This window comes from Xylocopa sonorina, chromosome 4 (genome assembly GCF_050948175.1).
Source record: "Xylocopa sonorina isolate GNS202 chromosome 4, iyXylSono1_principal, whole genome shotgun sequence".
Lineage (NCBI taxonomy): Eukaryota > Metazoa > Arthropoda > Insecta > Hymenoptera > Apidae > Xylocopa > Xylocopa sonorina.
Window position 1 is genome coordinate 6517992 of NC_135196.1, and position 144179 is coordinate 6662170.

General features: G+C 40.3%; 6 protein-coding genes and 1 non-coding gene across 14 annotated transcripts in view; 3 read left to right on the forward strand and 4 right to left on the reverse strand.

The window, feature by feature from the left end:
* Window positions 1–361: 361 nt before the first annotated feature.
* Window positions 362–14870, reverse strand: LOC143423102 (uncharacterized). Its single transcript, XM_076894180.1, has 15 exons — window positions 14734–14870; window positions 9959–10291; window positions 9229–9563; window positions 7002–7278; window positions 6588–6836; window positions 5502–5926; window positions 4934–5189; window positions 3781–4820; window positions 2771–3625; window positions 2328–2716; window positions 1910–2248; window positions 1748–1824; window positions 1497–1651; window positions 1173–1243; window positions 362–642 (listed from the first exon to the last, which is right to left on the reverse strand). Exons 2-15 carry the CDS (start codon window positions 10162–10164, stop codon window positions 475–477), a joined length of 4842 nt encoding a protein of 1613 aa, XP_076750295.1. The 5' UTR covers window positions 10165–10291; window positions 14734–14870; the 3' UTR covers window positions 362–474.
* A 608-nt stretch (window positions 14871–15478) lies between these two features.
* On the forward strand, window positions 15479–15550 carry Trnac-gca (transfer RNA cysteine (anticodon GCA)). Its single transcript has one exon. It is a non-coding gene; the product is annotated as a tRNA-Cys (tRNA).
* A 349-nt stretch (window positions 15551–15899) lies between these two features.
* Yif1 (Yip1d-interacting factor 1) lies at window positions 15900–17637 on the forward strand. The gene is made up of 4 exons (XM_076894121.1): window positions 15900–16113; window positions 16428–16513; window positions 16588–16920; window positions 16998–17637. The coding sequence occupies exons 1-4, from the start codon at window positions 16083–16085 to the stop codon at window positions 17529–17531; spliced, it is 984 nt and encodes a 327-aa protein (XP_076750236.1). The 5' UTR covers window positions 15900–16082; the 3' UTR covers window positions 17532–17637.
* A 421-nt stretch (window positions 17638–18058) lies between these two features.
* Krt95d (phosphofurin acidic cluster sorting protein KrT95D) lies at window positions 18059–82041 on the forward strand. Of its 2 annotated transcripts, XM_076893345.1 has the most exons (13): window positions 59253–59383; window positions 62786–62854; window positions 65701–66004; window positions 68339–68623; window positions 70307–70409; window positions 70799–70954; window positions 73274–73378; window positions 77329–77594; window positions 78885–79090; window positions 79405–79743; window positions 80660–81057; window positions 81489–81605; window positions 81801–82041. In XM_076893345.1, exons 1-13 carry the CDS (start codon window positions 59283–59285, stop codon window positions 81932–81934), a joined length of 2583 nt encoding a protein of 860 aa, XP_076749460.1. In that variant the 5' UTR covers window positions 59253–59282; the 3' UTR covers window positions 81935–82041. The 2 variants fall into 2 exon arrangements, with proteins under 2 accessions (XP_076749461.1, XP_076749460.1); XM_076893346.1 differs by lacking the exons at window positions 59253–59383; window positions 62786–62854 and adding an exon at window positions 18059–18237.
* Window positions 82042–90680: 8639 nt separating this feature from the next.
* On the reverse strand, window positions 90681–95922 carry LOC143423250 (actin maturation protease). 4 transcript variants are annotated; one of them, XM_076894438.1, is made up of 5 exons: window positions 95456–95887; window positions 94668–94851; window positions 94401–94586; window positions 93984–94316; window positions 90681–93701 (listed from the first exon to the last, which is right to left on the reverse strand). In XM_076894438.1, the coding sequence occupies exons 3-5, from the start codon at window positions 94568–94570 to the stop codon at window positions 93500–93502; spliced, it is 705 nt and encodes a 234-aa protein (XP_076750553.1). In that variant the 5' UTR covers window positions 94571–94586; window positions 94668–94851; window positions 95456–95887; the 3' UTR covers window positions 90681–93499. The 4 variants fall into 4 exon arrangements, with proteins under 4 accessions (XP_076750553.1, XP_076750550.1, XP_076750549.1 ...); XM_076894435.1 differs by having other exon boundaries at window positions 94401–94851; window positions 95769–95922; XM_076894434.1 differs by having other exon boundaries at window positions 94401–94851; window positions 95456–95886.
* Window positions 95923–110975: 15053 nt separating this feature from the next.
* LOC143423171 (carboxylic ester hydrolase-like) lies at window positions 110976–114081 on the reverse strand. The gene is made up of 8 exons (XM_076894296.1): window positions 113887–114081; window positions 113662–113801; window positions 113418–113569; window positions 113170–113355; window positions 112862–113073; window positions 112044–112188; window positions 111844–111973; window positions 110976–111201 (listed from the first exon to the last, which is right to left on the reverse strand). Exons 1-8 carry the CDS (start codon window positions 114079–114081, stop codon window positions 110976–110978), a joined length of 1386 nt encoding a protein of 461 aa, XP_076750411.1.
* Window positions 114082–118880: 4799 nt separating this feature from the next.
* The window catches only part of Ptc (protein patched), a 49469-nt gene continuing 24170 nt past the window's right edge, over window positions 118881–144179 (reverse strand). The window contains exons 3-11 of one of the 4 annotated variants that reach the window (XM_076893331.1): window positions 138770–138959; window positions 138026–138095; window positions 134654–134751; window positions 133371–133584; window positions 122597–123004; window positions 120425–122263; window positions 119846–120334; window positions 119457–119580; window positions 118881–119139 (exon numbers count right to left, since the gene is read on the reverse strand). In XM_076893331.1, coding sequence (XP_076749446.1) covers window positions 118997–119139; window positions 119457–119580; window positions 119846–120334; window positions 120425–122263; window positions 122597–123004; window positions 133371–133584; window positions 134654–134751; window positions 138026–138095; window positions 138770–138959 — 3575 coding nt within the window. In that variant the 3' untranslated portion in view covers window positions 118881–118996. Of the gene's footprint in view, window positions 119143–119456; window positions 119581–119845; window positions 120335–120424; window positions 122264–122596; window positions 123005–133370; window positions 133585–134653; window positions 134752–138025; window positions 138096–138769; window positions 138960–144179 lie in introns of those variants that run through there. The other 3 variants (XM_076893329.1, XM_076893332.1, XM_076893333.1) reach the window with 3 other exon arrangements.

A 144179-nucleotide genomic window follows, 5' to 3' on the forward strand; every position in this document is an offset into this window, starting at 1 on the left:
TTTATAGAATTGTAGAAAAACTGATGGCAAACAGCAATTGCAACGATTGACTATTATACTTGCAATTAGACTGCGACACTTTGTGCAAATTAGAGCTATGATTGCGATGAGTCAAGATTGCAAGATTAAATTAACTTTGAGATATGCATAGTTTTTGGAAAATAGAAAAATTGCGACAAAATAATTTATGCTTCTGTTACAATAGAAAGTAGTGTGATATTATGACAAGATTATGGATGTAACAGCTAAAAGATTAATTCAGAACAAAGTTTGTTCCACCGTCCAAATACATATTACAACGTATACAGTTGTTACCAATTTTTGCACAAACGTCAGCAGTCTACTTACAAAAAAGGAATGAAAGATCGCGTAGAAAAGTATAGAAATGTTTTTGGTACACCTTCGAACAAGAGAACCGCAGCAAAAATCGTCGATGTAGGAAGTTGTAACCGACATGTTATAATGAAATATTTCTTAAACGCTTTTGGCATGTCGATGGACGCCGATCGCCGATTTGGGCTTCTCCGTTTCTTGTTGTGCTTCCCCTTTGACAGTGAACGTTACGTAGTATTTCTTTGTACGATCCAGTCTTTCAGCTGGAAGAGCTATTATCTGCTTCTCTTCTCCGTGCGTTACTTCGACCTGCAACCGACAACCACATTTTTCCACGTATTCCTCCATAAACTTCCTCATAAAATATTCCCAGTAAGAATGCGAGGACGTGAAAACGTTGAAGGAAAAACGATCTTGAAATTCCACCGTGTATACATGCATGAATAGAATATAATAAAAGACCATGAAGACATAGAGACGTACGACAAAATCCTATTTGGTTGCTCGCAGGCATCCGCGTTAAATTGGCTTATGGGCTCTTACCCATTATATACTGCACGGGATTTTCAAAGGATTTTCAAAGGATACACCAAAGATTTACGAAGGATCTTCAAAGTCGTTTCTCTCGTAAACGAAGCTTTTAAGCGCAATCTTGTCACTATTCATTTTCTTCTTACGACTTACATCATAGAATCATCCCTATCATTTTTGGATCACTTTTGTCTGTACACGTCACATTTAAAAACTTCGTTTCGACGTTCAGTCTGGTAGTTATGTGGTTTTAGAAATACTTTGCACTTATGTAATTATTATCTTCTATTCGAATAATTAAATCTTACCGTCATTTGTCCCTTTCCACGACTCTCTATCTTCGGAAGAAGATCCGCTTGTTCTTGGCCGCCTCCACCTACTGCAATTATAATCTACAATCACAATAGGGAAACTGATTCCTTTTGAAAATCGTCTGGATTGAATTCATGCATTCAGTGTTCCATTTCAGGATCATAATGGAAGTTGAATTTGGTATACAAATTTTGATGGTGATAATTATAAATTGTAAGAAGATCGATTTAAAAAATTGTCAATTTAATTATATTATTTCTGAATGTCTGAAATGGAATTCTGAAAATTACTTTCTTTAACGATATACAGTGATAACGTACGATATGTGTACACAGGATAAGAAGTGTAAGCACTCGTGGCGTGATGACAGCGATGAGTTTTCTGGGTGCACTGTTTCGCTTCCGTGCAGAAATCTGGGGTTGCTGGCCGTTTCTGGAGTTTCCTCAGTTGATCGTACAAGAATGCCTCGAAATGCCTAATACGTAACGCTTAATTACATTCCTATGTATCGTTTTAAATGTCGCAAAAATGTATTCTATTTCTGCGTTTGCCGTTTACCAAAAACAATTACCTGAACGTTAAGGGTTGTTCGTATTTCGCTACGCCAAGGGTGGGACCAGACAGTCCCGCCTTGTGGAAAGTATCTACCTAAAATAAATGCAATTACAGTATAATTTATCAATACACAGAGCTAAACAAATAGATGATACCACAAAATAGGTAAAGTTATTACCTGTCTTTTAACCAGAACTTGTTCGTTCGCTCTGCCATGGCGTATTTGCAATCTTTTCAGTTCCATTAATTGAAAAAATATCTTCCTTTCTAAATGATACCGTCGCAGGCTGATTTGCACGTCCCTCGTGATAGTGTCCATGTTAAGCGCCTGCTGTTTATCAGTATTTGGACAACATTTCATGATTCTTCTTCTTGGTATTCTCGATACTCTTGGACTAGGTTCGATACCACTGTCCCTGCCGCCACTGTCGCGACGTTGTTTCCCTTGTAATCGACTAGTCGTGCTATCCTGTGGGCTTTGAATCCGTGCCAAACGAGTACGAGTACTGGACTGCACCTGTGCGAGAGAAAAAATAAAATTATATATTAATTTTTGAATCGTTAATTTTAAATTTTTCGCTTTAAAAAAGGATTACCTGGGGTAACGACTCGGTTGCCAACGATTTGCAAACATCAAGACCAATCCGAGACGTTTCTTCCTCGCTCGTGCTTGGCAGCACCCTCACCACACCCATTTCGTTGTCTTCTTCCGGTTCCGTCTCGTGTTCCGCATCATCTCCAGTGGCGTCTCTGATCTCCTTGTCGATCTCCTCGTCCTCGTCGTCCCACTCTGGACTCTCGATCACCGCGACAATGGCGCTTCTGTCTGGAGAACGTTCCTCCGAGCTTTCGAACAAACACTTCCTGGCTGCAGATCGCCCTCCGGTTTTCCTAATCTTTCCGGTCGACGGCCTCGAGCGTCTCATCTGCGCCGATTTCGGAGAACTCGAGGAACTTTCGTCGATGTATCGAAAGCTCTCCTCTTCTAAAAGCACGCTAACTAGCATAAAGACGCCTGTACAGCGGTTTTAATACTCACCTGTAGCCAGTGCCTCTTCCACGGGACGTTTCTTCACTTTCTTCGTCTCGTCCTCCGCCTTACGATCGTCTAAGTCAGATTTTTCTGGAGGCGAGTCTTGAGCAGCTTTCTCTTGGCTGGACATCTTTCGTTTCGTGGCAGTCGGAGTATCGACGCTTAACGGTCTCTCTTCACCATCTTCCACTAATGCGGAGTCTTTCGACGATGAGAAATCGACCGATTTTCCACGAGCAGAGTCTACTTGCTCTTTCTCATCCGGAGACTCTTTGCTCGAGCTTTCCTGTGACACCATCGGTGCTTCCTTCGTTAGTACGCTTTCGTCAATTGCATCTTCGTCAGTTTTTTCTTTGCTCTTCTCTGTCGTTGATTTCGTGGGAACTTTTTTTGTAGAGGAGTCGCGTTTCTTGCTGAATTCCCTTCGTTTGTGACTTCCCGCGGTTTTTTTAGGACTTTCGTCTGATTGTCTCGAAGACGAGGATTTCGATCTTCTCTCGTCAATTGGCGTCCTCCTCCTGGCAGTTGCTGATTTACTCTTCGACTTACTTTTAACTCGTTCCAGCGACGATTTTTTCTCTTCCTCCGACGCTGGAATGTCTTCCGCAGCTGTTCTTGGTGTCGCGTCTTCTATCTGCGCGTCTTTTTGGCTAATCGAACTCTCGGATTTACTCGTCTTATCCGATTCCACGTGCTCTTCCTTGGAAGTCTGCTCAGATAAGTCATGCTTCGTTTCAGCTGACGTTTCTTCCGATTTAGATGCGAGCTCGTCTTTCTCCTGACTTTGACTTCGTTGATACTCCTTCTGAGAATCCAACGTGGGACTTTCCGACTCAGTCGTCTCGTGTGCGTCTAACCTGCCTGGAAAGAGGACTCTACAGAAAATTGACAGTAAACTTTTTTCAAATAAAAATACTGTACATTAATTCTTTTTTTTCTTTTCAAATGTTAAATTAATTTCTGAGACAAGACCCATATACCAGACACCCATATTATTATTCTGCGAAAAGTCTTACCTTTTTCACTATCATCTTCTTTTCCTTCTTGTTTCTTCTCTTCTTCTATAAGAGGTTTATCATCCCCTTTCTTCGCTTCCTCACTTTGATCTTCTTTAATATCCTTTCCATCCTTACTTTCGGTCACATCCTTCCCATCCTTTCCCTCTTGACCATGCCCCGTTTCTTCTTCTTGCTGCGTCTTCTCCTGCGTCATCTGTTGCCTCATTTCTTCCACGTCTTTCTTCAGACTGACTGCCTTCTGCACGAGATTGCTGCGCGATTCGTCACTCTGCTCCAAAATATCGTCCACTTTACCAGCGTCTGAGCTGGCATCCCTAGACACCTCTTCCATTTCGATCACCTCTGTCCTCAGTCTGTCATCGAAAGTGACTTCCTTCGAGGTTTCCACCACGGACTTGGGCGTGTCAGGACCTTGATCCTTGTGGACCACGGCTGTCACGACGACGCGTTCCACTGTTTCCTGACTGGTGCTGTCGGTTATGTCTCTACGATATCGACTTTCAATAATTTTCTGCTGATTTTCTTTGTCATCGTCCACCGAGGTCCTCGACGTCTCTTGACCATGAGACGAAGAGCCCTTTGGTTCCTGTTCTTTGTCCAGCGACTGCATTCGGTCGGTGGTACTCTTGCCATTGTCCGACACCTTCGACTTGTTGGGTTTCGACTTCCTCCTAGTGCTTCTGTGCGTTTTAGTGAACTTTGTTTCCCTCGAACTCTCTCGAGGTGTCTTTGATCTTCTTCCGGATACAACCTTCTCGCATTTCTTCTCTAAGGACTTCCGGACCACTACCACTTCCAGGCTGTCATCGCTCACGCTTTCGTCGTCGTCGTATTTTTTAAGCTCCTCTCTGTCCTCCATCCCATTGCTTTTGTCTGTTCTCTCTTCTTTACGGAATTTCTGCCTCGATGGGTCTTCGACATGCTCGTAACTATCCGATTCTATGGACGATTCGCTCGAATCGTGTCTGTACTTCGTCGAGCGCCTCTTGCTTTTTCTTCGCCTCCTTAATTTTTGATCAGTGTCGTCCTCTTCGTATCTGTTTAATATAGCGAACCGTGGTATCACTGCTTAGGTATTTAATTTTTCTCTCGCGTGCAGGAAATGAAAAGAGAAAAGAGAAATTTAATAAATTTCAATGAAAAACCTTACCGCGCTGACTCGCTGCGAGCTCTCCTTTGATCTTTCTTTGAGGATGTCTTGGACAATCTAATTTCTTCCTCGCTGAAGCTACGGCTATCCTGGCGAGCCAATTTCCTCAAATTTCCTCTTCGCCGCGTCCTCTTCTCGACCCACTGCTCCTCATAGTATAACTCTGGCAGTTTGCGGCTACGACCTCGTCTGCGGGGGCTGCTCTCCGTATCGGTGCTACTATCGATGCGTCTCATTCGCAATTTTGTTGCGAACACTGAAATCGTTTCGACTAAAATTAAAAATCTATCAAGAATTTAATCCACCTACAGAACTGTGATATTTAACTTCATACATAGGATCATTATAAAACTGCTTATAATAATTATTCATTTATTCAATGGATGTACTGTCATTTAAAAAATTGGACTTTATCATGATCCAAAGCAAATAAAATTTTTTGGTATAAGTACAAAACGCTTAACAAATTACCAACTTATACAATAATTACTTAAATTCATAATTATCCGTCTTTTAGCAATACCATTTAAATAAACATCATCGTAAATACGTATATACCTAACCTGACCTTTGTTCGGTACAGTTCTCTGCATCCTTATTTGCTGTGCCGTGGTACCACCGTGCATTTGGATCAATTTCGCGCAATCCCTGTGTCCCCTATAAAGTGCCGCGTCCAGTGCTGTCATCAGATTCCCTTTGCTGGTCCTGAGCACAGCATTGATCCTAGCGCCGTTGTCCAGAAGGACCTTGCAGACGTCCAAATGGCCGTGAAGAGCGGCCACGTGCAACGGCGTTTTGCCATCGTGCGTGGCCACGTCCAAAGTGCTCGGACGTTTCTTCGCCAGCCATTTTATCAGCTCGATTCTACCGGAAGCGACTGCCTCGTGCGCGACACCGGTACCACGTACGGTCCTCGCGTAAAGGGAACCACCGTGCTGGGCAAGAATCTTCAGGGTCTCCAGTTGACCCTTCGCAGCCGCGCAAAGTGCTGGTCTGAAATAGTAGATACTGTATAACTTTTTTAATTCTGGTAACATTTGAAATTTTTCTCGATTCGTAATTTGCATGAATGTTTTAAACTCTTCTTCATTTAGATTCATTTAAATTTAGAATTAATAGTCGAGACTATGAAAGGTATTTTATATTTATATTTTTATTATGTGTGCAATTTTCTATTGCTGTATATACAGGCCCAGAACGTCGCTTTATTTATTCAAGCCCGCGAGGTACATTCTTTCATTCTACTTTCTAAAGGCGACGTCTTCATTACGGTAGACTCGGGTTGATAATGATGTACAGTGTATAGTATCTAGGTGGAGTATCTAGCATTATACGTATGTCTATGTATATGTAGAAGATAGCAGTGTCAATGTACTATGTGACCTATGAACTCTGGTTGTATTAATCAATTCTCTCCTCGATGCAGCCCGTACATTTCGTTATCAATGAACACGCTGTTAAAGTGAAAATCTGAATTCCTTCCACAATATTTTTCGCATCTATACAATACTCCACGAAGTCAAATAATTTTTTCATTAAATATTTTCCACATTTTTCGAATAATCAGAGAAACAACAGTATGCACACCCTTAAAAATCATATACCATTTGCATTTCACCAACAAATATCGATTCTAACACTCCACAATACGTACGTTCTACCCTTTCGATCCTGTCGATTCGGATCAGCCCCTAACTTTAGGATTAAAGCCGTTGCGTCTGCATGTCCGAGAGTGGCGGCATAATGCAAAGCTGAACATCCATTATCGTCTACATGGTCAGGGTGAGCACCACAGAGGTTCACCAAAGCTTCCACGCATCTAGCGTGTCCTCTGGATGCGGCGCAATGGAGGGCAGTCAAACCATCCTTGTCTGCGGCTCCTGCGGCAGCTGAACCACCGGCTCTGTATTTTAATTATTGTTTTTACAATTGTTCATTTTGTTCTTCTAGAAAAAATCACAGAAAAGTGTGCGTATGTCTGTAAGATTTCTCGTAGCTGTTTCATAACATTGATCTCCCTCTTTCTTTCTTTATCTTTCTCTGTCCCTTGAATGAAATCACACGCTACCTGGCCAACGCCAACACAGCTTCCACGCTGCCGGCACTTGCCGCCCATAGAATTGGCTGTCTTCCATCCTCGTCTTTCGCGTTCACGTCGGCGCCAAATTCCAGGAGGGTCTGCAGGACTTTTAAACCAACTTTCTTGGGTACAGCAAGCTCAGCAGTCGCGGCTGCCCCGCAACATTGCGCGGCATAATGAAGAGGAGATCCTCCGCGTAGATCAGGCGTCGATGGTCGAGCACCAGCTGCTAATACCAAACGAACGCATTCTGCTTCCCCGCACACTAAATAATAATCACAAATTGACATTCTAATTTTTGTATTAAATAATCTGTTTGCGTGGTCGCTTCGTCGAGCAAAATAACTTTTTAGTTGGATCTCGTAGTTGGTGTATCTACTTAGTGTGGTAATATGTTCGACAGTGATGAAATAACTTTGATAAAAGCTGAGTAACAGATTTACATTAATATCTGTGACTAACCGTTCAACGCTGACATGATGAATAAGACGTTGAAGGCAACACCAACTAGTTTTGCATAGAAATTTATGAAAATTATTGCAGTACTGGTAACATATATTAAGCTAATTCCCGATGAAAAGGTCAAGTTAATAATGCAACAAGCTTTGCGTAGGGAGATTACAAACGGTATTATGCTCGCACGTAACATCAACACCAGTTCCTTTATTTGAAATAAAAAAAAATAAACGGAAAGTCGATAATATACCAGCCTCTACATACAGATGAACCAAACGATTCTGTTGTACTCTGATCGTACGATTATCAACTCTTCAACCAAAAGTCGTTTATGTCAATTCTTAAAGAACAGCAGGCACAACCGACAAGCCGTTCAAGCGATTAATCTTAACAGCTTCATCTAAATTAATATCGGTAATTTAGGCCACATATTCGATCGACGAGTCGTATAACAAGCAACCTAAATCTTGCAACCTCTCGTTTGCAGATAGCTTACTGTCAGCCACTCGCGACCGCTATAGTCCCAGACGTCTCCAATAATTGACCCGGCAGATACGATCGCGTCGCATTCAGAACGCCGGAAGTAACGTAGCAAGCGATAAAGCAACGACACCACTCCAAGTAGGTCGAAATATTAGCTCGTAAGAAGCGAATCGCGGTCTGTCCTCGAGACGAGCTCGTGAATTACACAGATGCGGCTCGCCGATACGAACTTTATTTTTCATACCGTAAAACCGACGCGCGTATTTAAGAGAGCGGGCGATTGCTGTATAAGGCAATAAATCTACGGTCATTTAAATTCACCAAGGACGGCTATGGTCAATCTCGTGGATTATCTCGGCGCGGGTCTCGCGTGTTCCTTGCCGGACCGGAATGACGTCACTCGGACTGACCCACTAACCTTACCTGACAAATACACCCTTATTTTATCAGAGATCGACGGAAAAGATACCGCCTGGTAATTCACAGTTTCCGTAGCTTCTAAGGAATCGTTACGAGTGCGTGGCCAGCTCCGCGATTTGACCTTTCAATCGCAACAGCGAAATTAGATTGGTCCGCTGTGTTGCAAGCCCTCAATTTGCGCTCACTTTTTCCGTACAGTTAAACGATACTTTGATTAATCTTGATCACGAGCCGTATCCTTTGACCGTAAAATTGCCATCCACACGAGACGTGATTATTACGAACTGAATATTAAATGTAGACTATGTAATTGGGTGTTTAAATTTGATTTTTTATCGTTGGATGTCTTTGTAAAGAATAAACTGTCAGTTCTCCATAAATTTGGATCCTGACGGTTAAGGAAATTTTACTTAATTTGTATATTTCAATGACATTAGAAGAATATGCGTTCAGATTGAAGAGTGGCATAAGAAATCTTTAAGAGTAAAAGGATTTACTTTGATAGAGTTGACTAATGATGATATTTAGTTTACTGTAGGGGGAATGTTAATGAAACACATATTCTAGTAACTTCCAAGAACTATAGGAGCTTGGAATTACCCTAAAATATGGAAGTATGAATATATGAAGCGTTAAGACTATCGTGTAATCGAAGAGGTATGAGTCACTTGTGAATCAGTCTAGTTTGAGAGTTGTTTCTCGGAGTTACGTGTCAGTAATCATTAAAGTAAAATCACTTAAAAAATTTCAAATTTCCATCTAAACTTTGATACGAGTAATTCATTACTGAGGATGCAATGTATATTCACAATTGTAACAGGTTCATAGATGCACTATAACATTTTTGAAGACGTACCAGTAGCCCAGTGAAGAACACTGTGTCCCTCCAGATCTTTAGCATTTACATCAGCGCCGTTTGCTAATAAAACAGCCACTAATTGTGTGTCACCAGCGATGACAGCCAGGTGCAATGGCGTGTGTCCTTCCGCGTCCGGTGCGTTCACCAGTTCCGGTGCCGCCGCGGCGACGGCACCTCCGGTTCCAGCGTCCATGCAATAGTGCAGGGCGCTCCTCAGTGTACGATCTCTGTAGCCAATCGTTTCCTCTTGCTCTTTCAATAATCTCAACACTCTTGCTCTGTCACCCTGTTGACAGGCGTGCATCAAAGGTGTCGCGCCAATTTGCAGCACTCTGAAAGGGTTAAACGATGTTTCGCAATTTAAGACAAGATTTTGAAAAATAATTTCGACCCGACTCGATTTTTCTTCGCACGTATCGTACATACTTCTAAATGTCACAAATCGTAACACTTATTACGAATCAAAAATAATTTATGTCACTCTGTTAGAAAATTCAAATTGATATAAAGTGAGTTATAGGATTCAACGTGTGACATTTGTGTCATGTATGCGTAGTGCAAACGAAAATTTGTTAGAATTCTTCAGTGCTTCCACTCTCTTCGAAATTAAAACGGAATTCATTTATGTTGAATGTTTTTCAAGATTCTGTTTTACGCGTAAGAGTAGAGAGCCCATATCAAACAACAATCGAAAGAAATGCATGCATCGATCGAGGAGAAAGTGTACCTGTAAGGCCTTTTTTTCTGATAATCCTGATATCGTACAGCACTCGGTACATCACGCGACCACTGAGTTCCAGGGGTTTTCTGTTTTTGGCGATGATTTCTGTATGGTGTCAGCGGGGGCAAGGACACATCAGCGACAGTTTCTTGTTGCTTCGGTTTTGGTTTCTCCTGGACCTTCAACGGGATCGGTGGAGTCTTAGTGTCCATGCCCGTCTCTGGCACCGGTTCACAACTGGTCTGACCTCGCGTGGAAGCATCTTTCGCCCTCTCCGCGGATCGAATTCATCGCGCCGAAGAGAATGTCCGGTTCCTCTACCCACGAACTGGGTCACCCCTTGGAAAAAGATTTAGTGCGAAGTTTATTCCCTGGCGCGGGCATACATGTTTCAAACATACGTGGAATCACTTTTCTACACTTTTTTCTGAATTTTCTTTTCAACACGCAGAAATGGAACTTGCTGATTAATCAAAATTGAATCCACCTTAAAATTTGTGTAACACATAACTTTATCAAAGATGAAAGATAGTTCGATTGAAGGAAACATGATACTTAAAAAGTAATTATCTAATTAATTACTACTACTTTGCGTTGTATAAAAGTTCTAGGCACAATATTGTATAAATTTAAGCAAATCAGTTATTAGAAACAGTGCATGCCAATGTATGGTAACAGATCGTGAATACGAACTGATTGTGAATGAAAGTAAAATGAAAGCCTTCCTCGAGTTGTCTGATCTCTTCCCAACCTTTTTTACTACGTAATTGTAGTACTGTCTGTTACTACTATCTGACTGAAGGCGCTTTAACTACTGCGCGCGAGGAATAAACACAGCCACACTGCGTGACTAACAATGAACAACTCACAACCGTTTCAATAATAATTACCGAAACATGCAGACACGTCTGCAGTAATGCAGCAACACACTAATTCGACAATTAATCGATGCAGTAATTAACAAAATTAAGCGGAATTCTATGCAGATTTTTCAATATTCCTCGACTAGATTTCTCTGACCAAATCATCGATCGTGTGCCTGCACCACGTTTCGAAGTCCATTCCACGATCAGATTCTGTCACGCAAATAAAAAAAAAAGAATAATTAGATTAATGATTAACTGATTGACACCGAGACCTCGTTCTTACAAGAAGGAGCTGTCACGATCGCACATCCCATCGGGGGTTTATCACTAAACCCGACCCGAATTTAAAGCTCGGTTACTGACCACGTGGTGGACTGACCAGGTCACTCGCTACCATAGAAACCTAACGCCACAACACCAACATTCGTCAGAAACTATTATGCTGGCTCTCACGGCAAGGTCGGCGAATGTCCGGTTTTCATTCTTTCCCTCATGGTATTACACCCCCTCGAGACAAAATGGGATAAGATTGCTGCTAGACTCTACAAATATCCTAAGGATACTATAATTTTGACAATAAATTGACTCGCAAATAAACTCGTAATCGTTATAACGAACAGCTATTTGTATGGTAAACGGAACGATCTTTTTTCACCCTTTCACATATTTCACATGATCACGTATAATTGCGGAGGGGAAAAAAGGCGAGGAAAAGAAGAAACGAGGGAAAGCAGGTACGAAGCATGGCAACTCGTTCATTTCGCTCACTTTAATTGCCCTCTACTTATCGTAGGAGGATCAGTTTCCATGCGAGGCCACTATTACAGTTGATTTTAAAATTTGAAATTTTAATGCTTTTGTTTAACATATAACGACGTAAATAATACTCTCTTTCGTATCGATTGACCAAGTGAGAACACGGCTACTGTGTGCGTTAGCCCAAGTCGTAAGAACCAAAGAAGAGGAGACTGACGGTGGTGGAATTCGAAAGTTCGGCGTGCAGCCAGGGTAGTATGCAGCCCGCGGAAAATAGAGCGATATGAATCGATTGATTTTCAAGGGAAAAGAAGTTTGATAAGAGATTAAAGACGGACAGCTGTGCACGCCACTGACACAGTAGCACTAAACGAAATTGCTTCCATCGGCCGTGTCGACGAGCGCCCTTGAAGTCCGCCGTGAAATAGGGGATTCTAATTCGAGTGGACTATGGAATGTGTGAAATGCGATCAAATTGCCGATACAACAGTGATTAGGGACAGAGAAACAGGCTAATCGTAATCATCACCCTTCGTAATAATACTATTCAATTGTAAAAAACTTTCAGTAGGAATTGCAATGGATATGTCTCACATTATGGGTACGTTAACTGTTGGTTCACACTAAAATGATGTTTGATACAATTTGAAAGAACGAAATATCTTTCAAGCGTACTTATAAAATGATAAAAATAAAGAGAAGATGCAATTATAGGAAAAAATCAGCGAAGATGTCCTTTAATAATTTGATCGACTCAAATCGTTTAAATTGGTTGTTGCACTAGGTCGAATCGAAGTGGTCGAAATGCAGAAAATCGTTTCGTAACGTATGCATCATCGAGGCAATTTTCTGTGCACCTCGAACGGTGTTACCGCCGTTCTTAAACAGCAGTGTCTACGTTCTTAGGCTGTTTCCCGTCACGTTTCACGCTATCGTGGAACCAGACTTCCAGCCAGTTTGTAATGTGTGGAACAGCACGGAAGAATCGATAGGGGTTTTCAAGTAGCGATTTATCTTTTCTGAAAATCCAGCGTCGTTTTGACGCGATTCGTTTTTATCAATGATGAATTAATTCGATGATCAGCCGACGAAGTTCTGCACGAACCTTCCTCAGCCTGATATGTTTAAAAAAAAGTGGCGCATTATTTGTCATACGCGTGTTGCAATGCACTCTTAACGGTGTGTAGAGCGTAAGGGTTTGTGACGGAATAATTATCGTCACGAACGGACTTTTCATACAGCTCGATGGTCAACGCGTTATATCGATTTCCAACAAACAAGTTTTGCCAAATGGAGGACACAAAAAAATGTAATAAAAGAAATAATAAATTCTATCTATTTAGAAAACTAAAAATCAACTCATCAAATATTCTAGAACTCTGAAATAAGAGATGCAATGTTAAATTAATAAACGTGCAGAAATTTCTCATGAAATTGCCATGGAACACATCAACGCAAAGTCCGACATCTCCAACTTTTAATTGTATTCCAACGATGAAAATAATCGCTCGTTTCGATTCAGACGCGAATTATTCTTTCACTCTTCTTACATGTGTGCCTAACACGATTCAACGAGAAACATTGGATCGTTCTAAAGGCAGAAAACGAAATGGTCGTAACGACCAAAGGTAGAGGTATTCTGAGAAGCGTGTTGTCTTTGTAAGCAATATGACAGAGTAACAAGAACTGGAAAAAAGTGCATTCGAAATCCCAAGAATGTCTTGTCTCAAGGACTGAATCAGCATGGCAGTGCTTTGCAAAGTGGCGAATGTTTAATGATATCTATACACACGTACAACGAACCCACGTGCACGTGTTGCCGTAACGCGGCGATGACTGAAAATCGTTATTTCGTTGATTCACCGTGCCGCACGTCGATCGTTATTGCTCCGTTAATAATTCGCGGAGGCCTTCGTTCCTTCGTGATGGCGCGTCGTTAATATTTAATGATAACATCTCCGGTTTCATGTGAGATTACGCGGGTTGTGCAGTAACGACGCGAGAATGCTCGATTTATCGTATTTATCGGTGACCAAATCGATCCCCTGGGATGGTTGATCGGGAGCAGAGGGTGAAAGCAATCGCAGTCGTACGAAAGGAGGATGAAAAGGTGAATGGTGAAATGATCGAATGATCGAGGAGCAAACAGAACGAGGTCATAGAATTTAAGCAATGCAATTTTTAAAGTCGAATTTTTTAATTGACTAGTGTCGATGCGTTGTGTTTAATAATGCTTTTGTGCTCAGTAGATAAAATTAATGTGAGTAAGTGTGAATCACTACTGGATAGTATTAGCGTGTTTGAAGTAAATTCAAGGGGCTTCCGTTCAGATAAGCGTAGTATCGTCAGCGTGTTTCATTGATGAATGTGTAATCTACGTTTCATCTTCGAATAACGCGCAGTGATTTCTTTGGGAAAATGTGGCCGTGATAAGAAATATTTAGTGCGTGTAAAGAATAATACATTAATTAAAGAATGCGATAGATAATCAAGTCAATATATTGAGACACACAATGTGCCTATATGTTAGAACAGAAAGATTTAGAACTTATGGCGCAACATAAATATGAATACATATTAGAATTTTAAGAGGATATCATCAAATATTTTCATACTACTTTCCTGATATAAGCATCAGCTATTACTTTACGTGAAATTATTATTTAACAACATTTAGTTTACAGTTTACATAATTTTGTAATATTATGTCATGATAGATGTTCATGGTTATTCTATTTGTAAGCTTATAGATAACTGAAAAATTTGTTCTGCTTATAAGAAAAGTCAAAGTCAATCTCTTATTATATACATATTTATGATTGCATATATAGACTTACTCGCCATATAACAAGTATCTGACAATAAAACAACAGATCTTTCTTCCTTTAGAAGTACTTTATTGAACTTCATTTCTTAATGCAGGTTTGAAGTGGAAGGCAAGGTAAAAAAAATAGAAAAGAAGTTTTTACAATGTGCATCAAAACGTACATATTTATTATATCAATGAAATAACGTGTATCGTTAAAAATGAAAACAAGGGACCATCGTCTTCAAAACAAGAGTTGCACGTGCGTTTCATTGCAAGTGGAAATTGCTTGAGCCCAGTAGAAAGTGTTGAAAGAGTGAAGAGCATGGAAAGATGTTTTACTTGAGGCTTACTTTCTGAAAAATCGCGCTGCTAGTTTTTGAGTATTCTCCATCGCGAAGTATACTCCTGAAATATATTTTTACCACTGAATGACGTTTCGTCCACGATCTAACTATGTTTCGAAGACTATGAAGCGCACCACACGAGGGTGGGACGCGCACTGGCATCCCTTTGATGCCGCGACCAGTTAATGCAAGGGTTGCTTAGTTACCACCGTCCCAGTAACGTATCAACAGAGGAAGAAATATTTATTTTTCTACGATTAAAAGTATGTACACAAATGTCTTAGTATACTTTCCAATCTTTCACTGCAGTTGCATAATTTTTTAATTAACTTAATTTTCAATTTGTATGAAGATGTAGTATCGATTGATCTCAGATCGTGAATAATGTTCTTTACGATTAGCATTTATATGAGAGGATTAAAGTAAAGGTATACTTGTAATATAAGATATAGGTAAAAGTGCATCTTTTATAGTTCATATATTTTCTGCGCATTGGTTTTGCTCTGTACATATATTTGAACTTATAAAAAGAATTCTATCAATACTCGTCTTAAGGAAATGTATAACTTTAAATTTATTAAAGTTACATATTATAAATGTTAAATTCGACTGTCAAGAAGATTAAAAAACGTATCTATGTAATATACTATTCTTATTACGATTATATAGTGAGTAATTTTATAAATAATTAATAGAATGCAAGTACTTATTATCGACTTGAAATTTCCATTCTCAAAACTACTTTACAACGGGGGGTATAGCTCAGTGGTAGAGCATTCGACTGCAGATCGAGAGGTCCCCGGTTCAAACCCGGGTGCCCCCTGAGCCTTCATTTTTTTCTTTTTCTAACTTTCTTTTTTCATATTGTAATATTTTTATAATACAAAAATATTCAATATTTTACTTTTACTTAATATTTCATATCAATTACGTTATCTTATTGAATGTAATGTTTATTTTCTATTCTGTTTTTCTTGTGTGCATATATATCAAACTTAATTGAAGAATGTTAATACAGAACAGATCAAAACAAACATTTTTTATAAGGTATTTTATGGAAATAAACATTTATAAATGTGTAAAAATAAATATTAGAACTGCAGTAGTAGTAGACGCAAAATGTCATATCAATTACAGTAATTTAAGAATATTTATGTGCAGTATCTCGCAACCTACTGGTAGTGGGAGATTCCGCAATGAATGACGGGGTATGGCGACGTGTAGAATGAAGTGTTTTGGACTTTCTTGATGAAAATATTGGGATCTGTATTTGTCAGCAATAAAATTTTAATTAATATCTAGTTGGTCTCCCTTGATAAAGTTTAGTCAAGTTCGAGGAATTTAATTACAAAGTCATGAATTATAATCATACAGCTCCACGACGTGGTAAGTTTGCTGATTTAAGAATGCCTGTCATATCATGCTTTATAATTGTTATGATTTGTAGTTAAGATTCTTCAAAGTTTAATGTAATAATCTTAATTAAAAAGCTTTTTGCTCACCTAGAATATTTTTGTAATAGTACAGTAAAATTATAACATTGTGATATTGCATTGTTGTAAGGAGGTTATAATTTTTGAACGTTCTTTATTTTATGTAAACAGTATTTTTAATTTACATATTAGGACCATTATATGAAAGTTAAACTGTATAGTTTGTATTACTATTAGAAAGTTATTTTAATGGATTAATTTTTACAGGAAAACCAAAAAGGTTAGTAGATCCATCTGCTGGATTACCCGCATCATCATCAATGCCTATGAATCCATATATGTATAATCAGCAGGTAAGGGCTTAATAAAAATAAGACAACTTAGTATGAAGTGTAAAAAACATTTTTCTTTTATTTTATTCCAATAGGTTCCTATGAATAATGGCATGGTACCTGAATACGGTTTCAATGTACCAGAAGAACAGCCACCGCCATATGGATTCAGTGCAACGCCAATGCAAAATTATCCACCTGCTGAAAGTCAGGGAGATGAATTTCCATCACCGCAATTTGGAACACATTTACTGACGCAACCAGTAATTACTGACATGGCCGTGCAGTACGGAAATGCCTTAGTAGGATCTGGCAAGCAGCAGTTTGAAAAATATGTACCAGTTACAGCACTGAAGTATTACTTTGCTGTTAACTCAGACTACGTTTTTAAGAAACTAGCATTATTGTTCTTCCCATTTGCAAATAGAGTAAGTTTATTGGGTCTGTTTTTTGTATAGTAATCCAGTTACGCTTAAGAGATATAAACGAGTAATGTTTCCAACAGGATTGGTCTGTGAAGTACGAACAGGGTGTACCATTGCAACCACGTTATGAGAAAAATGCCCCAGATATGTATATTCCACTGATGGCGTTTTTAACATATGTAGTTACAGCTGGATTAGTTTTAGGAGTTCAGGAACGTTTTACTCCAGAGCAGTTAGGTATTTTGTCTAGTTCAGCCCTTGCGTGGAGTATCATAGAGCTAATGGTGCACACTATAATTCTTTATGTGATGAATGTCGAAACAAGTCTGTCAACACTAGATTTATTAGCTTATTACAGTTATAAGTATGTCGGTATTGATGCAGCACTTTTGATTTCATTAGTACTTGGAAGATTTGGTTATTATGTAATTTGGCTGTATTTCAGCGGATCTTTAGCATTTTTCCTTATGCGATCATTAAATTTAAGGGTTATCCCGCAAAATTATACAGCTTCGTATACAACTGCTGGATACAAAAGGAGGCTCTATTTTATATTATTTGTAGCAGGTATTCAGCCTGTGTTAATGTGGTGGCTATCGTATCACTTAATCTAATCGATGGTGAACAAATTGGAAATGCGATTTACGCAAATGAAATGTATATTTATTTGGTTAATCAAATTGCCTGTGCATTTTTGTAATAAAAGATTCTTTCAAAGATTATTATTCACTAAACTATCCTATAATTTCTCACACAAAGTTTGTCAAAACTTTGGTACAAATTAAATTTAGAGAGTAAAAAAATGTGTCACACTTCCATGTTCATAAACAAAAAGATTGTCAGGCATTACATTTATTATATCAAAATCCTTGCAGTAGAGTAATTTGTTTAACAGCTTTGCGTAAAATCTCATCTTTATCATAAAAAACAATGAGAGACAAAGATGATAATAAATTGAAAAAGAAATTGATGAAATATTACCATTAATATGTAATACGATTGCACTGCGAGTACGATCCTATAGCGGATATATAATTCATGTTTGTTTATTTCCCCGACTCTCCGAAAGGTGTCTTCGTGCGTCTTCGTAATTCTCCGCCGGCTCACGGAAAGTGTCGCACGAATGGCGCCACGAGCGAGCTTCGTCAGTCAGTCAGCCGCGAGCCGCGGTGAACCGAAGGTGTAGTGAGTGTTTGTGTGGGCCGACGGGCCAAAAATGGCGGAGCGTACGAAGTCGACGGCCCCGGCCACCCGGCCCGTTCCCATGAAGCTGTTTGCCACTTGGGAAGTGGATTGCACTGCACCCAACTGCATACCCAGGTAAACGATAATTAACGCTAAATATCCGCGCAGCCATCGTCCCTCGTGCGATATTAAATGTTGTTAGCCCGTGTCACTGTGGACGCTAGACACTCGGCGGGCATTCACACGCCCTTTTTTCTACTATCACTCGCATTTTTCCGTTCGCACCCTTGCCCCAAGGTCGCCTGTCGTCGTCCACCGTTTTGACCTTGCGTCCGATTAATGTATTTCTTTTATAACATACGCCTCGTAGGTTATTCGAAATGCGTGTAGGTTTGGGACTGCGTGGCGCGCTCTGCCTATCGTAGGATGCTAGCTGTCAATCGAACGTGACAGATCGCCGAACGTGCAACATAATCTCGGTTATGTTCGCGATGGTATTGTCCTGTTAATACGTTTTGTTCATCGTTCGACGTTTCTCTGATGCTGCTGATTTTTTTCTCTTTTTTTCCCTCAGGTTTGTTTATATGCAATACTTATGATGGAGGTGGGTAAATAAATGCGACTCGAGGGAGCAATAAGCTGGAATGTTAACAATTTTATTCATGTCCATCGTCGTGTGCATTAGGGGAAAATTGTCGGGACGTTGCACTGGTTGATAGTTAGGCGCGAACAATAGAAATTGCGAGTCAAACAAACAACGTACACCGATTGTGCGTGCATGCCCGTTAGGTTAGAATACGTTCCGCCGAAATTCTTGCTTTCGTAGGATGGAATGTCGTCGCACTCAAATGTCATGGTTGTCCGTTTCCGCGGGTGCGTCAGTTTGATTTTGGTTTCCATCATCCTGTGATGTATCATCGCATCGCGTCGTTTTCTTTTCAAATTGCGTATCACTTCTCGCAATGGTTACATATTTGAAGGTAAACAAATGCGTAATTGCCTTACGGTTATGCGAATTATTCTTTGCAGGTATGTTCGCAACTATTTTTCCATTCGTTTCTGTAAAGTAGTCTTAAGCGATGATTTCATATAGTACGATTCGAAATAAACTAATTATTTGCTATTCTTGTGTCATTGCGTTCCCTTAAAATTAAAGAAATTATTAGTTTATTTTTGGTAATTGAAATTCTGTTTAAGAAATCAGCCATTGTTTCGTCAGAAATTCTTTTTTGTTTGGACAAGCTCGTTTCGATAATATTCTCTAAATATTGCTCCAAAATTACTAGATTGGCAACAATATTAAGTGTTATAGTAGCGAATAATTATTTATTGATGTTGAGGGTTCAACTAAACTATAATTCAATAGAGAAATTATATTCGAAAATCGCAAGTACGTAGATCTACTTAAAGACATTTAATTTCGACGAAGTTTGCGCTTTTATTTCGCGCTTTGAGACATCCACATTTCATAATGGCGTAAGAAAGCGCGTCAAGTCCTTCCATATCGAAATTGATTGTTCCTCTTTTTTCGAACGTCAGGATAATCGATCGAGTATATCCAGTAATTCAGTAATTTAACTATTCGACTTCCAAATCTTGGCCGACGTTCTTGATAATGGCCTACTTATTGCGTATTAATCATTTTATCGTACACAAACAACGTAATTCGCTCAGACGTAATTTATATCTGTGCAATTGCGTAGTTTACTGTTTAATCCGACATTAAGGTGAATCCACTCGATGACTAATATCTTCCCTCTTACCCTTCTTCCGATTATCTTACTTTTTAAGTTAACGTGTCAACAGTTTTACATACAATTTTTTTGAATATTATCTACAAATGGAATTGTTTTCATTTTAACATTATTCGTTACGAGAATAGAACGAGAGTATATCTTGAAATTACTTTCGACTTTACATACTTGTTAATCTCTTCTGATTGGTTAGTACAATTAAATAAATTGTACTGTGAAGAAGCATTTAGAGAACAGTCGACTCGTCGCTGTTATGATTTTCGTCTTATTTAACTATGTCTATGCTGATGGGAACAGTTCCATAGTTCAATTCCTTGTTATTCGAAATGTCAACAACAGGTCTGGAGATAATTCTCGCTTGTTTTTCAACGTCGCTTGCTGGAAGTCCTTTACGATTCGTGTTCAGATTGTTGTTACTCTAACACGAAGCGACTTATGAATTATTGAGCTGAAAATATGATATGTATTATTTAAATACAAAAATAATTGATAATATAATGGTAGGTGGTAAATGATATTGAGAAATTTCTTAAAACTCGTCTCTCGTTAGCACATTTATTAATTCCACCGTTCAGAAATGCGAGATGATCATTTAAGAGGGATCGTAATTATAATGATGGTCCTTGCTTCGCTATTTTACGGTACGATAATAAATGACTTTATAACCAGTGGCATCGAAATGTATTACTGGAAATAATTAAAGGATTTCATCCTGTAGAGAGGGTGCTGGAGGATCAGAAATGAAAAATTACTATGCACGGTCCATTAAGACCAACTTTCGTCGTTAGAAATGAGAAAAAGCTTTCGAGGCGAAAAATAGAACGAATACGATTAGTTTCTTTTTAGAAGAACAGATCGCTTTAAATCGACGAATCATTAATTTGATGAAATGGTGCCAAGGATCTTGTTAAAATTTCGTCAATTTCGAGATTTGAAGTAGATTCATCCAAGAATTATCAGTTATCATTACTTCTTGCTTAACTTACAAAATTATTTAATTTAAATACACGAAATATCGCGGAAACAAAGCGTTTAAAGACACGTAAACTCTTTCTTCGCAATTTCAGTGCAACATTGTCTACTTGTTTTACACAGAATGACGAGAAAAAAATTTTAAATACCAATTATTCAAGTTCGATTGCCATAAACAGCGTGTGTTACAAACCGTGTGTAAGTCTAGAATATTTTTAATTAGCACCACTAACGATTGCTCTTCATTCAGCCGAATAAATGGTTCACGCGAATGTTTCGCAAGATATATCGAAGTCAGCATTGCTTTTCCGCTTCCGTGGTCAATGGAACACTCGTAATGAACGTGGTCCACCTGTTGGTCGTCAACAGACGCCGGTGCTCGCCGTTTGGATAAGCTAAACGAAACGATTAAACTTACATCTGCTCGAGAATCCCTTCGTAAATCATCGCACAAACGCGTGTGCGGCAGTTGAGACTTTCACGAAAGATTTGCCATGTCGAACGTCACGAGGAACGACGAAGAGATCGAAAATATTTAGCACGAAACCTGTGTTATCCATTTCATTTTATTTCATACCGAATGTACAATGTATAATTACAGCTCACGTGAAAATAGCAGAAGTTTTACTAACTTTGAACTTTGATTTTGAAGAATAGTTGGTCGTAGTCCATGTTTCGTTTTATTCGAAGCATCAATCATAGATATACATGTACGTGTCTTGGAAATATTTGTATTTTGTAAATTGAACTTGCCAGGTTCGAAACGAGGAAAAATTGTAGAAGGATATGTTCGTATTCCGCGATCTTTCCTCTTCAAACACGGTACGTGTGTACACGCGGTGTGTACGCCGAGTTCATTGCGTTTCGCTGGACGCGAGATCGATCTTGTGTCGGTTTTACGTTGAATTATTCACAGACTCCAGCTTTCACACGGTTTCCGCCAGAAACGGTGTTTGAAAAATATTTACAATTCCAATGGAGATCTCGAAAGGCTCGCCAACTCGATTGTCCGCGGTTGAACGGAGTTACTAGAATCAGTCGATTCATTCGAATCCTAATTAGCCATTTATTGTCGGGCATCCTTTGATACCAGTGTATTCCGCGCAGAGCTGGCTAGTATTAGGTCGTTAAATCGAGTACGAATTGTTCACTTAAACGATTTCCGTTTATCAAGCTTATTGTACTTAGTTGAAAACATTTATTTAGCGTATTAAATCTGCGGTATATCCTACTCGAATACGTATCTTTATCGTGTTAAATCAGCGCAGTGTATTCTATTCGAGAGCATATATTTATCGTACGATATCAAGTTTTCAGTCTTTTTATTAAGTATATATTAGTTTATTTCTGATTAGTGTTTGTTTAAACGTATAAAAGAAGAAATAGTAGCTTTGAAGGACAAAAAATTGTCAAGTTACTAATAAAATTATGGTTTTGAGTAATTATTTGTACAAGTCTAGGGATGAATATATTTGTAAGGATAATTGACTAGTTACGAGAAGCGAATTTAGTCAGATTAGCGAAGTCGGTCGAAACTATGAAGTGCTTTCAGAAATAACATTTATGAGAAGAGAAAACGCGAGCATTCTATGTAACATGTGGTATATTTAAGGTAATAACAAAAGTTTCATTATTTTATCGTTGTGTGACCGAAAATAAATTAAATATTGCTTTAGGGATAAAAATATTATTTCTTACGAGTGCTTAGCCTCATTTTTAATATTTGCCAGCGATTGTTAACTGTTGAAACGAAGAAATTAATGTTTGTAGTATGTAATTGAAACTTGTAATAATAGTTGGGCGAGAAATTGATCGGAACTGTTGAAGTTACAATTTCTAACAAAGTTTTACATTAATTTATTCTGTTACTATACTGTTTCGTTTCTCGCAAAGATACACAGGGATCTGCGTTCCCACAAAGGTAGACGCAGGTAATTCATTTCAGCTTTATTATTCCATTTCCTTGCGGTGGCAAGTAATAGCCTGGAAACTATACTTTATCGTCGTAAAATTTTAATACTTTGCTTTTCTTATCATTTTACGAGCATTGTGATAAATTAAACGATCGCGCAAGGGGGTGAGAAACCAGTCTCAAAGTCGCCACTCCAAAGTTCATTTTTCTTTCGTTATTTCAATAATCTATACTTACTCTTAAATGCGATTTAATTCCGCTTGATCACGTTAAGCGGAATTATAATCGTTTCAGTTTGCAGATTAATTATGAAATCGTCGAGTAACTCGATCGTAATAAAAATTTAATTACGTTTAATTGCACTTTTGTTGCTGACTCGCCTCTTGGTTTGTTTTCCCATAATGCAATCGGAACTCTTTATTGCTCTATCAGCAGAATGGAATTTGTACGAATATCCGTGCTGTTTATTTTTGTAATATCTCTGCAGTATATTATCGTTCCTAATTTTTCAACTGTACGCGTATCCGTGCACAACATAGACACTTACACGTATACGATGGAGATATTTATGTAGTATAACTTGGCGCCGTCTTGCGTATAGATTTCATCGTCCAACAGATTATTTGCGACTACTTACGCGTATATGTCGATAACAACGCGCGACCACCCACACATCGATAATTAATTGAGATTAAATGCACGAATAATTCATTCGAAGTATTTACCGTTTAATTTTCCAGTCTTTATCAAATTTTCCATTTATATTCAAAATCGACGAATAGAAATCAATCGTTTATCATAAAAAACGTTCCTCATTTTAGTTTAAAGACAAAGCTATGCACACGAAGTTTTACGCCAGAAAAAGTCCAGGAAGAATTATATCCTGCAGTACATCTCGAAGTAGTAATCAAAGGACCCACGAAACCACTGAGGAAGCCAATATCCTCCCCTTTTCACCCTTGTCGTCGAAGATCAAGACTATTAGACTAACGAGCTTCATTGACTACATCCTAAAGCGACTATAATAGTAACAATGACTAGTTCACACATGAGACGTTGTTATTTCAATATCGCGAGTACAACTACATCTCTACTCTTTGATACAACAGTTGCGAGTAACTAGTTAGCCAACCTCATTAACCAACGAACCTCAGTTTTCTCGTACTCTCGTCCTGATGTATTCTTCGAGAGGTAGCAAGCAACCACGGTAGGAAGCGATCGCGTTTATAGTCCGAATTTCATAAAAAAGACTATCTGCCAGTCACGAGTTTACGATCGTTCCCTCGAGATTTATCGTTCGAAGCCGGACGGATAAGTGCAGTACAGCATCCAGAAGGGTGGAACAGCCTCGCTCGCCTGGCAAGCGATCAAACGGACGCTAATACGTCTGGCCATAAGCAGCTTTCGAATTTCCATTAAAACACCGGCCAAACTCGTCGAACGTAGATGAATGCTAATAATAAACCGGTCTAAAGTGTAACACTCTGTCGAACAGCGGAGCCAACGTCGCCGCGAACTCGGTTGTTTTTGGCGTAACCGATCCTCTCGATCGTGGCAGCCGCAGTTCCGCCGGGACCGATAACCAAATCGAATTGGCTGTCATTCAAGACAGGTATTAATAACCGGCGACCCGTAAATGGATTTCTGTTTTCCATTGTTTCGCCACATTGCGCGCCTCGTCTAATCGAAATCACTGCAAATTGCTCGTTAAATGGGATCATTCGGATTTACCGATTGATAGACGTAGGAAGGTTGCTTCGAACGTTTCTGCGTTTTTAGTAGCGCTCTATCGTAGTTCTGTTCTAAAATTTCATTCAATCAGCTGCTCTTTAAACAGTACGAATTTCGATCGATGAAGAAAAATAGGTAATCGTTAGATCGTAGGTACCCACGCGTGCATTCATGAGATAATTAAATGGTTTAACTTGGAGTCACGTGAATCATTTTCCTAAGTATCATTTTCAAATCGAACTTTCATAAATCGTAATTGTACATAACGATCGGTAACATGTGTCGTTAGTGACAAGCGTTCGATGTGTATTTTCATCTGTTTCTGTTATTTTTCAATTTTCAATTGGAAGGTTGCTTCGAACGTTTCTGCGTTTTTAGTAGCACTCTACCATAGTTCTGCTCTAAACAGTCTCACGAATTTCATTCAATCACCTGCTCTTCAAACAGTACGAATTTTGGGCTCCGATCTCTTCCTCTGTTTCAGTTAATGATTTAATATCGCGACGTGGATATTACCGTTTGCGTTTGCTTTTAACCGAAGATGGTAACTGCACACTGCCTGAAGCGAAGAAGATGATTAAAGTGCTAAAATTAAAGGCAAACATCTGAAAATCCAATATAATCTAAGAATAAAGTGCACGCGCTTCGATATAAGATTTTTAATTTGGATAATCGAAAAGTTGAAGAGGTTGGTTGATGAATCGATTATATTTCCGGCAGACGACCATCGAACGATTTTATAAATAATCGAGAACGAAGATACAAAGTTTTGAAAGTAAAAAAGGAAGTATAATTCGAGACACACTCGACGAATCGCATCGACCCTTAATCCTCTCTCGTTACCAACCACTCGTGGTAAAGACATTTTCATCGGACGTGTCTGCGTCGAAGTTTCGATAGAGCTGGTGTGTCGCACGAATTCTAGAGACCCCTAGAAGAGTTTCTCATTAGTCATCGCGCGCGGTCGAGGCTGTTCGCCGGCGAGGAGAGAGAAAAACGAGGAGCCTCGAACGAAAGAGCAATTATTGCTCGCATCGGGGCCAACGAGCGGCGAAAAATCGGCCCCGCACTCGCCGCGATCGTACCGATCCGGGTCACCGATTTATCGATTAATCCCGCCGATTTACTCGCTTTCTTTTTCCCCATCCCGAGTGAATGGGTTTCTTTATCTCGCGCGATAGCCGAAGTCGTCGAACCGTGGCACGACCGACTGCATTACGGTTTTACGCGGTGACTGATTGTGACTCAGAGCGGATGTCGTGTCGCCGAGGCATTGATTTGTGGCCACCGGGAAAAATTCTTTAATAGCGTAGATCTCTCGCATTTTTCTTTCCGGGGACCACGAGACTTTTCGTTCGTATAACTTAATACCAACAAATTTCATTCATTTGTTATATACAATACAGCTATCTTCTACGATAACTTACGTTGACTCCAGTATTATGTCTTTTATATTCTTCTGAAAAAACGATCTTTTTCTTACAAGAAAATATCCTTTCACATGCTAAATCTATTCTACACTATTACATGACAGAACCATTTGTGCAGTTATAGATCATCATATTAATTTGTTAGTTGTACAGTCAAGTGTCGAACTTTCCAAATTCTATCTTCTCTATCTTCTCTAGAACGAGATCTTAGCTAAAGAAGCATTGCTCGATATCCTTCGTTCATTTCGTCGTGTACGCAAAAACCACCCCTGTTTTGTATATACTCGGCTTACTATCCAATATGACGCAGGAACCTCTGTGAATCACCGTAATACAAACGTGGCATTCAACGGTGGACAACGGCGAACTTTATCTGGACTTGCGGTCGCTCATTAACTATTTATCCGGGCCGTCCATCTCGTTATCAGCCGGCGTGGATACGTACGAGCAGATGCAATCGTTTAACGCGGAGAGTAGCTGGCGCACGCTTGCAATTTATTATCGGGGCCCCGTAACGATCGCGAGTGTCCGCGATTCGATTGGAGGTTACGCGCGTGAAAACGCGCCCGACCGAATTTCCTGGCGAAACCAGCCAGGCTGCGAACAATCGAGGGGAAAAAATGACGCGTTCGTCCGCGGAAAAGTGGATTTCCGGTTCGGTTAACGCGCGCGATCGCGAGGACCGCGCCGAGGACGAATCGTTTTGCCACCCTTGCGAGCGAATTCATCCCTTGATTCCATCGCACGTCGAGATGTATTTGTATTATGCGCGTATGTGTATTTTTTCGTTGGAAATTATTAAGAAACATTAGCTTTCTGGATTGTAGGATACATGTGTGTAGATCGACGAATTGTTTTGCCACCCTTGCAAGCGAATTCATCCCTTGATTTCATCTCGTGACGAGATGTACTTGTATTACGCGCGTATTTGCAATTTTTCGTTGAAAATTATTAAGAAATATCAGCTTTCTGGATTGTAGGATACATATGTGTAGATACGTCAGAATGGTCGTGATATCGGTCATAAATTTCATTAGAGGATACGCTTGACGAATAAATCATTAGGCATCTCGCTGATTATATTGAGAGATGCCTAGAGGAAGTATCCGTTGGAAAAATTAGAAAATTGATTCGATGATCGAAGTCATAGAGTGAATTTAATATTTTCATCAATGGTTTCATTGTACTGCGATTTTTATGTATGGTTTAATGGAAGGAATAATCGCATTGAAGCATAGTGCAATCTTTATGAAACGAAGAAGAGGAATTGATTATATAATATTGATATTGTATAAACGTTTGATTGTTTGAAGCATTGCAATAATTGTTTTATATAATTCGAAAATTGATATCACAATTTTATTAATAACGATTCATTGACGGTAATAAGTATCGCTATACTTTTGGACGAAGGTGTACGAAGCGAGTAATGTTTTTTTGGCACATGCATTCCGCGCATTTCGTTTCCTTCGTATTTTACGAACAAATATCGCGCGTAGGCGCGTGTACACAGTAAAATATTTTCTAATCATTAACCGCGTTGTTTGCTCATCAGGATCGCGATAATTATGAATCCAAATTTAATTTACAATAATTGCATGGTTAATTTTGTGACTGAATTCCTTTCTGCGAATATTATAATAATTCCTTGCTAACTCGTTAGATTCATACGTGATTATTGGGTTTACGCTATGATAAATATTACTTTCTGACACCCTTATGCAAATTAGAAAACCGTTGCCAATTTATTTTTTAGCGGAACGTTTTTTTCTCTGTCATCCATGAGAATAAATCTGTAAAATTGTGGAAGATATAAAATTATTTTTTGATGGAATATTCTACGAATAGAAATAATGTCCAGTGAATTTTCTCTTACGTCGAAGATCGATGTGGACTCTGGAATTAAAATTCTGAATCCGATATAAATGTTATAAAACTCGTTGCTCAATTTTTCCTCTGCAGGTTCATCATTGGCTTTTATTTTACCTTTAAATGCAAATATTTAAAACGAGGATCGCGCAGAATCAGTGCTATCAGAGTATATAATGAAAGTTCTGCTATCACGGAAAGACAATTCTTTTATAATGGAACCGTTTACTTCATAATTTGCATTTTAGATTCGAGCTTCTTTTAACGAACGATCTCGTTTCTCCCTTTTGTTTCCCTTTAATCGAGTGACTCACTCGGCTAGAATTTCCCCCTTTTTATTTACATTTTCCTGAAATTCGCGTCCAGTAAGGTTAGAAATTTTTTCTGCTCTTTCACAAAAATAATTAGAAGTTGAAAATTATGGAAAGATATTCTACTGCATTAAGAATTCTGTCTTACATTGTATTTTCGCTCGCATTTCTAAGATCTTGCAAGCTTGTTCGTTCAAAGTAGAAGCAACACCTTTCTTGCAGATTGGAACAAAATTTCATTTTCCACCACTCATCCAACTCTCGCACAAATAAAGTAGCTCGTGGAAAGGACAAGACGGTCATTAAACTTGGGATTAACGGTCTCGAAACGGGAGATTATAGGTTTCTTCTTTTACGAGACAGCTGCACAAAAGTGCACGTGGTATTTTCGCAAAGGTTTGCGCGCGTTTAATCGATTCCACGCATCGAAACAGTGGACGACGCTTTTGCTAACAGTTTACTTTTCCAATTTTGTTCTGTTTTTGCGATAAAAATGGTTTTTCTTTCTTTCAACGGTCCAATAAACTGCAGACAAGGCTAGATAATATTGTCCAGCAAACCATGTATTATTATTTTAAACATCGTTTCTGAAACCTTAAACTGTTCCAGCAGAATAAATCTCGTCCCAATAAATTCCGTTCGTCTCTATACAAAATATGCAAAACGCTCATAGATTGTTTTCGTAGATATCGATCATCTCTTTAAGCCCCGAGGTACAAAGATTCTAAAAGTATCTCTTCGTACAGGAGCTCAAGCATTGCCCCGCAGAAATCTCAACGAGACCGCTCAATAACTAATAAATCCATATAATAAAATGATTAAATGAATGATTACAAATTCTTCTTCGATGGTACATAAATTGTCCACTGTTGACAACATATAAATAACTTAAAAAAATCCCTTCGTACACATTCAAATAATACACACTCTGACCTAAAAGCAATTTCAACAACCACAATGCGCTCTATTAATTTTAATGAATTAAAATACACGTGGAATAAAAATTAAAGTACACGTCGCAACGTTCGACAGCGTGTATCCTACGTAGCGTAACTGACAAAAGTGTACACGGACTTTGCCTTGAGATTAGTGAGCCGAACAAATATGTGCAGACGGCTCGTAACGTGTTAATGCTGCGATGAACTAAATTCCACGGACGAATCCAACGCGTGAGGTCGTGCACGATGCGCGATGTCCACGATTCTGTAACGACAGGTGCCTCTATCAACCAGAGCGCGTGCATGTCCAGCGAGGAACGAGCGAGCGGTGGAAAAATGACTTCACGTTCGGCAGGAAAAGCTATAAAGCGAGCGCCGTCAGCGGAAGAGAATAATAGCGTGGTAATCACGAATCGTTTGGGCATGCAAGGTCACTACAGAGCGGTTAAAAGGCTTTCCTTATCGGCTGGCTTTAATGTTTTTCTGGCAACGATACGAAACGATTATTTCCGAGTGGAAATGAACTCGTGCCACCCGGAGGAGTTGCTTTAATGGCGGCAACGCGTTCGTGTACTTCCGTTACACCCTGGTTCACCCCTTCGCCTTATGATTTTTGCGATTCCTATGGGCACATGTGCCATCGATTATTCGTTGGTCCACTATTTGCTAAATTCAGGACGATGAAGTGTTGTACATTGTGTTTTTTTTATGGATATCGAATGAGAATGTGGCTTGAACTTAAATTTAATGCTAGTTACATCGTATTTTGAGCTGTGATTTATGGTTACAAAATGGAGGATCGAACGATGATAGATTGTGTAGATATTTAGAAATTTGTCTTAGCGATGTAATATATTATTTTTCGTACATTTGTAGGATGACAAATGCTATGTGAAAAATGTTGGAAGGGTCAAATTATCAGTAGACGAATATCTAAGTTCTCATTAGCCATTTATTGGAAAACAATTTCAGAGTACTTAGCAGTACACATCTTACATAAAAACAGTAATTAGAATTCTCTTGCGCATTCAATTTGTTAATTTACATTGCTAACTGTTTGAAATTAACAGATAAAAAACGAGTCATCATTTGCACGAAACATTTCACTTAGCGATATCATGGAGAGACGCAGAATAAACCATTATGACTCACATAGAGTGACGTGTCGCCTCTGATAATTATCTAAATACATTACTAAATATAGTAAATTCAATTTTATCGCGTTGTTTTTCCACGGTTCAGCAGTGGCGTCCTCGTGCGAACCATTTACGGTTCGAGTTCGAAGTGGAAACTCGCGTCGCGTTCCATTTCCGTGATCCACGGTTCGCAGTTTAACGTACAACGGGGGATTTCATTCAATTAATTATTAGAGCAAGTTCGTCTCTCGCTTATGGCCAAAGATGGAATCGCACCAGCCGGTAATTACGCTTTTCCGTGTCGCGAAACTGATACACCCGTGCAGCCGTGGAAATTCGACTAGCGAAGGAAAATCGCGCGCAACCCCGCCGCTTGGCAAGGGTGAAACAGTGACGTAACGACGATCTGGTGCAATGCGGAAGGTGCAATGTTGAGCGCGTAGAAATCTTTTCCCGCGAACTTTTCCAGAGAATCTCTGCCTCGATGAAAAAAAAAAATAGGTAAACGTTGGATCGTAGGTATCCGCGCGTGCATTTACAGGTTAATTAAATGGTTTAACTTGGATTCACGTGAATCCTCTTCATTTTCAGTCGAACTTTCATAAATCAAAATTGAACACAGCGATCGATAACACGTGTCGACGGTGAGAAGCGTTCGACGAATGTTTCCATCTGTTCCTGTTATTTTTCAATCGGATTTCAGTTTAAGCTCTATTTTTTTTTTTAAAGAGCGCGAGACAGAGGGGATTTTCATTTCGATACGCTTCACGTTTAATATATTCTGTGTCGTGTCTGCGATCTGATTGATCTGAATAATTCAGTTCGTTTGAAATCAGAGCACACGACAAATTTGTCGATGTAATTGCGTTCGGTCGTCAGCTACGTACATAGACGCGAGATAAAGTATTGCGAAGAATGCGATGCGAGATACCAATGAAATTCTTCACCAGACCTGATAATTCAATATTTATAGAGTTCTGTAGCTGTATGAATTATTCTCTGTATGCTTCATCTCGTGGATCTGTATGGATCCCTGAGAGACGTTACAGCTGTGGAAGGACTGATGATTTACGACAGTTCTAAAATCGTACGCGATCATTTGGAAATTAATTACAGTTTTATAGTATATTTACAATGACTTGGTCGATTCGTTTCCATCATTTTTGTTCAAACAAATTCGTTTTCTCCAGCAGCTCTCTCCAATGCGTAACTTCATCGAGTCTCTTCCCCTTTTTCAGTCTAAACACTAGTATTTAACTACGCTTAAAATCGCCTGGAAATTAATTACAATTTTATAGTATATTTACAACGACTTGGTCGATTCGTTTCCATAATTTTTGCCCAAACAAATTCGTCGTCTCCAGCAGCTCCCTCCAATGCGTAACTTCATCGAGTCTTCCCCTTTTCCAGTCCAAACGCTGGTATTTAACACGAATAACTTTCTGCGAACGTAATGGCAATTTCTTTGAGCACGCAGTATGCAAATGTACAAAATCAGGAGAAGCCTCGGTTAACAATGCTAATTACATTTTCTCGTAGCACACGCCTACGTCAATCGTGACGCTTTACATCGGTATTACTCATGCTCGTGTGAACGTATCGGAAGGTTCTCGAAACGTGGTACTCGTGTTACGAATTTTCTGCCATTTGGTGGTACCGTGTCGAAAAACAGTTAACCGTTCAGACGAGACATTACTCGCGACTATCCTCCTCTTAATCTCACAGAAATACCCGGGTCCCATTGCTATCCGCTCGTTATCACCGCGACCTACGCGCTGATCAGGTGTTTGAAGCGATAATATCTTCGCGTTAGCGAGTTTGATCCGCTCTAACAATCGGAGATTGTCGAGGTTCGTTCGTGCATGAGAATCACCGCTGGTCGGACCTGTCCATTAAGCATTAGGCTGGTAAATTTTGATAGTACTTACCTTATCATTCGATCAAGTAATAACGGGCATAGTTCGCGGGCTCTCGCCCGAAGCGACTGCGTCGTTATTATGCAAACGATTCTGATACGCCTACCGTTCACCTATCTCTATCGTAATATGCCTAATCTACCACTGCCGGTGGATATGTGCGAAAAGGCATTGAAAGGTTTCGCGCGAACGCGACGCGACATTGTTTCATTAGTGTCATCCTCTTCGCGAGGTGTCACAGGCCTGATGGTCGCCTGAATAAATCTAGGAACTTCGTTTCGAATTCAACGCGTTGACTGCCACGCGGAAATCGAATGCTTCTTTCAAGGCGTCACAATTGAAAACGAATCTTTCTGTTTTGATCTAATGAAGATTTTCAATTGCTCATTAGCGTGTATTTTACTTCAAGACGTTCTCTAGGTAACGATGATCTTCAGAATGCATCGATTGCCAATTTTCATTCAACTTTTTCAAATTGCAAATAGTTGTTGCACTCTGACGACCATTGTGGTGTTCAACGTGGTAAAAGAAAGGGGAAAATGGTACGAGGTATTGTTTATTCTGTATTGGGAGTAGGAAGTGGATGAATCTACGTGAGAAGTAGGATGAAAATGTATGCGAGTGGTTTGTTCTGATTCTATCGTGTATAACATTTTCCCGATTATGATATGAGCGATGATTGATAGCTAGAACAAGTGGTTCACACGTTATCTCCACACGATTTATTGTAATTGTCGTTTTCGTAAATTCTATCTAGAGATATTCAGTGGTGAAATGCTTATGAATAATATCGTGACTATTTTCGAGTCCTCTTATTCGTGTTTAAAATAAAAGTCCTCGGAAAAATTCTATTCTCTCTTATTAGGTATTTATACATTCTCTTCGATATTTATTATCGTGATTGATGCTTTATTTAACACAGTTTCCAAGATAGGAGCAAAAATATAAAAAAATGCAATGTATGAATTGATATTTAGAATCAGTCACTTTCGTGCACTTATATAGAACAATAATTTTGGAGGAATTCGATGGTACCAAAATGGCTGCCGTCGCAACCGTGTCTGCTGATGAAAAAACGAAAGATTACTTCATCTCGCGATTACATGAATGGCAACGTTATATTTATACAACGATATTTAGCATGCAATCGTGTATGTGCTCTCGCGTGCATTAAAATGTGTCCAGGTGTCCGTGGTTAGATTAGGGTGGTCACGTTTTCGCGTATCTTATCAAAACGCTCGACCTAGAAAAAGCTCGATCAACGATCTCGAGAGCATTTGCCAGAACTGTTCTAAATTCCTGAACGATGCCTCTCGCTCTTGCAACATACACACACAGAGACACACACGCATATACATAAACGCACACTCGATGCGTGTACAAAGACCCTGCTAACGGGAAATTAAACAACTGGTGAACCATGACGGATCGATTGAATTTCTAATAATAAGGGAAGGTCTTGGTACACGGTTCTTTGAAGGACACTTTTCCTCCTTTGAAGTGTCATGTATACTAATGGAGTTGAAACACGAGAGATTATAGGCGTAACGCCTTCTTTTACGGGACGCTAAGCAGACGTGCACGGGGTGCCAATAAAGAGTGCCAGGCATTCTTTTGAGATCGACTTAATTAACTGAATAGACACCTGTTATGCTTTTTTTTCACCTGCACATTACCTTCCTCTCGTTTTAAATACACGTGTATAAAATTGCGTAGGCGACCCTGTCGGAATACTTTCTCCCAAGATTTACGAAGATCACTCGATTCTCGTTCACACTGTTCGAATCAACTCGATTGGAGTAGAAAGTTGGAAGTTAATAATTTCTTATCAGTTTATTGTAGACATTAACACTTGTTCACATCGACGACACATCTGTTGGTATTTTTAAAGATACACGCTTGCCAATCAAACTCAAATACAAAGCACTGACCATTTATGCGTATCTTCTCGCTCGTACATGTGTCGGTATGTTTAGAATAATTTTTATCACTTTTCAACGTGTGAATCACGCGTACCATATCTTTCGCATACCTCGAGAACTTTTATCTTGACGTCGTTTTACGAGATTGGTTTGTTGCTCAAAATGTTTGTCGTGGAAGCGTACATCGCGTGCGTAAAAACATGTGTCCTGCTATTTGAATAGTGATAAGAAATAAAGTATCGCTTTGGGATACCAAGAGAAGAAAGAAGAAATAACGAATTGAGGACTACGTGTACGCAGTAAAATTATAATGGAATAATGTTGAAAGTAGCATATTTCTTGCGAGACATTCATATTTTTTTTTTTTTCTAGAGAACATTTGAATAGCACGTGGCCTTTAATACGCTCGTGGGATGCGATTTCAAGTTCACTCTGTTACATCACTGAGATCTTGAATGGCGTGTGACATACGCTGCATGCGCTAGGTCATTGATTTCAGAGATCTGCATTGCACGCGTTCCACGATCGATATTTCTACCGACGATTGTGTTAGTTTCGCAGAAAAAATACGCTTTACGATGAGAGTCGCTCTCTTTTTACGCTGAAAAAATTTTTTTACTCGTCCAAGCCTTTTTTCCGGTAATTGCTAATATTAAAACAAGTATAAAAACGCGAAGCAAGTCATCGGTAAGTAGTGCGTGGAATTAGATGATTAAGTCATGAAAATGTATTGCGATTTACATATATAATTTACTTCCTCCTACATAATCAAGTTCACACGCGTGTATTCGTTCTTTTCTTATCGTATCTCGATGAATCGGTTATCGTCTAATTTCTTCCTTCGGTTAAGAACACATTATGAGTGAAAGTAACAATGGTGGTAATTGGAACGTATTGAAAGTAAATATTTGCCTTCCAGCGACAACTTGGCTCGCTTTTACATTTTATATCACGATTTCTCATGCAATTCGATGACTAGGTTATGCGAAAGGACGAATTTTATAGCGTATATCATCGTTTCTCTGTTCTCTTACTATATTTCACCATTTTTATTTCTTTCCTATCTGTGTTTTCCGTTCTCACCCTTTTTTACCCTCGACGATCTTCACCTGTACTTACCACCTTACTTAAAACCCTTCCCCCTGCTAGATCTGGTGGTGCTCCATTTTGTTTCGCCACATCTCCGCCATCCATCTATCATTATCTTAGCATACTTCATCTACACCCTTTTTCCTTTTCTTCGTTCATTCTTTGCTACAGTCTTCAATCTTCTTCTCGTCTTATTTTGTCTTCGCGTTGAGAATTCTTCTTTATGCTCGTCTTTTCTTCTCCATTAATTTCTTCTTCCTCTCCGTGTTCTCCATCGTTGCTAGAATCACCCCTCTGCTATTCTTTATTTTTTTGGCTGTTTCTATTGCTTTTCTTACGTTGACGTTTCGAAGTTACCCCTTTACATTGTCCGTAATATTGTTTTCTTCTTCTTTTTTTTATTTGCTGCAGTTCTTCTTCTTTCTTCTTCCTCTTATCGAGTATTATAATTGTACAATGTTTTATATATCATAAATATCGTTTTACATGTGATTTATCTTAACAGTAAATAGTTCATGCTTCGACTTAATTGAATTAACTTTACACTTCCGCAGATTAAATCCGCGCTTCGGCGTAATTGCAAGCCAACACGTCTTGTTTAACGCGGACACATTTACAAGACGAGACAGCTTAAATTACAGGACGTCCAAACACTGAAATTACTCGCTGTAATTGCCTAAATACCGTAATGAGAGCTTAACTTTTAACCGGACAACTAGTCGAATGTTATTGTCTTGTCTTTTAATGCATCGTTTAATTTTAGCCGGCGCGTAAATTTATTTACGAATTGGCTCCGCCTGTGGATTCTAATTTTATTGTTTCTAAAACCTGTTTCCGCATAACCAGCTTGTTTACAAAATATATATATACCTCTGATTAAAAACTTGCACTTCAGGGATGACAGAAAATCGATATCTCCATTTTTTCCTGATTTAATTATTAATTTTACATCTCGATAAAATTAGTCTTATATTTTGTTTTAAAATTTTGCTCGAACAATATACAAATATATTTCATTTACGTAACACGTATTATATAAAGCTGCACGGTTGCAAATGAATAATCTGAAACCCCTTCAGCTTTATTCATCACACGATTACCCCATCTTAGCCACGCCTTACCTCAACCCGCTAACAGTACAACTTCACCCCACTTTCCATTAATCCTTTCTAATACCGTAGTTTAATTGCAAAACCGCGTACTCCCCAACGATCCTCCCATCGGCAAAATAAACGAACTTTCCTCGAAACTTTTAATATTCCAATTATATTTTCCATCCTCAACTTCGAGAGAGATTTTCACCCCTTCAACCTGCGCGTCGTTAAGCGAAAACCGTGGCCGTCGAAGCAGACGTCCTTAGCTACCCTAAAAATCTGTTCAAACTGCTGATAAAACTAAATACTATCGCGATTATAAACGTCATTATCGCCTTGTTCCATCAAACATTCGAACGTTCTACGAATCTTTCGTAACGTAAAATTTGTCAGCTCGCGTCGCAAGGGGGTTGCACGATCGCCTCACCCCAAGAGGTGGTACGTACTTCTCACTTCTCCTTCGAATCTCCTTCTTTTCTAACACAAAAATTTGTCAGATCGTGTCGCAGGGGGGTTGCACGATCGTCAGAAAAACTTGTATTTCTCAGTAGTTAATTATTTCTCGGATGGCACAGACCTCCAGCAGGCCGTGCAATTATCTGGCGCTCATTACGCTGGCGCAAATTGAAAAGCTTCGACACCTGTGCCCCGACCCGTTTCGATAGAAATTCCGCGTACGTAAGAAACGGCGAGTGGGCGTAGCGCCGGCGTAGAATTCGTGGGAATCCGGCGTGCACGTATACGCGGGGCGGGAATAAGCCCGTAGGAAAATCGATAATCGGGAAGATTCGCTTAGGCGACACGCGAGACGCAACGGGGCCCGGGTAACAAACAACGGAAATCGATTCGTCTTGGAAAAGGCCGGCACGCCAACGCGGGGGTGGATCGTCTCTCCGTAATTCCCGTTGAAATTAGGTTTTTCGTGGGACACGCCGCTGCCAGGATGACAGCCATCTTTCCCCTCCCTCGTCGCCCTCGAACCTTTGTCGGGACCGGGCTTATTAATTCACCGCTCCCGTCTTTATTCGTAATCGGTTTTCGGAATTCGTTCGTTCTGAATGGGACGAGAGAAGTGCCGTGGGAAACGACGAGGGGAGGCAACCGTTTAGAGGTTCGCCAGGGCGCAAATAGTCGCGGAGGACGGCTAAGCATTCGCGTGGTACCAATGGAATTACATACCTTTGGTGATATTGTTAATTTGTACCTGGTCGTATCGAAATCGTGTTAAGCGAATGTTGCTAATGAGGGTTGTTCGAGCTGGGAATTGTGTCAAGGAAGAACTGTCGCAGCTTCTGCGCTGTGTTTTCGAAATATGTATACGTAATTACAAATGTGGTTTTCTGTAATGACTCCTTCATATCGTATGTGTTGCGATTTTGCTAATTGTTGTGAAAATAATGAAAGATGTATCTGTAAGTTGTGGCATAGAATTGAATTTTCCTCGCGAGGAATCTTCCGATCGAAAGATCGATTTACCTGTTAATTCTATTCGTCTCTTAGCTTCCCGTGACTTCTCACTTTTCCAAAACTTAAGAATTTAATGAAAATTTTCTGATATCGCTGATGAGCAGCCTAACGTTCGCAATAATGGTACTTCACGCTATCGAGGGTTGCTTCCAGAAATAGGAACTTATTCCTCCTCGCGCACCCATTCAATTTTTGTTTTAAATATCTTCTCTTGCGCGCATGAGAGAAACAGTTTACGAGTGGTACGAGGCTGTCACGTTTTAAGTGACTCACCCTGTATAAAAGTTGGCGCGATGTAGCGACTTCATAAAAACAGCAGGGGTTCCGCTCCTTCACGCCTCTGAGTATTTCTGTGGCAAGTCAAGCGCTCAGGGACGGATCAGCCATTTTCTGGATATTAGTGATCCGGGGCTTCGAGGGGACAGCAAAACGAGCGGAAAAGTGATAAAGTGGGCGAAACTCTTGCTCGATAGCGAAACATCTAGCGTATACAAAATTTTTATTGGAGCTTGCAAGGCTGACTTATCGAGACTGCGACTCCTATCATTAATAAAGCTCAACACAATTTAGAATACATATTCGAAACATTTGACACAAAGCTGATAATGTCTACTATATTTTTCAAGTGTCAGCGTTGGAAAATACAAGCTGAACGTATTTCTTCTTCCATCACCCAACTTCAAATCTGCTTACAGAAACAAGTGTGTATCAGACACTGAAATAAGTACAGCCCTGTAGCAAATATGAAAGGATACATTTGGCGACTTGTCTCTTCAACAAGTATTCGTATCGCATAGCGCACCACTTGACTGGATCTTGGTTCAGTCATCGCGTCTCCTCGATCGTTGTATACTTACAGCAGATACATCCAAGCAAAGTATCGTGATCATGTGTAAAGTTGGACGAAACCAGTGGCCAGTGCTCGAATAGTACCTATTATTAAAAACAACCAAGATATACCTTTCCAATTCCAAGATTCGAGCTCGTTTCCTCTTCCGTTCCACCAAATCGTATCCCCTGGCGAGGCACAGCTGATTTAACGAGCGCAGCGTCTCGTTTAGCTTCCACCCGCGGCACTTATTTTAGATCCGCTGAAACGACCGCCTCGCGAGTTGGCCAAAGCGGTGTGACGATATCAGAAATGGAGGTAAATGCACCTGGTTGGCTGGTCGAACGTCGATGAGGAACCGCAGCCGTTCCCCGCGATCGGTCCCATTGTTTCTCTTATCAAACGCGGCTGGTTTCAATCTCCAGCGATGTTGGAGGCCGCATAGTCACCGCGAGGAAGAGGGTCGAACGCAATCACGATCGTTCCCTCGAGATGAAAGCCCTGGGGGCGCGGAGGCAGAAAGGTCAAGCGTTGAGAACCGCCCATCGACTTTTGACATCGGCCTGTTCCTTCCAACGACCACTGTGTAATTTGCATCGAATGTTTCAACCCTGCACTCGCTGCTCTTGCGGCGTCTCTCGATTTGCATTGTTCCGCGCTGGTTAATGGCGCTTGGACAGCGGATGCTGGCGGAGGACAAGGTCTTTGCGAGCTCCTTCTTTCGGAAGGTACGATCGTTCGATGCGCTGGGTGTTGGAAGAGGTTCCGTTGAGAACTGTTCGCAAGAGGTATGCAAATTTGAGATCAGATGCTCGAGGATGTGTGAAAACTTATCGCTAGATTGGAGATTCGTTCGTGGTATCAGTGTAGAGATTACGGAAATGTTCGTGGTACGTGGATCAATCGTTGTAAGTTAAACACGAGTGGATATCAGTGAATCAAACGATAATAGGGGAAATGATATCTGGCCAGTAGACGTCTGTTGTTTCTAATTGATACGCGTTTTTTCTGGTTAAATATGTGCTAAAAGAACACACGACTAATGTATCTATTTTTGCAATAAGAATTCTATTACAAGACATCAGAATCTTGGTATTATTTTTAGAAAAATGCTGCATTTTAGTGTCGAAGGCATAATTGATAAATATTTTATAAACAGTAAAGTTGTGGCTCGTAGAATCCATTAGAAAGCGACAAGTGTTATCATTAACCACTTGTTTCTTATTAATTTACACATTTGAGTCGAATTACTTGAATAATGTTCATATACAATGCTATAAAGCGAGCAGTTAACAGATATTTATGAGTGGTTGAGGGAAGTATATTTATCTCGTTATTTACGGGTTATTTAAGTTATTGGCTATCTCTCTGTCACTTTTTCTTGTAAAAAGACGCGGTTGGAATGAATTATCACATGTTTGCATTGTTCCAGAGCGGAACATCGAAGCATCACGCTTGTCGCTCGTGTGTTTCGGAGACGTTTTATCGCCTTAAGAACTTGTTTGATCTCGTGCAACGGCATTCTATTTTCCTCGAAATCGATGAGGACGAGGAACGAGAGATAAGCAGCGATATAAATTAGATTTTACCTCTGTGTACTTTTCGTCAAACAAATGTGTGATATAGTCGTAAATATCTCTCAGTCATCGACTCAGACGCTCTTTTATCGCTGATCGTTTTAAGCATCGACGATTCGGATAGTCTTGTAACGTATTCTTATGCACGTCTACAACACTTCGTGTGTCTCGCATTATCGCGTGAAATAAGGAGGTGTATGTTAAATCACAGTCGAGAATTACTGGTTTGTTTCAGCAAATTAGCAGCATTCTCCGAGTTCATCTTTACCTGGCGCTAGTCAAGCGTGAAATGTTTGGAAGAAATGAATTTTACCGTGCGTTTGAAAGACGCGGGACTGCCGTGTCAGGTGTTTCGCATTCCTCTTTTTTCCCTCCCGACAATTTAATTTACACGTTTAACCGTTGTGCCCAGACTGCGTCGAGACACTTGTGCACCTCTCTTACTTGGCTCGTAAAATTACTCGGAAATTCAGCAATTATCTCGTAGATTTATTAACTAGAAATTCAAAATATGAATAAAATCAACTATCCTCAGTGTACTATCGAGAACTAATCCAATCAATAACGTAACAATTATTGTAATGTTCTCAATAATCGAAGAGAAGTACAATTAGCCTTCCTACTAAATTAGAAAAATATTACACTAATTAAAAAAAATTGAATCGCCCAAATACCATCATTAGAAACCCACGAAACTTGATGCAACCAAAAGAAAAAGCTCTTGTAAAATTAATCCGTTAAAAATCACTCTCTTTACACTGATCCCATAAAAAGCAAGTTAATCTTTCCACACAGCACTCCACTTGCACTGTCACCATTTTTCCAACAACATTCACGTTATTATTCGTCACATTCGTAGACATGATCGCAGTCAGCGCGTATCACGGCTGGTTGGCGCGTCGAGGGGTTAAAGACCAGGCCAGTAGCCTACAAATCGTGGTTCAGAAACCGAGCGAACTCTCGTGCCGAACAGATCCGCGCATACTTGAACTCGCACCTCCGCCTGGGAATGTCAATTTCCATGGAAAAAGGAGCAACGAGCGGCGATGGTGGTAGGCGTACGGAAATTCTCTCGCCTGACTCGTCGTTTACCCGCTCGTCTGGTTTTCTCGTTCTCGTTCTCCCTTTGCCTCCCCAGCGGACTCGAATAGTCGACGGGTGAGTCATAAAAGACGGAAGAGCCCGGGCATTCTTCATCCCCAGCCGCAACGACGGTCAGCTCGCTAACGCGTGCATGCTAACACGCTCGAATACAATTTTTCGTGGTCTCGTTTGGTAGTCTCGCGTGCTTTATATGGCACGACAGAGATTCACCGTTGCGTACGCTCGATTCTTATTTCGCTCGAGATACCTTTTTTCTACGCTCAACACGCTTCGCACTGTGTTGTTGCGATGATGCAACGACGCTTGCCATTGTTGATCCAACGCAAAACGGTTGGATGCAAGAGACTTTTTTTTTGGAGAATTACTTTGAGGTTTGCTGTATCGTTTCTGTTCACTCGACACGGTGTTTGTAAGACCAAATTGTAAGCAGATTCATTTTTAAAATTTAATCTGGTTTCTGTTTGCTCGACACGGTGTTTCTAGGACCAAATTGTAAGCAGATTCATTTTTTAAATTAAATCTAGTTTTTGGTAGGAAAATTTATTTCCTTGGGGGCGTGAGAGGGTTGGCGAAGTCGTATCGATGAATGGCTCGCATATTTGTACTGTTTGTTCGATTCTTTGTATTTCTCTATGCGAGAACTGGTAAAAACTAGTAACTAGTAACTTTGTAACGAATTTAATCTCATAGAGTTGCATATTTTAAATTGACAAAATGATTTAGTCGCGATATGAACTTCCTTTCTGTTTCATTCTTAAGTTCAACAGGGCGTGCGAAGATGTTCGATATTTTTCTGGGAACTCGGGCTTTTCTTCGAAGTTACCTTGTTGTCGGAAGATATAAATCTTGTCTGGTTCTTAGTCATCGGGATAACGATCACTGTCCCTAGTCTTTTTTGGGCTTGAGTCATTCCACTTTTTTACTCCCTCGCCTCGCCAGTTCGGCAGTGCCGCTACGCCCGATCGATTAGACGCCATTGTCGTATTTTACGGCAACTTTCAATCAGCTCTACCTTCTCTTACTCGTTCACTCGACGAACTGTCACGAATACTCGACTGATATCTCAGACCAAGAAAAACGATTTAAAAAATATTCCTTAACGTTCCATATATCTCCATAAAAAATTGTCCTCGAAATAACAATCATTTCTCTTGATTCAAGATCTATGAATACGGTATTTCAGGGTTCACGGTCGTTAGTCGAAAGGGTTATTAAAAGATTTCGGAAGTAGCAGAATGTCAGGGTTTCTCGTCATCGAGAGTCGCCCAGCACGCTTTGGGTAGACGCTCAGGGGCCATTTGTCATTCTTGTCACGACGGTTGTACGGGATAACAACGCGCCACGTACACGCGTGCATTCGTCGTTAGATCGTACGATCGACTTGAAGAAATCTCGTCTATCGTTCTGAGAGAAATATCGAACTACCTTGTTGGATGCTTCCGTTGTTGGATTTTGATAAATTTCGTCACGAGTTGCTACGAAGCTTCGTCTCGATCGATCATGACTTGGGTGCACCGGGAGCCATTGGAGCCACCGTGTGAATCCGCAATTTCCGGGAATATCTTTACGTAACGTAGTCTCGTTATCACGCAAGGAAGTTTCACGAAATTCTCAGATGTTCAAGATGTAGAAAATAATGTGATACTTGTACGGTGACTATTTTGGATTTCTCATCGAGTTTCGTATTTTTCATGGGAAATAAAATTCGATTCTTCTGACTCTTCTCTTAGCTCACAGTTGCGTTCACTTCTACTATAGTTTACCAAGAGTTTATCATTTTTATAGGATATGAGTTGAGCATGATTTCCAAGCATTCGATCTCCATTTAACTGGTTCTATTGTGAGCAACAAGTATTCAAAACTTCTTGGTTATCTCATAAAAATGTATACGCTTGCTTGCTCTTTTCTGTTGAGCTCAACGTATCAGATGCGGATTGGTACGAAAGATATTTTCGTAGCATGCAACGATATTTAACAGATTGCGAGCGATTTTGATCCTAAGTAGATATAAAGTTTCGATAAGGAAAAGAATGCGAGGGGCAAACGTAATTGATGAAATATCTGGAGCAATATCGTCGATAGGGAAAAAGCGTACACTTGGTTCGCCATGGCTCGCGGAATAACCGTATTTATCCCATGTAGCTGGCGTTGACGCAACGTGCAATCGATTTCACCTGTCTCCATTCACGCGATGAAAATAATAAACCGCAATTTCGTTGAGCCGAACGTGCTCTTGATAAGGTGGCTTTGTACCGAGTCATCGTACGCTGGATCGATGCTCGCGAAGTCGTTTAAGCGCGATGGAAACTAGAAATTGTTGGGTAATACGCTTTGCGGAAGTAGAAAATTAGTTTTCCTTTCTATAATATAAATTAACCTTCATTTTCTGCTTATAAATGCATTTATTCATCGAAATGATTCGATATAACGCATTTGTACCTGTTCGATTTTGTATACTTTGCGTGCAAAGAAAACTGTGTCTATATCCTTCAATAAGAATGCTGCCATTAGCATTCATAATTTTCTAACAATTTTAGCATAGTATTCTTAGACAATTTTTGCAATATGCAATTTTATTTCGTTTACACGCTTCTTCCCTCACCTCAAACGAAATTTCTAGCAGCAAACATTTTACTACCCGTGTCTACGAAAAATCGTGTAAGAGCACAAAGCAACGTAAAAATGCTGGAAGAAATATTTTTTCATGAAATTCCTGGAAGACCAGCCTTCTTCTTGGCAGTGCTTCTAAAATTAAAGAAGAAGTACGCGCGATCGAGTGAAAATAATTAATCAGCGAGATTCATCGAAACTCCTCCCCTTCCGCGAACGTTTCTATCGATTGCACAGCACGATGAATCGCGAATTGTTGCGCAATGATCTATTGCTCAATAAACGCGAGATACGATACCTGCGGTGTGTGATTAGTTTAAAAAAAAAAAACTAATGCGACAACAAACGCCACGAAGTTGGTTCGCGCTTTGCTTTCCGCGTTGGTCTCGCGTTCGCCAGCTGGCCGTTATTGAAATGCGTCGTGTCCGTCCCGTGTGCATCGCACGTACCATCCGCCACGGCGTTCGCCGTTTCGCAATCCTTTACTCGGTTCGCGAGAGGCGTCTTTGATCTCAGCACGTACGCGTTCCTTCCGCGTGGACCTGGGAATAACAATTATCTTGGCTTGTTTTTTCTTTAAAGGATCAAACGGAAGGTTAGAGAGCAGTAGAAGTTCGCAAGTTTCTACGTTTAATATTCCAATAGCTGTTGTTTTCCTCCTTTTTCGTTACTTTAAGTATCGTTGGTGTCTTCGTTCTACTTTGATGATTTTGCTGAAATTTAGTTTTCCTACGAAATTTGAGGGTTTTAAGATATTTTTTGCTCGACTTTTAGAAAACAATGGATTAGGTGAGCTTAGAGAATTTTTTGAAATGTTTTGTCTCAACAGAATAAATTTGATGTGTTATTTAGAGGTCCTTTTTGTGGTACACTCGGAGTGTTAATAATATGTATGGAAGGTATACACCGTATGGAAGGCTTCTGCACGGCATCAGTGTTACTGACAACTTTCAAAACGTGTATATACACGTGTATATCGTTTCTAATTTTTAGGAAGAAAGGAAAGTATCACAAGCGCGAACTGGTTCGCGTTACACTGGTACGAAACTGTTTTACTCCCATCGATACAAGAGAATTCGTGTTCGCCTGTCAGCGTTATTGAGAACGACTAAATTAATGTAACCACTGTAGTAGAATATTAATTGTATACGTTAAAACGTACATACATTGTATAAGAATCCGTTGAAACCAGAGAAACAAAATTGTCGTACTGAAACGGATAAAAGAAAAGCATGCATTGATTCCACGCGTTTTTTACAGAAGAAAAATGTACGCGCGATCATGAATATGGATAGAACATCTGAATATTTATAACTCTCGCAATCGTCGAATATCTGTCTATTTTTATTAGATATTTCTATCCTTGGACGATGGCAACGTTCGACAAAGAGCATCCCAGTCGAGTCGATGAAGTGGCTGAAAAACGCGTATCACGTCGCGTAATTAACATACAACAACTTTCCTGGCGTTCGATTCTGACGTTCGTCGAGAAATCGATATCTAACGAAGACGTAGAAACCAGTCGATGTCCACCGTCCCATTTCTGAGCGGCGTTATTGCGCGCATCATTTGCAATGCAAATCCAGCTCGCGCATCCGTGCGATCTATCGAGCGTTCCACATCAATCATAATCATGTGTGACAACATGTTTGAACAGTCCTGGAAACGATGACTCTCGGTTCACCTGAATACGAAATTAATTTCTATTTACTTAACACCCCTGCCTCAACGTTTAATCTGATCTTCCTCAACGGAACCAATCTCATCTAACTCGAACAATAAGCCATCTTGTAAAATTCCTTTGGATCGCTCGATCACCAAAAACAAGGCTCCAGTAGCGTTAATTAAATTAAGCGAAAGCTCGTTAAATGGAACGATCGTGTGTTCATTTGAAACAATCCGTTCTGTACGGCGATGAATTGAATTCCGTGGGGGGGTGAGACGGAAGTAGAGAATGAAATGGCCGATCGGGCGCAGTTGCATCCTCGATGTATGTTTCTCATTTTGCTGGGCAATTCGTTTACCTCAAATTGCCGTGTCCGAGGGTTTTGGGCCTAACAGATTCATTAATACAGACGCGAGGCAACAGGCGTTCCGGGAATAGGGGGTGGCAGTGGATTAAGCCGTTCGCAGTCGGACCACCGCGCCGCGAGCTCGTGTTAGCATACTCTGGAGGATCTGGGTAATTGTTGCAATAGTAGCAACGATGGGAACTTTGCGAAAGGAAAAACATGCGAATGAGTTTTATGGTATGAATAGTTGTTGAAAATTCATGATATTCTTCAAACGAATCTTTAAATTTATTCGACTGTGTCATCTGAATTTACTCTAAATTGTTTCTATGAATTCGTAAATGCATCAAGTAGTTTACGAGTTTTAGTTAATTTGCTAACGAATAGAAATGAAGTCGTTTTCAGTATAACTAAACTTTTTACTCTCAGATACGTGCGCGTTGCTCTCGTGTTAGCATACTTGGGAGGATCTGGGTAATTGTTGCAATAGTAGCGACGATGGGAACTCCACGAAAGGAAAGAACATGCGAATGAGTTTTATGGTATGAAAGTTGTTGAAAATTCTTGATATCAATGACACTCTACCAAGTTTCTTCAAACAAATCTTTAAATTTATTTAACCGTGTTATCTGAATTTACTCTAAATTGTTTCTATAAATTCGTAAATGCAGCAAGTAGTTTACGAGTTTCAGATGGCACAGTTAACTCGTTAGCGAATAGAAACGAAGTCGTTCTCAGTGCACCCAATCTTTATAACCTCCGGGTGTGTGCACGCTGCACTCGTGCACGTTCAAATTGCAACAAAAAATAGCCATTAAAAATACTGGTGCCATTCCCAGCTGTCTCAAAGCGTAACATTTAAACAGTGCTGAAGAGAAAAAGAGGTTAAACAGACATTGAGCCAGGCTCGCGAAAGTGCGACGTGAAACATATTCAGGTAGAAAGTGGACGCCACGGGAGGGATTGAAAGAGAGGCTCTCCAACCCCCGTGTTTCTCCCGGGAGAATCGAGCAGGCCTTTTTTTCAGATTCTCTAATTCAGCAGAGAAAGGAACGGCGCACGGACCGGTGCACAAGCTTGCACGCGACTCCTGCTGGAAATGTCGTTCGCGGTCGCCGCTTTAAATGTCGCGATCCGGAAAGCGTGACAGTAACCAAACGCCGCGCGCGTCCACCTCCGTTTCAAGCTCGTAACTGTAAATGGATGTAATTACAGTTCAGACACGCGGCCTCTCGTCGGACACGATTATTTTTTCTTTTTTCTAGCCGCACCGTGCGCCATTTTACGCGCGAGGAACCGTCGTAACTTGATTACCGGTCATTATGCGCCGTTCTTTCCTCACTTTCGTTTGCTGCTCAATCTGGGGCGCACGCGTCTCGCGCCCGCCATTTTTGGATCCCTCTCGATCGACGCGATTTATTAATTTTGATAGGATTTTATTGCAATTGTTGCGCGAACGCGATCGAATTGAACTTATGGTTACGCGATTTATTAATTTTGCTAGGATTTTATTGCAATTGTTGCGCAAACGCGACTGAATTGAACTTATGGTTACGTGGTAACCGCTTTTGGATCCCTCTCGATCGACGCGATTTATTAATTTTGCTAGGATTTGCTAAGCTCACGGTCACGGGTATGTGAACCCTCGTAGGATTTTCTAGAATTTTAGATATTTGATATCGGTTCTATTGTCATTGCTCTCCAATTCACATGAAACAATCAATATTCCAAAAACTCTCCTCAAAGAGTTTCGATCTCGTTCCAGATAGCAGAGTTTTCGAGAGTTCAGAATCAGTTTTACCCCTCTGCACCAAGGTTTATTGATTCAATATTGCTCATCTGATCCAGTCGATCCGATTGCGACGCGTGCAATTCTTAATACACGTCGAACTATCGAAATTCACTATGCGATATCCATCTCAGACGTTCCCATCGTCTCGAACAATTCACCCTCGAAGGGGTCGCTTAATTACCATTCGCGCGAAACGAACGACAGAGAGATCGTCCAATACTTTCGCACAGTATCGTAATTTCCTGTTCCCATTGACGTTTTATCGTCGCATCGACGAGATAATATTCCTCCCAATTAAACGTCGCGATTCGATAACAGCGATATTGTGCCAGCGTTGCTCTGAACGGAGGCGCGAGGGAATAAATAAAGGCGACGAAAAGTCGATGATAATTCCAACTGAAATAGAAGAATCGCGTGGTAACCAAGGCGTGGGACGAACAAAACGTTGCGCAATGTTAACGCATCGATACACATTTGTCTCTGTGTGGGTTTACGTAACGAGAACAAACAGAACGGGGAGCAGAGATTGGGAAAGTGTACGACACTTTTCTACAATGAGGCTGCGGGCGAACGATGTGAGACGATTGTGCATGGAAATTCTAGACGAGCGGAAAATCATTTGCACCACCGAGACCAGAGCACAGACGACGTTTGCGTAACATCGTTTGGCTTTATCGATGCTTTTTCGTGATCGTTGATACACAGCTTTTGCGACAATGGTAAATAAGGTGGTTGTTTGGGATTTTGTGCGATTTGTTCGATCGAGCATTGAACGAGTAATTTTGTATTTAACCTATTGTCGAAAATGAGGGCTATGATCTTTTAATTTCTGACGATACGTAGGCGAATTATTATTATAATTATTTTTATTAAACTCCACATGTGTAACATGTTTTTTTTTTTTATAGAATTAATCGTATTCGTATAATGTTAATCGAACTTCGAATATTGTTACAACGAAAATTAGGGGTTGATCCCGTGTAATTTGTAACGCAAATTACGTCTTGAACGTTGGCTGTATTTAATGTGGCACAAGTCTCATGCTGAATCCCATTAATCTTATTCAGCCTTGTACCAAGTCGCATGTATTCAACCCTTAATACTCGTACCCTACAGCTCGCCGTTTCAAATCTGCGAGTGGATAACCGAGTTTTACCATCGAACGTGACGTTAATTTCAAATTTCATTTAAAATTCAATTCCAAACGTTTCGTGTTATTTACTTTCGACAGTTTGAAATGTAAACGCGTAGGGCGAGCTGATGGAATTGCAGGCTTTCGAGCGCGTCGCTTTGGGGTGGGCATAATATCCACGCATGCAACATATCCAGATATTTAGAAAGTCTAAATCGTTTAGATATTTAACGTTATGTGTATTAAAATAATTATACAACGATTTAAAAAAGATATTTAATATTAGAAAACGATACTTGAAATATCTACACCCTCTGCCTCTTTAGTTACCAAAGAAATTTAAAATATCGCTTAAGAAAAACGCCTGTATTAAAAAAAAAAACATTGATTAGACATTTCAGCTTAAAGTAAAGAGGAATAGAATAATAGCAATAGGATAAAAATAAAATATAATAGGAAAAGATAAAATATATGGGGAGGAATAATAAGAAGAGAATAATGGCAAAGAAAAGTAATCTCTTATCGAAGAAAATGTAACGATCGACTGGTTTCTCTTGCGATTCATGTAATTTCGAAGAGAAGCCAACAAAAATCGTGACACATCGAACGCTAGAAGAAACAATATCGCGTCGTTGTGCATAGATTATGCACATCTAAGTGGGCACTCCTCTTCGTGCACGTTCGCCGCATAAAGTGGTTAGCTCGATGCTCGCTACCTCCCCCGAGAAACCTTATTAATTCGCGCGCATTAATTCTGACTGGAATCTTCGCTGAATATGCAGAACAGTCGACAGGAGCCACCAGCGGCGCGCGTTATTCTTGTATTTTTTACACGAGCCACGTCGCCTTTTGTTTACGATCGTGCGGCACACAATGCTTTTGATACGCGCAGCGAATGCATCGACGCATCGGTTGCGCTCGCGGTGCGTTTCGACGAGCGCTTATTGTGCTGGCTGGCTCTGACGATGCGAGTTCCGTTCTTCTTTCGCTTTCTATCGCTTCTTCTCTTCCTCCCTCGATAAAGGACATACGTTTCTATCCTTGCTGCGCGTTTCAATCGCCCTATTTTGGGGTAGCGAGAATAAGGTTATCGAAAATCGACGCGAATTTGCCTGACGCGAACCAAAGGGTAGAACAAAGAGGAACGTATGAATGGGAACAGCTGGGAATTGGTAACTGAAATGGTTGTAGATGAGACTCGAGATTGAAATTTGGGGCGAAACAGAGGGTTTTCTGGTGTAGAAATCTGCTTCGCGTAAATTCTGTAACAGTTGCGGGTATTTAATTATTGGGGCAGAAATGAGGGTAGAGTATTGGTCGCTAACAATCACAACTGTATGCAGTTTAATAAGAAATTAATTGTAATTCGTTTAGTCAATATATAGAATAGCTTCTTACAGAAACGAAGATTTAATTCACGTTCCAATAGCGATTCGCACAAATTGGCAATAAAATGCATAGAAGCAAGTGGGATCATTGGATGGTGCACGTTCCATAAAATTGGAATTTACATTTTACGCTACAGTATTTTAACCTGGAGCTAAAGTTCTCTTAGAAAAAACATCATTTATATTCCGATGGAAACTTTATCGCCGGGGAAGTAAAAAGCGGGGAGTTTAATTGTTGAATAAAAATAACCTTTGTACATCCACGGTGGCGAGTAATTTGTTAGAGACAGAAAAGAAAAAAAGTAACGAGCGTAGAATAATTTACGTTATATTGCCAACCATGAACGTCGACTGTCCGCGAGCGAAAAGAGGAGAACTCGTTTCATTCGATACGATTTGCCGCAGCATTTCGCGTCGAGCAAAAACACGTCCGTTGGAGAGCAAAATCTGCATCGATAATTATCGACAAAGCTACGCGGGTAAAGGACGAAGGGACCAGCTGCAACGGTGACATTGAAACATGCAAATTCGCTCTGCTTGATGCATACAGCGATTGGAGAACGTATCGTTGCATCGAGACCTGGTAACACGGATCGAAAGCGTTTTTCCAAAGAGATTTCTAGTGGATCTCTTTCCATCGAGGACGCATCAAAGTTTCAATTTGTCGTCGCGAAGATATTATCGATGCATATTGAAAACTCGCGATCCACGAATATTTCGTTCGATCGATGCACATCGAAATTACCTCGTTAGACGAACGAAATTACCCGCGATGAAATTTATGCACGGCGTTCAATTATTTATACGCGTTATTATATATACCGCCAGCGATAACGATTTAGTTATTCAATCAAGATTCACGCCCAGATTAATTTACTTAGCGGAGACGAAGTCGTCATTACGCTCGCGATTAAACATAAATCTCTGGACACTGGCTAAGTGAAAGGGATAAACGATGAATTTTGGCTACGAGATTGAAGCCTCTCCTCGTTTAATTAATTCCCGTATTAATTCTGAATCAACTTGGTACGCGTGCTGAAGTCGTTACGGATAATGTGTCTGGTAATTGGACAGGAGTCTGCGTTAATTACTGGGAATGGAAAAAAAATATGGAGCGTCGACGGGAGTTAGACAATCGATCATTCAGACGGATGGTAATGATATCTTGTCGTGTGTTGAAGCTTCGATTTTCACGTCTGGCCGCGAGACTACGTTGTTCGACGACTTAAGTCTCGTTCAGGTCTATCGAGTTTCGCATGTCGTTATTAAAATAGTATTTAATTGATACAAATCTATCGTTTATTCTATTTGAAATGTCAAGTGGTTTATTTTTTGCTTGGCTTGGAAATACTTTCTCGAGCTCCAAGCACTCAGAGTTGTAACTTATTCCACTGTTTCCTCGCCTCGAAATGCATTTTGAAATATACATGAATTGCATGACGTAACGTGAATCTAGAGCGAACCAGACGAGTGGCATTTGCGAAAAGTAGCGTAGCAACCGTGAGAAATTAGTATTTCAATTATCGACCAGCTGGCGTCAGTCCTCTTTAATTGAAACGACATCAAGACAAGTGATTTGACTCGCGAACGCGAGCTTCTGTTCAAGTAACGCGACTAATCTAAACGAGGCATTACGTGACTGATTGTTGGCGAGAAACCGACAAACACAAAAGTGTATGGTTTTTGGATCGATCGACATCGCGTCTGCGAAGAAATAGAAAAAGAAAGACTCCATCTGGCAGTGAGAAACTTATATAATTATTCGAGCTGAAAACAGAACGATTGCTGGCAGTTTTGTGCGTTTAATCGTTGACTGCATAATCGACGATACAAATCGAACACACCTTGTTACAGTGTGAGAGTTGGTTTCTTATTTATCGCGACAAATGGCGTCCATTAGCTGCGTGCGAGCTTCCGTTTCGCAGTTGGCGCCGTTGCGGCAATTTGCACGGTTGTAATTTCTCTGGTAACCGATGCTCGTCGATTATTCGCGTTAATACACGAATCAGCTTAATAGAAAACACGAATTCCAGTTTGCGCGCGTACGTTGCATCCTTGTGAGATGCCCTTAACGGGAGCTTCGCACGCCACGATCGTGTGGAGCAGAAGACACGCGCGTGGTGCTCGAGGAGGACGCGAAAAAGAAAATGGCGTACGTATCGTCGCATTGCGAGTATCAAAGGTCCATACCTTGAAATTAATGCGAAATTAGCGAGCGATTGTGATGTTGATTTACTTTACGTTTCTTTATTTATCGTTTCAGAGTGTTTCGATCCTTATATCCATGTGCATCCTACTTTTTCGTGATATTGGTTAAGTACTGTGTCTACTTTTTATCAATGCGTCGTAGAGTAATCGCAGGTAGCAAATTAATTTAAATTATGTCTTTTGACATTTTCATTTACTCTCTGCTTTCATTTTATTTGTTAGTTATTGGCTTTATTCGTGTGGGTAGTATTTTTATAATAATATATAAGGCATTTATGGAAGGATTCACGTGACAAACAGCTGAAACGATTTTTGTGAAATGAACAAATTAGATAACCTTATGTACTTTGAAACAAGAAAAGCTTTCAAGAAGATTGCTATTTCACGAGAGAATCTTGCATCGGTTCTTGGAACCATACGAGACGTACCCGGAACCGAGGGGAAATCACATGGGGAATTAAAAAATAAACATTCCTGTCTCTGGGAATTCCGTTTCAACGCCTGTGTACCTAGCGATTATTGTGTAATCTTTTTGTGATAGGAATCGAACGTGCCACGCGATGTAAATCTTGTTTAATCTTCGTGTACAGTACTTTGTAAAAGAAAAAGAGGAATAATTCCAAGCGTAATCATATTTTTAAATTTTTTACTTGTTTCTAAACATATATCACACATACATCGAATGCACGTATAGATTGCACAATTCACTGAAGATCACGAAGAATTATAATTAAGGAAATAAAGTTCGAGGAAATAAATTGCTACGAGCGAATTCGAAGAAATAGCGACTGACGAAGCAAATTACAAATTAGTGATCGATGCCAGTAGTTCAAGTAAGAGTTTTCAAATTATTTTCCATCGTCCTCGTTGCACCACACGCGCGCACGTGCCGTAATAAATTCGAAGTGTCCCATAATCGAGCATTATCGAAGCTCGCAGCGTATCGGAGCATCGATACCGCGAGGGTACGATAAAAATGTTGGTACGAACGTGTTAACGGAGCACGCCGCGTCAAAGTTAAGGAGCTGAAAGCTAAATTAGAGTGTTGCGCAAGCCAATACCGGCGTTTGGTTTATTTCTGCCGGTAGAAGAGGACGAGACGCAACCAGCGCGAGCTTCATAGTCACGCGAGTTCCTTTTAGGTGGTATTTTGGCATGGATTTGCTCGAGGGTGGGTGCCAACGTACAAATGGCCTTGAGAAAGATTGGCGTACCCCCTTGGAATGCGGCAGTCCTCTACGCTGCATAATGTTATGCTGGCGATATATTTTTTACTACGCCAGCAGGGCTGCGTTTAATTTACCGATTGTTACCGAAATTTGCATAATCGTGATCCTTCGCTCCTGGATATAACCAGGTCTCGTATAGAGCTGGTATTTTTAATATTTCCCCGCGCAATCGTAAAACGTGGCTGCCTTTTTATCTCCTCCTCAACTTCATTTACGTTATCCCGTCAGACCTCTCGTTACAGGCGTCGATTGGACTAATCAAAATTCACGAGCACTGCTATACAATCTGATGATTCGAGTGAGAACAGTTAAGCGTCTCGAAAAAGTATGAAGATCGTTGCGAAAAATGATTCAGACAAAAGTTGAGGTATTTAAGGCGAAAGACACGCGTCTGATTGTTTGAAGGACTTTGAACGTTTCGTTTATCAAATCGATCGCTATACTTCTTGTTATTTTAACTTCGAGACACGAACCGACAAACTTCCTATGCGAATGAAAAACGAAATGCAATCGCGTTTGAGGCTTCCTGTTCGAGAGGGACCATTTAAAAACTTCTTCACGTACAGACGCATGGATTAATGGTTAGTCGAAGCCACGCACGATTTCTTTACGCGTCGTTGCTGTCTTGTCGACTTTTATCATCAGTGTGTACACGCATCCGACGGATCTGAGAACGTTGGCTCACCAGGAAACAAAACTTCGAACACAATCTTCTCATGGTTGACTTTTGACTTTTCCAGCGCCACTCCTCTTATTTTAGATAACATCTGCAACCCTGCAGACTCGTAACATATGTCAGCCGTTGTTACAGAAGATTAATCGTTCGATCGCTACGACCTTAAGTAGTTCCACTGAAACATACTTCAACGTTAGCTCCCTCGTAGACGAAACTTTAAACACGATCTTATTATACTTGGCTTTCCTCTTATTTTGGCTTCCAGGACCGCTGTTTTTGCTTCAGACACTGTCCAAAATCTCAGCAAGACACACAAATGTTTCTCAGAACATAAGTCACGAGTCACGAGAGTATAAAAGATTAATTGTTCGATAAATTCTCAAGCAGTTCCTCTAAAACGATATTTAACGAATCCTCGAGGTTCAGACACAAATCCTCGACGCTTGTCTTTCTCCTTTTCTCTTCTAGAATCGGTCAGACCGATCTCAGACGTCGTCTGTACTTCTCAGACACACCAACACGTTACTTTCAACGTAAATCGCGCAACTCTATATGAAATTAATGTTCGATAAATTCCCAAGCAGTTCCTCTAGAACGATATTCAACAAATTCTCGAGGTTCAGACACAATTCCTCGACGCTCGTCTTTCCCCTTTTCGCTTCTAAAATCGGTCAGACCGATCTCAGACGTCGTCTGTACTTCTCAGAATACACATCAACGCTTTACTTCGAACGTAAATCGCGCGACTCTATATGAAATTAATTGTTGGAACAGTCCCCAAGTAAAGCTCTCAGTCGAAACGTTTGTCAGTGGAACAAGTACTGCCAGGAGCAGCGCGTTTCCGTTCGAGGTGCGCCGTTATCTAGCTCGATGCACTTGATCGTGGCCTGTGCTCGACGTACACGCCTGATAATGCCCGTATGGCCGATGACTCATGGTAATTTCCACCAAAATCCTCCAATTATATCGACCATTTACATAATACGCAGCGGTCGCCTAAGCGGTCTATAATAACACGGTTCCCTAGGTTGGAGAACCTAGGCCTCGTCAATTACACTGCTACCTGCGGACGTAATAATTGCTGTATCTCGATCGTGTGTCGCTTACAGAACGATGCCATCGTTCGCGAACTCGTACGTGGCTTAAGTATTCTGAGAGATCCACTTCGATCATTGGCTGTGGCCCGGAAACTCCGCCAACGCTCGATGGCTGCGCGACCCTGGCGAGATGTCGCGTCCATTTTGGTACCAGCGTCGAGTTTGAGCTTCGATGGATGGAGTTCTGGATTTGGGACGATTAGTTAAAATTATTTGCGATCGTTTGAGTTTAATTTTTATTAATTTTGCGATCTTAAATATATTGGTGGAGGTTGGTTTTTGAAATTTTACGCGAGAGTTACTAGCATTTGTCATTTTCTGTACGATGTATGTATTATTTAATATTCGATAGCTTCGATGCATCCTGCGAAACGTGATATATTAAAATCGATATGTCACACAAACGGAGAATTATAAATTGCAATAAATCGCGCGATTCGCGAGGCAACAGAAAAAAAGGAAAAAATAGAACGTTGCTTTGATGAATATTTAAACGTTGACGAATGCCACTCGATTAACGGCGCCCGTTTGACAGGAGTGGCGCGATCGTGTCAAAACCAGTCGACTTTGAAATTAAACGGCGCCGATTCGCCAAGAGAAATGGCGGTAGCATGTGTTCTAATCGAGGCATCAGACTCGTTATTACTCGCCGCTCTAGATTCCCGATTTTAACCGTGCTGCGAACCGTCAGCCACGTAGAACGTCAGAGTTTCCCTGTCGACGAGAGAAACGATCGGGACCTGAAAGTTTTCCTCGTGCTTTTTCCTTAACAGGAAGCCTGCGACGATAAGCTTATCGTCGAACGAACACTCGGAGTTCCTATAGACCGTCGATCAACGGGACCGTCGATGGAAAAGATAGGACGCGAACATCGTTAACGAAAATCTATTGATAAAATAATCTAGCGTTATTAGTTTGTTCTGTTTTTCTCTTCGTTGCGTTCAATATCGTAGGTACATTTGTTTCTAAACGCGTAAAGAGTGTTCAGCTTCAGAGAAGTTTGAGAAAATGTTACATTTCTGAACTTTCCAATTAGTTAGAAGAAATAAAAAGAAAGATGGTAATTTAGATACACGATGTCGATAAATAGAATCGATGGAATGTTATTCATAGTGCTGCATAAATATCGTTACAAGTTCAATATCGTAAGTACAATTTGTTTCTAAACGCGTAAAGAGTGTTCAGCTTCAGAGAAGTTTGAGAAAAAGTTACATTTCTGAATTTTTCAATTAATTAGAAAAAATGAAAAGAAAAATGGTAATTTAGATAGGCGATATTGATAAATAGAATCGATGGAATTTTATTCATCGTGCTGCATAAATATCGTTACAATTTTATTGAACAGCGAGGAGCAACCTTATTTGAATTGGTGGAAAACGCGGAGGCCCATTTTGGTGGGCGAAAGGATTATTAGCCGCGTCATAATTGAATTGCACGGGGCAATGATCGATTCTAGGTAATAGAATCTCGTCGAACCATAGTCCGCGGCCGATCTCTCTGCTTCACAATTAAATTAAACTAGAAACAACGATTAATCTCTTAATAGAATCCCTTCCTCGCCGCATGACGCACATACCATTCAGATTATGGTTATCGATTCCCTTTCGCGGTGTATTCATTTTCTGTCTGCACTTTTACATCTTCCGTGTTTCAGTCGGTTTATGGTAAGCTTCGCAAATATACGCGCACGTGGACACTTCGTAAACACGAATGGAGAAGTGAAAGGAATCGAGCAGAAATAACGTAATCCTCTTTTTACGAAATTCGAATCGAATTCCAATTTTAAATCGTCCAAGTTCACATCAAATGTGTAATAACGTAAATTTTATCTTATACCTTGAAAACATTATAAACAAATATTCATAAGGTACGTTTAGATTTTTTATAAACTCATTGACAAAACGTAATCTACTTGGAACCTATTAAGACTTACGAATATAGAAAATTATGTGGATGAATCTAAGATACGTCAATTAATTATTGAGAGCAATTATCACTATTAACTTAATCAATGGCAGAGCTATCAGACGAATTGAAATTGAAATTACGCGGGACAGCAGAGGTTTAATTTATACTCTATCACTTAAATACGAAGTCGTCAAACTTAGAAGTTTCGTCTCGTCTCTCGCCACACCAGGTTCATACTTCCGTTAACGAGACTCGCTAATTTCCACGAATGTTTGTATGCGACTATTCAGCGAGCATAGTTTCCATAACTCGTTCCTCAATGTTGACACTACATGCATATTCATATTTTACGCGCAGCAAAACTGATGAATGCACTTGTGCTTTCGTCCGCGTTAATTTACCATCTCCAATTAAGGTAGCCCTAATAAGCGACCGAACAATGGTCACTGCTCGCGAGGAATATCGAGTATTCGAGCACAAGCGCGAAAATTATTACCACATTGTCGATGGACTGATCTATGCAAAAGCGTGTCCGCATTCAGAGCGAATTTGTAAGACTAAGGACCACTGATTATAAGTAATTCAGGAAATTATAGCACAAAACGATACGATAACGAATGATTTATCTCTTGAACCATTTCTAGTTGCAATTAAAAATACATTAGTGAATCAGAAATAAAAAACTACATAATAGTACTTTATCTCTACCTACAAAATAATTTCTACATATCATAAAAACACTTTACACGAAACAGATTTAAAATCCAATTAAAAAAAAAATTATCAATAAGCAACTTTGCGATGATACCCTATATTTCCAGCTAATGATAAATCTCACCCCTCGTTCCACCCTTCAACAACCCAACCAGAGGAGAACAACAGAAGAAAGCATCAAAATATCACTTCAACGAGAACAATTTTTGAACCATTTCCAACAGTCTCCATCCTATCCCACCTCCACGTCCAAATACATATAAAACAAACACTCAGACACTTCCATGGAGGGGTTGGTTTACATTAATATAACTCGACGATTCTCACAGAGCATCGAACATGAGATCACTGATAAGAGAAGAGGAAGAAGAGACTTACAACTCTCGCTGTTAATCCTCGAATCGCTTCGACGACGAAGCTACGCGATGAAGAAGGTTATAGAAATCACCCATAAGAGAGAAGAAGAAGAGACGAATAACTCTCGCTGTTAATCCTCGAATCGCCTCGAAGACGAGGCTACGCGACAAAGAAGGGTGTAGAAATCACCGATGAGAGAGAAGAAGAAGAGAAGAACAACTTTCGCTGTTAATTCTCGAATCGCTTCGAAGACGAGGCTACGCGACTCAGAAAGGTGTAGAAATCACCGATGAGAGAGAAGAAGAGACGAATAACTTTCGCTGTTAATCCTCGAATTGCCTCGAAGACGAAGCTACGCGACTCAGAAGGGTGTAGAAATCACCGATGAAAGAGAAGAAGAGACGAATAACTTTCGCTGTTAATTCTCGAATCGCTTCGAAGACGAGGCTACGCAACAAAGAAGGGTGAAGAAATCACCAATAAGAGAAAGGAAGAAGAAACGAATAACTCTCGCTGTTAATCTTCGAATCGCCTCGACGACGAAGCTACGCGACTCAGAAGGGTGTAGAAATCACCGATGAAAGAGAAGAAGAGACGAATAACTTTCGCTGTTAATTCTCGAATCGCTTCGAAGACGAGGCTACGCAACAAAGAAGGGTGAAGAAATCACCAATAAGAGAAAGGAAGAAGAAACGAATAACTCTCGCTGTCAATCCTCGAATCGCTTCGACGACGAGGCTACGCGACTCAGAAGGGTGTAGCGAGGTCAAGATGCGTACTAGACGCGGATCGCGTGGTCGGCTTCGTCCGTCGCGGGGGTGGACGGAGGCGGTCGTGGCCGAGGGTTGAACGGTGGTGCTCGACGTGGGAGCTCATTCATCAGTCGACGGCGTTCGGTGATTCATGCGACACACGCGAGCCCTGTGTGCGCCTGTGTCCCAACAGTCTCCTCGACACGCAGGTCGATGCCACGAGGAGGACGTGTTTTACGCCCGATTTCGTCGCGATGATGCACGCGAACGCACTGCTCCAAACCGATGCCGGTCGATCCACCGTCGCGGCGACGGTCCTGCGGCTTGCACGTCGGTGGACAACGAGCATCCCCTCGTTTGTATACATGTACACCTTATACGTATGACTGTGTATGGCTGGTAATCGCGTCTGTACGTGCGTTTGCTTCTGGTCTTGCGGGTGCTGGGTTGCTTAAGTTCGCAAGTATTTTATTGGTTCTTTGAATGTTGCTCGTTTTAAATTGGGCGTGTGCAGGGACTTGGAAGGGCTATCAGTGAATGTAATTGTATTGTATACTGTGATGTTTCGAGGGAATTAATTGGTAGATTACTCTATTGTAATTGTATGACTGTGGTTTTTATTGATATCAGAAATTCTTGCCATTCCCCAGATAAGCTTTTCTAGACAATGAGATGAATAATACTCACTGGTTATTTCCTGCAGATAATGGAGTAAGTGCGCTTTATTGTACGCGTATCTGTTTTTTCAGTTTATAAATATTCTGCCACGGTCGTAGGTTCGATAACTTTTTTGATGCTCGTCGTAGGGGAAATAGTTTAATTAAGAGTAAAATTTGAGTCAGACTATGGTAGGACTTTTACATTGATCAGAGGATTGCAACAATTACTACAATTGAGCTCGTTGCGTCATATTTAAATGTTACAACTGCATATCATGCAAGAGGGACTCGAAGTAATCGCTGTCTTTCATTTTTCAACAGTCTGCACAGTAATAGCTACACCGTACTCGAACTTTTCGCCGTTAGTCAACACATGACTAGACACAGCTCGTGGCATGACAAGCTGAAAGTTTGTTGGAAGTTTTCTAATAGCTTTTAACTATATTTGGTACGTACGTAGTCGTGACGAGCTTGACGTGTCCAATTGGATCCGTTGGCACAAATTTGCTTACCTTGGTTGCAGGCATAGCTTCGCTAATTTGTTGAGAACTATACGTGCAAAGGGCATAGACATATTTCTAAGGTGCAACAGAAAATTGTTCGTTAAGACGAATTTCATTCGATAAATGAAATAGTCGAACGATGTGTTGCCAGAGTACGTGCGGTTTGTTTGAACGAATTCGCGGCAGACAACCGATATCGATTCGCACTAATAGCACAAAATGACCAGCTTACCAGGGGTAAGAAACCGCACTGCATAATGAATGACATCGTGCGACAATAGGGGGTGAATTCAGTGCGTTCGAGCGCATACGATACGATTCGTGGAATTGTACTACGCCTCTCGCAGGAAAGAATAACGCGTACGTGTAAATTTCTTACACGCAACAAATTACAGTGCTCCCTCGAACGACGAGGGTTAGAAACGTTTGAACATTTTTTAGTAGAAACGCGAAACGTTCTTGAATACTTTTTGTTCTCAATAATTTATCTCTACTTTTATTTTAGAGATATAGAAATACATTTTATTACGATCGACTATTGTGTGATTTAGTAGAGATTTTAGTAAGTATTCTGGTATACGAATTTCTTCAAATTCTTTCAGAGCCTAGAATAGAAAATGAAAATATTTTGAGCTGATATTTATTTCATGTTTTATCCAAGTGCAATTTTTGTCGTAAATTTTTTAAATATTTATCGTGAACAATACAACTGGAAACAGTATCCTTTGTTTTGCCAACAATTTGTTCAATGCATTGTTTGGATTAATACGCGGTGGAAGAAATATAGCGCGTAGCAAGAAACGACTTTATTTCACCCCGACGTCACTCCATTATATCTACAACCCTCGTTCCGTATTTCTTTCCTCAATCTCCGCGTCTCTCTCTCTCTGATTCGACGCTTTTATTCTCCACAATGGGGGCGAATACAAAATAGGGAGGAATTATCAGTGACTCACAATAGCTTTCCACTAGTTCGACTGGAGCGAAGGAGAAACGCAAGAACGCTGACTTGTAAGATCCAAGAGAGATCGTGATTTCAAATTCAGACGAATCTCTATCTTAAAACAGAGTTCTTCCTATCAAATTTCAGGAACTCCCATCCCTTCTGCCATTTTTTTGTTCGTCCATTGCTGGTCTTTCTTTATCGATTCTTACGGACATCAGTCATGTCTACTGTATAGCACTGTGTTTCTATTTATTCCTTCTCCGTCGTTTCAGAGCTCTTCAGTGGGTGAAAAAGAAAATCGTGACATTGGGTTTGTCTTTCTATCTTTTATCAAAAAGTGGACACATACTGCCACTTCGAAATGTGTTCTCAAGTGGAAGAAACGGGTAAATATAATTTCTCTAATTAAACAATCATTTGCATACAATTACAAGAGGGATGAGTTGAAGATTATAGTGTGAACAGAGCCTAAACACGTATTCCCTTGTTCTGTCTGGCTCTGATCTTCTTATACTGCTTGATCTACTTATGCACTTACACTGCAAAGCGCTAGAAAGTCACGAAACTTTTGTGCATCAGTACGAACGTGACCGTATACCACAAAATGACAAGTACAACTAGAAGCAGTCGTCCACGCATGGACCACAAGTTTTTCAATCCTCCTCAGTACACGACCGAAGGAAAGACTGGATTTTTACGAGCTGTACAGTGTTTTCAATCTGGCGTCGGTTAAAAAGAAGCTACGTTTTCATCGAGATCTAAGCGGGCACGAACTGTACTGCGATACGATTACTTTTTCCACCCTCGATGCGCGAAAGTTTCACCCCAAGTCCTCAGTGGGAAATAGGAGTAGAACTTTCTGACCAATCGAACGCTATAGCGGGCTAGGTTGTCCGTGGTAGGCGCAGACGTAGAGCGAAACTGAAACCACCACCTGTAGTTATAGCCCCCCACAGCTATATTTAGCGTGTTCGAACCCCGAACTCCACCCCTCGGTCGAAGCTTTCCATAAATAAAAATAACTACCTTCCTCCCTCGCTTGTGGCGAGGGGGTTCCTCGAGAATTACGCTACGGTTTCCTATGGTTTTCGTCGTTCACACTGTCAGCTGCGACTAATCGGCTCGGACTGCGAGACCAGGTTGCTCTGCGTACGGGGTGGTTGCACCTCGAGGAGACGTCGCGTTCGAGGGTTTACGTTTTTCGTGCTGCTTTTCTTGTGCTTCGCGAGAGTTAAGAAGTGCGTTGATCTTCGTTTGGGTGATTTCTTTTCGAGTATTCCTGGAATTTTATTATTTTACTGAAATTTTGCATCTCGAGGAGACGTCGTATTCGAGGGTTTACGTTTTTCTTGTGCTTCGCGAGAGTTAAGAAGTGCATTGATCTTCGTTTTTGTCATTTTTTTTTTTTGGAGTATTCTAGGAGTTTTATTATTTTATTGTTCATATTGTGATTTTTGTTCATTTTTATTTTTTATCATCCAGTGTTGAATATATTATAGTAGTTTTATTGCATTTTGAGGGTGGTTTAAGTTAGTTCGATTTTTGGGTTTCATACCATTGCTGGAAAGAAGTGAACGTGAATGAAACGCATCTGTCTATTGTATTAGAGGGTAGTGGATAGATTTGTTGAAGTGACTGTCGGTTTGCAGAATTATGGAGGAAACGAAGAGGTCGAACGTTCGCGTAATGCGCGGCAAAGTAGCAAAGAATTGCAAATGGTAAGCCAAGGAATGGAATATCGATTGAACGCCGGTAGTTTTTAGCCATAACTGTAACGATTATGTCTGGGCAAGTGATACCATTTTTAGATCTCTTCTTTTCGCCTATGCACGCGCTGTGCAAGTGTATTTCCTCGCGGACTGTATAGCGATCGTTAGGTTTTATCACTGATATCTTTCGTTGTTGCGTTTTGCGAAGTTGCTCGAGAAGATACGTAATTTTTGCAGAATTAAAACCGTGTGGTATCTTATGCTACAGTAATACTTAAAGTTATTTCACAATACTTTTATCGCAATTAAATTTCACGCTTCAAATTCATTTTTGCATTTATTTATACGATATAAGTTTATCACTGTTCTCCAATAAATAGCAAAAAGAAAATTAGATAAGATTTCTATCACGCAAGGAAAAGAATTTAAACAGAAATTGATAACTTTCTCGAGCAATTATCCTCTTAACGTACATAATTGAATAGCTTCGAACACAAAGGCGTTACATTATACAAATACGAAATCCCACCAAATTAAATTAAAAATTAATCTGCTTTGAACGTCACGTAACGCGCGAAAACACCCTACCACCTTACCCTCCTCACTAAATATTGAAACAACATTTCACATCGACGACGACCACAATAGCTCAGTTAAAAAATTCACCCTCTCAAGCCCTCCTTTTAATCATCATAAAAGAACAAACAGCACAATCATGGAGATCCATCGATCGCCATCCAACGTCGCAAAGTAAACCCGTTTCTACCTTAACTCTACTTCTAATTGAACAACTTCTTATTTTCCTCATTTTCTCCCTAAAATCTAAAAATCGCGATCTCCCTCTGTTAATCATCTCAAGAACGCGCCATCAAGGGTTCTTCGACCATCGCGCGTCCATCATCGAAACGTCGAAGCGTTCGTCTCGTTATCGCGTGTCCGCGTTTCCTTCAACTCGATTCTCAGTAAGCGAAAGCAATTAAAACGCGGTCTCTGGCGTGCTCGTGTCAGCCTCGAACGGCGACCAACGACGAGGTTCGTCTCTGACGGCGTAGATACCTCGCGCAGGGGGTTGGAAACGACGTAGATACCTCGCGCAGGGGGTTGAAAACGACGTAGACCGCGCTGGTATATACGGTGAATCCATATTTCATAGGACGAGCCACGGCATCGCGACACGGTGACGTCGTTTAAACGGACACGATTATTATCGTTGCCTACGTACTTACCAGGGTTGATCGATAGCATTGCGCGACTGGTTTTTACTTGGAGCCTCAATTTGGCCTCGTTTCGAGAGCACGCCCGGCCCAACCCCATCCCCAATTGTTCTCGAAATGCAGGAAAGACTTTTGTCGACGAGATCACGCGCCTCGCGGCTTCGACCGATTCTCGATCGGTGATCAAAGTCTCGCGGATGGATATTGCATAGCACTCGAGGCGGAAGGGTGGCTTTAATTGGGACGAGTTGCGCGACAGGCAAACCGGACTGTTCGCAAAGGAAGCGAGAAAAATTTTGGTGGAACTTTAATGATTCTAATTAGCTTTGAATTATTACCTCGTGGATGGAAGGGTCGTAGTACTAATTAGCGTATTTAATATCGTGGAAGCGGTACTTCTGTTCGCGATACTTGTATCATAGGATTGAAGGAACGTACAATTGTAGATCTTGTAGATTTAATGATTTTATTTCATAGTGTTGGGTACTTGTAATTAAAATTGTGAAGTGATTCTTCTTCGTATAATTTCAGATTTGTATACTGTTTATTTTATAATAAGCGATTAGGTTGTTCAGAAACGAAGCTGAGAAGAAATTGCTTTCCAGTTCTAATTAAATTCTTCCTCGAGCAGAACAGTTAATTGTTTCTTCAGTGTCATAGAGTTCGTTGCTCGCGTGATTGGTTGGTACATTGTGAACAATATTTATTTCATATATTTGCGTTGAATGCCTTTTATCGCCAGACTGGAGAGCGTAGAAAGTTCGTGTCAAGGTGGACTCGTTATTTCACTGCTAAGAATTAATTTAAAAAGGAATTTTCTAAAATATAGTCCCAAACTATCAATTATACGATTCATTAATTAACTTCTTATTTTTGATTACTACAAATATTTCTTCCTGTTAAGATATAAACAAGTAAGACTATAAACTAGTCCAGTGAAACTTAGAATGAGTTATTCCACAAAGAACCTCTTTCTCTCCATTATCTATGCCAGTTCCGCGATTTCAATCAATCACGTCGAATATTGTACGCGACCTCGATTACCAACAGCAATGAAATATCGCGATGAATCGCGCGGACGCCGCCATAAATCTCTGAACACCGTCAAGTCTCATTTAACGCGATATTCCGATATAACAGCGGCGATGTCGTGTCGAGCACCTGTACGCGAATTCTAATTATCTATTAAATCAATACTGGGGTGTACTCTAGGCGAGCCAAACAGGGGTGCGATGGAAGATCGAGGTGCTAAGTGTTTAAAAATGATCATTCCTCTTAGTTTGACTTTTAAATTATCAAGATATCCTGCTCCAATTTATACTCATACACACACACACACAAGGTGATATAAAATATAGAAATAAAAAAGATACCTTAACAACTATCTTTCTTTATAAAGTAACGAAAAAAATGTAATGCGACAGAACGACTTGATCGTAGAATCTCAAAGAAATCTGATTCGAGGAGGACAGTTTTGTGTTTAAAAGCACAATCCTTGGAGCTTTTAAATGAAAGTTAAATTCGTTTCGCGGCAAAAGCGACAAAGAGATATTTCAGGACTCGACCCATATTCGGATGCGAGCGGATGGATACGTGTCGACGGCGGAGACTGAACTGAAACCCCTTTGAAATTTGTTCCAGGCTGTGCTCCTTGACCCTGACCCGGCTGGTAATACTACGGCCATTAGGCTCCGATTTAAGCTCGATCAGCATCGCGGTGAAGATGCAGAGCTCGAAGAGAACCCTCCGCTCGAACGAGATGGCCATACCGAGCAGCGGCATGCTGGACACCGAGCTCGAGCTCCAGTTCGCCCTTCAGTATCCCCATTTCCTCAAGAGAGACGGTAACAAGCTGCTGATACAGTTGCAGAGGAGGAAACGCTACAAAAATCGCACCATGCTCGGATACAAGACGCTGGCCGAGGGAGTGATCAACATGGCTCAGGTAAGCGTATCGATTCTGCGACTGTGTAAAGTCAAGGGGGGTGGGTTTCACCCCGTCTCGCGGCAGCGTTAAAGATAACCAAAGGGTGCATCGTCGCATGACGTTATTTCAGTAAAGTTTCGCTCCCCAAGGCCGAGAGAATCGAAATTTCTCTTATCTTTTTTCAAGTTTCCCTGAGAACTGTTCAAACATTCCTGAGGAAGAACTTGTTCGAACTTTAAAACTGTTTGGAAGTTGGAGATTCTTGAGCGATACGAGAACATTCGTGGCTTCTGTGATACCTCGAATGCGATTTTTTTTTTTATCGAATTAATGTGTCTTGTTTTTAAGTTGTCTTCGTTTCATTTGTTTAAAGAAAATACTTTTATGTATGAAATGGAAAGAAGTTGACGAGGATGATTGAAAACGGCGTAAGAAGTAATTGTGTTTAACAGACAGCAGTGAAATTGAACGTAGCAAATTTAATAGAAAGTAAAATACCGTGCAAAAATTCGTGCTGGTATTTCTCTTTGCATTTCTGTAAAAAAAAATTCCTGAAAAATGTCCACGCGCGATTTAGCCGTTTACAAAAAAGCTTCCCTTAGCACGTACGTGGTACGTGCAACACTGATGGTTCATCGTTCGCGTACAGCCCAGAAGTGTAGTATTTAATAACACAGACATGAAAAAGGATCAAACTGTAAAAATTCGAATGACTTCTCTTATGTTTTAAATAGTTTTATTTGAGCTTCTTATTTCGACTTCCAAGAACAAACGAGAGCATCAGAAATGGAGGAGCTCTGATTTTCTAAATGTCCTCTGCAATTCTTCAAACTTTTGTCAATTAAAGTGAAATTGGAGCAGCCACTTTGTCCGTGGAACAGAACGCGTTAATGTTGGTTAGCATTAAGTTTCATCGTTAGAGTCGAGTTGGATTCTGGCTCTTTGAATTGGGCAAAAGACGTGATAATGAAGTCAGCGAAGAATTTCGTGAAAGTGGTAAATCTTGAGTTGGTGGAACTTCTTGCTGCCATTTTTTTATACGTAGACGTTTGTTATATGAATTTAAGAGGCTTGAAAGTTAAAAGTTAAGACGTCTTGAATGTAGTTTACGTTGGATTTTCTTGAAATAGTAAACTGATTATACTTGAATTCCATTTTTAAAAATTGAATACCAATAAAAGTGTGAATCAGATTCTTCTGCAGTAAGGATTTTTTTTATACAGATTGTTTTTATCTCTTTTATGACCGTGTAGTAAAAAGTTTAAGTAGTGCAACAGAAGCATCGTGCTTTTTATAACATTTTCTGATTCAGAACGATCTTTTATTACGATTCACTGAGATGTATGAAGTATTAACTAGTTTGTGATTAATAAAGCAGAGCACCAGTTCTGTTCGAGAAATAACCACTGCTTCCACACGCGCGTAAGTGCAATAAAAAGTTTTACGGTGCATAGTTTAATCTGTATCTGTACCAGAAACACTGTGAAAGCTTCAGAATTTGCGATAAAATCTCAATTTCGATGCATTAAAGTGGGTGCTGCGCGAGCGGCGAAATAAATTGAATCGAACGATAACAAGCGGAAAAAGAGACCATTTTTTACGCTGCGTAGTTATCTCGATATATTCAAAAAGTGATTCATTTATCAGCAGATGAAACGTGCATAAAAATCGTACTTTCATACACAACAAAATTATACATTCATTAAAAGATAAAGAACGAGAAACACGAACAAAACCCTACATCCTTTATACAGTATTATATCCAACACCATGGCTTCCTTCAATTACATTTAATACACAAAATATTATTAATCAAAGCAATACAATTTGATCACATAAACTCCATGAAGTACCATAATTATTTACAATCATATCTGCAAAAATAAACTGATATCTTTTAACAGAGCCAGTAAGATCAGCTAATAAGTATGTACCACTCCTCTCAAGCTAATCTACATCTGAAAACCATTCGAAACCCTTCTCACCTCGCGTTTCTCACCTTCCTTCAATTCCAATTGATACACAAAATCAGAATCCACAAAACCAAAGCAATACAACTTGATCACATAAACCCCATAAAGTACCCTAACTATTTACAAATATATCTGCAAAAAAAAAACTGATATCCATCAACAGAGCCAACAAGATCAGCTAGTAAGTACGTACCGCTCCTCACAAGCTAATCTACATCTGAAAACGATCTGAAACCCTTCTCGCCTCGCGTTTCTCACCTTCCGTCCCGAAATCGAATCCTCGAGAGCCCCGCGGGCCGGTTCGTTCACCCTCACCGCGTTGGTCAAAAATCGAGCGTCGCGTCTGATCGAGCGGTCGCACCTGCCCGGTTGTCCGCAGGTTCTCCAGCGGCAGATGGACCTGGAACTGGAGCTGGTGTCGGACAAGGCGGAGAAATACGGCGGGCACTCGGTCGTGCTGGCCCGCGTCAGCGTGGTCGCGCTCAGCTCGCAGCCGGTCGACCAGGACAAAAGACTGAACGACCCGAACGAGAGGCTCTGCCCGGAGTACAGCGACGAGGAGGAAGAGTTCAGCTCGGAGGGCGAGGCAGAGGGCAGCGACAGCGAGCCAACACTCGAGATGCACAGGCGGAAGAGCCGCGCGAAGATACCAACGAACGCCAGGGTGCGTGAACCAAGTTTCAACTTTTTCCTCTCTGTTGGAATTAAATATTCTTTGTTGTCGAGTGAAACAAGATTGTTTATTGATAAACTGGTGTATATTTGTTAGAAGGTAGCTTACATAGTTTTGGTTGTATTTAATTTATCATTTTGTGGGATGTTAATTGAATTGTGAGTTATTGGATGAAAATCAAGGGGTGGTTTTTTATCTGCTATATACTTTCTTGTTGGTACTGATAGATTATGTTGCCGTATGATGAGTGGATGTAAAAAGTAAGAAAACTGTGTTAATTTGGACGGAACAGGAAATAGTCATCTGTTGCATATGGATGCGTCCCAATAAATGTAATCTAAGGTCGAGGTCACAGAGCGTTGAAAAATAAAGCGGATGTACGTTGTAGTGTTACAACGTCCGTGGTTAATCTAACGTTGCGATTAATAAAAAAGAGTCACATGAGATAGCATTTTATAAAATTTTATATTTGTGCACTAAGTAGTTCGATGCTCGCATGATCCAGAAGGTCTCAAAAGGGGTAAAGACGTGGATGACGTTCACTGACGATATCAAAGTATTCACTTTGATTGAATTAATATTATTTATAGTAATTTTAGTGCCGTTTGCTTCTCAAACAGTAACTCAGCGCAATTAACTCAATAAAATAATAGAAAATGGAAACGTATTCGTATTTTATGTTTTGGAACTGGTTCTTGTTAGTCGCGACAGTTTGTTACAAAGTTCACGTCATCGATAATATACAAAAGTCTTAGACCATCGACAGTCTCATTTATTGCGTAATGCCAATTAAACGCATCGTCGCAAACCACTTGTGGATACCAGGTATTACGTGGAAACAATTATCGTTAAACATTACGCTTTCATTGCATCACAAGTCGTTCATGATTTGCCACTAAAAATCCTGAAACGAACAGACTTCTCTTCTCAAAGTTAAAAAATAGTAAAACGATACAAAATGAAGAGAATTGCGTAAGAAATTAAAATTCTTCATTCTGACGTATGATCCCTTAAAACACTGTTAAAATCTAACGAATTCCATTTCCAAAATGGCAGAACGTTCGATTGTTAACTGGCCCAACAGTTTTGCATGGCACTGTACGCGCTGGGTGTATAAACACCTTCAGTTTCGCTTTGTTACGCGTTCATCGTGTGTCTAGCGGGTGTCCTAGGTCGATCGATAGGAAAGACCTCTCTATACCTGGTATTCTGTGCCACAGCGATCTATCCGTAGATTATGAAACAGCATGGACGTAGCGCGTGTCGTCGCGTCTCGCTTCGTTACGTTTTCGTTTGGTTTTATTTGTCTTGGACGTTACGTGATGGACTCGAAATGGGTATCTCGTGTTCGATTGTATTAGATGGAAATGGGAAAGGGAGATCAGCTTGATTCGATTGCTCGAATCGGGTCGCGTAATGGTGTAGGGGGGTAGTTTGGGCGTTTCGAGAGATGGATCGTTAAGGTTGCCTATTGGTAACGCTGGAAGTACCATCTGAATTCACGTACACCCTATGAGTCGAGGAAATCAAGGAAATAGGACTGTTTCGTTTAATTATACGCAAATCTGATTTTTATTTTCGTCGACCATTTCGTTCGCAATGTTTAAGAAAAAATGTATACAAACGACGAACAATGATATCGATTATTTCATAAAGTCACTCTTGTTTTTACAGCAAAGAAATTTAAAGCAGAAATTCATAGCTCTGCTGAAGAGGCGGTTCAGGGTGTCGGAGGACCTCGACCAGGACCAAGAGGAGATCGGTCAGAAGCTCTCAGGTAGGTCACGGAATAGCCTTTCACCGAACCGTTGGACCGTTTCATAAGTAACGCGGCTTTTCTAAAACCTGAATTTAATTTATGTCATTTAAGCGTCTTATATAAGTTTTACCCGTAACAAAACGATTCGTTAGAAACTCATACCTGGTAGATGACTTTTAAACGCTTATACGCAATTTCAAAATTAATATCCTACGAGATTAATAGAATTAACAGCGTTTAAAAGTCGTCCAGCAACTGTTATTTTCAAATGAATGAATGTCGTTAAAACTGGAGGATTTATGGGACGAGTCCAACGGGTGATTCGAAGCATCGTGCGCGCAATTTCACGAGCTTTCTTGTTGATTATTTTATAGAGTCGTTAACACAGTACGCTGGATTTGTTAAAGGCGCTGAGATGGAAATCGAGGAACTGTTCGACGAGCTGGAAGATCTGTCCGACAGCGGGCCAGAATTGGACACGATGTCGGTCAGCAGCACGCCAAAACCGTCTCTGCGACCCTTCTTCAGCTCGAGCCGATCCCTCCTGGCGCCACCCCATTCCGGTAAGTGAACCACCCCCGTTCGTGTGGACAGTGTTGAGTATCGTAGACTTTGTAACACGCGAGGCCCGATTTTGGCGAACACGACGCATCGTGCGACGAGTCTCGAGCAAGTCGGTCTAACGACGAGTAAATAGACGAGAAATAGAAGCGTAATTGCGTCCAGTTCTTGCTAATAATCGGTCTAATTATCGCAAACGGTAAGAAACGTTGGCTGCAGCCACGATTTTCGCCGAGTACTTGTATGTTTTGGCTCGCTTCTGCTAGAAAGTAAAAGAAACGCGGCCGCGGTCCGATCTGACACTTTCGAAAAAAATCTGTGGAACATTTCTTCTTTATATTGGTTCAGCTATTTTTTCTATTTTTGTTTAAAAGAAAATCGCTGCGTGGTACGAATAATTAATCGAATTAAACTTGAGGTTACACTTGTTCTCTTTTTAAATTTGTAGAAAGTACGCTTATCCTTCTTTTTGTTTTCTCATTTCGTCGTATTTGACGCTTTCAGGATACGGCATGATGTTATTATTTATTATATTTTTATATTGTTCGTACGATTTAAGTTGAACTCCTTTCTTCCTTGATATAAGTATCGCGTTATTGGAAGATATATTTTAAAGACAATCAGCAGACTACCAGAATTCTTCGTCGTTTATTTAATTTAGTGTCATGGGAGTAAACGAGATTGATCGAGTCTGTGAATATTTATGTGCAAGATCGAAACGTTTTGGTTTTCATTTTCTGACGTATCAAAGCTGTTTATTACGAGTAATGTTTATTTTTTTCTCATTTTCTTATTTTTCACGAGGTCTTTTCTTTCTGTAATACTTAAGAAATTCTCTTTTCGTGTGGAGGGTTAATCTGAAAGTCATCGAACGTTAATTTTATAGTTACGTATACAGTAATACTTAATTTACTCTTCAAGAACCTATCAGATTTTTAAACATTTTCGTTGCTGTTCTTGTAACCGTCTAATATCTTTTAATAGATATTTCTGATATCTTTTAATAGAAATTTCTTTTAATAGAAATTCAGGAACATTGCTTTCCATTGGCTTTCAACGGAGAAATCGAATTATTTTTCATAAATTGTCCAAGAGCTGGAAAATGCAGAAAATATAGAGATAAATCCGATGAATATAATAGGATTTCACAGTCGAGCTGACCGAGGCTTTTTTAGCGTCAAATAGATGGGTGCTGGCCAAGTATTGTCCGAAAGAAATTCAGCTTTTTTAATAGCCCAATCTCGATTATTTCATTCACTGTGATGGAACGTACGTTAATTTGCGATACGAATAGAAATACTCGACAAATTAACATTACAATTCCATCTGTTATTAGAAAGCGCGTATGATTCAGGTTAATTAGACGAACAAACTCTTCTGGCGCAAAAAATATTTTTAAGAAAGTTAAGATCACGGTAATGAGAAGTAACACGTTAAATTTCAATTGATTCCTTGTATACAAAATTTATTTATTCACATGATAATTCAATTACTTCTTATTTACGCGATATAATTTATTCAGTGATTTATTCAATGAATTTGGTCAAACGAAAAGTGGAGTAAAATTAATTTTAACGTTCGGAAATTTATTGTACCGTGGAGTTTATCGAAATACCCAGTTTGTTAAATCAATATTGGCATATTTTATTGAGATACAGAGAAATATATAATAATAAATATACAAATATTTTGTTTCGAAAGCAGCATGTTTATTCGATTAAAAAGTTATTCTATATATTTATCTTTGTTAAAATGAAAATATTTATCTTTTATTCAATTTTTATAAATATCGCACTACCTCTTATCCCTCGATCTATATGAAATATTCTGCCCTCGTTTTATCCGTGAATGCGATTTATCGGTATAAAATATACCACAGAAATGTATTACAAAAATATTTATTTCTCACGTACTTTCAAAAAGCAACAGCAATACCCATTATACGAATATTCGTTTCGAGCGTTGAAACAAACGCTGCGTTTTAAACAAATAGTTCTCCGCAAATACGTTCACTAAAAAAAATACCATAAAACTTTCAGAGAAATCCTCCTCCTAATTTTCTGCAAATTTTCATAGATTTAATCAAAACATTTCTAAACCCTCGACGCGCTCCATTAATTCTCCACTTTATTGGTTTAAACGCGACAGTACCGTTTCTCGCGTTTTACGTACGATAATCAGGAAAGAAGACGATTGTAGGCCGTTTAAGTAAAATAGCAAACATAGAGGCGTGTTTCGTTGCCAATGCGGGCTGAGATCCGTTTAACTAAGTGAAAGTCTGGTGGGTTGGCTTTGCATTGTTGCATGTTACGATTCGGTAGTAGTAACCAACGACGAGATTGGGAGCACTCCTGCGACAGCCGTAGGTCAGCAGGCCGCGGGTCAACCGGCTAAAGAGAAACACCGTATCGGACACACCACCCCAGGTATGTAAAGGCACATCAGATCGTCACGATTTCAACGACCGAATTTTTACTGTCGATCAAGTTTCTCAAACGTCTTTCCACCCTCACCGAGCAAGCATGATTGCGTGAATCTTTGAACAGCATGTCGATTACTTTCTCTTTCATTTCCTTTTTTTTTTTTCGTTCTTTTCACTGTTTCTTTTTTCGACGAGACTCGCTTCTTCGCGGCGATCCCTTGATTATTTGAGTATCGATACACTTTAAGTATTGCTTTTATTCATTTATTTATTTATTTTCTTATGTTACGGTAGCTACGAAAAAGTGGTGCTTGGAAAATGGAATAAGTTAAAGAATGTAGTTTCTAATTGGTACGAGGTGTGGATAATTGAAGGTTTTCGGTTCGAGGGTTTGATCAGACGTGGGATAAATGTTTTTTATATTAATTGAACGTGTAATTTAATTGAAAGTACTTCAAATTGTAGGATACGATGTGTTACTTGAAGAATCTTACGTATTTTTTTTTTAATGAAAATGCAAAATATTGATAAAGTTGGAGAAGAATTTGTACAAGTCGTTAGAATGGTACAAATTTCACTTCTCTTTTACTGAGTTTCTAATTGGATACTTTATGCAATTAGTACTTCTTGTAGTAGAAGTTTCAGTAGTATTAATCAAAGAAATGCTTGGAACCCTTCTAGTTAAGCAATCTTCTATCTTCGAGCAAAATTTCCAGCTACGAAGCTTCTCTAAAAATCTCAAATCTCAATATTTTCTTAAGTAACACGCGTAGTTACGTAAAAATCGGTTACTATCGATCCCAAAAGTTGAGGAATCCAATCAATTACAAAAGCTTCGTTTCTTGAACAGACTTCCGGTCCGATAACGCGGCTAAGAAACAATTCCAAGCACCGTTTGCCAAAGAATATTTGGAGAGGATGTCCAAAGTGCGAGCCACGGCTTCGTTAGTGTCGCGTGTATCGAAAGTGACCGCGAGAGAGAAAAAGTAGACGCGAATTGGACTGATCACAGCCCCGTGCACTTAGCTAGTCCTCCACGTAGCTTAGCGAGAAAAGACCAGACCGAAATACATATCGCAGTCTACACAATTTTATAGATTGGAGAAGGAACTCGAGCGCATGAGTAACCTCCTGCTAATCAGCAGAGGCTTGGTGTATCGCGATCAATGACACGAATCGGTAATTTAGACGCCTCGTAGCTTCGCAGTAGAGCGTTCTTAGCAATAAACTATTCGCAGTGAGATACGTTTCGTTGTAAGTATGATTAAAACCATAGAGTCACTCTCAACGATCTCTGTACACACGATATTGAAATTCGATGCTGCCGATGCAAGGATGATCGAAGTCGATTTTTACCCTTAATCGCGAGCATTTCTCGTTTCCACCTTTCTATAATCGCAATGGCTCGAATTTTTTGCTCAGAACCGTGTAAAACGCGTTGGTACCTTCTATTGTTCGTTCATCGCGCAGCGACGAAGTTGCAAAAGTGTCCACTGTCGATCTCGATAGAGATTTGTTAGAGCACGTGTGTAAGGACGACGACGATACATGTGTAAGAGAATGCGATGGAAATAAACGTTTTACTTGCCACTCGATTCCTTTTGTAGTCCGTTCTTTTTGTTCGCTACCGAAATAAGAGTAGAAGCGGCGAAAGCGAGAAGGGATGGGGATGGTCTCGATCGTTACGCGTCTCTGTGTGCCTTTTTCACGCATCCCACCGTACGTAGGGTAACTTAGAGCGATACGAAAGCGAATCGTAACACGAAAATCCTGTCCGCTGGCCTCTATCTTTCTGCCTCTCTATATCTACTCGTACGTACGTATCTATCTTTTTATACTAGCAACTTTTTTATATGTCTCTGTCTGTTTTACTAACTCTGTCCGCTTCTACACTGCGTCGTATCGACGATTTACGGATGCTATTTAACGAAAGGACAGTAAAACGAGAGGGGCACACGTTACTCGATCGTCTCGTTGCGTTTTGCGCGCAGATTCGCGCGACGTATCCTTTAAACGGTGTTGTACGTGTGTCACTAAGACTCGTTGGCACACGTATTCTTCGTGTACAGGATGATCCATACAACTCGAACCACGTGGAATTACTGTACGTATAATAGATACTCGTCGCGCGAGAAATTGTGCAACGATGATCAGAGATGGTACAATTTCAGTGGAATCGTATGTTTGAAGAATTAATTTTGGTTTGCATTTTATTTATAGATAAAGTATTTGAACGACAGACTTGATTTTTTGGGGGTGAACTATGAAAATTGGAAGAGCAACAAAAATTGAGTAAATTAGTTTTCAGATGTGTGTTTATATTGTAAAAATTCTATTTCCATTGTAAATATTTTATTCGATATTTTTTCTGCAGTCCAGTTTACCTTGTTAATTTAATTTTCAATGTCTTTTGAAACAGTGTTCTATAGGTAAAATAAAATCAAAGTGGTTTACGTACATTGGACCTGAATTCGTGCAACTTTCGTTACATATATTTCGTGTGCAACGAGTGGATTCGGTATGGTCGAGTTATGTGAACCATCCTGTACGCGTAATGCATCTAATCGAGCTGTTAAATCGATCAATTAAACGCGTAGAGTACCTTATGGTGCGACGGACCATTTAAACACGTTATATACTCGTTTCGCTTGTTATCTCTTTCTCTCTTTCTCTCACATAGCCACTCTATCTTTCTCTTTCTTTCTCCCTCTCTCTCTCTCTTTCTCTCTCTTTGTGTGCTTTTATTTCTCTGCCAGTTAATCGATCACACGATTGTCGCGTATCCTATCGATCGTAAGACCGAGACCATAATCGACGAATTGAGAGCAAATTAATTTGTTCCCATTTAGCAATTTGTGACCAGGAAGACTGATCAAAGATCATCTTATTTTAGCACAGATGAAAAAATATCGAATTGGTATAAACTGCATTTCACGTAGCTCGTTATTATTGTATTTGCTTGACGCGATATCATTTTTATCCTGACGCGAAGATACACGCATCGTAAAACGATCTATGGCAGAGCGTAGCCGCGTGCAAATTTAATCTCCTTTTTCACAGTCATTGAATATTTCGATGGCGAGGAACTGAGGGCCATCAGGGTAATTGCATTTTCCAATTTCCTTTAGTAACGCCGCCCTCGTTCTTACAAGTCTATTAGAGTGCCACGAATATCTCGTTTATTACCGGATCTGCTTGATCCCCATTCGAAACCGAGTCGAACTTCGTTTCAGTTCTTTAAACGCCTGCAGAGAAGTCGCCAGTGGTGACCAAAAATCTAATTTCCATTCGTTTAACCAAAAGTGCGAGATCTGTCCACGTGTCGAATCGATTACTTTTTTAAACACTATCTTACATAAAAAAATTAATTACAAAAGAACATCGACTTTTTCTTTCTCTTCTAATTATACACGTACAATTTATTCACAATTCCACCAATAAAATAAAATAAAAATCATACGCATTGCCAACTGATAATAATTACTAAAATTTATTTTCCTTTTTAAATAAAATAATTTCCACGAATTCTGTGCTCGAAACGATTCGAAATCCCACCTTAATCGAGGAACAGAAAAGAAGGGGAGGGTAGTCTCGACCTTACACGCATTGTCAACTGATAATAATTGAAACTATTAACATTCTTTTCTCTTGTTAAATAATAAACTTTCCACGAACTCTATGCTCGAAACGATTCGAAATCCCTTAATCGAGGAACTGAAAAGAGGGTGGTCTCGACCTTACGCGCATTGTCAACTGATAATAATTGAAACTATTAACATTCTTTTCTCTTTTTAAATAATAAACTTTCCACGAACTCTATGCTCGAAACGATTCGAAATCCCTTAATCGAGGAACCGAAAAGAGGGTGGTCTCGACCTTACGCTCGGTAACGCGCGCGGTACTCGGTTTAAATGGCGTGTACCGCGACGAGGGGTAAATGAAATTTCGTTGCAGAGCGTGGTGTGGATAGACAAAGCGACGACAGCTCCCGGAGGGCGGACAGCGATTCGCACCCGGAGAATTGGACCGATCACGAGGCGAACGATCCGCCGAATTACGTGCCCGGATCGCCGCCGAAGTCGGAGCACCACAAAACCGAGAGCACCGACAGACGGAGCAGGCTTTTTACCAGGGACAGGGGCGTGCCGGGCACCAACAAGTCTAAAAAGCACAGCCTCAGCGTGGACTTGAAGCCTCCCACCGATCTGAATAGCTCCGAGGTACGTACGCGTATATTTGCGTACAGTGTTGGTCAAAAGTGTACGATCGTTCGCGTCTCTTTTCGAATTTCTTGCTTTGTCGCACAACAGTTCGTTGAACAGCAAAGAAATGAATATATCTCGTTTTGTAGAGTACACTCAGATTTTTTATTTAAATAGGGAACCAGCAAATCATACTTGGATGATTAGAAGTATGTTTTTATTAAAAATAATAGAATGCTTGTGTTTTATGATATGATATTTATTTATTATCATAGTAATTATTGATCGTAGTAATTGTTGTTCTTGAGTTTCTTTTTCTAATTTCTATAGGGTTGTTCTTGTTAGGATGTCTTCTTGACGATTAGAAAAATGTTTCTATTAAAAATAATAGAATGTTTGTGTTTTATGGCACGATTTTTATTTGTTATCATAGTAATTATTGATCGTAGTAATTGTTGTTCTCGAGTTTTGTCTTCTTCTAATTTTTATAGGGTCGCTCTTGTTAGGGTATCTTTTTAGGGGTGCAAGAGTAACGATTGAAATTTTCACTTGGTTTAATGCATAAAACGGTTATTATTTTGTTATTATTTTATTTACACTAGTTTACAGTAGCGTTCGTGTACTGTTATTATACATGAACCAAAGTGACCAAAGATATTTATGAGCGATAGTGTACACATCTACCTGCGTTTTTATTCGCGGCGCCGTTGCTTGTTTGCCCATTAAAAGCTTCCTTCTGAAGTGTCTCCGACTTGTTTCCTCCGTCCTCTTCTACCACTATTTACCTTTTGTTATTTCCTTTTCACTTTCGGTTTGGTCCGTGTTGTAAGGATTTCAAAACGACCGTACGTCGCCACTAATAGCTTTGGTTTCGATTATGACTCATAATACCAATTAAGAATGTTTCTTTCTTCTTAAAATAGTATGTTGGCTGCGAATGACAATTCCTTGCATTTTTATTATCGACGAGAAAAAAGTGAATAGCAACGATAGTATGTTCGCTGCAAATGGCTATTCCTTGCATTTTTATTATTGACGAGAAATAAATGAATAGCAATGATAGTATGTTCGCTGCAAATGCCAATTCCTAGCATTTTTATTATCAACGAGAAAAAAATGAATAGCAATGATAATGTGGGACAACGGGTTGAACGAAGACGATTAATCTCCGTGGTCTTTAATTTATTGCTCGGGACAGAATTTAATACCCGTCAAAAGTGAAAACAGTCGTGATCCTGGTCTTGAAACATTTCGCTCGTATATCAAAGCAGAACACGTATTAACCACGGTACGTATATATTGTTTCAGCCGAGGAAAGCGCTGGTCGAGCAATTAAGCCGGGTTCTGCCAGATGACAGTTTGCCAGAAGCCGTGTCGTTGGTGTCGCTCGCCGATCCAGGTGCGGCGGTGTTGGCCACGAGGCTTCAGGAAAGAAACCACAGAGTCCTCACGACCGCCTCCCCGGCGGACATTCGTGCCACGTTCACGTGTTTGGTCACGCGAATACAAAAATTGTAATTATCACCTTCCCACGTTATGTATGAACTGCTTCCTTGCGCAGAGTTTCAAAAGAGATCACATCTACAAGAAGAAATACTATTATTATCACAGTCATCTCATCACTTATTATCAAACCTTAATTACTAAATTTATTACTACACAAATTTCATAAGTAACTTCTCTACAAATTTATCACACTCTCGTTACATTCAACTGTATTAACACCCATTTGATTCCATTTTGTTACACTATTTAATCCTTCACTTTTAGAATTTTTGAGAGAAAAGACGAGCAACAGTGAATAACGCAAGTGTTCCTCAATTTCCAGTTGTAACAGCTCCGCAAAGCCGCCAGCGCCCATAAAAGTGGTGATCGCCGGTGGAGACAGTTTCGTGAACGCTGTGTTACGCCACTACGTGGACCAGCTGAGTTTCCGACCGCAGAATTATCTGAAGTTCTTCGTGGTGCCCCTGGGTTCCAACACGCTGTCGAGGTATCTCTGCTCGATAGACGCGAGGTACACGATGCTGTTTGGCGACGAGTGGAAGGAGCTGTTGGAAAGGGAGGGTGGCGGCGCGAGCGAGTGCGCCGCCAGGGTGACGGAGTACCTGGCGTCGGCTGGTTCAACCCTGTTGCTGCCCATCGCGGAAGCCATGGTCACGTACAGGTAAGATAGGTTGCATGCTCGTGTCTCATTTTTACGCTTCTCGTTCCACGACTTTCATTAGATCTTCCCGACGTTTACGTAATTTTATGTAACTTGCACGTAATTTGATGTTACGATATTACGTAAGGTGTCTCGCTCCAAACTGGGTCACCTAGATATTTCCTTCATTTATTTTTATCGTTATTTATGCCGTAATTTACGTAATTTGTACCGTTATATTATCGTCAACGATGCCTCGCCTAAGCTCAGCGAGACGGGTGTCCCATGAGGTATTTTTATTTTAATTAAAATCATTTCACGAGCATTTTCCGTATTTCGTACGTTGTGTTTGATATAAACGCAGCTGAAACGGGATTAAATCGTGTAATAATTACGAGACCCGGAATTAACATCCGGTTATTACGATTAATGTCGAGCGTCAAATTTATTTCCATCGAGATCACAGATTTTAGCGATGACAGAAGGCAACCTGTATGTGCGGATAAACATGTTTACTATCATGGATACATACAATATCTGGCTGCCAACAAATTTCTAAAATAATCTATTACTCTACCAGCTTGTTTATTATGTTGATAAATTGTAATACTCGCTATGACGAGAGAGATTCACAAACCAACACCGTCGCAACATGCTTTAATCATTCATTCCTCCAAAAGAAATATAAACTTCACTCAGACCTCCTTAAAAAAAAAAGATAAAAATCCAAAGTTCTAATGCCAAAACCCAAAAGAACCTTGCTTTCCACAACTATTAACGTACCAAAACCGACAAGCACGATTCAAGTCGTAAAACCTAACACAAACCAAGAGACAAATGTAGCTTAACGCGGGGACAGGAGAATCTAATTTCCACCATGGCGGTCGCCATTAACGAACCGCACGGTAACGAACGCAATTTCGTTTGGAATTCGCAGAGAAACGGACGACAGCAGCCAAATCTTCATCCCATTCATAAACGACGTCCGCGTGGGATGTCCGGACAGCAGTTCCTCCGCATCAGTCGACCTGGAGGAGAGCAACGTGACCATGTCCGGTTCACCGCCGTCCCTGCCGCCACCAGGCGTGCCCACTCCGCTTCCTGGTAGATTAACGCCACCCAGCAGCCCCAACGTTGGACAACCGACGAGGGAAGGCTGGGAACCGGTCGAGTTGCAGCTCGACTATTGGAGCAAACAGACGCAGAGCGAGAAGGGCAAGAACACGCTGAGGCAGGCGTTCAGAGCGTTGCACGTCCAGAGACTTCCGCCGCCGGGGGAGACCCCTGGTCATTACTTGTCGATGAACTACACCACCAAGGAGAAGAAACAGAAAAGTATGCGCAACGTGTTGCGATTGAAATTGCTTTCAATCGTTCGCTTGGTTAGACTCGCGATACTCCGCTTTGGGTTTCCATTGGTTTGAATTTTTCACGGAATAATGGAAGTAGCTTATCGAGCGTTAACCAGTTGGATTGTAACGTCGAAAGTAGCTGGGGTCGTAAAGGGTTAATCTTTAATTGGATGAAGCCTGCAAACGCTACTGCTACTTGTTGTTCCGTTCGATTTCTAAGCAGACGCGTTATTATCGCGTGAAATTGTCAAGGCACTTGTTCGATTCGAGTACTAGAGGATATTATAAATTTTGCTTAATTTCTGCAATTAATTTCTGCTATGAATTTTCTCTTTAGAATTACATAGAAACTAGTTTGGATTAGCAGCCTTTGCAGGGCAGATATTTGTAAGATCGTTGTTCGGTGTTTTACAGTAATGAGACTGGGTAAGAAGAAAGAGAAGGAGAAGGAGAACGAGCCAAAGAGTCAGACGGTCGAAGGTGTGACGCGACTTATATGCTCTGCGAAGACTCACAACATTCCATTAAGAGGTAACTAGAAGATAGTCTAATCTCCCAGCGACGTTAATTAACTTTTGTTCCTTTCATTTATATACCGTTCGCAAGAAAATCTTTAACATCGTTCGTCGTAAAATGTCTCGAATCCGTTCGACGTAGCGAAAGCGTCTGCTAATCAAGAAACGTGTCGTTTCTACCCTCGACTTTGTCCTGTTCGTTTGTCCTCAGTGAGCATCGACGGTACCGAGTGGTACGGCGTGAAATTCTTCCAACTGTCGGCGCAGTGGCAGACGCACATCAAGACGTTCCCCATCGCCATGTTCGAGTACAGTTCCCAGCAACAGACGCCCAATCCAACGTAAAAGATACTTCCTTCGTTTCCGTCGTGGATCAGACGTTTTGCCAGAATTTCGTTTGTGTTCAAGGATATTGCCAATTAGGATCGTCAGCTTAGCTTATCGCGCAAAAACCCGCAACCACCGAACCCTCCGTCGACACCGTGAAAGGAAACGGGGGCCTCCGACGAGAGAAACGAGAGAGTCGCGGCTTCGCGCTCGAGCAAAGCGGAACTTTCGTGTAATATCGGACAGAGCCGTTGGAGCTGAACCAGGCAAGTATCCGAGAGCTGACTCTTTTCATTCTCTTCCTTCGTCTCCCGTCAGCAGCCTCCGCGTCTCAATCTGTCCCGTCCCGTTTCCCTGAAACGAGGGTGGGTCCGTTCCTCTCGCGAATGGCGCGCGCCTCAGCGACGATCTCGTCGCTCGAGATCGATCCGTCGCGAGCGACGGTGGACGCGGTTGACACATATCGTATCGCAAGTAAATCGTAGTCAATGATAGCGGCGGATCTCGTTGGTCATGGGTTGCAAATGCCATAGACAGTGCGAGAGTGTGGTGAATTCGAGCAAGAACGTATTGATCAATCTTCAGTTCGAATGGTAAACGAAGAAACAAAGTGAAACCTAATATGTGAGAACTGTTCGAATCGAATGCACTCCTACTCCCCCAACTCCCTACCCCCTAGTCCCTGTCGATGCATGTACATATAGGATAACAAAGTGAAACCGGGCATAGGAGAAGAAAAAGGATCGACACCGATTTCGCTGAGGATCGTACTGATTATACGTATTTGCTAAGAATAGATCTTCGTCTAAATCGTCAAGTAGCGAGCAGAGGTTTAGCGTTAAATTATGTATTTATTTAATTAACGTGTATTCTATATACATATATATATACGATCGCATATAGTAATGGAGCATAGAGCGACGTTATCGAATGAAGTCTGTGATACAGGCAAACATTTCTCTTAGCGCACAAGAAATTTTCACGGAACGGAAGGATATACAGGAGAAGATGAAACAGGTAAACCAGGAACGAGAGCCGCGATTATGAGAATGAGCTGATTAGTTTGTTATACGCCTTTTCTCGTTTAAGGTTTCGACGTATTTTTTGTATTCCATTTTATAGACTTTTAGCCCTAGGCTGCTCTGTAGGTTTTTAAATACTCTATTTTCGGATTTTATTATTTAATACTTTATTCCCGTTAGGCGACACGAACTCCGTACTCCCGATTTCGATAAAACGACGTGTAGTAGCATACTCAGCCGCGTGTAACCGTTCAATCGTCGGACAGACGAGAAGTAGAAATCGAGCGATCGAATGGAGACACGATCCAACAGAAATCGTCGCGAGACGAAAACGAAATCGGATCCCTGTCCTGTCCACTTTCGTCGATCGTTTAATTCCCGTTTTCTCGTAGCTGGAAACGGACGACCTACCGCGTATTACAGATCGATCGTCATAGTTCGTAATTCCTCTTTTTCCGTGGGGAAAGAGAGCCATATCACGAGTGGAGACGATAGAAACTATCGTCGTTGGAAGAAGAGAAGAGGAGCGAGTGTAATTTTCACGAGGAAACGAGTACTGCTTAAATAATAGCCGCGTGAATCATTAATTTACGTACTTTTTGACTTTTTCCACCTTTTTTTTTTTAGTTTTATTATTATTCCGACGAAGAGAGGAAAAATGACCGAATAATCTCGTTGTTCGCTGTTTCTGGCGACACTGTTCGTCGCACCGACTGCCTAATGCCAAATCGAAACACAAAGTGGAACGAAATTGTCCAATCGATCGTCTGTTCGGATTAATTCGGAGGAAAAACGTTTGACCCGCGGTCACTCGATACACAAGTGTTAACGAAGAGAGAAATAGATGATAATAACGTCCTTGTTAGACGGTGACTATTTTTATGTTCGGCCAAATGTTAAATCGAACCGGTGAAACTTCTCCCTGCGTCCGTACACGCGTACAAACACGAACAGACGTGCATGTACATATAATATGGAGGATATTTGCTGCATCATTCGAGTATTAAACTTATCATCGTTAACGGATGATAAGGGAAAGCGTGAAGAATGTCGTAAAATTGTACATTTCTTTTTTATTATATATTTTCCTTAATTTAATGAGAGATAATATTTTCCTTTTTTTTTTATATTTTCAAGTTTATAAATATGCACTTGAAAACGCTAGAGTCGTTTATGAAAACAGATCGATGTGCAAATAAAGTCTATGTATATTAGTAATAACGTAAAAAGAGTCTATTAAAAAATCGCCTCTGATTAGTAGCGTGTTAAAAATCAATTAGCGTGTTTTAAACTTTAAAGAGGCACTCGTTTACTTTCGAAAATTCGATTTCAAATCGTTCGAAAAGATCTACCGGAAGTGTGTAATGGAGGTGGACGGTCGTAAGTATGGGGCAAAGTGCGATGCAATAAATATTTCCCGTACTATATCGGCACACGCGAATAATACGCACTCCTTCCCTCCCACGTTCTTTACTAGTCTGCGATTAGTTTGTAACGAGTATCGAATTGTGCGAATCGTAGTCGTACGTTTTTTTTTTTTAATGGCTGAGAGCAATTACCCGTTCGCGCGAACTCCTGGCGAGATGGTTGGGGCTTAAAGGAAAATTGACTTAGCGAGAGGCAGCGTGTACCAATGCGAAGGGGGAATCGTGCGCGCGTCAACGTTTCCGGCTTTCAGATGTGAGAAGGTTGGCTTTGTGCGACGATCCTTTGCGACGCGAGGAAAATGGACGCTGCAAAGAAGAGACTTCTCGCGAGAGTCCATCCTTTCGCTAATTAGAACCGATGAATATACGATTGTTATATCTGTGCTTTCATTTTAAATATCGCTAAATTTTTAAAAAAACATTACTGATTACTAATGTTTTCGTAACATTCACGAAAGACACAAGAAATAATTAATACCACCAGCTTATTAAGCTAAGCGTTCCATACAAAAGCAGAGTTACACGGGTACGCCATCAACGTTTCGAAAAACCGCTTTCAGTCTGTTCTAATTTCGAGAGGAGTGTCGCGGGAAATAGGAGCGCGGGTGGAACGCGAAAATTCCGAACGAAAGGTAGAAACTGTGCCAGCAGGGCATCGGGAACGACGGAAGGCCGACAAAAGGGACGTTGTCGAGCGCACGCGTGTCCAAGCACAGATACACGCGCTATTAACTGCCTCAGCTTCATCGAGTACACGCTGGATCGTTGTTCAGCAATCGAACCTGCCATATGATGTATATATTTCTATACGTGTACACATAAGTATATATATAGACGCTATACATGCTCCCACGATTCGAACGAAGGGTGTGTGACAATGTTGCTTCGCAGTTTTGCACAATGTCGTTGTTCTTCTGTAACGAGCGCGTCGACGACGATGGCCACGCACTCTCCTACCGTGCTGTCGATGCCAAAAAGAGTCGAGAATTGATAAAAAAAAAAAAAAAATTGCTGGAAAACAGTAAAATGGTACTGAAACGCGAGATGTGCGATCAACGAATCGGATTATCGCGTAGGAGACGTGCGTCGACACTGGTCCATCGTATTAAATTCTCTCGTTCGAGAATTAAAAGTAGTTTCTCATGGGATTTTCTGTGCTCGATTCGAAACCAATTCCGCGAGAATTACCTCTGTTGAAATAATAAGTAATTGCGCAAAGGGGTTAACTAAATTCGTATTAAGCGTACTTGGAGACTTCCATAAGAAGCTAATTATAGTTCTCAAACTGCTTCTAAAATCCTTGATTTCGTGTCTGTCTAATCGATGATTCAAACGGATCAGCCGCACTTCCGGTCCCGTAAATGGGCTGCAGGAAGTGCCGCGTAACTGACAATGAGTGTGATCGCAAATGCAAAGACTAAACGTGTCGCGTTCGACGAGTTGTATATGTATTTCACGAGCGTACTCAGTATTGGAACAGAACACATTAAACGAACTGGTTTCTTTCTAAATCTGCATACGGTTAGACATAAGTGTGTAAGCGATATACGTGTCGTAATGTTCCTCGATATTTTTCCTTCTGTTTCATTATTATAATACTATCGTTACTACTTTAATTTCCTTTTATTTCATTTATTTTATCGTTAGTTTATACACGTTCGCCAATAAATGTTGCGTTTTTCAGCCGTCGTCGACTCGTCAAAGTTGTTTAATTAAGTAGCATCGCGAGACAAGGCGTCAGCCTTCTTAGAGGCGTGCGAAAAGAACGTGAAAATGATATGCATACCGGTGACACGTGCTCACCGATCTCACCGTTCGCCTTTTCCTCGAATTCTTCTTCTTTCGCCGTTCGCGTTATCCAACATGGCGTCCGTCGTAGGATCTATTCGTTCGATGAGAACAGCGAACACCACCAGACTCAACAATTGAAGATCGTTCTCGATTCTAGTCAAAACACGCGAAAACGTAGCTCGATGTGGCGTGAAATGAATTTTCAATGGTAAACGGAACCAAAATGGAGGGTGGAGAGGGATGCTATTGCGTCCTTCTAGGATACGTGACCACCTGAAAGTGAAACTGTCAACGAGTAATTCTTTGGAGTGAAATTTATCGCTGCACAGACTCACGTATACCACACACAGGGTGTCCCAGTAATCGTAGCACGACTGCGTGGGAGGTGGCTCTCGCGCGATAATAAATCGAAGCTACGCGATAAAGTTTTTCTAGGTTTCGTTTTTGAGAGAAACAATTTCGAAACTCTGTTGGATACACGTTTCGAGTGGACAGGTCTTTGTGCGCTTTTTTTCAATAGAAACAAAGTCGGATGTGCAAAAACTTTGTTCCACACTATCTGTTTATTTTTATACGAGAATACCACTTCTTGCTTGCCTCTGCCATAATAGCTGGTGCATTCTATGCGCGTACATATTTCTCAATACTTTGTGCATCGGTAAATTTCACACTCGAGAGCAATTCGTGGCGATAATGATACAGCGGCGAAATTTTCCAATCGCGTTTTCGATTTCCCGCGTGAAGGAAAGGTAAGAACGGATCATCAATACGGTGGAACTCCACTTAACTCGGAACGAAACGTTCGTTTTAAAAGGAACGCGTTGATTTCTCCGGCTATCCATCATTTTTCGATGAAATAACTAGAACTCAGGTTCAGATAACTGGACTTGGAGCATGTAGCACTGTACGAACGTCTCAAACCAGCTGTCTAACTGGTTCTATAGCGGCAGCTAAGCGTACTCTTAGGATTAGTATTCGTGGATAGCACTTTCTACTAATTTTCATTCAAATACCCGTCTCTACGTAAAAATCTTCTTCCTCCAAGCGAATTTCAAACCTTTATTTTTCTTCTCTATATAAATTATAGAAAAATCGTCTGTCTTATTCATTTTCTAGATACAATCTAATTTATTTGCCCCAGTTATCTTAAAAGTAGCTTCATCAGTTTCTAGACTAATTCTCTTTTACATTATTTAAATATTGATAGAAGCCAATTACCGTAACAAGAATGGTGTTACATGAAAATGAGTTTTTACGAGGCAATGCTCTATTCGTCTCCTGCAATTCGTTCGTAAAACAAACTCTTCTACCGCGTAACGACGAACCAAGACTTCCACGTAGCATCGCGCTAACTTTCCTCAAGTTACAAACGCAAGTCGAATAATAAGAATTCGTGCAATTAGCAACCATGGCAAGCTCAGCGGTAATTTGGCTTGCTGGAAAGCTCAGCGAAACGTTCGTCGAATGAAAGCATCGAGTAAAATTCGTTTCGACGAACAGAGTCATCGTGCCCTGAGAACGGCGAGCACGTGACACAGGGGATGAAATAATCTGTAAAGTGGTGTCGCTATGATAATATCGTTCTCGTCTGTGTATAGCAAGTTTCAACGTGTGTGTAGACAGGCAGGCCCAAGAGCTCAAAACTTACAATAATTAAACGGAAAAAAAGAGGTAATTAATATATATATATACACACATATAAATATATATATTGAACGCGTGTTTTTTTGGTACCAGCGACTAAAAAGAAATAAATAAATAAAAAAACGAATACAAGAAAATGATGAAAAAAGAAGAGAGAGAGAAAATGGAAAGGAGAAGAAAGATGGATCGGTTAGATGTACGCCGTTCGATTCACACGAGCGTTCTCTTGTAGACATCTTTATTGCGCTTACCACGACCGACGTCTAAACGGTACATGTACATACGATTAACTTGTTATCAGTAACATTAGAGAGTTCAATTAAAAGGGCTGTAAAACGTGACCCGAATGGGGAACCAGGGAGAAATGAGAGTATAAGAAAAGGGTAGAAGAGAGAATCGAAGTAATAGGATTTCCGTTGTGCATCTGTGACAACATTTCCCTCGTCGATCTTTTATTTTACGTTACGTACGTTAATTGAAAAATCGTTTCAAGCTTTTCATTTTAATCGCGAACGAATCACTGGAAGCGTCACGAGGGACATGCGATCAACGGCGAACCGGAAGCGCAGATGGTCCCTCTTTGCTGCAAGCTGTACATTATTACAGTTGCCTCCATTGTGCGAACAATCGTTTAAACCGTGTAGAAAAATAATAGACAGAGAGAAACAGACGTATTCTATGAATTTGTTAAAACGATTCTATACGCGTGTTCGATCGACGAGTGGTATCGTTGAATCGTTCGAGAGTACGTGGCTCTGTTCGCCATTTTCGTGCTCTCCTCGCGAGACGTGAAACGGCTGGTGTACAGGATAATTTGCGTGTACATTATACAGTATAACGTGGATACGCAGACGTACTAATTAGACGGACCTCGTTACCTCGCATATAAATTTCATTCTCTCGCGGCTGAAACGAAATAGAAAGTCTGAGTTTCCCACGTCGCGCGCGACACGTACGCATACATTCGTCTCGTATTTTTTTAAACGCGTGCTTCACGCGGAACGCTGATCATCGCATTCACGTTAAATGGTTACTTAAAAGAGAACAAAAACAAACAAAAAAACATAATGGAAGAAAAGAGAAAGGAGCAGATCGACGAACGAATGGTAGATAAAAGCATCGTATCGCTACGAGGTCCTCGATGATCCTAAGACAAGGATACGAACGCGCGAACACAGTATTCGAGGGAAACCAATTTAAACGGACAGTTTTTCTTTTCTTTTTTTTCTTTTTTTAACGGAAATAAAGAAAATAAACGTGAACACGTAACACGCACGAGGATCGTCACGATTAAATGAGAAACAAGGGAGAACGAGCGAGTGAGAGAGAAAGAGATCGAGCGAAGACAGTGAAAATAAATTTCTAATAAGTGAACCGCTAGCCTTTTTTTAATTCAACTCCCCTATTGTTGATATAATGAACACGAAATACCTATATGTGATACATATTATTATAAACGTAATATTCGGATACAGGATATCATTGTTACTAATCTATAGAATAATTAGAGACGACTTGTGTCCTGGGTGTGACGCGTGGTCGTTTTATACTGTGAACGTTGCGTATCGTTGTACAAAATATTTTATGTGTATGTATATATTATTATGTAATATATATGTGTGTATATATATATGCATACACAGTCAGACAAACCTGTCTGTGTATGCATATGTAGGAGACAATATAAAACGGCAAAAATAATTTGCAATTTTACAATTTATAACAAATATAGAATTGTTCGACTATATATATATATGTATGTATGTATATTCGTATAATTGGATTTCCACAGCATTCTTTCACGACGGAGGAGCAAAAATTAAGATGAATCGTTGTATCGGTGACGAAATTGATCAAATTCCGGTCGCTCGCTGATTTTTTCCTATTTACAGAAGACGTTTCTAATTGCCGGTCACATCTCAGGACACAAGCCTGGTATACAATGTAATTAGAAAATAGAGGAAAACTCGTGGTAACTGTATGTTTAGACGAACGAAGGCAACAATAAGGAGAAGCTACAATATAAACGGATAAAAGTGGAAAAAACTATGTTGTTGATGTTTGTAAGCTTGAAATATAAATGTAACGCAGTTTTCGATATTCTATTGCAATCCCAGCGCACCTGTATTATCCGAACCATTCAACATCTCTTCTTCTTCCACCACATTCTTCTCCTCTTTGCATTTCCATTTCCTCTCTTCTTTATTTTTGTCTTTAAATATTACTACTATTTTTTTTCTCTTTTTTTTCTATTTATTTCCGTTCAACTTTCATCGTGTGTAGAGTTCATGATTGAAAGATATACAGATTGGCACACTTTTCTCTCACTAGTTCAGGAAATTACTATATAGCACCAACTATTACACTCGACTAAGGAGATGCCGATCTTAAATCAGTTTTCCGAAAGAATCGTTCACTTCTACGTCGATGGATCAGTTTTATGCACCCGTGTTTTCTGTTTTGGTCGATTTCCAGAAAGAGAGTCGAATCAATCTCTTGGGAAAACAAACGAACGGTTGTGCGATAAAAATTTAGAGAATTTTAAAAAGCCTCATCCACGGACCAATATAATCGTTTCTCTTTTTATCTGGCATTAAATATAAAAAAAATGTACGTATACAAATCGCCTGTACATTCGTACCTATATATTTTTGTTTTATCAAAATCGATTTGCACTCCACTTAAAAATAGTTGGCCAAATCAATTTCCTTTAAAATAGACGCGCCATTCTTACGCCAGACGCAGTCGTCCATTTTGTCTGATCCTCGTGGAAATGATTTCAGAGTATCGAGTAGGAGAGGCAGAGAAGACAGATAAAGAGAGAAAACTGAGAGACAACACGGAATGTTTAAAGTAAATCTTAATGAAAACATGCGTGTGTAAATGATAACATCTCTTTATATTTTGTATCACGTTTAAAGCTAAATACCGACAACAAATCAAGTAAAATACGCGAGTTACAGAAAAAAGAAACAATTGTTAACAATGATCACAATATTAATTAATCTCTTACAACGTAACACCACGATACATGTACCGCCTTCGTTTTCTCTTGGCTGTTGTTGGCTTTGCACCTCTCGAATCATACAGATGTGATACAAACGGAAATCATCAATATAAATGTATAAGGGATACGTATATATCGGTGAAACTAAAATTCTTCAAACAGAAACTCGGAAACCCTCCCGTTAAATCGAATTTAACTTTCCCATCGATTAGAAATATATAATTCCATACAAATTTCCACTCTGCCTGACTTTATCCTTTAACTTTTGCTGCGATCAGAATTCCATCGAAATATTTCCTACGAAGGTTAGGCAATTCCATCATTCCCAGCGTTTAACAACAATAATTCCATTTTATCGAAAGGGCAATTAAAATGCAGAGGCGAATTTCATTTCTTTCCTTTTAATTTACGAAATGCTATATTTTGTAAATGCATTAACGTCAATGCAGTTCTCGCGATTTGTATGAGAAGATCGTTAGTTTAGTTTTATTGTTATTAGACGCTGACTGCTCGAAGAAACTGCTATTTTCGCAGGGGACATTTCGTATGGAATTGAAATCGTAGTAGAAACATTTGAAATGATAGTAAGCCGGGTAAAGCAGGCTGCATCGTGAGTCGCGGTGCGCGAGCGAAATAAAACCTCGGTTCAACTCCTTCCGGCTCCGTGAAAAGACTTGGGGACACGGTAAGTGACGGAAGACCGTAGTTTTTGTTACACTTGAGAATCTCTACGTTTCTATTATACGCGCGGGTTCACTTGGGGCAGGAAAAATACCCGTTGTCTTTTGATTATCCTTAGAAATGTTGCGGGGAAACAGAAAAGCCACGTGTACCGACGAAAACAGCGTCCGTTTCCTTTTACAAAGGGGCATTTTGATTGCGGCGCGTTTAACAAATCCAAATGAAATACTCCACGATCTGAGAATAGGCACGGCGTATAATTATTCTCGTTTTCAATGAATGAACCTCGTTACTTTTGCGGCACTTGGGTACAGTTTTTATTATTCTCGTATTCACCTGAAAGGTATTTCGTTTTTTTCTTTTTTCCTTGCTCTTTGTTTGCTTGTATTCCGAAACCACACAAGGGAGTCTACAAATAATATAGTATCTCTTTCGAACCTGCCTCTCACGTGTCTTTATCCGACGAAGTCGATGGCGAACGCTTGAGATTCCGCACAATTTAGGAGATCAAGCTAATTATAAGGTATCTCAAGGGTTTCGTGATTCGTTTTTTTTCTTTTTCCCTTTCTTTTTTTTTTTAATCATTTTACGTATCAATATTAGTAAGGACTATACTGGTACTTTACATACCGGTAAATACATAGTAAAACAAGCATATCGTCGAGTTCTACACGGTAAGATTCTTTCTTCGATGCGCGTTGCTTCCAAGACTCTCGGAATAGTAACGATGCGACGTAATGTTTAACGATACATTTATAAAACGAATTACGAATTGTTGATAGATTTCTTAAGCTTAGACTTGTGTATAATATTTGTATATTATATTCGATAAAGAGATTGGTAGTAGCTACGAAAACGATAAGTGTAATCATCGATTTATACGATTCAGTAGAAGCATAAAGATTCTGACTAGTAAGATTGAAAAAATGCGAATTTCAATTTGAATTTCACCGTACAATTCCGTTGATATATATAATATCTCTTAGGCAATTATTAATTCGTTAATCACCTACGTATAAGATAGTAAAGGCTTTGAAGACTGTGGTTTATATACAAAAATGATATGTAATAAATCCGAAAGTAAATTGATCATTTTATTTTGAATAAATAAAGACTCCTTAGTTTGCGTGAGTTGTAAGTCTAATACCTCGTATATATATATATGTATATATATATGTATTGAATATTATACGTATCATAATATTTGTTAATCGTCGTAATAATTTACTCCGTATCTTAAAAGCAATGCGCCCAATCAGATACAACACACGAACATTAAGTTGTATTGCCTGAAATGCAATTGCGAGACTCTTGCTAAAGGGTTTTCTTAGTCTTTATTCGTAATGACAACACAAAATGAAAGTCCATAATTATCGATAAAAAAATAAAAAAAAAAAAACTACGATTCCCTCGCTAAATAAATATACTTATATCATTTCGTTCCGGCTAGTGTTACGATTCCGATAAATCCTAGCTATTACACTTAGATATTTAATATTATGCAGATATTTTTTATAGACTTCTTTTCATTTCCCTCCACGTTTGTCTTTTCCCACGCACGTGTACATGCCCATTTCTATTCTTTTTCCTCCTTTCTCCTGACCAATATTAAAGGAGTCTGATGCGTCGAAACAAGTAAAGAATCTTTCAAATCATTCTCGCGTGCATGTAAGTCGAACATACGTTAATAAATCATTATTTACATTGCGTGTCGGACCTTGTTGAATGATATATCGCCCGCTGGTTACATCTAATAACGGATACGGGAATCGCGGCTGATCCCCGTCGGATCAAAATGACAAAAAAAATGCATTGCGAGTTGAAACGTACGGTTACTTAAAAGCGTTCATGATTTCACAAGTAATTAAATTTCTGTAGCAGCTGTGCAAACGTTATGCCTTTGAATATTTACCATATACCATGTAACGTGGATACAGTAATTGTTATAGTAGTAATTTCGGTTCTTTCGCACGTGATATATCAATTACCTACAATTCTTGTATACACGATCTTATATGTACGGGTGCAACGCCAGTGCCCTACCGCGCAAACCTCTCTGCCCGCCAACTCCTCCCTTTGGTATCACGTATCCACCTGCGTGTCTGGCTGTTCCTTCCTCCTCCAAGTTGCCGTTGCTCTCGATTAGGTCGCGCAACGGCCAACAAGCTAAGTGACGCGATTTTCCGTGACGCGCCAAGACATGATATCCTTGTCTGAGGAAACGAATACAAATGTATGTTTAAAGTTGGTCGATCTAAGACCCTGGTCTTCCATAACGTCGCGCAGTTGTTACTTTGATCTAACGTCGAACATTCAAGATAAAGTATCAAGATTTGGTTAAAGGTTAGGTTAGTCGTTCACGTTTAGAACTGACGAGGTTACTTGCAATAATTGGGATGATTTTTTAAATTTAGTAAATATATCCAGTAACAACTGCGCTCCAAGTATGTTTTCTTTGTATTGAAATGAGTAATATGGAAGAGACTGAGACGTACCTAGATGAAATTAGACCGACAAGTAATGCCCAATGGGCTTTATGGCCTCTTTTTAAGCATGGAGCATGATTGAAATCGGAATCGTATGGAATTAATACCATTGCACCGTGAGCTAAAGCATGTGTCAATGTATCTGGGCATTGTTGTAAATCTACTAAGATATCCGGTCTGTGGTCAGGTAAATATTCAGCTGCCAATGTACCCATAAAATCAACACTGTACACTTCTCCGTGTTGTGTGAAACCCCTAACACGAGCCTCGGCTAAGAGTTGACTCACGGAGACTGGCTTTGTATATTCTTGTGATGCCATAGCAAGTGCCACTAAACCGCATCTGTTGCATAGTAATACATTATTGTTAACATTTATGATCTGATCACATTTTAGTTCTAGCAGTAAATTAAAAAATGAAACTTACTGTGGCCCGTCTTGCAGAATTGGTTCGACTTGACAAAAATACGTCACTTCAGCATCCTTCAGCTCATTTCGCGATATCAGCTTTTCAATTTCTGCTTCTGCAGATGTAAGGGTAATTTTAGCCCAAGGCGGCAGGGAGTCTGCATCGCTCACTTCGGTTTTCTCACACATAGGTGCCTCTGGCAAACTTGATAAAGGTGGAGGTGGTGCTGGCATTTTTCAGTAATAAATACAATACGAACAGCTACTTTGTTCGGTTAACAAATACCTGGTCGCTTGTTAAGGTAAAACGACAATCGCTTTCACAACTACGAAATCATGCACCTACACTTCAGTATTTTCAATTTGAATATTGCCATCTCTCAGTGGTATTCTTTCCGCTCACTGGAAAGTTTTACAGTGTCGATTGCTCATTGTAAATGCACCGTCAGAGAATCTTCCGGATGTCCAAGCTGAAATGTCAATGAGAAAACAGAGCATACGATCTGTAATGTGCAATCACGAACAGTAACTAAGGTAAATTATATTCGAGACATTTAAAAAATGCGAAACTCCGTACGTCCGAGTGTTAATAATTGCTCAGTGTCACAGTCGTTGGAAAAATGCAACAGAACGGGGAAAAAGAAAACGAGAACATGCGAACACCGTGTTGGTACTGTCGCCTTTATCCATTAATCATTTAACCTTGAGGAATATGTTACACGGTATTCGTCATCGTCGCGGTGGACGTGAAATCGTGAAAATTCCGAAGGATATCGTCGGATGCGAGCATTTCCGTAAAATCGATTAGGTTGCGCGACAACTCACAGCGATTTTTCTAGCCCACTCTAAAATATCCTACTTCATACTTCAGAAGGCCTTTAACGCGAGACAACGTCTTGCTGCGAAAATTCTAATGGCAGCACGTCGCGCGATCGACGTTGGATGGAATTAGCCGTTGGCGACGATATACGTGTCGGCTGACGATTACCGATCCAACGCAGTACGATTGCCGAACGCGACAGATTTAATTCGGATCGGATAATCAATCGAACGGTCGGTATTTACTTATCGTACCTAAAATGCAAGTGAATCGCTGCAGCACGATTTTGACGTTTGCACGTCCCCCTTTATACACGCTGTGACTCATGCACATACATTATGTAATTCTTCGGGTAGAAATAAGAATTAACACTCGGGAGCATTGACGTGACGATATCGAGGGTACGCCAGGACGCACGAGAATTCCCGATTGAACAATTAGAACTCCCCCGATACGGCTACAATTTTAATCCTCTTCCCCGAGAGAGTTCTCAGGCTGGCATAGCGCACTTTGCCTTATTCGCAGGCGTATGTCACGATATACAGTCTGATAAGAAATTTCTCGTACGTGCTGCAGCTACGAAGATGATTCACCAGTTTAGGCAAGTGCATTGTTTGCAAGAACCCTAGCCTCGGGAAATATATTGTTTATCTCTCTTCACTCCGGCTCGAACTGAAACAGGTGCGGGGATTTCGGTACGTATCGCACGAGAGGCCGCACTCCTCACGCTGCCCTGTCATGGATAAAAGGCTTCCGTGCGATTTTGATAGTACTACGAGATCTGATTGGACGCCTCGTTTCGAACCGGCCAATCGTTGACCGCCACTCAGAACGCGTTGCGCGATTCGATCTATCGATACACCGCGTCTCGCCCTCGAACGAGAATGGAACGTATCGCGAAATTTAAACGATGACACTGTAGCTGATGGCTGAAAGATTGAATGAGATTGAAGTAACTGCAATTTTCTGGACTTGAATGGTAATATTGGATTTGGAATTCTCTGTACTGTTATATACTCTATTTGTTTTTTGCTTATTCGCGTTTGAATTTTGTTGTTTATGGCAGAAAAGAAGCGTAATCGATATGAATCTTAGAACATAGTAGACTAGAAGTTTGTATCTAACAAATGCTTTTATATTTGAGTCATCACCTTTTCTCTCGCGCTGTGATAATTGATGGAAGGTACAAAGGATACTTATTGTTCTATTTTTTTCCCCAACAATGCAACTTTATCACAGTATGAGCACTGTAATGTTACGTGCGCCGCGTGACATCACTTCCATAGCCATCTACGTCCGCATTCATCGACGGTTGTGATGGCACGCGGTGACAGCACTCTTTGAGGCACTAGCTTAGTTATATATTCATTCATCAGCAGTTCTTCAGTAGTTTACTTCGCGTTAATTATGTGCGACCAGTTTGAGCACTCTCCACAGAGATGGAGCCAGGAGTTCAAGAGCAGGGTCCGAAATATCTGTCTCACTCTTTCCTATAGCTTTCGTATATATCTTTCTCTCCCGTATCTCTAAAGCGGGAAATATACAAGCAATTATAAGTTTAAGTTTCGACTGAATTGCAAATGACTTAAATCTACGCACGTAGTCCTTAGCATGATATCGTTTTTGAGAAATTAATTAGTTTCTCAAAAACGTTACCAAGTACCCAGGTCCACCAACGGGGAGGTGACTACGCAAGGACCCATCCCTAATTTCCCTAATCCCATCCACCCTCCATTACATTCATGTGTTCTCGGTACAGAAGGTACCGAGGACTGACTCTACTTGTAAATTTCAAACGACCAGAATCCATAATGCATTCTCCAAAATCTAACATAGATTTTAGAGATTGCAGTATGGACTTTACGAGAGGGATGATTAGAAATGCCATTATCTTACCAAAAGTGAAATTCGTAAAGTGAATCTACTGACACTTTAACAAAATTAAAGTGTTCTACGGTACTATATTTAAGACGATGACAAAATTAAGTTAAGTTAAAGTTAAGAAAAGAGACTAATTTCAACTAAGAATTGAGATAAAATTCGCGACGCGATAAAAACGAACAAGTACCAAATAAACCTGCGTTAGATTCTCGCGAGAGCATTCTAACCCGATGCTTCAGCACTAGTCACTAGGCGAAGCGTACCCGACGCGAATCGCGAACAGTTTATGTCACGTCTTACGACGAAACAGCTGATACCACGCTCTCCCCAATGGTGAATGCGGGTACCATCAAGAATTCAGCGAGACTTAGCATTAGGACGCATTGCCCAACGACAAGAACGAACTTCGTAGACCGCCCCAAACCGTCTTACAGCAGGTCCGAAGACCCCAGCGGCACGGGGTAGGAGCTACTCGGAACGAACCCGCGTGAGCGCGTCCAATGTACTAAGCCTATACCCAAGTCGAGTACCCAACGGGCGTACCAATCGACAAGGGCTGCGAAATCTCAATGGGCTCCGAAAACCACATCAGTTTGATTGAGTATCGACTATTTCGCTGCGTGGCGATGGAAGACGAAATCTCGAACTAATAGAAAAGAAAAGAAACGAAAAGCTACGTGAATCGATTTCACGCAGTAGAAACTTAGAATGCTCAAGGGAGAATGTAACGCATGCTTATCGGTACTGGCTAAACGCGATTATAGAAATGGCTATTTCTCACTTTGGATAAGAAAATGGATTTCTTTACAATTTTGTTACAATTAGTTACAATTAAATTACTTAAATCTAAGTGCTTATGACTAAGGACGCACGCATCCCACGGCGATCCAACGGCAATACAGCGGTGATCCAGCTGTGATCCAACGTCGAACGTAGAAATTGAGATGAAGAGAGAACGAAAAAAGCTTTCATTGATTATAATTTCAGATTATCTGTTCACGTGAAACAATTAGAAAGAATCTTGGAAAAGGTGGAACTCCAACGCTGTATTCAGTAGAAATGTAATTTTCTCGTTTCCAAATATAAAAAGAATAGTGAAACTGCTTCAGGATCACAGAATCGATGAATATGAAATCATTGATCAACCCCCAGGATGATTGAAAGAAACTTAGAAGTGCAGAAATTAAAATAAAGCAGAGATTAAGTGGACTTCCAATCATCAAACAACCCTCCGTCGAGAACAAACATTACAGAGAAATAGAAATTACTGTAGATCTTGCAGTATTAAACCTCCCCAAAAAATAATAAGAATACAACCCAATGAACTGATTAACATTAACCATGATTATACTCGATTGACAGAAATTAGGGAAGTCAGGATAGAAGGGATTCAGGTTATACAATTATAAAATTATATTATGTGATTGTACAGATATGTTTGTTAAAATTAACTTAAACTATTTGCAATCCAACTTAAAGTTTCAAAGCCCTGAAAAGGACTTGAAAGATTTAAATTGTACTGCAAAGGACTCGATACTAAAAGTACCAGTGATTAAATTATTCTAATCTACTACAAAATTAATGAAATAAGAGTTGAATAACGAAATGAATAAATGAAATAATAAAAGTAAATCTATGAAATCTTTATACAAGATAAAAGTTATAAATCGTGATCTTTTAACTGGTTCTGATACTTCTAGTATCGAGTTCACAATTGTACTTATATCTACGTGCGTAGTCCTTAGCATGATATCGTTTTCGAGAGACCGGTCTCTCGAAGACGTTACCAAGGGCCCAGGCCCACCCCGTGGAGGTGACTACGCAGGGACCCAATAATCGAATTTCAATTTCAGTATAGTTCAACACCGAATTAATTTTATAAAATCGAATAATCCTTTTAAGATAACTATTTAGTATAAGATATACTTGAAATTAATGATAACAAAGTTCTATGTGTTGAAATTATAGTATTTAGAATTTCAAATAATTAAAATTTATTGTGAATTGGTAGGTATAAAAGCCTCCACGTCATTCATCTCTTAAAATAGTAATTACACCCACAACAAACTATTTGAATCTTAAAATTGTTCACTCACCCTCCACCAGTTCTACTGCTCCAGACGCCTCCACCATATGCACCTCCACCCTTGGCTTGTCCACCAGAAGCACCTCCACCTTTGGCTTGTCCACCAGAAGCGCCTCCACCCTTGGCTTGTTCACAAGAAGCGCCTCCACCCTTGGCTTGTTCATCAGAAGCGCCTCCACCCTTAGCTTGTTCACCAGAAGCGCCTCCACCCTTGGCTTGTCCACCAGAAGCGCCTCCACCCTTGGCTTGTTCACCAGAAGCGCCTCCACCCTTAACTTGTCCACCAGAAGCGCCTCCACCCTTGGCTTGTCCATCAGAAGCGCCTCCACCCTTGGCTTGTCTACCAGAAGCGCCTCCACCCTTGGCTTGTCCACCAGAAGTATCTCCACCAGTAACTCCTTCACGTTTAGTTAGAGACACCCCCACCCAACCATAGACCCTTCAGCCTTGACGTTCAGGCACATAAAGAACTTGTGCTGGGGACTGCACGGTCTTTTATACCCCTCCCAATCTGTGCCTCCCACCCCTCATTCGTTGACGCAATCACATTATTATGCTATAACAGTTCGTGGTTGATTAATTTTGATATATTTCTTTTAAATTTATGCTCTTAACAATTTAATGCAGTAGTTTATATATTATATACAACTATCCATATATTTTACACATATTGAAGTTACATATATACTATTCTAAATAATATTTTAATTAAGGCTCATCTCTAAAATCTTAATCCCATCCACCTTTTATTACATCTATGTATTCTCTATGTGTTCTCATAAGCTATCGTTAAGATATTTTGAATGGTCCTCCAGTCACAACACGGTCCTCCACTTACCCCATACATTTATGGAGTATATACATGCATTTAGCTATATACCTTAATAGTATATAAAATTGTACATAAATTCCATTTAAATTAGATGTACATATATGCTCTTATAACATAATTATTCGTCGAAAATGATCGAGTTATTAGTAATTATCGAGATTTTTTAAGCGAAAATTTGCTGTTTGACTTAATTATTGTTAAAATTTAGTACATATCTTTTATATATCGTATAAAATTGTGTTTCGAATGTTGTAGATGTTAAAGTAAGAAACAAAAGCTTGAAGGCTACCTGAATTTATAATTTTTCCGTAAATTCCCACAAAAGGAAAAGGAGGATTTATTGCAATAATTTCGTTTGTACGATAAGAATTCGAGTATTTCAGTATATAATGTACTGCAATATTCACAATTAACATCATATAGTTAATATTTCTTCCTTCGGATAGTTGCATTTCGCCTCGAAAGAAATTTATTGCAATAATTTCGTTTGTACGACAAGAATTCGAATATTTCAGTACATAATGTACTGCAATATTCACAATTAACATCATATAGTTAATATTTCTTCCTTCGGATAGTTGCATTTCGCCTCGAAAGAAATTTATTGCAATAATTTCGTTTGTACGACAAGAATTCGAATATTTCAGTACATAATGTACTGCAATATTCACAATTAACATTATATAGATAATAAAATAATATGTAGAGTGTAAAATTATATGTTAGACGTATTCTATACTATATACATAGAACAATACTTCTGTGCAAATTATCTAGGACAATGTATACCATAACATAACAGTGCATACTTTTCTCAGAAAATACGCACGAGAATTTTCCTGGAACTCACAATTTCGAGACGTGTCTTCTGTTGTAGATTTTCAATTAGCTGATTTGTTTACAGTTGAAGCAGATATCGAAATACCAAGGCCACGAAATCAAACGTAAAATCGTAGTTGGAGAACTACGTTCGAGCGCCTTCGGCCTCGTTCGAACGTCTTCGCGCTCGTTCGGTCGCTTCCGGTGCGTGCGAGAGTGGCACGAGCAGTCAGTTCGTGTCGACTTCGACTGGTGGTAAGACGTGTTGTCCGCTGCTGTCGATATAACTTTTCGAATGACGCTTCTATTTTCGAGGTACGTTCACAAGCTTGCTTATCGACTACGTAGTATTCTTAATTAATATTCTATTACACTTTTGTTCTATTATAAACGTTGTTTAATCATTGTACATTTGATTAATTATTTATTGAACATTATCATTAGGAATATGAATTTATCTTTGAATTTTCTTTCCGCTTTTCCTTTTATTACGCGTTTCATTGTTCGTAGTTGTCCATAGACTTTGCTTGTACTTTGAAAATATGATTTATGAACTCATTTATTATAAAATGTTAATATAACTAGTTATTCCTTTGTATATTTGTTCTAATTGTTTTGTTTCGTTCTGTTACAGATTTTTAACCAGTTACATTTAATAAACAATGGATATACTGAACGTTTAACGTATTGTATAAATTTATATTACGTTTTTATTAATCGTTTGGTAGTATTTGATATATAAATCGTGATGAACACATGATGCATGTAACAAGTAATGATTTATTTGTTTAATAATTAGTTTTGCAAGCAGTTTCAAATATTTACAACATATGATATAGTTCGTTCATTAGGAATATTAAATATGCTTTTAATTTCGATTTAAAATAATTGTAATAGAATTTTTATACAGCAGTTATGAATACTTCATGTGTTCGTAAATAGTTTATAATACTTGAATATATTTTGCAATATATTCAAACTTTATAATCTATTTCATTTATATACACATATTTTTACATAACGTATGATCCATAATCATAATCTATAGTCTATTTTATATATATTTATATAAACTGACTAATTAGGAATACTTAATACGCTTTAACTTCTGATACCAAATAAACATAATAGATTATTTATAGATCAATCATGAATTTTTAGTGGGTTCATAAATAGTTTATAATATTTAGATATATTTTACAATATATTTAAACTTTATAATCTATTTTACTTATAAATACATATTTATCTATGCATAGTTCGATAATTTAGATAGAATAGAATAAAAAGGTAGAATAGAAAGTAATATTTTTTAAGACAAACGCTCGATTAGGAAAGATGAAGAATAATACCAAAGTAAATTGTGTGTTGTTTTTATTTACCCCTTGTTCCCCCAATAAGAATGTTTTTCTTCCAGAAACCTTTGATGACCGCGCGCAATGCGGTCGGTAGAATCAGTGTTTGCTACGATAAATAGTTTCAGTATTTTTTAGAGCACAGTTGCTCTAATTTTAATTATATTTTTTTTTTTATAATATTCATACGCGAAAGTAGAGTCAGTGTTTGCTTCGAAAATGGCAATAATATTATAGACTTTTATTTATATATTTTTTTTTTAAACTGATGCCACGGTATTAGAGTCACATTGCTGCCTACCTAAAGGATCTAACTGTGCTTCAAAAGCCAAAAATGTAAGTATCTTTCGTACTTTATTTACAATTCCAAATTTGTTAAACTTTTGATCTTTTTAATCATTAAATTAACATAATTGCGGTTAGTTTATTGTAAGCAGTCATGAAATGAATCACAATGAAGTAAATTAATAATTGAAAATACTAATACGAACTTTAAAAGACCAAATTATAATAATATGGTTTCTATTTAAGATTTTCAACTACGTCTACGATGGATTCATCTACCACTTCTACCCTGACGACAACGTTTATGATGTTCTCCTAGAGGTAAGTAATACTTCTTAACATTTATTCTTAACTGATTGATTGTGTGGTAACATGAATTTTAATTTACAATATGACTTTCTTCAGGCATTTGCCATATCTTCGATGACATCACTAAGGCAGCAGCAGCAACAGCAGCAGTTTCTCCAAACATCAGCAGCATCCCCGATGACTTCCTCCAGACATCTCTGATGACTTCTTCCAGACATCAGCAGCATCATCGATCTACGGTCTGTGAGTTGCATGCATTTAAGTTCCTCTGGTCACTCAATCATGTCGCAGGACGAAAGGTTCAAATCGGCACGAGTGACTGGTTGTAATTACGTAGAATTTCTTTGATGAGCATAGTGACCATGGATATATAATTATATCCATGAGTAGTAACATTTATTTTGTGTGTTATTTATTAGATCAGGCTAGGTCTTCTTGCACTTCGCGTTTTTAAATGTCATAATGTAATAGTAGAAATACTGATAATTATTAAATAATTAAATACCAGTATTATAATAATTATGATTCATCCACACATAATCAGTATATTTAGAAAGTTTAAAACGAAGTAATATATTAGACACGAATATGTATAAAAGTGATATATTCTTATGAATATTAATAATTATGTACATATATGAATGTATATAGCTACAATTTATTCTTATGAATAAGTAAGTAAAATATATTACAACTGTTTTGTTGTAGTAGTGCATAGTGGAGAAGTCGGATACCCTTCGACTTCGTCTCTGCAATAATTATAATCATTGTGTAATAATGTTGGTGTGGATATTGTAAATTGAATGTATAAAGTATATCATATATATGATGAATATCATATATATGGAATATATTGTTAATGTATAGTATAGCTTAGTAATTAGTTGTAATTAAAGCTTATTTGCTTGATTGCCGAAACAATGTTGTATTAAATGTGCAAGAGGACATTTTGCATCGAGTAGATTTTGAAATCAAAGCATCGAGCTTGAATATTATTTTCATATTTTCGAATGATTGCTTTGATGACGAGATCGCTCGAAATTAGTACATTTCTTGTAGATTTAAATTCAATTCTCTAGTTATATTACATTGAATACTGATCGACGCAACGATAGAGACGCTTACCAATTCCTTCTATCATTACAATGTACGGAATGTAAAATAATTGATTTTAAATTTAATGTTAGTTTCGAATTTAACTATGATTTTAAATTTAATTGCAATTTAAAGTTTAACTATAACTTTAAATTTACTTTTAATTTAAAATTTAACTACAATCTGAAGTATAACATTGGATTTAAATTTAATTATCCTTGTCAGTCAATAAATGAACTTTACGTTCATTGTCGAGTAGCGAAGTGTTCCCACTATAGCGTCCCAGTATTGGCCTCTACCCCGTTGCGTAAGGCCCTTGGTTATTCCAAAAGGCAGACGGGGTAGTCCGTCACCCCCACCGAGGGCATCGGTAGTGGTGGACTGCGTACTTAGATTACTGCACTGGGTTCACTGCCGGCTGATTGGGCGTATCCCAATCCCTGCCTCAAGGAGAGGTCGTGCCTGGGTGTCACCGTAGGCACCTGGTCACGTTAAACATTTCGCGGACGTGAAAATACGTCAACTGGTACTGGTGGCTGTAGTAGTAACTTCTTATGGGTTTGCTTTGCCTGTTTTTAAGATCACATGGGAGGAAGGGTACGTTTCGACGGAAGTAATACATCGCAAAGGATGTCGATCATTTTTTAGAGTGAAGAATCCTTCACTTTGTTCGCGTCACGCCGCGCTTTTAACTCTATTCTACACATTATAATGTTATAATGAATTGTCAAGCTTCTTTCTCATTTCTCGATCAGTATTTAATAATTGATAGTTAGTTACTCCACTGCACAGAGCATTTCTAGCTTCGAGTTCGGTTAGTTTGTTAGTTGTCGCTATAGCGTCCCAGTATGGGCGCCCTGCCCCGTCCGTAAGGCCCTCGGCTATTCCGAAGGGCAGACGGGGGAGCCCGCCACCCTCACCAAGGGTATTGGTAGCTGCGGATCTCGCTTAGGGGTTCGTGGCGTGCTGATTGAGCGTATCTCAATTCCTGCCTCAAGGGAGGTCGTGTCTGGGATGTTACTCGATTACATTCTGGTCACGTTAACTATTTTCGCGGACGCGAAAATGCGTCAACCACGCTGGTGGCTATAGCAGTTGAGTACGTTTGTTAAATTTATAAAACTCTGTGCAGCGTAATAACTATCGATGAATAATTTTTCACAAAGCGCTAATCAGTATATTTAGATCAGGATTTTCAGGTTTAATCCCGTGTTCATTGCCAGGACCCCATTCACGTGCCCAGGTGCTACTTGGGTGGGGAAAAGGCGATGGGCACGATGATTGTGTAATAAATAATATGTGTTTTTTTCGCGGCTGACGTGCTAGTGTATCGTGCACGACGTATTTTCCACGTTGTATGCGTGTGATTAGGCCGTGGAAGTGCGTCGTTTCCATAGAAACAATTTACTATTGCCTGCAAATGGTACCAAATTTATTCTTAATTACAATAATGGTACCAATTCCAATAACATCCTCTAATATAACTGCTAATATAACTTCTGTGTTTTGTGAAAAATACAGATTTTTTCAATGTTTCAAATTTCACGTTAGACTTCCAAATGTAGATAGAAACGCTTTACAAGCGTTGTACGCAATGGTCACTAGTTTCGTCAGTCGATTACAGCAGTGGTACGTACCATTAGAGTGTGCAAGGTTGTATGCCAAGCTCGGGTGTCGGAGGCGTCCCGGGACGTTCTCTCTAGTGTAGGATTTTTGCGCCCGAGTGTTTGAATGAGAAATTTCCGGGGGTTGAACGAATGTGTTGGTGCGAATCTTTTGCTATTTTAAATATAGGGCTAGGTAGGCAGGTAGTTTACTTCTGGTATGTTTGTTTGTTAATAATAAGTAGGTAGGGCCGGGCAGGTTGACCACAGTCACCGATCGGGCAGGCGCGTTTCTCGCGTGGTTCAACCTGTTTCAGGAAATCAGATTTGAAAGATCGACGGCATAGCTGGCGCAAATGGAGGATGCCATTTGCCACTGGCTTTACTCGATCGATTTCTCGAATCGACCCGCGGTCGCGGTCGCGATTTGCACGAAACGAACGTTTTCTGCTCGAGATTTAGCACGTTTGCACGAACAACGATTTCTTAAATCGTTGCTCGTCTTGCGTGTGTTTAGAAGTCTCGTTTCATGTTTTGATTCATTTTTTGAGTCATTTGGTGGTTTGCGATTAGGGAATCTCGAGCTTAGATGTAAGTTTCAGGGTCCTGGGCTTCATGCCCGAAGAAAGAAGAGGCTATATGCCGAAGAGGCCCGGAGAAGAGGGCAACTACTAATGACTATGCATTCAGAGGCTGGAAACCCTCTCCATGCAAAGTCATTCTTTGTTACTACTTTGTCACTGTGCTCATATTTGTGTAGTAGTAGAAGTATATTCTAGCCAGCAGGATGCTGGCTCATCGAATGCTGGGCAAATCGCGATTTCAATTGTAGCGTTGCGTATAATTAATTACGGTTCCAATTAGAGTTGCGAATAAATCTAAATCGCGGTTTTATTAGCGTTGCGTTTAAGTCCAGATCGCGATTTTTATTAGAGTTGCGTATTCATCTAGATCGCGATTTTTATTAGAGTTACGCATTAATCCAGGTCGCGAGTTATATTAGAGTTGCGTATTAATTAATGTATCGCGTTTTGAATTAGAGTTGCGTAAAAATGATAATCGTGGTTGCTCTTTTAGCGTTGCGAACCATGTGATCGCGATTGTTTGCTGAATATTTAATTATTGTTTGCTAACATTTCTTTCGTGAATAATATTAAATTGTATTTGCTATTTTAATGTGTACTAATAGGTTTTAATTAGTTTTATAGCGTTGCGATTTACATATATCGCGAGTAATTGCATCTTGTTCTTCTTGTACAAATAATAGTTTTCAGTTATTAAGTTTCTGATTCCATTTAGTGTTGCGATAGTTAATCACGCGTTTCTCACGATAGTGTTGCGATTAATGAAGTGCCCAAACCTTCCACTAATTCTGTGGAAACTTTACGTCGCACCAGGTTGCGATATCACATCTATAAATTTTTCCACTTCCTCAGTGAAGTGTGATCTGGCATATAGAGTCACCACAGTAGCCAAAGGGCTACATTGCACCGTGGTGACATTGCACTTATGCAGATCACTGTTTAAAAATCCCCTTTATTAGTGTTGCGTACTTAAATTACATGGGTGTATAAATTAGCGTTGCGAATTAAGTAAAGCGCCCTGGGATGGCTGCTCGCGCCATTGCTTTTACTTGACACACCCCGCGAATTAGTGTTGCGACAATATGGCTGATGTCGCGATTAATTTTGATAGTTTGTGTCTCAATAAATTATTATTCCAAGTATATTGAAATGTTTAACGCGATTGATTTTTGAGGTATTCTTTGTTTCGCGTTTAATAAACTGATACCGAAAAGAAAGAATACCTCATTCACGATATTTAATAATTATAATGAGAGACGATGAATTGGTTTCATTCCTTCAATTCCCTATTTCATATCTCTACTGATCGAGCGTTTGTCATAAAATATTACAAAATAATTAATACAGTTATTTTTTGTGAATAGATACTCCCTGGTTCTTACAATATTTCAATTTAATGTTGATTTCTGATTGATGTTTAAACGTTCCATTATGTGTTTTGTGTATCAGAATGCATAAGCATTAAAAATTGAAAATAATATTAGGATACAGTTACCTGTAAAGTGAAAGTCAGTATAGTTTAATGACACTTTTGAGAAGCGTTATCAAAATAGTAATATTTCACATTTGAAACGATTCATTAAGAGCGAATCGAAATTTGATTAAATTAACGAAAAATAATAAGAAAAGAGAGCGATTAGAATGTAACTTTTTATTTTATTACCAATGTACATTGTAACCAAAAGTATTGCTCCTATTACATGTTACATACATCATGTTTTTATCATGCTATTTCGGTAAAATGATTTCTTTTTATATCTGATTTATACTGTTTGCTCGTCAAATTTTTGTACAGTATTACTAATCCATTGTATAAGTTTGTGTTGTAGCTTGTAGCTTTGCAGAGACGACGTCCATTTGATTAAACTAATATAACATCAGGATGAGACTATATTATGGAGGTAGAATAATGTACTACGTATATCTAAATGATACTGGGAAGATGAAGGTATGATTGTACATATACATATAATACTAATTGATATGAATAAGTATTTCTTGTATATAAGTGGTACGTACATTTTCAATTATGGTTATATTCTTCTATGTTACTTTTTATATGCGAATGTGTGTGTGTGTGTGTGCTTCTGTTCTTGGATATATATTTTTGTGACATTTTTTAATCTGTATGTATTTTGCTTGTTGTACATTTTTGTTTCAGATATTGCAGCGTTTCCTGCCCCATTTATTATTTTATTATCATTGTTATGTGTACTTTTAATTATACTTATCTTGTATTTATATTTATATGTATTGTATCGCTTTTTGGATATATTTCTTGTGTAATCTATTAATCTATGTTATGGTTTCACATGTTGTACGTCTCTTCTTCCAGATATTCCAGTGTTTCCAGTTTTATTTTAGGTGTTCCAGTGTTTCCAGTGCTGTTTTAAATGTTCCAGTGATTTTAATTCTGTCGTCTTTTGTCGTCTCTCATATCTCGTTGTCTCGTATCTTGTAAATTCGATCGCAAAATCTTCTATTATATTCTTCCTTCGTTGCTTCCAAGCCTCTTTTCTGTTGTTTGCTTTTGCAAACACTTCGAGTTCATGAATACAAGGTACTTCAAGTACTGTGTTCTCTTAGATCTTTGCTTATGTAAGGTGAAACATTTTCAAAACTATTGATAGGTAGGAATCACTTCTCTTAAGTTGATATACATTCCTAGTTAGGTTTATTGGTTTGAAATTAAAACAATTATTGGCTAGGCAGGGTGTTTGTGTTTCCATTCATTGGTAACAATTCTTTCTCGCGATGATTTTTTTAGAAACTCCTTCCACTGTGCGTTTGCATGGGGATCAAACATCGAACTTGTTGCAAATGTACATTGGAAGAAGGTTTTATTTAATAATATCTTGTATAAAAGGCGGGTGGATGGGACGCGGTTAGGGTGGGTCTCCATTCGCAGCAACCTCCACGTGGTGAGACCCGGGTTCTATTTATTTAATGAATAATTATTAATTGCGTCATATAGTGGTACGATACAGTTAAAAATTATTGAATAAATAATTAGAAGCCAATGGCTGCCATAGGATAGATTTATTTAAATTGTATCTTCGCTATGATGTTCTTGGCTACGATGTATCTTCGTGTGATGTTCTTCGCTACGACGTATCTTTGCTATGATGCTCTTCGCTATGATGTATTTCCACTTCACTTCACTTCTTCGTTATGATGTCTTCGCTATGATGTATTTTCACTTCACTTCACTTCTTCGCTATGATGTCTTCGTTATGATGTATTTTCACTTCACTTCACTTCTTCGCTATGATGTCTTCGTTATGATGTATTTTCACTTCACTTCACTTCACTTCTTCGCTATGATGAATCTTTGCTACGATGTATCCCTCGATGTAAATCTTCCTTGTGGAGCTGTAGATCCTTCATTGGAATCCCTAGATGAAGAAATTTTCATGGCGAGGGTATTGCAAGGGTTGGGTCGTCAGGGGGTAGTAAGCATAGGCTGGGATCACAGTCATGGGCAAGTGCTTGGGCACGGTTTAAGATTGGATTACAACCGTCTAATCAAAGGATTTCGACAGAACGAAATCAACCTGTCATAGACGCCAAAAAGGAAACGAGACGATAATTCCTCGCTCCTACGAGGAGTATCGCCTAATTTCGTCTGCGAACGTTTCCCTTATATGCATTGTGGTGTCAACTATTATTACGAGAAAGATCAATTGTTTTAGCCACCTGGCGATCGCAGGATTAATTAGATTAATTAGTATAATAGGTGCTAGTATATGCGCTATACTATTATATGCGTTATACTATTATATGCGCTATACGCTAGACGTTCGCAGGGTAGCTGCGTACACTCGAGTTAGATTAAAAGAGAAAGAATACAAATTGGATACTTTCATCTCGATACAGAATATTTTCATTATTCTTATCAAATGAAGTGAGTATCTATCATATACGAAAGTATATAATTAGCATACTGAGTGCTTAGTATGTCTTTTTCAATAAGTTGCATGTCTGTTTAAATTACATTTCAGAACGAACACTGATTAACAGAATAAAAATAGTATGCTATCCATAAAATATTTTAATTTTTATTAATAAAGTATTTTAATTTTTAGTAATAAAATATTCTAATAAAAAAAACAGTTCCTACTATAATAAAATGAAACAAAACACTACGTTAATTCTAAATATTTCAGTAATCTAATTTATTGTATATTTCAATAGTTTTATTGTAAGTTTTTGGGTATTTCAGTAGTTTTATTGTAATTTATTTGGTATTTTCTACTTTAGAGGTAAGAGAGAGAAAGATATATAAAAATGCTATACGAAAGAGAGAGACAGATGATATAGATCCTCTTCTAGGACCCCTGGCGCCATCTCTGTAAAAAGTGCTCAAACTGGTCGCTCACGATTATCGACAGCGAAGTAAACTACTAAAGAACTACTAGCACCATCTCTTAATGAAGCGTTGAAACTAGTTGGGCATTAGTTTCACTACACCCTGAAGAGATGGCAATAGTAGTTCTTGAGTAGTTTACTTCGCTGTCGATAATTGTGAGCGACCAGTTTGAGCACTTTTTACAGAGATAGCGCCAGGGGTTCGAGAGCAGGGTAGGCAACATCTGTCTCACTCTTTCTTATAGCTTTCTTATATATCTTTCTCTCTTTTGCCTCTAAAGCGGGAGATACCTTCCTATTCAATGAAAATTAAAGAATTTCTTTATTATATTTACTATTTTAGCGATATAAAAGATAAAATACACAAGTTTCTTTTATAATCCTTATGTTACATCGATATTATTTTAAATAGTAGGTTCGAAAAACTTATAAAAGAGCCAGCTTAATACTACAAGTCATTAATACATTTCCACAACTCCTCAGAACAAAAATTTGCGAGGAAATCGCAATAGGAAGAAATAAATATAACGAACCATTTAATTATTTTTATAAAACATTATAGCATCTCAAATATTAAACTAAGTTTTGACACCTTCGCCGGATACTTGCATTCGGTTGAATATGGTAAATGATGATTATAAATTTTCTGTATAATCCCACCAAACAAACCTAACAGTCGTTTGTTCATCTTGTTCGTACCATTAATATCAAGTTGTGAACCAGCAGTCCCTGACGGCATCCAAACTGCACCGTTTATAGGCTTTTTGTTGGGTGTAGGGTTGCTGCAAAAAGAAAACATCGATTAAGATTGAGTTGAAACGCGTTCAAATCCAAATCCTTGATGAAAACTACATTATCGAAGCTGAACTAGTGAAAATCAGCGACGATAGAATCCTCATTCTAATTAATATGTAAAACATACGATCCCTGTGCGGTGGGGATCAGAATACACCCACAGTATCCTCTGCTTGTCGTAAAAGGCGACTAATAGGGGGAAGAAAGGGTTGACGAAGATGTAGAGAAGAGTAACTTTAGTTTTTAGAATTTTAGTTTGGAAAAGGAATAATTGGTGGCGAGATATTAAATGCAAAAGGTGTGCAAAGCGAAAAGTATGTATGTAGAGATGCGTGGAAAAGAAGAAAAGATAGGAACGTTTTGCGTTTTGCGAAAGGGTTGAGGAAGATGTAGAGAAGAGTGATTTTAGTTTGGAAAAGGAATAATTTGTGGAAAGATATTAAATTCAAAAAATGTGAAAAGTGAAAAATATATATGTAGAGATGCGTGAAAAAGAAAAGAAGATGGGAACGTTTTGCGTTGACCAAAATAAGGGAGTTGCGTTCTTCACAGATGCTATTTTCTGAGTACGAAAGAATAATCCGTAAAATCAGTAGGAAAATAATAAAACCGTGAAAGTGTGTGCCTACCGGTACTTGGCGAAGTTCGCCCACATCGAAACCATCTTTTTACGGTACACATTAAAAGGATTCGATGGATCCGTTGGGTATACCACTTGCACGTTGAACAGGAAGCCAATATCGTCTCCATACGCGACACCTAAAAGATACCAAACGACGATTGTCAAACGAAAATCGTAAAAAGTGGTCGTGAAAAATAGATTGTATACCATTCGCTTTATTATCGATCAGTTTGTGTAGATTATACGGAGAGTCGTACGACAATTGGTAGAAGTAGACGTTCTCTTTGTCGTGTTTGGTCAAATAATTTTGCGTGAGATCCATCGGTCCTTTCAAATAGTAAATTTCGATTATCTGGAAATGATAGAACTCTGTGCGATACGTTCGAGTGTAACTGCGAGAAATGAAACAATCGTTAATGTACAAATAAGAGTTTCTGTTGAAGCCAGTGCGCTAAAGCGTTAATTGCTCTTAAGATGTATGGGACTCGAGTCGACGAAGTCAGCGAGCGGTAGGCGATGGTTAAGCCCTCGAATATCTTGGTTCGTACGATATCGATCACTGCAAACGAGAAAATTTTTTAAGTACTTGCGAGTAAATAAAGTAATGAAATAATAAAATAAGTATCTAAGTAATAAAGTAATAAAATAAGTATCTAAATAAGAAAGTAATAAATGGTAATCTACAATCAGAATAGAGTAGAATCGATGAAACTAAGCTTAATTTCACGGATAAACCTGCGTAAAGACCAGCCTGGCCATCGAACTTGATTAAAAGCAAACGATACTTATCGAAAACTAACACATCGCGAACAAGAGCGACTCGTCGTGATTATAACCAATCAGCACAGGCACGTGCGTAAAATTCCCAGTTCTGAACTTCGCGATCGGGCAATCGTTCATAAAATCATCCGACACGGTAGGAACGTACGAGTAAGAAAAGTAACTCTAGATAAAAGGAAACAATTTGCCTCGTGTTAACCATATCCAGCCAAGTATGAACGCAAGAACAATTTGTAAAAACGTACTGGCAGGTACCATCGAATCTGACGTTGCGTGGCTGACAGAATATTTTCCAGACTAGTCTTCTGCAAGCCTTTCAGTAATTCTTCCTGGTTCTGTGTCGAGAGACCCAACAAGCGACCAGTTTGTCGAGCGTACTCGTACGCGCTTCTTCGAGTACGATACGCCCATGGAGACAGTGGAGAACCACTCTGAAGGACAGCCTGATGGAACAAACCTGAAGAACGATTTTTCTTCTTTGACAAAAATATGTTTAATCACGCATAAATGTAAGATATCCACTGTACTAATCGTCGATTACGAGTTCTGTTACCTTTCGATCGAGGGGACAATAAATGGTACCCAACAGCTGCGCCACCAGCACCCTGTCCCATCAGAGTAACGCGATTTGGATCGCCTCCAAACGCGGCTATGTTCTTCTGCACCCATCGCAGAACCATATTCTGATCCTTCAACGCTTGGTTGCCTTGTACATTAGGTAGATCCAGTGCTAAGTATCCTAGAAGACATCGCAATGAACGAGTTTCTTCGTGTCAAATCGATGCTCGAGTCGTTTCGAACCTAAAATGTCCGCGCGATAGTTGAAGGTGACGAGCACCACGTCTTCCTCCAGGAAGAAGTCTGCGCCGTATATACCAGATAGAGAAGATCCTCCAATATACAATGCACCGTAGATGTAGAGTATCACTGGCTTCAAATTTTGGTGACCATTGCTGCTGAAGTTCGTCTGATTAAATGCAACGAAACGCGTCTTTTGATTTGAATATGATTGATTAAAATAAGAAGACAGTACGATCGAATATACTAGCTTACGTGAGGAGTGTAGACATTCAAGTAGAGACAGTTCTCCTGTCCAATGACGCGTAGAAGAACGTATTGAGCGCAGATTGGAGGGTTATCCGTCGCGTTTCTCACTTCCGTCCATGAATCAGGCTCAATGGGATCCTGTCGCGGAAATAATGGTACGTGAGTGTCAGAACTGGTCGCACAGCGTCGTTTTTAACATCACATGGAAGGGTGCCATCTTTACTATGAATCTAAGGGCGCCAATCGGTGGTCTCGCGTAGGGTATGCCTCGAAAGGAAGAGTATAGATAGTTGTTCCATTGCGTTTCGAAAATTCTGCCACGCACTGGGCCTTTTGTCGTTTGAACCACTTCCGTCAGACGTACACAATCCGTGGCACCCAAGAGCGACAGGGCGCCCAAGTAGAGTGTCCTCCACATCGCTTTCGAATCGAAGTGCACGCGAATCCAGGAATGGTCGCATGGTTCCCTATATATCGAGTTTGGTGACGAATGGAAGCACGTAATATCGTTTTTAATTAGTCGACACGTGGATGCATACGTGGAAATTATCATTTTGTCGTAACTGGGAATTTATGTGTGGTTGGGTGAGAAATTAGTTACACGTCCACTGATATATATATATAAGTGTATGCTTTATTGACTAACAGTCGTTCTTAGTCACTAGTCGCTTTTTACTTTCTAACTATTCATTCTTTAACTATCTCTCGTCTGTTAGAACTCTATTCGTTCTTTACTCGATCGCTGCTTGCTGTTAACTAGCTTCATTCGTTCCTCAGATTCACTTTGCACCCCATGCATTCCTCAGGCACCCATTTTTCAAACGCTCGCGGTCGTCCATGCCATCCTTATCGTCTTCAATCGCACGATCTTGTCGTAAGGTCCTGTTGCTCAGTTCTAAACGCTCTTCTTTCACACCTTGACCTTTCGAACCCAATCGCATGCAGTCACTTCACTTATTCTTTTCTGAACATCCTGTCGTTCTAAATTTCCATGCATATCCAGTCACAAGCAAATAGAATCATTCGCACCTTGTATAACTGTACTTTAAAAGCGATTGCACGATTGGGTTGATCGTTTTCACGCTTATGGTTAGAGACTCTCAACGATGTTTAGTGGTGATGATATGGATCGAGGTATTGCTGAAGAGGAGGAACTGTTTTATGCAATTATTCGTGTTCATTTGTCGAGGGCTCGTTTGATGGTGATGGCTGCGAGCGTCGTCTTTCGAGACGCTGTTGGTTTCCACTCGAATTTCAAGCCACGGTTTTTTTGGACAATTTATTCTTGTTCTAAGTTACGTTTTGGTAACAATTTGTAAGTCATGATATTCGAAACAGGGGGACTGGTTAGAGATAAGATAGTGGTGAACGCTTCCTCGTTTGTAGGATGTTTGTACGTCGTGTAGATTGTTGCAACGACATCGATTATAATTTTATTTTATTGTACCTTAGATCTGCAAGAAACAAGTCTGGTTTTGATATTTGGAAATGTATTATAGTTGAATTCTTGTATTGTAAAATCGTAATTGATCTTCGACTTTTACGAGGAATCGTCTCGAATGTAACGATCGTTGGGTTTCGAAAATGGATTTAGTTCGATCTGTTTCTTAATTATTTAAATGCGATGCATTTTGTAGATTAGATTAGCATTTTGGAGATTAAAGTTGTGGTCAAAGACAGTTTAACTAGGCATTAATATTAAACAATCCGTGAAAACAGTCTATACATTTACAAACAGTACAGAAATAACTTTTGTGACTCGGCAATAGTTCTTCACTTTCGACAGTGTAGACACCATCGCGAGGTAAACTTCTTTTCGAAAGAAGAAACTTGAAAATAAAGTAACAGATTGAAATTTATAGACATTGCAAAACCACGCGTAGAAAATAATTAAAATTGCACGATAGGTATTTAAAAGTGATGTCAGCTGTTCAGTGACTTCGATCAGACAATGTCGAGAACCAATATTATAAATACGAAAGAAAAATTGAAATTTTATTGAGAACTATTTACACGCTAAATTACGATCGTTTAATACGCCAAAAGGGGTTTAAAAGATGCATTGAGTATGGTTTTAATACGAATTATTATAATATTATCGTTATATTTATGTACAAATGAAGATAATATAAATCGTACAATTAATTCCTCCTATATTCGTTATATAAAAATAATTAGCTTCTATAACATTAAAAGTAGTAGTAAGTTCGTTGTTGTGCCTCCAATCGGGTTTGAGAGCGAGCAGAACTGTTCGCCAGGTGTTTCGAGAGGGCGGGACCAATCTGGTGTGTAGAGTAGTAAAGTCAACGCGATAATTACGTAGTGACAGGAATTAATGATAGAATTTGGAACAGCACAATGGAGGTACACTGACTATTCTTTTGCATACGAAAATGTTTCATTCCTTTATGCACAATAACAGATTTTACATCTATAATAGAGCTTCTTCTTCAATTAAATACCGTGTTCTCGCAATCTGTACGTTAACAGGAGTGACTTCGCATAAAAAATACTTCTCTGATTGTACATAATTCTGTGACGTATCTATCGTAACTGCTGGATAATATATTACACCTTTTTACATTAGAGGTACGAATCGGATAGATCGAGTTATTTTATTAAATTAAGTAACGATTTTGTACACGATCGGCCACGAGAATACCCAGCTGACAATGTAACTCTCATCCCTGGTTCGCGCAAATATACAACGAGCAACAAAAAACTATTACAGCGTATCGCAATACAATATACAAATTGAGCAGAAGTAGACAAAATTATTGTTTCATTGAGCACCGTTTCGCGATAAACAATTTCTAATACGAAACGAATCATCCATCGAACGAAACACGTGGTCAGATATTGTAAAATAATTATTATTTCAATTCCATGCTTTTTACCTTTCACCTTTTCTCTGATATTATAACAATGAACTATATATTGTAATGAAATAACAGTTTCTTTGTAACGATATATATTTTTGCTTCTAATTGCATAATTAATTCGAAGAAAGAAGTTAGAGATGAAAGCTACATTGTCTTGTTGGAATATTTTCGTGACCGACTCTGTACATATTTATAAAAATATTTTATATATATATATATATATACGACGACATAAATAATCAAGTGTTTTTTTTTACAGATTATCGTTACGAAGTAATAGACATTGTACAAAACGAATCGCTTTAAATAGTCGTGATACGAAAGTGAGGACGTAAAAATAAATAATAAATAGATTTTAGATTCAATATCGCTAGAAGTCATATACACACACTGCACGTTAACTGTTAGCGTATAAAATAAATAGTAGTTATCTCGAGACATTGTAATCTTCTTTTCGTTCAAGGCACCGCGGTGTGGTCGTTGCAAACACGGAGGAACCTCCGTGCCGGAAGTAATCCTAACAAAGTAGATATTACGTGAACGTAATCTACGTACGCAAAATTGGGTACGAGTGGTTCGTTAAACGTGCTTAATTCGTTCTAAAAAAAAAAAAAAAAAGAGGAGGAGGACCATGCGTTATTGTCCGCGACAATCTCGATGCGCACGCGTTATGCGTATAATAATACTATTCATACCTTAGAAAGAAGAAGAAACGAGAATATCGCGATGAAGTTGCATATTTCCAACGAACGAACGCTCTCAGAAATACGTCGCTGCTTTAGACGTTCGTTTCGCCTAACAAATTTGAAACTTTCTCGCGAGAAATACTAACAATCGCTCGAAACTCTCGCGTTCCTTTTTCGAATCTTCGTCGTATCGTTAACAAGTACACAACGAACGTAAAAAAAAAAAAAAAATTTGTCTACCCCGTACATTAATTATCCTTATAGTTTCATGGAAACTGTCGTATACCACAGAGCGTAGTAAAGCATATACTCTTTGACGTGCTCCTAAGTCGATTCGTTTAAAAGCTATCCTCTTTACTATCCCGATAGATTATCGTACATTCAATACGTCTTCAGAGGAGAAACATTATCGCGTTCGCCTCTGCATTGAGTGTACGATAGAAATATAAATGCGTCTTTGAGAACATTTATATGAAACGTATCGCTGCGCGTATCGATTCAGTGAGCGATCACGAGGACCCACTTCCGTCTCGTAATACTTTTGCCCATTCGATTCGAGAGAAGACATGCACGTTGCAATTATTTCGTGACGCTCGATAGTACTCGGTGAACTTCGATCGTCGACGTTTCGCGTTCTTCGAAATTACAGTTTTAGCGCCACCCAAGATGATGTACAGTAACATTCACAGTCGAAGGACTAAGAGAACGAGGCAAGTTTGTGTTCTAATTAAGCGGGAAACAGATTTTTTTATCGCGCGACTCGATTGTACGCTGTAGAAATCGTTCGAAATGGGCAACACCCTGTTCCCTTTCGTCCTTCGATCGTGTCGTAGACATTTACAAAAATGGATATTTTCATAAACACCACTAAAGAAACGGAACCTAGATAGGGAATTGTTTCAGCCTTTAAATATTATAACATGTAACTTCACTTTGGATATTTTGTATATTACGTGCATTCTGTACTTTTTGGCATCTTTAAATTTCCTACAAATGCTTAAACATCCTTAATCTAGTCGTAATTACTCGATCCCGAAACATGATGGTCATTAATTAAAATTCTTTTTCTTTTTTATAAATAATTTAAGATATGTATACATACATATATATATATAGCTACAACTAATTCTCTCAATATACAGTAGATCTGTGTTAAAGTGTATATATACAATACGCAGAGGTGGCAATAAATATAACGTTCACAGTGATGACAATCGTAGTAGGCCGTTTTATGGAAAGCTTCAGCTCAGACAGTTTCAGGACAGCACAGGAGATTTCACTTATCGAATAAAACCGAACTAGAGCGTAAAATATGTCCTCGATTCGAGCAATAATGAGCGGTACAATATAAGTTCAACTGACTGGTGCATCTGGTGCCCACCGTAGCGTTACCATTCACGTGACTATTTCGACCAGACTCCTTAAATTACCTGTGACGCTAAAACGATTAAAATAAAGATAGCAAACGCATCGTTTCGTATATTTAATCTACAAAAGATTGAAAGGAAGAGGGAAAAGGGGGAAGAGGTGTGTCACGTTCAAGATAAAAACTTGGCGCGAATTTAGCCTGAACAAAGCTACTCTGCCATGGTAGCTTCGAGTGGCACCAAGTTCTTCGTACACTCGCGCGTCGCTGTACACGTTTCTATTGGACAGTAAAGAGATAGAGGGAAAGAAACTATAAATCTATCCTAGTCAGCCTTCTGTATGTTCCCGCTTTGCATGGTATTTGAGCAGTAGCTGCCGGTCATCCCGGTACTTGCTATTAGTGTTTATTTGGGTTAGAGTCTGAATCCGGTTCAGAACTGGAACCGGAAGACTCCCCAGTATTAACGCTCGCACTGCAGCGCGAGCTCCTTCGGCTACTGGAGGTCGTGTGCCTGCATTTCTCGCTGCGATCCACTGTGCCTACAATAATTTCACGTGGAAATCAGTATCTTGTGAAAGAACTTAGACTACGTTTTATGATAGGAGTCATTCGAATGAATTGCAATGGAAATTTAATAAATAGCGCCCACTAGGAATTGTATACGAACTCATTGGTTTGATTATAACATTAACTGACTGGCAATGTTGAGGATTTGGTACTTTTTTAGATATGCAACGTCTGATAATTGTGTACAAATTCCTATTGAGCGCGAACCACGCAGCAGAAGTTGTGGATGTGTCATTATAAGTAAATCGTGTTAAAAAATTTGTAGTCAACCGTTAGAATAGATACTCACTGGTTAACGGTGTATGAACTTCGACCTTTATATTAGCCGTCGCAGTGACCTTAGTAGTGATATGAGATGTAGACGTCACTGGTGACATTCGACTAGACCCGCTTGTATCTGATCCGCTACAGTTCTGTTAGTTAAAAACAAAAGCACACAAGTTAATCATGCTTTCGCGGACTCAGAGTAGCACGAGAGATCTCGTGTGTAAGGGATGAAGAGGACAATTTCGGGTACCAAGCGCTTAGAGATCGAAAAAAGCCAAGTAGTGGGTATTCCAAAGTCACTCTCAATTCAAGAATATTTGGGAATGGAGCTGTGCCACGTGTGAAGAATAAAAAAAAAGAAATAAAAAGAAGAAATATCGCAAAACAGTCAATATCAATGTGACGACGTACCTGATTGCCACAAGTCGACGTCGTTTCAACCTTCAACTCCGGCTGCACGATAATGCAAGACTCTTGGGTGCTGTGCCACGAGTTTGGCTCCTCGGTGATCGTGGTCAGCGAGGGCTCGGCGTGTAATCTAGCGTTATCGATCTTGTACGATCTCCTCGGTGGTGCAGGCGGTTTTGATCGTCTGACGATTGGCGAGGCAGGTGGAGTTGGCGTTGAAATACGATCCGGATGGTCGTTGGGTATCACCTCTGGGGATGGTCCAATCAGAGACAGTAAGATCGGGAAAAAGAACAACCCGTTCACTAGACCGATTCCAATGAGGCACACTAACACCAAGAAGAAGTAACGAACGATGAAATCGAACTCTGAGAAGGCCAGCATCACGACTGCCAGCAGTGTTGTTAGCGCCCCGTGAATCACAGGGGCGTACATGTGCTCCAGGGCTAACCGAATCCTTCGATCCCTGCTTCCGATGCTCGTGACGAAACTCTAAACGAACGAAAGATAAAAAATAGAGCAGGTTCGAAGGAGCAATAAAATTAGTACAATTTAAAAATTAATTCGTTGCTCCATACTAACCAGACAAATGTGAACTGTGAAATGCACGGCGATCCCAACGCTGACGACCAACAGAACAGCCGGAACTGCGCTCAGTTTTATGTCGCAGAGACCCATGATACCAAGCAGCTGAAGCACCACAGCAGCAAGAGACGTTCCAACTAACAAAGCTGCCCAGAGATTTAACAATAATATACCAACGACAGCGACACTGGCTGTTAACGCAGCTAGCAGAGCAATGCCCAGACAATTTCTCAGATCCATGTACTGTTCCCAAAAGAGAAACGGAATACCAGATGGAAAATTCGGCAGTCCTCGCTCCTCGAACTTTTTGCACAACTTTCGCACGTTGCCAATTAACTCTGTGATTTCTTGCGTGTCTGTCAGCTTGTATAGATAAAACGGCATTTGCGCGTAGGTCAGAGGCATGCTTTTAGGGATCTTGAGCTCGTGATCGTTCGTGTAGATCCACTGTCTCGGTTCTGGCCTCAAATTCGCCTGAGAGGCACCGTAAGCAAGCATATCGTTGGACACCCACGCGCTCAGATAATTATAAAACGCTCTCGGATTGATGATGCCCTCTGAGTCGACCAGCCTCACCTGAGTGACCAACGACTTGTCGATAGGATTGTCCACGTGGCCAGTCTGTACCAACAATTTGTAAGCCAGAATCGCCTCGTCGCTTGCGTTCTTGTACCATCGTTCCTGCGTGATGCAGCCATTGTTGTAATCCTTGTCGAACGCGTTTTGTAACCCTTTGAGCCAATCCCTGAACAAACTCAACCAGAACTCAGGCAAACCCCCATTATCGTTCTTAATCACGTTCTTTATCCTCATGAAAGCATCGTGGTACTCGTACAATAGCTTTTGATTGTTAGGATACTCGAATTCTTTCTGAGTGACAGCATACATATTGTAGAACCCAAAGTGTTTCGCTTGGGCAGCAAGAAAAGCGTGCTCGTTAGAATTCTGTGGCACAAGATCAGTCAACTCTAACCCATCGTTCACCCTCACAGCCTGCCAAACACTACCAACCAACACAGCGATCAAGATCATCATCCCAAAGACCTTGGTCGCTGGCCTGCTGACGAAGGGCGCGTAATGCCTGGCAGCCAGCTGCGTCAACGAGAAACTAAGACAGTCGTCCTGACTGCACCCAGTCAAGGTGTCCTCCTCGCCGCACTGTTTCTCCAAATCCATCTCCAGGTTCCCACCGACCCAGGATTCGTTCTGCGCGTTCTGCGACGTCAATATCTGCGTGCAAGTCTCGCGACGTTCAGGTGGTATCGCTCTGGTCACCGTTTGCTTCGCTGTGCCATTGGTTCTTCCGTTGGTGTATTTATTTCTGCCTGCATTCGAGGGCAGGCAACAGCACAGAATGTCCGAACGACCGGAACGACGTCTTCTTAAGTCCAAGCTGACCATAGCTGGGAAAACGAGCAGCATCGCGGCCAGATTGAACAGCAACAGTATACCAGCCTGCAGACAGAACACTCGCAGAGCTGGGATTGGGATGATCGCCGCGGCGAAGAACGCTGATACGTTGCAGATCCCAGCGAGGAGGACTGATAACCCAGTCCTCTTGAGAACCACCCCTGTCTGTTCTCCACTGGGCACCTCGTTCACCGACAGCTCAGCGTACGTGTGGGTTAATAGGAACATATCGTGAACACCAAGGCCCAAGGCTAGGAACGGGACGATCTGAGTGGTCGCAGCGTTGAACGGGATGCCGAGGAGGGCGCAGAACCCCAAACCAGCCGCCACGGTCGCGCAGATTAGCATCACGCCGGCTATACCGACGCCAGCTTGGGAACGGACCGGGTCCTTCCAACGGAGAAGGACTATGCCTGCGTACAAGATCTGAAACAAGAACGATTGCATTCGTAACACGGGTGTTTGGATTGTGGGAACGTCTAGAATTGGATGCGATCAGATTCTATGAGATCTATCTTTGTTTTCTAGCTCGTTACGTGGTACGTTTCTTGCTTTGCATTTCAACGGTGACGAAGTGCGATATAGAAACTGAATAATCGTTATTTGTTCAGTTGTTGTTACTGATCTCTCAGTCGATCGATTAGAAAAGAGATTCTGTTTTTAAACGTGCAATTCGTTGTTCGAAATATTACCAGGGCGCGATGATGAAGCTGCAAAAGGACTCGATAATGAAAGGGTCTCGAGGTACGCGATACTAACCATCAGTGCGCAGCCAATGGCGATTTTCATAACGGACACCTCGCTGTACTTCCCAAGTATGTCGTTCATGGTGGTCGTGCTGAACGCGTACAAATTGTACGGCGCTGAGCCGTTCGCGTCCAGATGCTTCTTCACCTGATTGCTGAACGCCCGCTGCCAGGTCTCGAGGACCTGGGCGGCCTTCTCCTGGGACCAGTCGATGTGGTGTACCTTGTAGGTGCCAGCGAAGAAGTCGTAAAGCTCCCGCTCGCCCATCAGCTGCACGACCGTCTGAAGAGCAGCTGCCCGGGTCAAGTGTCCGGTCTTATTGTGCTTGGCACCGCCGACGAGCAGCTCCTCTGGCCAGTGCATGTACTTCGCGGCGAAACCGTAACAGCCACCCGTTAATTCGGCGCCTATGTCTGGTACCTGGCGAAAATGAAACGCGAAAACGCGATCAGTGATCTTGCTCGAGCTTTCTGTGCTTCGAGATTCACGTTTTTCATTGGGTATTGTACTGAGGGGTGAATTTGTTTAGATTTTAGAAATTTGCTGATATCGATTTGGTGTCGTTCCATTTTGTCGATTATTTGAGTGTACAGAATTTGATTAATTTTTGTTATTTTAAACTGAAGGACTCGATGGCGCAACGATATTTGGTACAATAATTTCATGGAGTTGAAAAAAGAATTGGACGCGTCTAACGTAATCCTTTGATCCGAAGATGAATCGTGCTATTCAGAAACCTCGTGGAGATCTCCCATTTAATTGATTTTCCACGGGGTTCGAAGCGTATCGTCTGAGGGGACGCGATATTTCAAAGGGAACACCTGCGACACCAGCTTCCTCCCGGAGTCTCATTAAATGGACGCTAATGAATTGTGAATTGTGAGACTATTACGATGCATTCGTTACGAACTATAAGCATCTACACAAGTCCCCGTCCTGTCCGCGTTATTTATCTTGGCGTGATATAAGGAACCGTTGGACAAGGTCCAAGCAACTAGACGGCGTTTTAAAGTCCTCGCTGGTATGCTCCTTTTATAGGTCCCCATAAAATCTTGCTGTGAGGTCCGCAATACCCCTAGGCCACCCACCGTCCTCTCACTTACGATCGCATTTTTTATCATTTCCTGGCCCACCAAAGGAACGCCCATTCGGAACCCTATTTCGACTCAGATCCGTTCTTTCGAAAGGGAAAAAGTATTCCCAACGCTGGTATTGTTCGCGATCGTTTCGTTAATTAATTACGTATCGAAATGTACGTATACATACACTGATATTCAAAAATACTAGGATTGATTTGGAGTAATTTACGATACTTTTTATTACTGGTTACATTTGAGAATAACTATCTTATTAGTGAAACATTACTAATAAAATATTTTAATTTCTGTTAATAGAATGTTCGAATTTAAGGAAAGAATAATTATTATAATAATAAAATCGAAAGGGAGGTGCGTTAATTTTGAGACTATATAAATAGGTATCGAAACGTCCCTAATCGTGTAGAGGCGAATAGACTGACACGTATCGGATGTAATGAACTTAACGTGATAATTAAAGACGTATGTGGTACAAGGAACGAGTGTGAATGAATTCTGCGAATACACATGTAGTATCGAGTATAACAAGAAATATGATATGTACATATGGTGCATGTGTGATAATTTGAAGAGAACGGACAAATAAACGATTATCGCACCGCATCGTCTCAGACCAGAGTGTTTTTTCTGATATAAAAATTAGTTCTTGAAAGGTTTATCGAAAAATTCGCGTTAGATGTTATCGATTCGTTTGAAACGCGACACAAAATAAGAGAAAAGCTTATTTAACTGCCACCAGATCCACAGTCAGTGGAATTGTATTCTAAGCGTTCTCGTAAATCACTTTAAAGAACGAGTCTGCGAGTATCGATCGACAATCCTCAACTAATTGTTCGGCAGCTAAGAAATTCCAAGTTCGAGAAAATCAGCATTCAAACGAGTGCAACGACCAAAAACGGAGCCGCAAAAACGCAGGAGACACCCGGACACGTTAATCGCATACTAACGAGCGGGTATTAATTACCAGCAATTAATTCGTCGGTTATCTCACGGCAATTAAGCAAACGAGCGAGTCACGCAGAAATTGGCCAACGCGTTTTACTTTTCCCTCTTCTCGCGAGCTTTCGATCCCGTCTCCTATCATTATTCTGAATAACTGAACCACATACTACAGCAGTTGTTTGTAGAATTTCTTCGAACCACCCAATTTTATTTTAGTGAAAAAACAGCTCAATCATTTTCAGTTGCACAATGAAATTCGATTTTGACGTGTCTAAGTCATCGATTACTTACCCTACTGTTTCATTTGCCAAAAATATACAATTATACAATTATATTTCGATATCTTCTTCTTTATATTAAAATGTTCCAAGTATAAATTTCGTTCTCCAATAAGAAAATATACGACGACGAGTGCTTAACCTATGAGCATGAAGAGTTGAACACACCCACGAACACTTTCACTCAAAACAATACCGCGAAACATATCCCAGAATACTAACACCACTATAGAAAGAACAAAACTAAGAGAAATTAAAAAAAGCACCGTCTAGAATAAAAATGTAACTTGGTTTCGTCACCCTGCAGCTTTGTCAGTCACGAAAGGGGTTGAGACGCTCGCTTCCTCGTTCGCTCATAAATTTCTCATCACCCTCTCCACTCATCTCTCTCTCGTCCCACTTGCTCTTGGTGCACAGAAATTCCGAAATGCAACGGTTAAACGCGATTTAGACTGGCGGATGACGCTCGAAGCGAGCGTATTTCAGCTTGCGCAACGCGTGGAGAGGTCGTGGACCCTGCGGACTCGACGGCCGCGTGCCAGGGTGAACGCGGCGCAGGTAACACTAGAGGCCCACCCACGGCGATTATCGCGTGTCTCGAGTATCGATCCGCGACGCCGTGATCCGTCACGATATCTTTGTCCAGTGATTCTTAAAAACCGCCCCTGGCGCGCGAACGCCGATCCCCCAACCGATTTGTACGCGCGCCCGCGCTCGCCACGCGGAGATTGCGATCGTGATGGGTGATTCTGATCGAATTGCACGCGCGATATCGTGTTCGATGCTCTCCTTGTTCCTTTTCTCTCTCTCTCTTTTCTCGAATGGACGAACGGATTCGATTTCACCGAGGAATAATGCGGCTGGGGGTGAGTTAAGGGATAAGTATGATTGCAACGTCGCGATTAAATGTGGCTGAGGCGAGATGATGAAATTTTAGGGTGTCTTGGAGTGTGCTGTGTAGTTTCGAGTAGCTTTTCTTTCGATTTATGTTTATCGTTCCATTTTTGCTGATTTATTTTCGTGTACCTCAGAATCGCGTAATTTGAGTCCATTTCTTTAATTCTCTTTTAAGCATATTCGCGTAGACACATATATGTGATTCGTGTGCTTTTTATATTACATTTTCGTAGACGTTCATTTTTAATTTTGAGTCAGCTATAAAATAAAAGCAACCCTCGTTTAAAGGGTGGTTAATCTTAGGAAATCGCAAGACTATACGAAAAACTATAAACCAACTTTCATTTCTTCCAAAGGTTTCTTAATTTCGAAATAAATGAAATATCGATGCACAGATGAAAATTTGGATAATTACAGATAACAACAGCATCGTGTTACAAATTTCTACAATTGCCTGGTGAAACCGTGTTGTACGAAGCCCAGCTGAGCTCCATAATTGATGCGAAGTCGGATCGTGACGCAGAGACGTCGTTTTACACGAGGATCGGTTGTAGAGGAGAGTCGGATGGTACCGGATGTCACGGCGGCATACCAAATAAAGGGCTGCGATCGTGATTCGGACGGTAGACGCGTTCGCACGTGGTCTGCAGCGCGTTATGCAATTCCGCGAACGGACACTTATGCGCGCCGCAAAACGTCAACGCACTACTGGCACGCTTTTCTTCTTTTTCACCGCGTGCTCGATCCATCCGCCGCGACTGCTCGCTCTCTGCTAACGGCGAACAACCGGTAGTCCTCCTTGTACTCCGCTTGAATCGATCGGCCCGCACCTGCTCTTCCTTTTCCACTCTCCCATCGCTGCGTCATTCCTCTCGACGTCGAACATTCGATTACACGCGCGTCGAATGTTTTCGCATCTTTTAAATACGTTTTGAATGATAGCACTCGCCTTCTGGCGATATTTTTTGAGACGAGTCGGGAAGTCGTATGATACGTTGAGTTTCAGGCTTCGAGTCGAACGATTAAGCGGAACAGTTGAAGAGAAATCGCGAACATTGGACAATAAAATATATTTTATTGATTTATTAACAAGATAGGATTGAGCAGTTATTTTTAAGATATTGGATCGTTTAACCCATTCACTGCCAAGGACGAGTATACTCGTCTTTGATTTTATGCATGCAAATGATTATCTATGATAATATATGTACTTTTACCAAGAAATGACAGAACTCTGGCAAACAATACCACTCCAAATATAAATGGCAATGGAAATAGCTTCATATAATCTGAGCTTAGCAGCGAATGGGTTAATGTCCATAGTTTCTGATTTCGTACGATCTTCATAATTGCAAAACATTCGATACGAATGAAAAAATCTATTACCCTCAAAGAAAGGCTAGAGATTTGTTAGAAAAGAAATAACCGCTGAACGACTCAAATATTCAATTCTATACAAGCAGGCCTTTGAACTGTACCGAAATGTCGCCTCGAGAACATCCTGAACAACCTGACAAATAAATCCGCGCGTTACAAATCTAACCCATTGCTACGACCCAAATGGATTAATCGTGTCCGGTTCGGCTCGAGCGTTGAGCAGCTGTTCCCTCCCCCATCCCTCTGGGCAAACGATTTTCCCAGGAAGCGGCTGCAGTTGTCGAAGAGGACCGCGTATCTACAACGAATCGACGATTTTATCGATCCACCGGTTCCTGGGGCCGCTCTTCATTAATTATGCGATCGGCACGGATCGGATAATGATTCCATTAAGCACTGATGAAAAGCAGGAATCCTTAAAAGATTCCTGGACAGAGGATAGGTTAGAGGACGCGTGTCTCCTTCGAGAGCTGCAACAGCAGCAGCATCCTTCTCGGACGATGGTCTTTAACGAGCCAGCAGCCCTTCCGCGGCTGGTCGAGGGCCGCGCGTGGAGAAACGCAGCCGTCCCGGCACGACGCGGTTTACCGCGGCGGCAACTAGATTTTAATTGATCCACGGCGGCAATTAAGCCGATTAGCGCTCCACCGTTAAGAGCTTAATCGTCCGTAGATCCCCCTCGCGTAATGGGGCACGCGTACCGCTTTTGCTGCGTCCCGAGAGTTTTTAAGGACGCTTCGCCGACGCCATTAAGGTGACGAGCCGCTCCACAAGCGCGATACACGCGGTGCGTTTGTCGAGAATTAGAAGCATCGTGATTTCTCAAGCGAGCCACTGAAGGGAGGATTTTGATCGATGGGTATCTTGTTTTTTGAATCAAAGCGGCTGGGCTCGAGTTTTTGGTGTGATCGCCAGTCGTGCAAGAAGAGAATCTTGTAATAACAAACCTCCTTTTATACCAATCAATCTTAATAATCTTGTAACTATGTTTCGAATAGTTATTAAGTCACCCTCATATTCTATGTATAATTGAAAGACGAATATGTTTCAATGGTTCATTTAGAAAACTCAAATGGTCCAATACTATCGTCCATTTAAAAACCCCACCCCAGCACTTATCGAAGCACTTATGTTTCGAATAGTTATAAAATCATCCCCATATTCTATGTACAATTGAAAGACGAAAATGTTTGAATAGTAGCGTTCGTTTAAAAAACCTATTCCAGCACTTATTGAAGCACTTATATTTCGAATAGTTATAGAGTCATCGCTTTTTTCTATGTATAATTGAAAGACGAAAATGTTTCAATGGTTCATTTAAAAAACCCAAATGATCCCATACTATCGTTCATTTAAAAAACCCATCACACGGTCGAAGCACTTGTGTTTCAAATAGTTATAAAATCACCCTCATATTCTAAGTATAATTGAAAGACGAAAATGTTTCTTCAATGGTTCATTTAAAAAACCCAAATGTTCGAATAGTAGCGTTCGTTTAAAAAACCCACCCCACGGTCGAAGCACTTATGTTTCGAATTGTTATAAAGTCACCCCCACATTCTATGTATGATTAGAAAACAAAAATGTTTCAATGGTTCATTGAAAAAAACCCAAATGTTCGAGTAGTAGCGTTCATTTAAAAAAACCCACCCCGTGGTCGAAGCACTTATGTTTCGAAGTCACCCCCATATTCTATGTATAATTGAAAGACGGAGATGTTCGAACAGTAACGTTCATTTAAAAAAAAAAAACCCTCCCCACGGTCGAAGCACTTGTCATTCAGTGGTGAACTCTCTATCTGGGACATTCCGAGGAGCATGCACGAGCGTAATCCGCGCGTGCACGCGGCGCCCGACCGGAATCCTGGCCGTATGTTAATGACGGCGAAACGGCATTGGCCACGTAATGCGCTGGCTGCGAAAAAGCGCCACGTAACGTCGCCGCGTAGCGGGACGACCACCAGCGTGGCGCAATAATGACGCGCGTCTCTCAATTTTATTATTTTAATGCTACGCGGCCCACGCGACCCGCATACGGATCCATCCCGATCCCCTCGCATGGGAATGGTTTCATTCAACAGTGCTCGCGGGTCCTCCCCGTTCTCTTTCACCCTCGCGCTGCGCCACCCTTCCGTTGCCCTCGTCGTTTCGACCGCGATTTTACGATCGAAAATTGCCCGTTTTCAGGATTCCTTATCGACTCGCGACTGATTCCGCTGACAAATGTTTGGGGAACGTTCTGGGACCTGTGGCGAGGATCGAGAGAAGACGGTTGTCCAGGTGAAAGTATCGATGGAACGCGTGAAATGTTATCTTTTCGCGTGGTCCTTCGGTTTTGTCGAAAAATTCGAAAAAGTTTAGGGACTGGAACTGTTGGCGGTGTTGTGACTGAGTAATAAATTAGTAGGACGTGGGTGTATTCGAGAGGAGGCCTATATAATTTTTAGAAAGTTATAGAAGTATTTTTTAGATGGTCCACGTGTCTGATAAATTTGTGTAATGCATATATTAGGGTTGAAAGAAAATATTTGGACGTTTGGTTAAACAGAGTTTACTGCCAAGTCCTTGTAAAATTAAAAATTTTAAAAAATAATGTGTTTTTTGAAAGGTCTGGTTTTTACAGATATTTATAATATTTATATATCTTGAATGCATTTCCTATTCCAAACGGCACATTACAAATTTTAACACTGGACGCTTCCAAATGCTCGATGAATACAATTTACATCCACTTCCTGCATACTTCCTGTTCGACAGATTTCCCATAGATACCACACGTATTTCCTTCCACCTCCTCTAATACCTCAAAGAAATCCACCGTAGGAAATATAAAATCAACGTTCCTTTTGTCAAACCGACTTTCTATTGGCCACGAGTCAACGAAACTATTCAACTTGATAAATGAAACTCCGCGGAAGAAGTGACTCTCTCTCTGCATTATTAAATAAGAACCACAAGGAAGAGACTTCCTGCTGAATTCAAGAACAAAGACAAAAATACATCTATCATTCATTTCGAATACCAATTTGCATCTGTCTCTAACAATTCACCAGAAGTTTAAGTAACAATTTGCATCTGTCTTTCACAGTCCACCAGCAGTTCAAATACCAATCTGCATTTATCTCTCACAGTCCGCCAGAAGTTGAAATACCAATTTGCATTTGTCCCTCACAATGTGCCAGAAGTTCAAGTAACAATTTGCATTTGTCTCTCACAATCCGTCAGTAGTTCAAGTAACAATTTGCATTTGTCTCTCACAGTTCACCGGAAGTTGAAATACCAATTTGCATTTACCTCTCACAATCTGCCAGTAGTTCAAGTAACAAGTTGCATTTATCTCTCACAGTCCACCAGAAGTTCAAGTGTCAATTTGCATTTGTCTCTCACAGTTCACCGGAAGTTGATATACCAATTTGCATTTACCTCTCACAATCCGCCAGTAGTTCATCCACGAATCTGCATTTGTCTCTAACAATCTGGCAGAAGTGACTAAAATACGCGGCAAATGAATCCCCCAAACTTGAAACAGCCTGGACGGTCCTCGCGGCGGGAAATGTTCGATTTCGATCGGCGAACGCGGCCTCAAAGTGCGCGTTGGACGCGCGGCCAATAAAATATTCATTACCGTCAGCGGCGGGTCTCCGGGCACGGAATACTCCGCGGACATCAAAGCGGAATCGACGAGTCGCTGTCCAGGACCTACCGGGCACGGTACGTGCAGGCAACCGGTCGTCACCGGCCGCGGAATTCCAAGTGGCCACTTGTCATTCCGCGCGTCCAACCTATGAAACGAATCTCAGCCGAGCGCAGCCTTCCCCTACATCGCGGCCCCGGCAATTCCGCCGCTACGAGACGGCATTTCGATAGGCGATTTCGTCGGGAGAGCGCCCGCAAGGTGGTTTCTCGCCACGAACCACGGCCAGAGGCGAGTGGAATTTTTTTTCAAGCTCTGACCCCCTTTTCCACGTCGAACAGCACCGCGGCCGAGCTACGAGGCGGCGTGGAAACGCCGCGACGCGCGTCCTCGTACTCGCGTCGGGGTTGAATTCCGTACGCTGACCGCGACCGTGGAATCCACGGTCGACTCTTGCGCGGGGTTCATTCGAATTTTGGATCGCCTCCTCGAATTGATTCAGCGAGCTTTGCTATTTTTTATTACCGTGGAAGAAAGTGGCTGAACGATGGTTGACGTTCTTTGATAGTTAACTTAAAACGGGGACTGTACGATGTGTTTGAAAGTGGTGTTACTTAGTGGAAGGCTTGTTTCTGCTTGTATCCATAGGGATGCAGGATTTGTTCATTAATTATTCGTTTTTGTTAGGGTGGTCTTTACTGAGTATAGACGAGGACAAATTTTTGGTCAGCTTCTGTGTTTCGCTATTTTTTATTTGTTGAGGTGGCTGAGGACTGCACTCTGCTTATGATCTAATATATTACAAATTGGCTTTATCATCATCCCTTTTCTCGTTTACTTTAAAAAATGAAAAGATGGTCGATATTTTTTAATATCTGAGGAGACTGTACGACGTTTTTGAAAGTGGTGTTGCTTAGTAGCAGGTTTGTTCATTAATCATGTGTCTTCTTTAGGGTGGTCTTTACTGAGTATAGACAAGAATAAATTTTTGATCAGTTTTTATGTTTCGCTATTTTTTATTTAGTGGAGTAGCTAAGAAGTGTGTCCTGTTTATGATCTAATATATTAGAAATTGATTTTATCATCATCCTTTTTCTCGTTTACTTCAAAAACTGAAAAGAATAAAGATTGGTAGTGTCCAATATTTTTTTTTTTTTTTTATCAATGACCAACGCACAGTGGTCCAACAAAAATGTGTTGGGGAAGTATTCCAATATTCGTTTACGAATCGCGCGCAGATGCCTAGATCGGTTTCTAATTAAACGATCCATCGTTCCGCAGCAACGACAGGGCGACGATTATTCACGGGGATTAATCTCGCGGCGCTCGCCGCCGGCGAAAAGATCGATCGTGGCCGTAAATCCCGCTATTAACGAAGCTAAGACAGAATTAAAGCTAATAAACGGACCCGGCATAATTGCACGTAGCCCTATGAGTTATGACATCGATCCCTTTGGCGCACGAACGCGAGTGCTAATAAGCACTTTGGCGAACTTTTTGCCGCCACGCTCCGCGAAACATCGCCGCTGCCTATCCGCCATGCGGGCCTCTAACGCGAACTCGTTACTTCCGATAAAACAACGAGATCGCTAAGAACAAAGTTTGTTCGAGGCTGCATCGCGTTTTGCGTTCTGCTCGACTTGCGCCTGAAATTCTAAGCGGAATGATAACCGAAGAAAAAGTTGTTCGAGATTTTGCAACCACACTGTTGGGGTATAATCGAGTATGATAATGAGACGAGATATTATACGATGCTAATTTTGCCTACTCTACAAGATAATTATTATTCGTGTCCGGAATAATTATGTAATGACTAAATTTGCAGCTTTAAGATTCCGCGAAAATTGTTGAATAACGCTTTAATTGCTGCTCTCTGAGTTTCTAATTTTCTTCAATAATTGCTTGGCGAATTTGCGTGTGAACGAGAGGTGTACACTGAAAATTTTGCCTCAAAGAAAGGTCAATTAAACCAAAGTTCTCAATCGAGCCATCGTCTGTCGTTTGGAATAATTATGTAACGACTAAATTTGCAGCTTTATTCAACGAAAACTTCTGAATAACGCTTTAATTGCTGCTCTCTGAGTTTCTAATTCTCTTAAATAATTGCTTGGCGAATGTGCCTGTGAACGAGAGGTGTACACTGAAAATTTTGCCTCAAAGAAAGGTCGATTAAACCAAAGTTCTCAATCGAGCCATCGTCTGTCGTTTGAACAAAAATGCCAGCGTTACCAATCGTCGACGGTTTCCGGTGACCCACATGGAGGGAACGCGGTAATCGCTTGGAGAAACGTGCGACGCGGTAAAAAAGGAAAAGCTCCGGGGAAGCCTGTGTCCCGAGTTAATTTCGAACGATCACGCGCGTCCTTTTTGCGCAATTTAATGCGAATTTGTCGGTACCAAGAGAGGACGCTGCGAGACACGGCCGACTACCCTTGTATCGACGATTACACGCGAGGACTTTCACCTTAATCGGGCTGGGACACGTCCCTCGCCTCGTACTACAATCACGAGGACAAGGCGCGCGGGTTTTGGTCATCCGGTTCGCTTTGGCTGCTCGCTTACCTGCTGTGATCTTTTATTGGGCGCGGTTTCCGGACACTCCGGGTCCGTTGGGTCGAGGCACGGCTTGCTCTGGTAGCCGTTCGTTATCCCTGCTCTCTTCATGTAGTCCTCCAGAATCTTGAACGGGAACATGTACTGCAGCTTCTGCATCTCCTCCACCATCGCTGACGGATTCAGATTCGTCCACTGGACCGGCTTGTGCAACTGCATGCCGCTGCCGTGGAACAACAGAATGAAAGGGAAAATGAATAGCTGTGCCACGTTTCGCGCAGATCGGTATTTGTTTCGATAAGAGGAGAGAAAGAAGAATATGGGGTCTTATCGCGTTTAGAAATATTTTACGTTGGTATAGTTGCGTTTTTGAGAGGAGGGGCGATATTTAACCCTTTGCACTCCTACGTCGACTTTAGTTTTCATCTCAAGAGCTCCAATGTCGAGTCCCACTCAGATGTGCACACGTTATCGATGTTGCTACTTATTATTATTATTAAGCGAGAGAAAACTTACGTGTCTTGCATCGATCTGCTCAGAGTTTCGAAATTGAAATTGAGATAAAATTCAGAGTGCAAAGGGTTAAAGTCTGTCGAGTTTGCAGAAAGAACAGTGGATGGTGGTATAAAGGTTTTACTAAATGATTCAATGTAACGATCCGTAGAATTCATAAAGGCGACGATAAATATTGCCGTTAGTGGCCAATTTGTTATTAATTTGCATATCTCTGTGATATCCGTGTAATGCTGCTATTAAATCGGCTAAAGTGTTCGAATATTTATGAGCGGTAGTCTGTACGTGATCTGAATACACTCTGATTGCATTTTGCATATTTCAAAACATTATTCAGGGTGTTCACACCTGGATGAAATTCTGGAAAGTAATATCGCGCGTTAAAATACGAAATAGCGATGAATCTCAAAATTATGTATATATTCTAAGTTATAACTAGTCTCTACTGCGTTTCAATTGTGCAAGGAATTTTAATCGAGAACTTTTAAAACCAGTAACTGCTTTAATTAGTCCAAGCAGCATAGTTCGTATCTATCTTTATCGACACGCTAAACCAACCGTTTCATATGTTACAGTTCAGTGTATCCACCTCTTATTTTATAACGCCAAACGTTTTAACAAACATTTAACGATGATATTAAGTAAAATTTATGCAGGCATACGTGTGCTTGAATATTCAACGCAAGAGTAATTATGATCGTAAATAGTAAAATCGTGCAGTTTAATAAATTTCGAAAAAAAGAAGAAAATCTGTTTAAAGATGCTTCTATTATACTTACGGTATATGCACAGGGTACTCTGGTCCTAATAGTTTGCTACCTTCCCAGAAACAGTCGAGGGGTGTAATGATGGCGCATGGTATAATACTATCGAAGATCTAGAAGCAAACATTCCTTGAGAAAACACTCTTTCCTTTCTTCTATTCAATTAAAAAATTATAAATAAATATATATTTAACTCCAAAGAACTTTGAGCTCATCGAAATGAGAAATATGTACAGAGAATTCAGAAACGAATCGATATAAGTCATAAAGTCTTATATGACAAATATAATTCGCGATATGAATTGTTTTTGCAACAATTAATTTGCATCGATTGCTTTTTCTGAATCTCCTACATGACAATTAATAACTTTAATAGTTTCGCTCGGAGAAAGTTGAAAAACCGTGCAAGGGGTAAGAAACTTGTCGATTCAGCGGGTTCGAGGGACCGAAACGATCAGCCTGACAAATTATTACAGTCGTCGAACATTATCGATCGACGTAACACAATTTTTCTAACCCAATACCGACGGGCGCAAGAAATTGACGTGTTCCGATGTATTTAATGGATTGCTTGACGACGAGTCGGGTCTACGTTCCCAGATCGATTTACGATTATTTCCTCTTTTCCTCGATAGTGGACATTAACGATCGCTATAAGGTTTTTCTTGGTAGCAGAGCATTATGGTAGGCCACCTGTGTGTTCCTGGAAACTCGGATAGGGCGATCTCTCCAGCGAAGCGTTTCTTCCTTTTTTATTCTTTTTTTTTACACCACCCCTTCCCCCTTGACTTACAAATAATATAGATTTGGATAAGATCCAGGAACTGAAAGTGCATTCCTTACATTCAGCTCTGCCGGTTGTTTTATTCATCAGGACAGAAAGAATCGAATTGCATAGATTTTTCCAAATGTGACACCAATAAAAGGTTTCTTATTCCTCTAGATTCTTATTATATAGCCTCGTCATTAAAAAATTTATAATAGAATCAAATAAAAGATAAGAGCCGGGAAAATAAGTTCGTTAAGGGAACCTAAACGCCTGCAATGCTGCAATCAGACAGATAGAATGTTTGTATGCCAAGTTGCATACGTGCAGGATAAAATCAACGCATTGAATCTATGAATTACAAATTTCTTCCAAGTTCTGATCATAGCTATTATTAAATACACGTTCTACTAATTAAATATCTAAATTGACGAATGTTATATTACAAATTCTATGCACAGTATTATTATTTGCATTATAATAGTCAGGCGAATAACGAGAATCGCTGAATGTAGTCGCGTTGCCAAAAGTAAAAGGCATGGTCGCGTAAAAAGTGAAGCACCCTATAGCTAGCTCTGGGATAATAATATTCCTGTTTGCCAGAGATACAGGACACCGCCGTGTGATTTAGTCGGCTGCTTCAGGCAATTCCTCCATACCATAACATCTATCATTCAACGGAAACCTCAAGATTAAAATATGATGAATCACACGAATACCAAGATCTTAATCTTTTTTTTTTTATTAAACATTTTGACTACTTGTATTTTTCAATACGACACTCTACAATTATTTTGAACATTTTGTAACAAACAAGAACGTTGAAAAAATAGGAATTAGAGAAGTGAAAAAAATTCAAATCGATATTTGCACTGGTTTCAAAGACTATCTTTAACACACTTTATGTATCCACTTTGTAATCTTCATGAAAGAGAACGCCTGCAATGCTGCAACCGAACAGACAACAGTACTCGTTGTCAGAACAAGTTGCAAACCTGCAGGCTGCAAGCCCTTCACTTAATCCACGAATGCACCCCTTCACATAATATTATTTACAACGATATTAATCATATTCGTATGAACAAAATAACTATGCACATTAAAATGCATTAATACGATTGCAAAGATGCAATTAATGCACTAATATCGATCTGGAAACATATGCACTAAAATGCATTATGCACTTGAAAAGTGGTAAACTCATTTGTCAAATCATTCACAAAAAAGTTTGGCTTTAAATTTATATAATCATTGTAAATCATTCGAGTAGTAACTATGCACATTAAAATGCATTAATACCATTACAAAGTTGCAATGAATGCACTAATATCGATCTCGAAACATATGCACTTGCAAGCGTAGTAAACTCATTTGTCAAATCATTTACAAAAAAATTTGGCTGTAATTTTACGTAATCATCGAACACGCTGAATCGATGGGATAAGTACAAGGGAACTTGTATTTTGTACAAAGCAGACGTGCCACATCGAAGATCGGTTGTTCCTCGATGTCGTTAAAAAAGATTTCGAGCATCAAATCGGGAGCAGCGATCGCGCGGAGAAATTCACCGCTAATATAGCGGAAGCTCGAGGCTCGAGACGCGGCGTTTCTCACGGCTTTTTCCTTTTTCCCTCGTCCCTCGGGAACTCATCTATGTAATGCGTCCGCTCGTTAGCGGCGCGCAAGGCACGACGTAGCACGCGTTTTACGTATACCCGGCGAACCGACGTTCGTTCGGCATTTCAAGCGTCGCATTCAATTTTCGACGTTTACGAGCGTACGTGAGCTGTTGTACAGGACGACGGGACGCGGCGACTGGACATCGGGAAACCAAACGAAGGTGTACGTGCTACGCCTAGCGATGGCCACGACGTCGACCCTTGACGTCTCTTTTTCGACTGTGAGAATTTTTCAAAACTCCATCGAGCTTCATTACAGAAAAACATAGAATCATATCCTTTCCAAAATTAATTTACAAATTCTTCACAGCGTTGAATAATTATTTTGAAACGAGGTTTCGTAGTTTCTTGTAAATTTCTCGGTTGAACAGAAAAAGATTAGAATGGAAATCATTTGTAACTTAAATTCTATTTGAATTTCTCTGTCACTCTCGATAAAATCAAACGATCCAACAATAGACTCCATCGCGCTTCATTACAGAAAAACATAGAATCATATCCTTCCAAAATTAATTTAAAAATTCCCCATAGCGTTAAATAATTATTTTTAAAACCAAGTTTCATAGTTTCTTGTAAATTTCTCGCTTGAACAGAAAAAGATTAGAATGAAAACCATTTGTAACTTAAATTCTATTTGAATTTCTCCGTCACTCTCGATAAAATCAAACGATCCAACAATGAATTAATTTAACTTTGAAAAACGAAGGAGAATTCCATGTACTCCATTCATTCCCCAAAAACGATCTCGCAAGAACACGATCGTATCGTTGTCGTAGCCATCGCTAGTCGCACAGTTTCCTAATGGAAATCGAGAAATCACTGTGCACGCGCAATAACGCGATATCGTGGCTCACGCGTCGAATACCTGAACAGTGAACGAACACGAGTGCAAGCTCGCGTGTCACTCACGCTCTATGTGGAGTAGTGGTGGTTCGAAATTACCTGGTCGATGTAGTGCATGTCGAAGTTGGGTATGTTCAGCGCGTAACACATGTCTTTCAGCTTCCACGTGCTGCAAGCGACACGAAAACACACGCATTCATGAATACAAGTTTTGCATCCCTTTAACCCCCGCCTGGCCGATAACAGCGGCTCGGAGAGAAATAGGGAGAGCGAGAGCGGTCGTGAAAAACCTGGGACGACGGAAACCGCCACTCCGAGCCGCTTCTCGACGCTGTCCGTAAACTTGGCGAGAAAAAGATAAACTGAACTACTCGCGCCTCGAATTGATATCGCCAGAGAAAATAAGGGGTGTCGTAGACCACGTCGTAAACGCGAAACTGTTCACTTTTACTGATATAATATGCAAAATCGCTTGGACTGGTCTTCTTTTCTTTTAACGCTGCTTTTAATCGTTGTCGATAACGTTTGGATGAAACGTATTGGAAGATTTAAACGATTGATGGTTCGATCAATGACTCGACTTGGCGCGATTCATACTTTTATAATGCAAATGAGAGATATAGTAAATAGAGCAACTGTAAGTAGATTTTGGATATTTATGGAAGTATAATTTGTCGACATATGTAAATTGTATGGTTTTAGTACGCGAGAAATATGGTTCACTCTGCCAGTAAAGTTCACGGTTTTCGTACGTATGGTTACATCTTTTTCCCGCCAAAGTCACGTCCCATAGACGTTTCGTAGATATCTCGCAGGTTAGAAAAGGAAAAAGAAAAGGCTTACATGTCAAACAGGTGTACGGTGACCTGCGTCGCCGCCTTCAGGATCGCTAAATGTTCCTTGAGTGCGGCAGGGTGCAAAATATTCGCTCCGGAATGCCTCGGCGTTTGGATGACGAGCTGATGCGTCGAGGCAGCCGCTTCACCCAGTGCCTCCGAGGCGTAGGTCAGCTCTTTTTGCAATCGTCCGCCTTCTACGATCAAAAAAACCACACGTCGCGTGAATTTCACTAAAAGAATCTCCTCCACCTCTTCAGCGTGCCTTCTAAACCATTCTCGAAACGCTAAACGTAAACACATCGCTACCAAGTACACTTTATATCCAATCACTGGGCTACATCTGTGTTCTGAAAAAATTTACCAGTTACTTTATTTGCTTTATTACAATTCTTCGCTTCCAGTAATCGAGAGAACTTCATCACACGTTAATTAAAAAAATAAACATATCAGAGTAAACATTTCGCGTGCGTTTAGCTGAAATCGAAAACTACAATCCTCTGGTACCTCTGATACCAATTACATCATCGTCAACCCAAAAACGACTCGTCATCGCGCGTTCATTAAAAAAATAAACGCATCAGAGTAAATATTTCGCGTGCGTTTAGCTAAAATCGAAAACTACAATCCTCTGGTACCACTGATACCAATTACATAATCGTCGACCCAAAAACAATCTCGTCATCAACAGTAAAAACATTTAAAATCGCTATAGAGAACAAAGTAGAAAACAGAATACATTAAATCAGACTACACGTGTCAGACTTATTAAAGAGCCTTACTAGCTGGTCCCATAAAACGTACCACCGGTAGAGATCCTAGACCCGAACCCACCTACCCATAACCTCGAACGAAACATCCAACGGCCTTACTTTATCCCCATTTCCTGCTGTATTCGCTGCCCTTCGCGAGATAGCCAGTTTCTCGTAATTTCTGGTAATTCGTCAAAGGGCGCCGCGTCTAAAATACAGGTTTGGAACGCAGTTGTCTTTCTTCAGAGGGGAAACGCACTACCTGGACCTTTTCAACGGGGCTCAGGAAGCGAAGCCACGAGCTGGGGCCCAGGCTGGCCGCTTTATTCGCGACTCGTGCCACTTTAAGCTTTCGACGGCCCGGGTAATGTTTATGCTTGGGACGATTCCTCGAAGAGAAACATCGAGAGCGTGGCTGGCGGTGTCGTAACACGCGTCTCTCCTACGGCTTTACGGATATATACCGGGAAAAATTTCTGGCAGTGTACCAACGAAAGCGTTCCCAGAAGGAGACATGGAAATAGCTCTCTCTCTCTGTACGGCTCGAAACGGACGGAACCGCGCGATCGATCTCGACTGAACGGGTCGTTAGACGCTCGCTCTGTGCCACGATCGTTTATACGCGTCACCCGTTGCCGCACGCTCGATGGATATTAATCGATCGACGAATTGAATCGGTGCTACGCTAATCGGTTCTAGGTGGACGCGATCGGACGCGCGTCCTTCAGGTAACTGCGATTCCTTCAGTTTTCTTCACCCTCCCGCTACTTTCTTGACGATTTCATTCGTGAAATCAACGAATCACTCTTTAAAAGAAGTAGATTCAGTAAAGTGTACCAACTCGAAGATCGAATATTGCAAAGAAGCAAATTGTGTAGAAAAGTGGAAGCTTTTCTGGAATCAAATTAGTCAACCAACACTCTAATTTCTTCAAATAATAAATAAACACGAGAACAACAATTATCAACGATACAAAGGGAGAAGAGAAATCGTTCACGAGCGATCGACGGTGTTCGAAGCTAGCGCAGGGTGTTCCAGGGCTCCATGTCTCAAATGTTCCAAAGAAGCAAATTGTGTGGAAAAGTGGAAGCTTTCCTCGAATCAATCGAGTTAACCAACCCTCTAATTTCTTCAAATAATAAATAAACACGAGAACAACAATTATCAGCGATACAAAAGGAGAAGAGAAATCGTTCACGATCGACGGTGTTCGAAGCTAGCGCAGGGTGTTCCAGGGCTCCATGTCTCAAATGTTCCAAAGAAGCAAATTGTGTGGAAAAGTGGAAGCTTTCCTCGAATCAATCGAGTTAACCAACCCTCTAATTTCTTCAAATAATAAATAAACACGAGAACAACAATTATCAACGATACAAAAGGAGAAGAGAAATCGTTCACGAGCGATCGACTGTGTTCGAAGCTAGCGCAGGGTGTTCCAGGGCTCCATGTCGCGCTGGGACCAAGGATACCGCGTATTCATCGGGAAGCAACGCGGGCAGGGCACGAGAATGACGTCTGACACGGGGTACCGTCGGGGACCCCACCTAGTCGGATTTCACCGTCAAAAATGCCGACGGCGTATTTGCTCGTTCCGCCACGGCGCGGCCTCCGAAGACCACCCGTGTTGCCCGCTATCAAGACGGTTCTCAACCGTGCCAGAGGACCCGCCGCGCCTCCTACAGGCCCCTCCAACAGCGGCCACCGGGTCCCCCGTCGACCCAGCGGACGGAGAACCAGCTGCGAGGGTCGACGGGCGGTCTTTCAAGTCGATATTCAGGGATGTACCAGTGGAAACGGACGAAGCGGGTCTCTCATCGTGACCAATCTGTGGGACAGGGACGAATACCGTGATCGTAAAGCTCGAAGGACGAACAATAATGAGGGCGGCGTGAAGGAACGGCGGCGACCTGGGTTACTGTGAGCGATCGTCGCACGGCCTGGCTTTCTTTGCCCACGGAATTCTCAGCGTCTCGGATTTACGGTCACCACCAGGGCTATAGATCTGGCCGTTTTCTTTTTCCCTAGCGCTCGCTTCTTCCGCGTTTCTGTGTTCGTGCGGTCGAGTGTTTTGGGGTGGGTATTGAGAACGCGGGGCGAGCATTGACGATGGTGTATTGTTGACTGTGGCGAGAGAGTAACGATTGTATAATGGGTACGTCTGTGGTTTTTTTTTTATTGCACCAGCTGAATCGACACGAGTGATTAGTAGATGTTGGAATTTTGTATGTTCTCGTGAAATTTGTAGGATGTCGATGAGGTAAAATCTGGGCGTTTAAAACGCGGGGTGAGCATTGGCGATGGTGTATTGTTGACTGTGGCGAGAGAGTAACGATTGTATAATGGATACGTCTGTAGTTTTTTTTTTTTATTGCACCAGCTGAATCGACACGAGTGATTAGTAGGTGGAATTTTGTATGTTCTCGTGAAAATTGTAGGATGTCGATGAAGTAAAATCTGAGCATTGAAAACGAGGGGTGAGCGTATTGTTGAGTGACTGTGGCGAGAGAGTAACGATCGTATAATGGGTACGTCTGTAGTTTTTTTTTTTTTTATTGCACCAGCTGAGTCGACACGAGTTTTGTATATTCTTGTGAAAATTGTAGGATGTCGATGAGGTGAAATCTGAAGAAGGTATGTGCGCATGGTTTGCGTACCGCAGCGACTTCCTCGTCAGGTGCACCACACGTAATTAAGATAAATGAGTCCTTTAATTGCTACACGATAGTAAATTCTGTATAATTAATAACGTCCCGGGTACAGAATAAAATAGAGAAATGAGGGGGGTGTGGACGTTGAATGTTATATCTAACAGTTATTAGACGTAATGGCTATAATAAAGAACGTGTATTAATAATCGCTCGTTCCACCGAGCAGCTCCTCGATTTTGTATTAGATAAGACACGAATTTCCCACTTACGATCGACGTGATAAACTAGCCACTACAGAAAAACAAGGATATGATTCATTCGACTGTTTCACATTACCCTATCCGGAGGCTGTTTATTAAATATTATCAGATAATATCCCTGGAACCGATTAGATATTTAGTTACACCCGTCGAAAGAGAAAGTTGTCGTTAAGTGCTTAATTAACCACCACGAGGCATAAACCAACGTGCTCGAAATTACTCGACGAAACAAGAACCCAACGCGAAGTCGCTATCTCGCAACAATCGCGTATCGTTCGCATCTAAAAAACAAAATAAAAAAACGCTACACCGCGTACGTAGCACTTATCATAGCCGCTAATAAAATCGTCGACGGCGAAAGGTCCCTCTCCGACCGCGGTCGTTTGAATTATTGCCGGCTAACGAACGCCGGATAATTAATCAGAAATAATTGCCCGTATTTATCTACACTCGAATCTCTAGACTGTTTGTATAATGGACGCGTGTATCGTGACGTGAGTTAATGAAAGTCGTTACGAGGCATTATGTAATACGATTCTAGGGTGGTAAGCAGCACGCTCGCGGCCGCCACGCCGGAAGGAGGGACGCCCGTTCGCCGTGGGCCGGGTCATCGTGACCCGGGGAACGAGGACAGATACGCTCTGACCGTGGACCTCGAAGTACCTACCAACACGGTAATGAAGTTGGCGTGAAGAAGAAGGGAGCCTGATTGCGCACGTTCGACCTTTTACGTACTCCCCTTGCACCGCCAACCCTTTACTTCGCCGTGTTACACCGCGTGGAATGTCGAAAACCGCTACGTGTTTGTCTTGTCGCGGTAACAATAGCGGTCGCGCTAAACGGAATCCATCGGACAGCTTCGAACTGGTGACTCAGCGGAAATGCAATTATTATATTGGTCCACCTGTGACACGCGCACGCTTCTCAAGGGTGTTATCGATACCGGATAACGTACATGACGTGCAATTAGTTATTCAAATGATGTTATCGATTGGCGAGGTGTTCGATACTTTTTGGGACTCTGTTGCAAGTCACTTTGGAGCACGTGGACATGAGCGTGGAATTTGGTAGAGGTGCAGTGTTTAGCTATTTCTGAAGGAAAATTGAACGCGTTCACTGCTATCTCTCGTATCGTACTACACCACTGAATGAAACGCAAGGATGTAATACTTGCGATCAACATTGACACGCGACAATGACGCGATACGAAGATACGCGTCTTGAAGTTCTTCTAAGTTAAGTTTCTTGTAAAGGGTAGTCATTCTCAGTAGAGAATGGTAATATCGTCGCTGCGTTACGCGCGAGGCGAAAAAACAGGGGAAACTAAACAGGAAGGGCGATTTAAAACTCCGCAGAGTCCCAGAGGAGGCGGTGACGCTGAAAAGCGGCTGCGATCGCGAGGCGTGAGTCACCCTGTACACGGTGGAGCGAACTAAATTTTATAGGCACGCGAGTTCGCGTCGGCCTCCGGGCGACGGGACGCGGTTTCCTTACGAACGGAATCACTTACAACGAGTTTCTCAACCTCCTCCTCTCAACGTGCACGGCGCCGCCCACGTGAACGTTGAAACATCGCGCGGACGAAGATGAATCAAGCTGTAGAATGCACCGCGGACCATCGAGCGTAATAAAGACACTACTCTCTACGCTCTACGTAGCAAGAAACATGCGTCTTAGCGGAGGCAACCGCGGCTCAGGGAGACGGAAAGAGAGAGAAAGAGAGAGAGAGAGAGAGAGGCCCTCGTACACAGGGTCCCTGT

Coding starts and splice junctions, on each gene's coding strand:
- LOC143423102 (XM_076894180.1), bottom strand. CDS start 10,164: ATGGACACTAAGACTCCACCGATCCCGTTGAAGGTCCAGGAGAAACCA. Junction 1,825..1,909: donor AAGTTCTGGTTAAAAGACAG/GTAATAACTTTA, acceptor CATTTATTTTAG/GTAGATACTTTCCACAAGGC. Junction 1,652..1,747: donor GAACAACCCTTAACGTTCAG/GTAATTGTTTTT, acceptor GTTACGTATTAG/GCATTTCGAGGCATTCTTGT.
- Yif1 (XM_076894121.1), top strand. CDS start 16,083: ATGAATTATAATCATACAGCTCCACGACGTG. Junction 16,114..16,427: donor TCATACAGCTCCACGACGTG/GTAAGTTTGCTG, acceptor TAATTTTTACAG/GAAAACCAAAAAGGTTAGTA. Junction 16,921..16,997: donor TCTTCCCATTTGCAAATAGA/GTAAGTTTATTG, acceptor TGTTTCCAACAG/GATTGGTCTGTGAAGTACGA.
- Krt95d (XM_076893345.1), top strand. CDS start 59,283: ATGATGCACGCGAACGCACTGCTCCAAACCGATGCCGGTCGATCCACC. Junction 79,744..80,659: donor GAAGCCATGGTCACGTACAG/GTAAGATAGGTT, acceptor TGGAATTCGCAG/AGAAACGGACGACAGCAGCC. Junction 81,058..81,488: donor CAAGGAGAAGAAACAGAAAA/GTATGCGCAACG, acceptor GGTGTTTTACAG/TAATGAGACTGGGTAAGAAG.
- LOC143423250 (XM_076894435.1), bottom strand. CDS start 94,615: ATGCCAGCACCACCTCCACCTTTATCAAGTTTGCCAGAGGCACCTATG. Junction 94,317..94,400: donor ATTCTGCAAGACGGGCCACA/GTAAGTTTCATT, acceptor ACTATGCAACAG/ATGCGGTTTAGTGGCACTTG. Junction 93,702..93,983: donor GTCGGTCTAATTTCATCTAG/GTACGTCTCAGT, acceptor TCGTTTCCTCAG/ACAAGGATATCATGTCTTGG.
- LOC143423171 (XM_076894296.1), bottom strand. CDS start 114,081: ATGTGGAGGACACTCTACTTGGGCGCCCTGTCGCTCTTGGGTGCCACG. Junction 113,074..113,169: donor ATTGTCCCCTCGATCGAAAG/GTAACAGAACTC, acceptor ATCGTTCTTCAG/GTTTGTTCCATCAGGCTGTC. Junction 111,202..111,843: donor GCGAACTTCGCCAAGTACCG/GTAGGCACACAC, acceptor TTCTTTTTGCAG/CAACCCTACACCCAACAAAA.